Consider the following 144,179-nt stretch of genomic DNA (forward strand, 5'->3'; position numbering starts at 1 on the left):
GCTAGGACCTTAAGATTCTGCATGAAAGGAGGACTAGCAGCCGAGTTGCACAGGAGAATGTGAAAGTGTTCATATGTAGTAAAAACCTGAGAAATCCGTCCGTTTTCGTCATTTGTTAACGAATCGACGTAAAGCCAGATCGTCACATTGGCCGCTCTGCTCTCTGAAATGGTTGTACTTATCGTCTGCAAAGCTATGTCGCGTACTGCGGTATTCGCAGACACTAAAAGCACCACAGTAGAACGCAGATGAAGCTTCTAAGTTGATGTAATATCCAGTAAGAAGTAGTACACTTCAAGTTTTAGGTATAGATTATTGACTTTTTAGCTGGCTTTGGTGCCTTGGACATGAGCTAGGACCTTAAGATTATGCATGAAAGGAGGACTAGCAGCCGAGTTGCACGGGAGAATGTGAAAAGTGTTCATATGTAGTAAAAACCTGAGAAATCCGTCCGTTTTCGTCATTTGTTATCGAATCGACTTAAAGCCAGATCGTCACATTGGCCGCTCTTCTCTCTGAAACGGTTATACTTATCGTCTGCAAAGCTATGTCGCGTGCTGCGGTATGCTGAGACACTAAAAGCACCATAGTAGAACACAGATGAAGCTTCTAAGTTGATGTAATAGCCAGTAAGAAGTAGTACAATTCAAGTTTTAGGTATTGAATATTGAATTTATACCTGGCTTTGGTGCCTTGGACATGAGCTAGGACCTTAATATTCTGCATGAGAGGAGGACTAGCAGCCGAGTTGCATGAGAGAATGTCAAAAGTGTTCAAATGTAGTAAAAACCTGAGAAATACGTCTGTTATCGTCATTGGTTATCGAATCGACTTAAAGGCAGATCGTCACATTGGCCGCTCTTCTCTCTGAAACGCTTGTACTTATCGTCTGCAAAGCTATGTCGCGTGCTGCGGTATGCGGAGACACTAAAAGCACCATAGTAGACCACAGATGAAGGTTGTAAGTTGATGTAATACCCAGTAAGAATTAGTACAATTCAAGTTTTAGGTATTGAATATTGACCTTTTAGCTGGCTTTGGTGCCTTGGACATGAGCTAGGACCTTAAGATTCTGCATGAAAGGAGGACTAGCAGCCGAGTTCCGCGGGAGAATGTGAAAAGTGTTCATATATAGTAAAAAAATGAGACATCCGTCCGTTTTCGTCATTTCTTATCGAATCGACTTAAAGCCACATCGTCACATTGGCCGCTCTTCTCTCTGAAACGGTGGTACTTATCGTCTGCAAAACTATGTCGCGTGCTGCGGTATTCGGAGAAACTAAAAGCACCGTAGTAGAACACAGATGAAGCTTCTAAGTTGTGTAATAGCCAGTAAGAAGTAGTACAATTCAAGTTTTAGGTATTGATTATTGACTTTTTAGCTGGCTTTGGTGCCTTGGACATGAGCTAGGATCTTAATATTCTGCATGAAAGGAGGACTAGCAGCCGAGTTGCACGGGAGAATGTGAAAAGTGTTCATATGTAGTAAAAACCTTAGAAATCCGTCCGTTTTCGTCATTTGTTATCGAATCGACTTAAAGCCAGATCGTCACATTAGCCGCTCTTCTCTCTGAAACGGTTGTACTTATCGTCTGCAAAGCTATGTCGCGTGCTGCGGTATGCGGAGACACTAAAATCACCACAGTAGAACACAGATGAAGCTTCTAAGTTGATGTAACAGCCAGTAAGAAGTAGTACAATTCAAGTTTTAGGTATTGAATATTGACCTTTTTGCTGGCTTTGTTGCCTTGGACATGTGCTAGGACCTTAAGATTCTGCATGAAAGGAGGACTAGCTGCCGAGTTGCACGGGAGAATGTGAAAAGTGTTCATATGTAGTAAAAACCGGAGAAATCCGTCCGTTTTCGTCATTTGTTATCGAATAGACTTAAAGCCAGATCGTCACATTGGCCGCTCTTCTCTCTGAAACGGTTGTACTTATCGTCTGCAAAGCTATGTCGCGAGCTGTGGTATGCGGAGACATTAAAATCACCATAGTAGGAACAGATGAAGCATCTAAGTTGATGTAATAGCCAGTAAGAAGTAATCCAATTCAAGTTTTGGGAATTGATTATTGACTTTTTAGCTGGCTTTGGTGCCTTGGACATGAGCTAGGACCTTAAGATTCTGCATGAAAGGAGGACTAGCAGCCGAGTTGCACGGGAGAATGTGAAAAGTGTTCATATGTAGTAAAAACCTGAGAAATCCGTCCGTTTTCGTCATTTGTTATCGAATCGACTTAAAGCTAGATCGTCACATTGGCCGCTCTTCTCTCTGAAACGGTTGTACTTATCGTCTGCAAAACTATGTCGCGTGCTGCGGTATGCGGAGAAACTAAAACCACCGTGGGAGAACACACATGAAGCTTCTAAGTTGATGTAATAGCCAGTAAGAAGTAGTACAATTCAAGTTTTAGGTATTGATTATTGATTTTTTAGCTGGCTTTGGTGCCTTGGACATGAGCTAGGACCTTAAGATTCTGCATGAAAGGAGGACTAGCCGCCGAGTTGCACGGGAGAATGTGAAAAGTGTTCATATGTAGTAAAAACCTGAGAAATCCGTCCGTTTTCGTCATTTGTTATCGCATCGACTTAAAGCCAGATCGACACATTGGCCGCTCTTCTCTCTGAAACGGTTGTACTTATCGTCTGCAAAGCTTTGTCGCGTGCTGCGGTATGCTGAGACACTACAAGCACCATAGTAGAACACAGATGAAGCTTCTAAGTTGAGGTAATAGCCAGTAAGAGGTAGTACAATTCAAGTTTTAGGTATTGAAAATTGACCTTTTAGCTGGCTTTGGTGCCTTGGACATGAGCTAGGACCTTAAGATTATGCATGAAAGGAGACCTAGCAGCCGAGTTGCACGGGAGAATGTGAAAAGTGTTCACATGTAGTAAAAACCTGAGAAATCCGTCCGTTTTCGTCATTTGTTATCGAATCGCCTTAAAGCCAGATCGTCACATTGGCCGCTCTTCTCTCTGAAACGGTTGTACTTATCGTCTGCAAAGCTATGTCGCGTGCTGCGGTATGCTGAGACACTAAAAGCACCATAGTAGAATACAGATCACGCTTCTAAGTTGATGTAATAGCCAGTAAGAAGTAGTACATTTCAAGTTTTAGGTATTGAATATTGACCTTTTAGCTGGCTTTGGTGCCTTGGACATTAGATAGGACCTTAAGATTCTGCATGAAAGGAGGACTAGCAGCCGAGTTGCACGGGACAATGTGAAAAGTGTTCATATGTAGTAAAAAAATGAGACATCCGTCCGTTTTCGTCATTTGTTATCGAATCGTCTTAAAGCCACATCGTCACATTGGCCGCTCTTCTCTCTGAAACGGTTGTACTTATCGTCTGCAAAGCTATGTCGCGTGCTGCGGTATGCGGAGACACTAAAATCACCACAGTAGAACACAGATGAAGCTTCTAAGTTTATGTAACAGCCAGTAAGAAGTAGTATAATTCAAGTTTTAGGTATTGAATATTGACCTTTTTGCTGGCTTTGGTGCCTTGGACATGTGCTAGGACCTTAAGATTCTGCATGAAAGGAGGACTAGCTGCCGAGTTGCACGGGAGAATGTGAAAAGTGTTCATATGTAGTAAAAACCTGAGAAATCAGTCCGTTTTCGTCATTTGTTATCGAATAGACTTAAAGCCAGATCGTCACATTGGCCGCTCTTCTCTCTGAAACGGTTGTACTTATCGTCTGCAAAGCTATGTCGCGAGCTGTGGTATGCGGAGACACTAAAATCACCATAGTAGGAAAAGATGAAGCATTTAAGTTGATGTAATAGCCAGTAAGAAGTAATCCAATTCAAGTTTTGGGTATCGATTATTGACTTTTTAGCTGGCTTTGGTGCCTTGGACATGAGCTAGGACCTTAAGATTCTGCATGAAAGGAGGACTAGCAGCCGAGTTGCACGGGAGAATGTGAAAAGTGTTCATATGTAATAAAAACCTGAGAAGGCCGTCCGTTTTCGTCATTTGTTATTGAATCGATGTAAAGCCAGATCGTCACATTGGCCGCTCTTCTCTCTGAAACGGTTGTACTTATCGTCTGCAAAGCTATGTCGCGTGTTGCCGTAGGTGGAAACAGGAAAAGCACAATAATAGAACACAGATGAAGCTTCTAAGTTGATGTAATAGGCAGTAAGAAGTAGTCCAATTCAAGTTTTAGGTATCGATTATTGACTTTTTAGCTGGCTTTGGTGCCTTGGACATGATCTAGGACCTTAAGATTCTGCATGAAAGGAGGACTGGCAGCCGAGTTGCACGGGAGAATGTGAAAAGTGTTCATATGTAGTAAAAACCTGAGAAATCCGTCCGTTTTCGTCATTTGTTATCGCATCGACTTAAAGCCATATCGACACATTGGCCGCTCTTCTCTCTGAAACGGTTGTACTTATCGTCTGCAAGGCTCTGTCGCGTGCTGCGGTATGCTGAGACACTACAAGCACCATAGTAGAACACAGCTGAAGCTTCTAAGTTGATGTAATAGCCAGTAAGAGGTAGTACAATTCAAGTTTTAGGTATTGAATATTGACCTTTTAGCTGGCTTTGGTGCCTTGGACATGAGCTGTTACCTTAAGATTCTGCATGAAAGGTGGACTAGCAGCCGAGTTGCACGGGAGAATGTGAAAAGTGTTCATATGTAGTAAAAACCTGAGAAATCCGTCCGTTTTCGTCATTTGTTATCGAATCGACTTAAAGCCAGATCGTCACATTGGCCGCTCTTCTCTCTGAAACGGTTGTACTTATCGTCTGCAAAGCTATGTCGCGTGCTGCAATATGCTGAGACACTAAAAGCACAATAGTAGAATACAGATCAAGCTTCTAAGTTGATGTAATAGCCAGTAAGAAGTAGTACAATTCAAATTTTAGGTATTGAATATTGACCTTTTAGCTGGCTTTGGTGCCTTGGACATGAGCTAGGACCTTAAGATTCTGCATGAAAGGAGGCCTAGCAGCCGAGTTGCACGGGAGATTGTGAAAAATCTTCATATGTATTAAAAAAATGAGACATCCGTCCGTTTTCGTCATTTGTTATCGAATCGACTTAAAGCCACATCGTCACATTGGCCGCTCTTCTCTCTGAAACGGTTGTACTTATCGACTGCAAAACTATGTCGCGTGCTGCGGTATGCGGAGAAACTAAAAGCACCGTAGTAGAACACAGATGAAGCTTCTAAGTTGATGTAATAGCCAGTAAGAAGTAGTACAATTCAAGTTTTAGGTATTGATTATTGACTTTTTAGCTGGTTTTGGTGCCTTGGACATGAGCTAGGACCTTAATATTCTGCATGAAAGGAGGACTAGCAGCCGAGTTGCACGGGAGAATGTGAAAAGTGTTCATATGTAGTAAATACCTTGGAAATCCGTCCGTTTTCGTCATTTGTTATGGAATCGACTTAAAGCCAGATCGTCACATTGGCCGCTCTTCTCTCTGAAACGGTTGTACTTGTCGTCTGCAAAGCTATGTCACGTGCTGTGGTATGCGGAGACACTAAAATCACCACAGCAGAACACAGATGAAGCTTCTAAGTTGATGTAATAGCCAGTAAGAAGTAGTACAATTCAAGTTTTACGTATTGAATATTGACCTTTTTGCTGGCTTTGGTGCCTTGGACATGTGCTAATACCTTAAGATTCTGCATGAAAGGAGGACTAGCAGCCGAGTTGCACGGAAGAATGTGAAAAGTGTTCATATGTAGTAAAAACCTGAGAAGTCCGTCCGTTTTCGTCATTTGTTATCGAATCGACTTAAAGCCAGATCGTCACATTGGCCGCTCTTCTCTCTGAAACGGTTGTACTTATCGTCTGCAAAGCTATGTCGCGTACTGCGGTATTCGGAGACACTAAAAGCACCATAGTAGAACACAGATGAAGCTTCTAAGATGATGTAATAGCCAGTAAGAAGAAGTAAAATTCAAGTTTTAGGTATCGGTTATTGACTTTTTAGCTGGCTTTGGTGCCTTGGACATGAGCTAGGACCTTAAGATTCTGCATGAAAGGAGGACTAGCAGCCGAGTTGCACGGGAGAATGTGAAAAGTGTTCATATGTAGTACAAACCTGAGAAATCCGTCCGTTTTCGTCATTTGTTATCGAATCGACTTAAAGCCAGATCGTCACATTGGCCGCTCTTCTCTCTGAAACGGTTGTACTTATCGTCTGCAAAGCTATGTCGCGTGTTGCCGTAGGCGGAAACAGGAAAAGCACCATAATAGAACACAGATGAAGCTTCTAAGTTGATGTAATAGCCAGTAAGAAGTAGTCCAATTCAAGTTTTAGGTATCGATTATCGACTTTTTAGATGGCTTTGGTGCCTTGGACATGAGCTAGGACTTTAAGATTCTGCATAAAAGGAGGACTAGCAGCCCAGTTACACGGGAGAATGTGAAAAGTGTTCATATGTAGTAAAAACCTGAGACATCCGTCCGTTTTCGTCATTTGTTATCGAATTGACTTAAAGCCAGATCGTCACATTTTCCGCTCTTCTCTCTGAAACGGTTGTACTTATCGTCTGCAAAGCTATGTCGCGTGCTGCGGTATGCGGAGACACTAAAAGCACCATAGTAGAACACAGATGATGCTTCTAAGTTGATGTAATAGCCAGTAAGAAGTAGTACAATTCAAGTTTTAGGTATCGATTATTGACGTTTTACCCTTCTTTGGTGCCTTGGACACGAGCTAGGAACTTAAGATTCTGCATGAAGGAGGACTAGCAGCCGAGTTGCACGGGAGAATGTGAAAAGTGTTCATATGTAGTAAAACCTGAGAAATACGTCCGTTTTCGTCATTTGTTATCGAATCGACTTAAAGCCAGATCGTCACATTGGCCGCTCTTCTCTCTGAAACGGTTGTACTTATCGTCTGCAAAGCTATGTCGCGTGCTGCGGTATGCTGAGACACTAAAAGCACCATAGTAGAACACAGATGAAGCTTCTAAGTTGATGTAATAGCCAGTAAGAAGTAGTACAATTCAAGTTTTAGGTATCGAATATTGACTTTTTAGCTGGCTTTGGTGCCTTGGACATGAGCAAGGACCTTAAGATTCTGCATGAAAGGAGGACTAGCAGCCCAGTTGCACGGGAGAATGTGAAAAGTGTTCATATGTAGTAATAACCTGAGAAATCCGTCCTTTTTCGTCATTTGCTATCGAATCGACTTAAAGCCAGATCGTCACATTGGCCGCTCTTCTCTCTGAAGCCGTTGTACTTATCGTCTGCAAAGCTATGTCACGTGCTGCGGTATGTGGTGACACTAAAATCAATGCAGTAGAACACAGATGAAGCTTCTAAGATGATGTAATATCCAGTAAGAAGAAGTACAATTCAAGTTTTAGGTATCGATTATTGACTTTTCAGCTGGCCTTGGTGCATTGGACATGAGCTAGGACCTTAAGATTCTGCATGAAACGTGGACTAGCAGCCGAGTTCCACGGGAGAATGTGAAAAGTGTTCATATGTAGTAAAAACCTGAGAAATCCGTCCGTTTTCGTCATTTGTTATCGAATCGACTTAAAGCCAGATCGTCACATTGGGCGCTCTTCTCTCTGAAACGGTTGTACTTATCGTCTGCAAAACTATGTCGCGTGCTGCGGTATGCGGAGAAACTAAAAGCAACGTAGTAGAACACAGATGAAGCTTCTAAGTTGATGTAATAGCCAGTAAGAAGTAGTACAATTCAAGTTTTACGTATTGATTATTGACTTTTTAGCTGGCTTTGGTGCCTTGGACATGAGCTAGGACCTTAAGATTCTGCATGAAAGGAGGACTAGCAGCCGAGTTGCACGGGAGAATGTGAAAAGTGTTCATATGTAGTAAAAACATGAGAAATCCGTCCGTTTTCGTCATTTGTTATCGAATCGACTTAAAGCCAGATCGTCACATTGGCCGCTCTTCTCTCTGAAACGGTTGTACTTACCGTCTGCAAAGCTATGTCGCGTACTGCGGTATTCGGAAACACTAAAAGCACCATAGTAGAACACAGATGAAGCTCCTAAGATGATGTAATAGCCAGTAAGAAGTAGTACAATTCAAGTTTTAGGTATCGGTTATTGACTTTTTAGCTGGCTTTGGTGCCTTGGACATGAGCTAGGACCTTAAGATTCTGCATGAAAGGAGGACTAGCAGCCGAGTTGCACGGGAGAATGTGAAAAGTGTTCATATGTAGTACAAACCTGAGAAATCCGTCCGTTTTCGTCATTTGTTATCGAATTGACTTAAAGCCAGATCGTCACATTGGCCGCTCTTCTCTCTGAAACGGTTGTACTTACCGTCTGCAAAGCTATGTCGCGTGCTGCGGTATGCGGTGACACTAAAATCACCATAAGAGAACACAGATGAAGCTTCTAAGTTGATGCAATAGCCAGTAAGAAGTAGAACAATTCAAGTTTTAGGTATCGATTATTGACTCTTTAGCTGGCTTTGGTGCCTTGGACATGAGCTAGGACTTTAAGATTCTGCATGTAAGGAGGACTAGCAGCCGAGTTGCACGGGAGAATGTGGAAAGTGTTCATATGTAGTAAAAACCTGAGAAATCCGTCCGTTTTCGTCATTTGTTATCGAATCGACTTAAAGCCAGATCGTCACATTGGCCGCTCTTCTCTCTGAAACGGTTGTACTTATCGTCTGCAAAGCTATGTCGCGAGCTGTGGTATGCGGAGACACTAAAATCACCATAGTAGGAAAAGATGAAGCATTTAAGTTGATGTAATAGCCAGTAAGAAGTAATCCAATTCAAGTTTTGGGTATCGATTATTGACTTTTTAGCTGGCTTTGGTGCCTTGGACATGAGCTAGGACCTTAAGATTCTGCATGAAAGGAGGACTAGCAGCCGAGTTGCACGGGAGAATGTGAAAAGTGTTCATATGTAATAAAAACCTGAGAAGGCCGTCCGTTTTCGTCATTTGTTATTGAATCGATGTAAAGCCAGATCGTCACATTGGCCGCTCTTCTCTCTGAAACGGTTGTACTTATCGTCTGCAAAGCTATGTCGCGTGTTGCCGTAGGTGGAAACAGGAAAAGCACAATAATAGAACACAGATGAAGCTTCTAAGTTGATGTAATAGGCAGTAAGAAGTAGTCCAATTCAAGTTTTAGGTATCGATTATTGACTTTTTAGCTGGCTTTGGTGCCTTGGACATGATCTAGGACCTTAAGATTCTGCATGAAAGGAGGACTGGCAGCCGAGTTGCACGGGAGAATGTGAAAAGTGTTCATATGTAGTAAAAACCTGAGAAATCCGTCCGTTTTCGTCATTTGTTATCGCATCGACTTAAAGCCATATCGACACATTGGCCGCTCTTCTCTCTGAAACGGTTGTACTTATCGTCTGCAAGGCTCTGTCGCGTGCTGCGGTATGCTGAGACACTACAAGCACCATAGTAGAACACAGCTGAAGCTTCTAAGTTGATGTAATAGCCAGTAAGAGGTAGTACAATTCAAGTTTTAGGTATTGAATATTGACCTTTTAGCTGGCTTTGGTGCCTTGGACATGAGCTGTTACCTTAAGATTCTGCATGAAAGGTGGACTATCAGCCGAGTTGCACGGGAGAATGTGAAAAGTGTTCATATGTAGTAAAAACCTGAGAAATCCGTCCGTTTTCGTCATTTGTTATCGAATCGACTTAAAGCCAGATCGTCACATTGGCCGCTCTTCTCTCTGAAACGGTTGTACTTATCGTCTGCAAAGCTATGTCGCGTGCTGCAATATGCTGAGACACTAAAAGCACAATAGTAGAATACAGATCAAGCTTCTAAGTTGATGTAATAGCCAGTAAGAAGTAGTACAATTCAAATTTTAGGTATTGAATATTGACCTTTTAGCTGGCTTTGGTGCCTTGGACATGAGCTAGGACCTTAAGATTCTGCATGAAAGGAGGCCTAGCAGCCGAGTTGCACGGGAGATTGTGAAAAATGTTCATATGTATTAAAAAAATGAGACATCCGTCCGTTTTCGTCATTTGTTATCGAATCGACTTAAAGCCACATCGTCACATTGGCCGCTCTTCTCTCTGAAACGGTTGTACTTATCGACTGCAAAACTATGTCGCGTGCTGCGGTATGCGGAGAAACTAAAAGCACCGTAGTAGAACACAGATGAAGCTTCTAAGTTGATGTAATAGCCAGTAAGAAGTAGTACAATTCAAGTTTTAGGTATTGATTATTGACTTTTTAGCTGGTTTTGGTGCCTTGGACATGAGCTAGGACCTTAATATTCTGCATGAAAGGAGGACTAGCAGCCGAGTTGCACGGGAGAATGTGAAAAGTGTTCATATGTAGTAAATACCTTGGAAATCCGTCCGTTTTCGTCATTTGTTATGGAATCGACTTAAAGCCAGATCGTCACATTGGCCGCTCTTCTCTCTGAAACGGTTGTACTTGTCGTCTGCAAAGCTATGTCACGTGCTGTGGTATGCGGAGACACTAAAATCACCACAGCAGAACACAGATGAAGCTTCTAAGTTGATGTAATAGCCAGTAAGAAGTAGTACAATTCAAGTTTTACGTATTGATTATTGACCTTTTTGCTGGCTTTGGTGCCTTGGACATGTGCTAATACCTTAAGATTCTGCATGAAAGGAGGACTAGCAGCCGAGTTGCACGGAAGAATGTGAAAAGTGTTCATATGTAGTAAAAACCTGAGAAATCCGTCCGTTTTCGTCATTTGTTATCGAATCGACTTAAAGCCAGATCGTCACATTGGCCGCTCTTCTCTCTGAAACGGTTGTACTTATCGTCTGCAAAGCTATGTCGCGTACTGCGGTATTCGGAGACACTAAAAGCACCATAGTAGAACACAGATGAAGCTTCTAAGATGATGTAATAGCCAGTAAGAAGAAGTACAATTCAAGTTTTAGGTATCGATTATTGACGTTTTACCCTTCTTTGGTGCCTTGGACACGAGCTAGGAACTTAAGATTCTGCATGAAGGAGGACTAGCAGCCGAGTTGCACGGGAGAATGTGAAAAGTGTTCATATGTAGTAAAACCTGAGAAATACGTCCGTTTTCGTCATTTGTTATCGAATCGACTTAAAGCCAGATCGTCACATTGGCCGCTCTTCTCTCTGAAACGGTTGTACTTATCGTCTGCAAAGCTATGTCGCGTGCTGCGGTATGCTGAGACACTAAAAGCACCATAGTAGAACACAGATGAAGCTTCTAAGTTGATGTAATAGCCAGTAAGAAGTAGTACAATTCAAGTTTTAGGTATCGAATATTGACTTTTTAGCTGGCTTTGGTGCCTTGGACATGAGCAAGGACCTTAAGATTCTGCATGAAAGGAGGACTAGCAGCCCAGTTGCACGGGAGAATGTGAAAAGTGTTCATATGTAGTAATAACCTGAGAAATCCGTCCTTTTTCGTCATTTGCTATCGAATCGACTTAAAGCCAGATCGTCACATTGGCCGCTCTTCTCTCTGAAGCCGTTGTACTTATCGTCTGCAAAGCTATGTCACGTGCTGCGGTATGTGGTGACACTAAAATCAATGCAGTAGAACACAGATGAAGCTTCTAAGATGATGTAATATCCAGTAAGAAGAAGTACAATTCAAGTTTTAGGTATCGATTATTGACTTTTCAGCTGGCCTTGGTGCATTGGACATGAGCTAGGACCTTAAGATTCTGCATGAAACGTGGACTAGCAGCCGAGTTCCACGGGAGAATGTGAAAAGTGTTCATATGTAGTAAAAACCTGAGAAATCCGTCCGTTTTCGTCATTTGTTATCGAATCGACTTAAAGCCAGATCGTCACATTGGGCGCTCTTCTCTCTGAAACGGTTGTACTTATCGTCTGCAAAACTATGTCGCGTGCTGCGGTATGCGGAGAAACTAAAAGCAACGTAGTAGAACACAGATGAAGCTTCTAAGTTGATGTAATAGCCAGTAAGAAGTAGTACAATTCAAGTTTTACGTATTGATTATTGACTTTTTAGCTGGCTTTGGTGCCTTGGACATGAGCTAGGACCTTAAGATTCTGCATGAAAGGAGGACTAGCAGCCGAGTTGCACGGGAGAATGTGAAAAGTGTTCATATGTAGTAAAAACATGAGAAATCCGTCCGTTTTCGTCATTTGTTATCGAATCGACTTAAAGCCAGATCGTCACATTGGCCGCTCTTCTCTCTGAAACGGTTGTACTTACCGTCTGCAAAGCTATGTCGCGTACTGCGGTATTCGGAAACACTAAAAGCACCATAGTAGAACACAGATGAAGCTCCTAAGATGATGTAATAGCCAGTAAGAAGTAGTACAATTCAAGTTTTAGGTATCGGTTATTGACTTTTTAGCTGGCTTTGGTGCCTTGGACATGAGCTAGGACCTTAAGATTCTGCATGAAAGGAGGACTAGCAGCCGAGTTGCACGGGAGAATGTGAAAAGTGTTCATATGTAGTACAAACCTGAGAAATCCGTCCGTTTTCGTCATTTGTTATCGAATTGACTTAAAGCCAGATCGTCACATTGGCCGCTCTTCTCTCTGAAACGGTTGTACTTACCGTCTGCAAAGCTATGTCGCGTGCTGCGGTATGCGGTGACACTAAAATCACCATAAGAGAACACAGATGAAGCTTCTAAGTTGATGCAATAGCCAGTAAGAAGTAGAACAATTCAAGTTTTAGGTATCGATTATTGACTCTTTAGCTGGCTTTGGTGCCTTGGACATGAGCTAGGACTTTAAGATTCTGCATGTAAGGAGGACTAGCAGCCGAGTTGCACGGGAGAATGTGGAAAGTGTTCATATGTAGTAAAAACCTGAGAAATCCGTCCGTTTTCGTCATTTGTTATCGAATCGACTTAAAGCCAGATCGTCACATTGGCCGCTCTTCTCTCTGAAACGGTTGTACTTATCGTCTGCAAAGCTATGTCGCGAGCTGTGGTATGCGGAGACACTAAAATCACCATAGTAGGAAAAGATGAAGCATTTAAGTTGATGTAATAGCCAGTAAGAAGTAATCCAATTCAAGTTTTGGGTATCGATTATTGACTTTTTAGCTGGCTTTGGTGCCTTGGACATGAGCTAGGACCTTAAGATTCTGCATGAAAGGAGGACTAGCAGCCGAGTTGCACGGGAGAATGTGAAAAGTGTTCATATGTAATAAAAACCTGAGAAGGCCGTCCGTTTTCGTCATTTGTTATTGAATCGATGTAAAGCCAGATCGTCACATTGGCCGCTCTTCTCTCTGAAACGGTTGTACTTATCGTCTGCAAAGCTATGTCGCGTGTTGCCGTAGGTGGAAACAGGAAAAGCACAATAATAGAACACAGATGAAGCTTCTAAGTTGATGTAATAGGCAGTAAGAAGTAGTCCAATTCAAGTTTTAGGTATCGATTATTGACTTTTTAGCTGGCTTTGGTGCCTTGGACATGATCTAGGACCTTAAGATTCTGCATGAAAGGAGGACTGGCAGCCGAGTTGCACGGGAGAATGTGAAAAGTGTTCATATGTAGTAAAAACCTGAGAAATCCGTCCGTTTTCGTCATTTGTTATCGCATCGACTTAAAGCCATATCGACACATTGGCCGCTCTTCTCTCTGAAACGGTTGTACTTATCGTCTGCAAGGCTCTGTCGCGTGCTGCGGTATGCTGAGACACTACAAGCACCATAGTAGAACACAGCTGAAGCTTCTAAGTTGATGTAATAGCCAGTAAGAGGTAGTACAATTCAAGTTTTAGGTATTGAATATTGACCTTTTAGCTGGCTTTGGTGCCTTGGACATGAGCTGTTACCTTAAGATTCTGCATGAAAGGTGGACTAGCAGCCGAGTTGCACGGGAGAATGTGAAAAGTGTTCATATGTAGTAAAAACCTGAGAAATCCGTCCGTTTTCGTCATTTGTTATCGAATCGACTTAAAGCCAGATCGTCACATTGGCCGCTCTTCTCTCTGAAACGGTTGTACTTATCGTCTGCAAAGCTATGTCGCGTGCTGCAATATGCTGAGACACTAAAAGCACAATAGTAGAATACAGATCAAGCTTCTAAGTTGATGTAATAGCCAGTAAGAAGTAGTACAATTCAAATTTTAGGTATTGAATATTGACCTTTTAGCTGGCTTTGGTGCCTTGGACATGAGCTAGGACCTTAAGATTCTGCATGAAAGGAGGCCTAGCAGCCGAGTTGCACGGGAGATTGTGAAAAATGTTCATATGTATTAAAAAAATGAGACATCCGTCCGTTTTCGTCATTTGTTATCGAATCGACTTAAAGCCACATCGTCACATTGGCCGCTCTTCTCTCTGAAACGGTTGTACTTATCGACTGCAAAACTATGTCGCGTGCTGCGGTATGCGGAGAAACTAAAAGCACCGTAGTAGAACACAGATGAAGCTTCTAAGTTGATGTAATAGCCAGTAAGAAGTAGTACAATTCAAGTTTTAGGTATTGATTATTGACTTTTTAGCTGGTTTTGGTGCCTTGGACATGAGCTAGGACCTTAATATTCTGCATGAAAGGAGGACTAGCAGCCGAGTTGCACGGGAGAATGTGAAAAGTGTTCATATGTAGTAAATACCTTGGAAATCCGTCCGTTTTCGTCATTTGTTATGGAATCGACTTAAAGCCAGATCGTCACATTGGCCGCTCTTCTCTCTGAAACGGTTGTACTTGTCGTCTGCAAAGCTATGTCACGTGCTGTGGTATGCGGAGACACTAAAATCACCACAGCAGAACACAGATGAAGCTTCTAAGTTGATGTAATAGCCAGTAAGAAGTAGTACAATTCAAGTTTTACGTATTGAATATTGACCTTTTTGCTGGCTTTGGTGCCTTGGACATGTGCTAATACCTTAAGATTCTGCATGAAAGGAGGACTAGCAGCCGAGTTGCACGGAAGAATGTGAAAAGTGTTCATATGTAGTAAAAACCTGAGAAATCCGTCCGTTTTCGTCATTTGTTATCGAATCGACTTAAAGCCAGATCGTCACATTGGCCGCTCTTCTCTCTGAAACGGTTGTACTTATCGTCTGCAAAGCTATGTCGCGTACTGCGGTATTCGGAGACACTAAAAGCACCATAGTAGAACACAGATGAAGCTTCTAAGATGATGTAATAGCCAGTAAGAAGAAGTAAAATTCAAGTTTTAGGTATCGGTTATTGAATTTTTAGCTGGCTTTGGTGCCTTGGACATGAGCTAGGACCTTAAGATTCTGCATGAAAGGAGGACTAGCAGCCGAGTTGCACGGGAGAATGTGAAAAGTGTTCATATGTAGTACAAACCTGAGAAATCCGTCCGTTTTCGTCATTTGTTATCGAATCGACTTAAAGCCAGATCGTCACATTGGCCGCTCTTCTCTCTGAAACGGTTGTACTTATCGTCTGCAAAGCTATGTCGCGTGTTGCCGTAGGCGGAAACAGGAAAAGCACCATAATAGAACACAGATGAAGCTTCTAAGTTGATGTAATAGCCAGTAAGAAGTAGTCCAATTCAAGTTTTAGGTATCGATTATTGACTTTTTAGATGGCTTTGGTGCCTTGGACATGAGCTAGGACTTTAAGATTCTGCATAAAAGGAGGACTAGCAGCCCAGTTACACGGGAGAATGTGAAAAGTGTTCATATGTAGTAAAAACCTGAGACATCCGTCCGTTTTCGTCATTTGTTATCGAATTGACTTAAAGCCAGATCGTCACATTTTCCGCTCTTCTCTCTGAAACGGTTGTACTTATCGTCTGCAAAGCTATGTCGCGTGCTGCGGTATGCGGAGACACTAAAAGCACCATAGTAGAACACAGATGATGCTTCTAAGTTGATGTAATAGCCAGTAAGAAGTAGTACAATTCAAGTTTTAGGTATCGATTATTGACGTTTTACCCTTCTTTGGTGCCTTGGACACGAGCTAGGAACTTAAGATTCTGCATGAAGGAGGACTAGCAGCCGAGTTGCACGGGAGAATGTGAAAAGTGTTCATATGTAGTAAAACCTGAGAAATACGTCCGTTTTCGTCATTTGTTATCGAATCGACTTAAAGCCAGATCGTCACATTGGCCGCTCTTCTCTCTGAAACGGTTGTACTTATCGTCTGCAAAGCTATGTCGCGTGCTGCGGTATGCTGAGACACTAAAAGCACCATAGTAGAACACAGATGAAGCTTCTAAGTTGATGTAATAGCCAGTAAGAAGTAGTACAATTCAAGTTTTAGGTATCGAATATTGACTTTTTAGCTGGCTTTGGTGCCTTGGACATGAGCAAGGACCTTAAGATTCTGCATGAAAGGAGGACTAGCAGCCCAGTTGCACGGGAGAATGTGAAAAGTGTTCATATGTAGTAATAACCTGAGAAATCCGTCCTTTTTCGTCATTTGCTATCGAATCGACTTAAAGCCAGATCGTCACATTGGCCGCTCTTCTCTCTGAAGCCGTTGTACTTATCGTCTGCAAAGCTATGTCACGTGCTGCGGTATGTGGTGACACTAAAATCAATGCAGTAGAACACAGATGAAGCTTCTAAGATGATGTAATATCCAGTAAGAAGAAGTACAATTCAAGTTTTAGGTATCGATTATTGACTTTTCAGCTGGCCTTGGTGCATTGGACATGAGCTAGGACCTTAAGATTCTGCATGAAACGTGGACTAGCAGCCGAGTTCCACGGGAGAATGTGAAAAGTGTTCATATGTAGTAAAAACCTGAGAAATCCGTCCGTTTTCGTCATTTGTTATCGAATCGACTTAAAGCCAGATCGTCACATTGGGCGCTCTTCTCTCTGAAACGGTTGTACTTATCGTCTGCAAAACTATGTCGCGTGCTGCGGTATGCGGAGAAACTAAAAGCACCATAGTAGAACACAGATGAAGCTTCTAAGTTGATGTAATAGCCAGTAAGAAGTAGTACAATTCAAGTTTTACGTATTGATTATTGACTTTTTAGCTGGCTTTGGTGCCTTGGACATGAGCTAGGACCTTAAGATTCTGCATGAAAGGAGGACTAGCAGCCGAGTTGCACGGGAGAATGTGAAAAGTGTTCATATGTGGTAAAAACATGAGAAATCCGTCCGTTTTCGTCATTTGTTATCGAATCGACTTAAAGCCAGATCGTCACATTGGCCGCTCTTCTCTCTGAAACGGTTGTACTTACCGTCTGCAAAGCTATGTCGCGTACTGCGGTATTCGGAAACACTAAAAGCACCATAGTAGAACACAGATGAAGCTCCTAAGATGATGTAATAGCCAGTAAGAAGTAGTACAATTCAAGTTTTAGGTATCGGTTATTGACTTTTTAGCTGGCTTTGGTGCCTTGGACATGAGCTAGGACCTTAAGATTCTGCATGAAAGGAGGACTAGCAGCCGAGTTGCACGGGAGAATGTGAAAAGTGTTCATATGTAGTACAAACCTGAGAAATCCGTCCGTTTTCGTCATTTGTTATCGAATTGACTTAAAGCCAGATCGTCACATTGGCCGCTCTTCTCTCTGAAACGGTTGTACTTACCGTCTGCAAAGCTATGTCGCGTGCTGCGGTATGCGGTGACACTAAAATCACCATAAGAGAACACAGATGAAGCTTCTAAGTTGATGCAATAGCCAGTAAGAAGTAGAACAATTCAAGTTTTAGGTATCGATTATTGACTCTTTAGCTGGCTTTGGTGCCTTGGACATGAGCTAGGACTTTAAGATTCTGCATGTAAGGAGGACTAGCAGCCGAGTTGCACGGGAGAATGTGGAAAGTGTTCATATGTAGTAAAAACCTGAGAAATCCGTCCGTTTTCGTCATTTGTTATCGAATCGACTTAAAGCCAGATCGTCACATTGGCCGCTCTTCTCTCTGAAACGGTTGTACTTATCGTCTGCAAAGCTATATCGCGTACTGCGGTATTCGGAGACACTAAAAGCACCATAGTAGAACACAGATGAAGCTTCTATGATGATGTAATAGCCAGTAAGAAGTAGTACAATTCAAGTTTTAGGTATTGAATATTGACCTTTTAGTTGGCTTTGGTGCCTTGGACATGAGCTAGGACCTTAAGATTCTGCATGAAAGGAGGACTAGCAGCCGAGTTGCACGGGAGAATGTGCAAAATGTTCATATGTAGTAAAAAAATGAGACATCCGTCCGTTTTCGTCATTTGTTATCGAATCGACTTAAAGCCAGATCGTCACATTGGCCGCTCTTCTCTCTGAAACGGTTGTACTTATCGTCTGCAAATCCATGTCGCGTACTGCGGTATTCGGAGACACTAAAAGCACGATAGTAGAACACAGATGAAGCTTCTAAGATGATGTAATAGCCAGTAAGAAGAAGTACAATTCAAGTTTTAGATATCGGTTATTGACTTTTTAGCTGGCTTTGGTGCCTTGGACATGAGCTAGGACCTTAAGATTCTGCATGAAAGGAGGACTAGCAGCCGAGTTGCACGGGAGAATGTGAAAAGTGTTCATATGTAGTACACACCTGAGAAATCCGTCCGTTTTCGTCATTTGTTATCGAATCGACTTAAAGCCAGATCGTCACATTGGCCGCTCTTCTCTCTGAAACGGTGGTACTTATCGTCTGCAAAGCTATGTCGCGTGTTGCCGTAGGCGGATACAGGAATAGCACCATAATAGAACACAGATGAAGCTTCTAAGTTGATGTAATACCCAGTAAGAAGTAGTCCAATTCAAGTTTTAGGTATCGATTATTGACTTTTTAGCTGGCTTAGGTGCCTTGGACATGAGCTAGGACTTTAAGATTCTGCATAAAAGGAGGACTAGCAGCCCAGTTGCACGGGAGAATGTGAAAAGTGTTCATATGTAGTAAAAACCTGAGACATCCGTCCGTTTTCGTCATTTGTTATCGAATTGACTTAAAGCCAGATCGTCACAATTTCCGCTCTTCTCTCTGAAACGGTTGTACTTATCGTCTGCAAAGCTATGTCGCGTGCTGCGGTATGCGGAGACACTAAAAGCACCATAGTAGAACACAGATGATGCTTCTAAGTTGATGTAATAGCCAGTAAGAAGTAGTACAATTCAAGTTTTAGGTATCGGTTATTGACTTTTTACCCTTCTTTGGTGCCTTGGACACGAGCTAGGAACTTAAGATTTTGCATGAAGGAGGACTAGCAGCCGAGTTGCACGGGAGGATGTGAAAAGTGTTCATATGTAGTAAAACCTGAGAAATACGTCCGTTTTCGTCATTTGTTATCGAATCGACTTAAGGCCAGATCGTCACATTGGCCGCTCTTCTCTCTGAAACGGTTGTACTTATCGTCTGCAAAGCTATGTCGCGTGCAGCGGTATGCTGACACACTAAATCACCATAGCAGAACACAGATGAAGCTTCGAAGTTGATGTAATAGCCAGTAAGAAGTAGTACAATTCAAGTTTTAGGTATTGAATATTGACCTTTTAGCTGGCTTTTGTGCCTTGGACATGAGCTAGGACCTCAAGATTCTGCATGAAAGGAGGACTAGCAGCCGAGCTGCACGGGAGAATGTGAAAAGTGTTCATATGTAGTAAAAACCTGAGAAATCCGTCCGTTTTCGTCATTTGTTATCGAATTGACTTAAAGCCAGATCGTCACATTGGCCGCTCTTCTCACTGAAACGGTTGTACTTATCGTCGGCAAAACTATGTCGCGTGCTGCGGTATGTGGAGACACTAAAAGCACCTTAATAGAACACAGATGAAGCTTCTAAGTTGATGTAATACCCAATAAGAAGTAGTACAATTCAAGTTTTAGGTATCGAATATTGACTTTTTAGCTGGCTTTGATGCCTTGGACATGAGCTAGGACCTTAAGAATCTGCATGAAAGGTTGACTAGCAGCCGAGTTCCACGGGAGAATGTGAAAAGTGTTCATATGTAGTAAAAACCTGAGAAATCCGTCCGTTTTCGTCATTTGTTATGGAATCGACTTAAAGCCAGATCGTCACATTGGCCGCTCTTCTCTCTGAAACGGTTGTACTTATCGTCTGCAAAACTATGTCGCGTGCTGCGGTATGCGGAGAAACTAAAAGCAACGTATTAGAACACAGATGAAGCTTCTAAGATGATGTAATAGCCAGTAAGAAGTAGTACAATTCAAGTTTTACGTATTGATTATTGACTTTTCAGCTGGCTTTGGTGCCTTGGACATGAGCTAGGACCTTAAGATTCTGCATGAAAGGAGGACTAGCAGCCGAGTTGCACGGGAGAATGTGAAAAGTGTTCATATGTAGTAAAAACCTGAGAAATCCGTCCGTTTTCGTCATTTCTTATCGAATCGACTTAAAGCCAGATCGTCACATTGGCCGCTCTTCTCTCTGAAACGGTTGTACGTACCGTCTGCAAAGCTATGTCGCGTGCTGCGGTATGCGGAGACACTAAAATCACCATAGTAGAACACAGATGAAGCTTCTAAGTTGATGCAATAGCCAGCAAGAAGTAGAACAATTCAAGTTTTAGGTATTGATTATTGACTTTTTAGCTGGCTTCGGTACCTTGGACATGAGCTAGGACCTTAAGATTCTGCATGAAAGGAGGACTAGCAGCCGAGTTGCACGTCAGAATGTGAAAAGTGTTCATATGTAGTAAAAATCTGAGAAATCCGTCCGTTTTCGTCATTTGTTATCGAATCGACTTAAAGCCAGATGGTCACATTGGCCGCTCTTCTCTCTGAAACGTTTGTACAAATCGTCTGCAAAGCTATGTCGCGTGCAGCGGTATGTGGAGACACTAAATCACCATAGTAGAACACAGATGCAGCATCTAAGTTGATGAAATAGCCAGTAAGAAGTAGTACAATTCATGTTTTAGGAATCGATTATTGACTTTTTGGCTGGCTTTGGTGCCTTGGACATGAGCTAGGACCTTAAGATTCTGCATGAAAGGAGGACTAGCAGCCGAGTTGCACGGGAGAATGTGAAAAGTGTTCATATGTAGTAATAACCTGAGAAATCCGTCCTTTTTCGTCATATGTTATCGAATCGACTTAAAGCCAGATCGTCACATTGGCCGCTCTTCTCTCTGAAACGGTTGTACTTATCGTCTGCAAAGCTATGTCGCGTGCTGCGGTATGTGGTGACACTAAAATCACCGCAGTAGAACACAGATGAAGCTTCTAAGATGATGTAATATCCAGTAAGAAGTAGTACAATTCAAGTTTTAGGTATCGATTATAGACTTTTCTGCTGGTTTGGCTGCATTGGACATGAGCTAGGACCTTAAGATTCTGCATGAAAGGTGGACTACCAGCCGACTTCCACGGGAGAATGTGAAAAGTGTTCATATGTAGTAACAACCTGAGAAATCCGTCCGTTTTCGTCATTTGTTATCGAATCGACTTAAAGCCAGATCGTCACATTGGCCGCTCTTCTCTCCGAAACGGTTGTACTTATCGTCTGCAAAACTATGTCGCGTGCTGCGGTATGCGGAGAAACTAAAAGCAACGTAGTAGAACACAGATGAAGCTTCTAAGTTGATGTAATAGCCAGTAAGAAGTAGTACAATTCAAGTTTTAGGTATTGATTATTGACTTTTTAGCTGGCTTTGGTGCCTTGGACATGAGGTAGGACCTTAAGATTCTGCATGAAAGGAGGTCTAGCAGCCGAGTTGCACGGGAGAATGTGAAAAGTGTTCATATGTAGTAAAAACCTGAGAAATCCGTCCGTTTTCGTCATTTCTTATCGAATCGACTTAAAGCCAGATCGTCACATTGGCCGCTCTTCTCTCTGAAACGGTTGTACATATCGTCTGCAAAGCTACATCGCGTGCAGCGGTATGTGGAGACACTAAAATCACCATAGTAGAACACAGATGCAGCATCTAAGTTGATGTAATAGCCAGTAAGAAGTGGTCCAATTCAAGATTTAGGTATCGATTATTGACTTTTTAGGTGGCTTTGGTGCCTTGGACATGAGATAGGACTTTAATATTCTGCATGTAAGGAGGACTAGCAGCCGAGTTGCACGGGAAAATGTGAAAAGTGTTCATATGTAGTAAAAACCTGAGAAATCCGTCCGTTTTCTTCATTTGTTATCGAATCGACTTAAAGCCAGATCGACACATTGGCCGCTCTTCTCTCTGAAACGGTTGTACTTATCGTCTGCAAAGCTATGTCGCGTGCCGCGGCATGCTGAGACACTAATAGCACCATAGTAGACCACAGATCAAGCTTCTAAGTTGATGTAATACCCAGTAAGAAGTAGTACAATTCAAGTTTTAGGTATTGAATATGGACCCTTTATCTGGCTTTGGTGCCTTGGACATGAGCTAGGACCTTAAGATTCTGCATGAAAGGAGGACTAGCAGCCGAGTTGCACGGGAGAATGTGAAAAGTGTTCATATGTAGTAAAAACCTGAGAAATCCGTCCGTTTTCGTCATTTCTTATCGAATCGACTTAAAGCCAGATCGTCACATTGGCCGCTCTTCTCTCTGAAACGGTTGTACGTACCGTCTGCAAAGCTATGTCGCGTGCTGCGGTATGCGGAGACACTAAAATCACCATAGTAGAACACAGATGAAGCTTCTAAGTTGATGCAATAGCCAGCAAGAAGTAGAACAATTCAAGTTTTAGGTATTGATTATTGACTTTTTAGCTGGCTTCGGTACCTTGGACATGAGCTAGGACCTTAAGATTCTGCATGAAAGGAGGACTAGCAGCCGAGTTGCACGTCAGAATGTGAAAAGTGTTCATATGTAGTAAAAATCTGAGAAATCCGTCCGTTTTCGTCATTTGTTATCGAATCGACTTAAAGCCAGATGGTCACATTGGCCGCTCTTCTCTCTGAAACGTTTGTACATATCGTCTGCAAAGCTATGTCGCGTGCAGCGGTATGTGGAGACACTAAATCACCATAGTAGAACACAGATGCAGCATCTAAGTTGATGAAATAGCCAGTAAGAAGTAGTACAATTCATGTTTTAGGAATCGATTATTGACTTTTTGGCTGGCTTTGGTGCCTTGGACATGAGCTAGGACCTTAAGATTCTGCATGAAAGGAGGACTAGCAGCCGAGTTGCACGGGAGAATGTGAAAAGTGTTCATATGTAGTAATAACCTGAGAAATCCGTCCTTTTTCGTCATATGTTATCGAATCGACTTAAAGCCAGATCGTCACATTGGCCGCTCTTCTCTCTGAAACGGTTGTACTTATCGTCTGCAAAGCTATGTCGCGTGCTGCGGTATGTGGTGACACTAAAATCACCGCAGTAGAACACAGATGAAGCTTCTAAGATGATGTAATATCCAGTAAGAAGTAGTACAATTCAAGTTTTAGGTATCGATTATAGACTTTTCTGCTGGTTTGGCTGCATTGGACATGAGCTAGGACCTTAAGATTCTGCATGAAAGGTGGACTACCAGCCGACTTCCACGGGAGAATGTGAAAAGTGTTCATATGTAGTAACAACCTGAGAAATCCGTCCGTTTTCGTCATTTGTTATCGAATCGACTTAAAGCCAGATCGTCACATTGGCCGCTCTTCTCTCCGAAACGGTTGTACTTATCGTCTGCAAAACTATGTCGCGTGCTGCGGTATGCGGAGAAACTAAAAGCAACGTAGTAGAACACAGATGAAGCTTCTAAGTTGATGTAATAGCCAGTAAGAAGTAGTACAATTCAAGTTTTAGGTATTGATTATTGACTTTTTAGCTGGCTTTGGTGCCTTGGACATGAGGTAGGACCTTAAGATTCTGCATGAAAGGAGGTCTAGCAGCCGAGTTGCACGGGAGAATGTGAAAAGTGTTCATATGTAGTAAAAACCTGAGAAATCCGTCCGTTTTCGTCATTTCTTATCGAATCGACTTAAAGCCAGATCGTCACATTGGCCGCTCTTCTCTCTGAAACGGTTGTACATATCGTCTGCAAAGCTACATCGCGTGCAGCGGTATGTGGAGACACTAAAATCACCATAGTAGAACACAGATGCAGCATCTAAGTTGATGTAATAGCCAGTAAGAAGTGGTCCAATTCAAGATTTAGGTATCGATTATTGACTTTTTAGGTGGCTTTGGTGCCTTGGACATGAGATAGGACTTTAATATTCTGCATGTAAGGAGGACTAGCAGCCGAGTTGCACGGGAAAATGTGAAAAGTGTTCATATGTAGTAAAAACCTGAGAAATCCGTCCGTTTTCTTCATTTGTTATCGAATCGACTTAAAGCCAGATCGACACATTGGCCGCTCTTCTCTCTGAAACGGTTGTACTTATCGTCTGCAAAGCTATGTCGCGTGCCGCGGCATGCTGAGACACTAATAGCACCATAGTAGACCACAGATCAAGCTTCTAAGTTGATGTAATACCCAGTAAGAAGTAGTACAATTCAAGTTTTAGGTATTGAATATGGACCCTTTATCTGGCTTTGGTGCCTTGGACATGAGCTAGGACCTTAAGATTCTGCATGAAAGGAGGACTAGCAGCCGAGTAGCACGGGAGAATGTGAATAGTGTTCATATGTAGTAATAACCTGAGAAATCCGCCCTTTTTCGTCATTTGTTATCGAATCTGCTTAAAGCCAGATGGTCACATTGGCCGCTCTTCTCTCTGAAACGGTTGTGCTTATAGTCTGCAAAGCTATGTCGCGTGTTGCCGTAGGCGGAAACACTAAAAGCACCATAGTAGAACACAGATGAAGCTTCTAAGTTGATGTAATAGCCAGTAAGAAGTAGTCCAATTCAAGATTTAGGTATCGATTATTGACTTTTTAGCTGGCTTTCGTGCCTTGGACATGAGCTAGGACTTTAAGATTCTGCATAAAAGGAGGACTAGCAGCCCAGTTGCACGGGAGAATGTGAAAAGTGTTCATATGTAGTAAAAACCTGAGAAATCCGTCCGTTTTCGTCATTTGTTATGGAATCGACTTAAAGCCAGATCGTCACATTGGCCGCTCTTCTCTCTGAAACGGTTGTACTTATCGTCTGCAAAGCTATGTCGCGTACTGCGGTATGCTGAGACACTAAAAGCACCATAGTAGAACACAGATCACGCTTCTAAGTTGATGTAATAGCCAGTAAGAAGTAGTACAATTCAAGTTTTAGGTATTGAATATTGACTTTTTAGCTGGCTTTGGTGATTTGGACATGAGCTAGGACCTTAAGATTCTGCATGAAAGGAGGACTAGCAGCCGAGTTGCACGGGAGAATGTGAAAAGTGTTCATATGTAGTAAAAACCTGAGAAATCCGTCCGTTTTCGTCATTTGTTATCGAATCGACTTAAAGCCAGATCGTCACATTGGCCGCTCTTCTCTCTGAAACGGTTGTACTTATCGTCTGCAAAGCTATGTCACGTGCTGCGGTATGCGGAGACACTAAAATCACCACAGTAGAACACAAATGAAGCTTCTAAGTTGATGTAATATCCAGTAAGAAGTAGTACAATTCAAGTTTTAGGTATCGATTATTGACTTTTTAGCTGGCTTTGGTGCATTGGACATGAGCTAGGACATTGATATTCTGCATGAAAGGTGGACTAGCAGCCGAGTTGCACGGGAGAATGTGAAAACTGTTCAAATGTAGTAAAAACCTGAGAAATCCGTCCGTTTTCGTCATTTGTTATCGAATCGACTTAAAGCCAGATGGTCACATTGGCCGCTCTTCTCTCTGAAACGGTTGTACTTATCGTCTGCAAAGCTATGTCACGTGCTGCGGTATGCGGAGACACTAAAATCACCACAGTAGAACACAGATGAAGCTTCTAAGTTGATGTAATATCCAGTAAGAAGTAGTACAATTCAAGTTTTAGGTATCGATTATTGACTTTTTAGCTGGCTTTGGTGCCTTGGACATGACCTAGGACCTTAAGATTCTGCATGAAAGGAGGACTTGCAACCGAGTTGCACGGGAGAATGTGAAAAGTGTTCATATGTAGTAAAAACCTTAGAAATCCGTCCGTTCTCGTCATTTGTTATCGAATCGACTTAAAGCCAGATCGTCATATTGGCCGCTCTTCTCTCTGAAACGGTTGTACTTATCGTCTGCAAAGCCATGTCGCGTGCTGCGGTATGCTGAGACACTAAAAGAACCATAGTAGAACTCAGATCAAGCTTCTAAGCTGATGTAATAGCCAGTAAGAAGTAGTAAATTTCAAGTATAAGGTACTGAATATTGAATTTTTAGCTTGCTTTGGTGCCTTGGACATGAGCTAGGACCTTAATATTCTGCATGAAAAGAGGACTAGCAGCCGAGTTGCACGGGAGAATGTGAAAACTGTTCAAATGTAGTAAAATCCCGAGAAATCCGTCCGTTTTCGTCATTTGTTATCGAATCGACTTAAAGCCAGATCGTCACATTGGCCGCTCTTTTCTGTGAAACGGATGTACTTATCGTCTGCAAAGCTATGTCGCGTGCTGCGGTATGCGGAGACACTAAAAGCACCATAGTAGAACACAGATGAAGCTTCTAAGTTGATGTAATACCCAGTAAGAAGTAGTACAATACAAGTTTAATGTATCGATTATTGACTTTTTAGCTGGCTTTGGTCCCTTGGACACGAGCTAGGACCTTAATATTCTTCATGAAAGGAGGACTAGCAGCCGAGTTGCACGGGAGAATGTGAAAAGTGTTCATATGTAGTAAAAACCTTAGAAATCCATCCGTTTTCGTCATTTGTTATCGAATCGACTTAAAGCCAGATCGTCACATTGGCCGCTCTTCTCTCTGAAACGGTTGTACTTATCGTCTGCAAAGCTATGTCACGTGCTGCGGTATGCGGAGACACTAAAATCACCACAGTAGAACACAGATGAAGATTCTAAGTTGATGTAATATCCAGTAAGAAGTAGTACAATTCAAGTTTTAGGTATTGATTATTGACTTTTTAGCTGGCTTTGGTGCATTGGACATGAGCTAGGACCTTAAGATTCCTCATAAAAGGAGGACTAGCAGCCGAGTTGCACGGGAGAATGTGAAAAGTGGTCATATGTAGTAAAAACCTGAGAAATCCGTTCGTTTTCGTCATTCGTTATCGAACCGACTTAAAGCCAGATCGTCACATTGGCCGCTCTTCTCTCTGAAACGGTTGTACTTATCGTCTGCAAAGCTATGTCGCGTACTGCGGTATTCGGAGACACTAAAAGCACCGTAGCAGAACACAGATGAAGCTCCTAAGATGATGTAATAGCCAGTAAGAAGTAGTACAATTCAAGTTTTAGGTATCGGTTATTGACTTTTTAGCTGGCTTTGGTGCCTTGGACATGAGCTAGGACCTTAAGATTCTGCATGAAAGGAGGACTAGCAGCCGAGTTGCACGGGAGAATGTCAAAAGTGTTCATATGTAGTAAAAACCTGAGAAATCAGTCCGTTCTCCTCATTTGTTATCGAATCGACGTAAAGCCAGATCGTCACATTGGCCGCTCTTCTCTCTGAAACGGTTGTACTTATCGTCTGCAAAGCTATGTCGCGTGCTGCGCTATGTGGAGACACTAAAAGCACCATAGTAGAACACAGACGAAGCTTCTAAGTTGATGTAATAGCCAGTAAGAAGTAGTACAATTCAAGTTTAAGGTATCGATTATTGACTTTTTAGCTGGCTTTGGTCCCTTGGACACGAGCTAGGACCTTAACATTCTTGATGAAAGGAGGACTAGCAGCCGAGTTGCACGGGAGAATGTGAAAAGTGTTCATATGTAGTAAAAACCTTAGAAATCCATCCGTTTTCGTCATTTGTTATCGAATCGACTTAAAGCCAGATCGTCACATTGGCCGCTCTTCTCTCTGAAACTGTTGTACTTATCGTCTGCAAAGCTATGTCACGTGCTGCGGTATGCGGAGACACTAAAATCACCACAGTAGAACACAGATGAAGATTCTAAGTTGATGTAATATCCAGTAAGAAGTAGTACAATTCAAGTTTTAGGTATCGATTATTGACTTTTTAGCTGGCTTTGGTGCATTGGACATGAGCTAGGACCTTAATATTCTGCATGAAAGGTGGACTAGCAGCCGAGTTGCACGGGAGAATGTGAAAAGTGTTCTTATGTAGCAAAAACCTGAGAAATCCGTCCGTTTTCGTCATTTGTTATCGAATCGACTTAAAGCCAGATCGTCACATTGGCAGCTCTTCTCTCTGAAATGTTTGTACTTATCGTCTGCAAAACTATGTCGCGTGCTGCGGTATGCGGAGAAACTAAAAGCACCATAGTAGAACACAGATGAAGCTTCTAAGTTGATGTAATAGCCAGTAAGAAGTAGTACAATTCAAGTTTTAGGTATTGATTATTGACTTTTTAGCTGGCTTTGGTGCATTGGACATGAGCTAGGTCCTTAAGATTCTGCATGAAAGGAGGACTAGTAGCCCAGTTGCACGGGAGAATGTGAAAAGTGGTCATATGTAGTAAAAACCTGAGAAATCCGTTCGTTTTCGTCATTTGTTATCGAATCGACTTAAAGCCAGATCTTCACATTGGCCGCTCTTCTCTCTGAAACGGTTGTACTTATCGTCTGCAAAGCTATGTCGCGTGCTGCGGTATGCGGAGACCCTAAAATCACCATAGTAGAACACAGATGAAGCTTCTAAGTTGGTGCAATAGCCAGTAAGATGTAGAACAATTCAAGTTTTAGGTATCGATTATTGTCTTTTTAGCTGGCTTCGGTACCTTGGACATGAGCTAGGACCTTAACATTCTTCATGAAAGGAGGACTAGCAGCCGAGTTGCACGGGAGAATGTGAAAAGTGTTCATATGTAGTAAAAACCTTAGAAATCCGTCCGTTTTCGTCATTTGTTATCGAATCGACTTAAAGCCAGATCGTCACATTGGCCGCTCTTCTCTCTGAGACGGTTGTACTTATCGTCTGCAAAGCTATGTCACGTGCTGCGGTATGCGGAGACACTAAAATCACCACAGTAGAACACAGATGAAGATTCTAAGTTGATGTAATATCCAGTAAGAAGTAGTACAATTCAAGTTTTAGGTATCGATTATTGACTTTTTAGCTGGCTTTGGTGCATTGGACATGAGCTAGGACCTTAATATTCTGCATGAAAGGTGGACTAGCAGCCGAGTTGCACGGGAGAATGTGAAAAGTGTTCTTATGTAGCAAAAACCTGAGAAATCCGTCCGTTTTCGTCATTTGTTATCGAATCGACTTAAAGCCAGATCGTCACATTGGCAGCTCTTCTCTCTGAAATGTTTGTACTTATCGTCTGCAAAACTATGTCGCGTGCTGCGGTATGCGGAGAAACTAAAAGCACCATAGTAGAACACAGATGAAGCTTCTAAGTTGATGTAATAGCCAGTAAGAAGTAGTACAATTCAAGTTTTAGGTATTGATTATTGACTTTTTAGCTGGCTTTGGTGCATTGGACATGAGCTAGGTCCTTAAGATTCTGCATGAAAGGAGGACTAGTAGCCCAGTTGCACGGGAGAATGTGAAAAGTGGTCATATGTAGTAAAAACCTGAGAAATCCGTTCGTTTTCGTCATTTGTTATCGAATCGACTTAAAGCCAGATCTTCACATTGGCCGCTCTTCTCTCTGAAACGGTTGTACTTATCGTCTGCAAAGCTATGTCGCGTGCTGCGGTATGCGGAGACCCTAAAATCACCATAGTAGAACACAGATGAAGCTTCTAAGTTGGTGCAATAGCCAGTAAGATGTAGAACAATTCAAGTTTTAGGTATCGATTATTGTCTTTTTAGCTGGCTTCGGTACCTTGGACATGAGCTAGGACCTTAACATTCTTCATGAAAGGAGGACTAGCAGCCGAGTTGCACGGGAGAATGTGAAAAGTGTTCATATGTAGTAAAAACCTTAGAAATCCGTCCGTTTTCGTCATTTGTTATCGAATCGACTTAAAGCCAGATCGTCACATTGGCCGCTCTTCTCTCTGAGACGGTTGTACTTATCGTCTGCAAAGCTATGTCACGTGCTGCGGTATGCGGAGACACTAAAATCACCACAGTAGAACACAGATGAAGATTCTAAGTTGATGTAATATCCAGTAAGAAGTAGTACAATTCAAGTTTTAGGTCTCGATTATTGACTTTTTAGCTGGCTTTGGTGCATTGGACATGAGCCAAGACCTTAATATTCTGCATGAAAGGTGGACTAGCAGCCGAGTTGCACGGTAGAATGTGAAAACTGTTCAAATGTAGTAAAAACCTGAGAAATCCGTCCGTTATCGTCATTTGTTATCGAATCGACTTAAAGCCAGATCGTCACATTGGCCGCTCTTCTCTCTGAAACGGTTGTACTTATCGTCTGCAAAGCTATGTCACGTGCTGCGGTATGCGGAGACACTAAAATCACCACAGTAGAACACAGATGAAGCTTCTAAGTTGATGTAATATCCAGTAAGAAGTAGTACAATTCAAGTTTTAGGTATCGATTATTGACTTTTTAGCTGGCTTTGGTGCCTTGGACATGAGCTAGGACCTTAAGATTCTGCATGAAAGGAGGACTAGCAACCGAGTTGCACGGGAGAGTGTGAAAAGTGTTCATATGTAGTAAAAACCTTAGAAATCCGTCCGTTTTCGTCATTTGTTATCGAATCGACTAAAGCCAGATCGTCACATTGGCCGCTCTTCTCTCTGAAACGGTTGTACTTACCGTCTGCCAAGCTATGTCGCGTGCTGCGGTATGCTGAGACACTAAAAGCACCATAGTAGAACACAGATCAAGCTTCTAAGTTGATGTAATAGCCAGTAAGAAGTAGTAAAATTCAAGTATAAGGTACTGAATATTGAATTTTTAGCTGGCTTTGGTGCCTTGGACATGAGCTAGGACCTTAAGATTCTGCATGAAAGGAGGACTAGCAGCCGAGTTGCACGGGAGAATGTGAAAACTGTTCAAATGTAGTAAAAACCTGAGAAATCCGTCCGTTTTCGTCATTTGTTATCGAATCGACTTAAAGCCAGATCGTCACATTAGCCGCTCTTCTCTCTGAAACGGTTGTACTTATCGTCTGCAAAGCTATGTCGCGTGCTGCGGTATGCGGAGACACTAAAAGCACCATAGTAGAACACAGATGAAGCTTCTAAGTTGATATAATACCCAGTAAGAAGTAGTACAATTCAAGTTTAAGGTACCGATTATTGACTTTTTAGCTGGCTTTCGTCCCTTGGACATGAGCTAGGACCTTAACATTCTTCATGAAAGGAGGACTAGCAGCCGAGTTGCACGGGAGAATGTGAAAAGTGTTCATATGTAGTAAAAACCTTAGAAATCCATCCGTTTTCGTCATTTGTTATCGAATCGACTTAAAGCCAGATCGTCACATTGGCCGCTCTTCTCTCTGAAACGGTTGTACTTATCGTCTGCAAAGCTATGTCACGTGCTGCGGTATGCGGAGACACTAAAATCACCACAGTAGAACACAGATGAAGATTCTAAGTTGATGTAATATCCAGCACGAAGTAGTACAATTCAAGTTTTAGGTATCGATTATTGACTTTTTAGCTGGCTTTGGTGCATTGGACATGAGCTAGGACCTTAATATTCTGCATGAAAGGCGGACTAGCAGCCGAGTTGCACGGGAGAATGTGAAAAGTGTTCATATGTAGCAAAAACCTGAGAAATCCTTCCGTTTTCGTCATTTGTTATCGAATCGACTTAAAGCCAGATCGTCACATTGGCCGCTCTTCTCTCTGAAACGGTTGTACTTATCGTCTGCAAAGCTATGTCGCGTGTTGCCGTAGGCGGAAACAGGAAAAGCACCATAATAGAACACAGACGAAGCTTCTAAGTTGATGTAATACCCAGTAAGAAGTAGTCCAATTCAAGTTTTAGGTATCGATTATTGACTTTTTAGCTGGCTTTGGTGCCTTGGACATGAGCTAGGACCTTAAGATTCTGCATGAAAGGAGGACTAGCAGCCGAGTTGCACGGGAGAATGTGAAAAGTGTTCATATGTAGTAAAAACCTGAGAAATCCGTCCGTTTTCGTCATTTGTTATCGAATCGACTTAAAGCCAGATCGTCACATTGGCCGCTCTTCTCTCTGAAACGGTTGTACTTATCGACTGCAAAGCTATGTCGCGTACTGCGGTATTCGGAGACACTAAAAGCACCATAGTAGAACACAGATGAAGCTCCTAAGATGATGTAATAGCCAGTAAGAAGTAGTACAATTCAAGTTGTAGGTATCGGTTATTGACTTTTTAGCTGGCCTATGTGCCTTGGACATGAGCTAGGACCTTAAGATTCTGCATGAAAGGAGGACTAGCAGCCGAGTTGCACGGGAGAATGTCAAAAGTGTTCATATGTAGTAAAAACCTGAGAAATCCGTCCGTTTTCGTCATTTGTTATCGAATCGACTTAAAGCCAGATCGTCACATTGGCAGCCCTTCTCTCTGAAACGGTTGTACTTATCGTCTGCAAAGCTATGTCGCGTGCTGCGGTATGCGGAGACACTAAAAGCACCATAGTAGAACACAGATGAAGCTTCTAAGTTGATGCAATAGCCAGTAAGAAGTAGAACAATTCAAGTTTTAGGTATCGATTATTGACTTTTTAGCTGGCTTCGGTACCTTGGACATGAGCTAGGACCTTAAGATTCTGCATGAAAGGAGGACTAGCAGCCGAGTTGAACGGGAGAATTTGAAAAGTGTTCATATGTAGTAAAAACCTGAGAAATCCGTCCGTTTTCGTCATTTGTTATCGAATCGACTTAAATCCAGATCGTCACATTGGCCGCTCTTCTCTCTGAAACGGTTGTACTTAACGTCTGCAAAGCTATGTCGCGTGTTGCCGTAGGCGGAAACAGGAAAAGCACCATAATAGAACACAGATGAAGCTTCTAATTTGATGTAATACCCAGTAAGAAATAGTCCAATTCAAGTTTTAGGTATCGATTATTGACTTTTTAGCTGGCTTCGGTACCTTGGACATGAGCTAGGACCTTAAGATTCTGCATGAAAGGAGGACTAGCAGCCGAGTTGCACGAGAGAATGTAAAAAGTGTTCATATGTAGAAAAACCTGAGAAATCCGTCCGTTTTCGTCATTTGTTATCGAATAGACTTAAAGCCAGATCGTCACATTGGCCGCTCTTCTCTCTGAAACGGTTGTACTTATCGTCTGCAAAGCTATGTCGCGTGCTGCGGTATGCTGAGACACTAAAAGCACCATAGTAGAACACAGATGAAGCTTCTAAGTTGATGTAATAGCCAGTAAGAAGTAGTACAATTCAAGTTTTAGGTATCGATTATTGACTTTTTAGCTGGCTTTGGTGCCTTGGACATGAGCTAGGACCTTGACATTCTGCATGAAAGAAGGACTAGCAGCCGAGTTGCACGGGAGACTGTGAAAAGTTTTCATATGTAGTAAAAACCTGAGAAATCCGTCCGTTTTCGTCATTTGTTATCGAATCAACTTAAAGCCAAATCGTCACATTGGCTACTCTTCTCTCTGAAACGGTTGTACTTATCGTCTGCAAAGCTATGTCGCGTGCTGCGGTATGTGGCGACACTAAAAGCACCATAGTAGAACACAGATGAAGCTTCTAAGTTGATGTAATAGCCAGTAAGAAGTAGTAGAATTCAAGTTTTAGGTATCGATTATTGACTTTTTAGCTAGCTTTCGTGCCTTGGACATGAGCAAGGACCTTAAGATTCTGCATGAAAGGAGGACTATCAGCCGAGTTGCACGGGAGAATGTGAAAAGTGTTCATATGTAGTAAAAACCTGAGATATCCGTCCGTTTTCATCATTTGTTATCGAATCGATTTAAAGCCACATCGTCACATTGGCCGCTCTTCTCTCTGAAACGGTTGTACTTATCGTCGGCAAAGCTATGTCGCGTGTTGCCGTAGGCGGAAACAGGAAAAGCACTATAGTAGAACACAGATGAAGCTTCTAAGTTGATGTAATAGCCAGCAAGAAGTAGTACAATTCAAGTTTTAGGTATCGGTTATTGACTTTTTAGCTGGCTTTGGTGCCTTGACCATGAGCTAGGACCTTAAGATTCTGCATGAAAGGAGGACTAGCAGCCGAGTTGCACGGGAGAATGTGAAAAGTGTTCATATGTAGTAAAATCCCGAGAAATCCGTCCGTTTTCGTCATTTGTTATTGAATCGACATAAAGCCAGATCGTCACATTGGTCGCTCTTCTCTCTGAAACGGTTGTACATATCGTCTGCAAAGCTATGTCGCGTGCAGCGGTATGTGGAGACGCTAAAATCACCATAGCAGAACACAGATGAAGCATCTAAGTTGATGTAATAGTCAATAAGAAGTTGTACAATTCAAGTTTTTGGAATCGATTATTGACTTTTTAGCTGGCTTTTGCCTTGGAGATGAGCTAGGACTTTAAGATTCTGCATAAAAGGAGGACTAGCAGCCCAGTTGCACGGGAGAATGTGAAAAGTTTTCATATGTAGTAAAAACCTGAGAAATCCGTCCGTTTTCGTCATTTGTTATCGAATCGACTTAAAGCCAAATCGTCAGATTGGCTCCTCTTCTCTCTGAAACGGTTGTACTTATCGTCTGCAAAGCTATGTCGCGTGCTGCGGTATGTGGCGACACTAAAAGCACCATAGTAGAACACAGATGAAGCTTCTAAGTTGATGTAATAGCCAGTAAGAAGTAGTAGAATTCAAGTTTTAGGTATCGATTATTGACTTTTTAGCTAGCTTTCGTGCCTTGGACATGAGCAAGGACCTTAAGATTCTGCATGAAAGGAGGACTATCAGCCGAGTTGCACGGGAGAATGTGAAAAGTGTTCATATGTAGTAAAAACCTGAGAAATCCGTCCGTTTTCATCATTTGTTATCGAATCGATTTAAAGCCACATCGTCACATTGGCCGCTCTTCTCTCTGAAACGGTTGTACTTATCGTCGGCAAAGCTATGTCGCGTGTTGCCGTAGGCGGAAACAGGAAAAGCACCATAGTAGAACACAGATGAAGCTTCTAAGTTGATGTAATAGCCAGTAAGAAGTAGTAGAATTCAAGTTTTAGGTATCGATTATTGACTTTTTAGCTGGCTTTCGTGCCTTGGACATGAGCAAGGACCTTAAGACTCTGCATGAAAGGAGGACTATCAGCCGAGTTGCACGGGAGAATGTGAAAAGTGTTCATATGTAGTAAAAACCTGAGAAATCCGTCCGTTTTCGTCATTTGTTATCGAATCGACTTAAAGCCAAATCGTCACATTGGCTACTCTTCTCTCTGAAACGGTTGTACTTATCGTCTGCAAAGCTATGTCGCGTGCTGCGGTATGTGGCGACACTAAAAGCACCATAGTAGAACACAGATGAAGCTTCTAAGTTGATGTAATAGCCAGTAAGAAGTAGTAGAATTCAAGTTTTAGGTATCGATTATTGACTTTTTAGCTAGCTTTCGTGCCTTGGACATGAGCAAGGACCTTAAGATTCTGCATGAAAGGAGGACTATCAGCCGAGTTGCACGGGAGAATGTGAAAAGTGTTCATATGTAGTAAAAACCTGAGATATCCGTCCGTTTTCATCATTTGTTATCGAATCGATTTAAAGCCACATCGTCACATTGGCCGCTCTTCTCTCTGAAACGGTTGTACTTATCGTCTGCAAAGCTATGTCGCGTGCTGCGGTATGCGGAGACACTAAAATCACCATAGTAGAACACAGATGAAGCTTCTAAGTTGATGCAATAGCCAGTAAGAAGTAGAACAATTCAAGTTTTAGGTATCGATTATTGACTTCTTAACTGGCTTCGGTACCTTGGACATGAGCTAGGACCTTAAGATTCTGCATGAAAGGAGGACTAGCAGCCGAGTTGCACGAGAGAATGTAAAAAGTGTTCATATGTAGAAAAACCTGAGAAATCCGTCCGTTTTCGTCATTTGTTATCGAATCGACTTAAATCCAGATCGTCACATTGGCCGCTCTTCTCTCTGAAACGGTTGTACTTAACGTCTGCAAAGCTATGTCGCGTGTTGCCGTAGGCGGAAACAGGAAAAGCACCATAATAGAACACAGATGAAGCTTCTAAGTTGATGTAATACCCAGTAAGAAATAGTCCAATTCAAGTTTTAGGTATCGATTATTGACTTTTTAGCTGGCTTTGGTGCCTTGGACATGAGCTAGGACCTTAAGATTCTGCATGAAAGGAGGACTAGCAGCCGAGTTGCACGGGAGAATGTGAAAAGTGTTCATATGTAGTAAAAACCTGAGAAATCCGTCCGTTTTCGTCATTTGTTATCGAATCGACTTAAAGCCAGATCGTGACATTTGCCGCTCTTCTCTCTGAAACGGTTGTACTTATCGTCTGCAAAGCTATGTCGCGTGCTGCGGTATGCGGAGACACTAAAATCACCATAGTAGAACACAGATGAAGCTTCTAAGTTGATGCAATAGCCAGTAAGAAGTAGAACAATTCAAGTTTTAGGTATCGATTATTGACTTCTTAACTGGCTTCGGTACCTTGGACATGAGCTAGGACCTTAAGATTCTGCATGAAAGGAGGACTAGCAGCCGAGTTGCACGAGAGAATGTAAAAAGTGTTCATATGTAGAAAAACCTGAGAAATCCGTCCGTTTTCGTCATTTGTTATCGAATAGACTTAAAGCCAGATCGTCACATTGGCCGCTCTTCTCTCTGAAACGGTTGTACTTATCGTCTGCAAAGCTATGTCCCGTGCTGCGGTATGCTGAGACACTAAAAGCACCATAGTAGAACACAGATGAAGCTTCTAAGTTGATGTAATAGCCAGTAAGAAGTAGTAGAATTCAAGTTTTAGGTATCGATTATTGACTTTTTAGCTGGCTTTCGTGCCTTGGACATGAGCAAGGACCTTAAGATTCTGCATGAAAGGAGGACTATCAGCCGAGTTGCACGGGAGAATGTGAAAAGTGTTCATATGTAGTAAAAACCTGAGAAATCCGTCCGTTTTCATCATTTGTTATCGAATCGATTTAAAGCCACATCGTCACATTGGCCGCTCTTCTCTCTGAAACGGTTGTACTTATCGTCGGCAAAGCTATGTCGCGTGTTGCCGTAGGCGGAAACAGGAAAAGCACTATAGTAGAACACAGATGAAGCTTCTAAGTTGATGTAATAGCCAGTAAGAAGTAGTCCAATTCAAGATTAAGTATCGATTATTGACTTTTTAGCTGGCTTTGGTGCCTTGGACATGAGCTAGGACTTTAAGATTCTGCATAAAAGGAGGACTAGCAGCACAGTTGCACAGGAGAATGTGAAAAGCGTTCATATGTAGTAAAAACCTGAGATATCCATCCGTTTTCGTCATTTGTTATCGAATCGACTTAAAGCCAGATCGTCACATTGGCCACTCTTCTCTCAGAAACGGTTGTACATATCGTCTGCAAATCTATGTCGCGTGCTGCGGTATGCTGAGACACTAAAAGCACCTTAGTAGAACACAGATGAAGCTTCTAAGTTGATGTAATAGCCAGTAAGAAGTAGTACAATTCAAGTTTTAGGTATTGAATATTGACCTTTTAGCTGGCTTTGGTGCCTTGGACATGAGCTAGGACCTTAAGATTCTGCATGAAAGGAGGACTAGCAGCCGAGTTGCACGTGAGAATGTGGAAAGTGTTCATATGTAGTAAAAACCTAAGAAATCCGTCCGTTTTCGTCATTTGTTATCGAATCGACTTAAAGCCAGATCGTCACATTGGCCACTCTTCTCTCAGAAACGGTTGTACATATCGTCTGCAAAGCTATGTCGCGTGCAGCGGTATTTGGAGACACTAAAATCACCATAGTAGAACACAGATGAAGCTTCTAAGTTGATGTAATAGCCAGTAAGAAGTAGTACAATTCAACTTTTAGGAATCGATTATTGACTTTTTAGCTGGCTTTGGTGCCTTGGACATGAGCTAGGACCTTAAGATTCTGCATGAAAGGAGGACTAGCAGCCGAGTTGCACGGGAGAATGTGAAAAGTGTTCATATGTAGTAAAATCCCGAGAAATCCGTCCGTTTTCGTCATTTGTTATTGAATCGACATAAAGCCAGATCGTCACATTGGTCGCTCTTCTCTCTGAAACGGTTGTACATATCGTCTGCAAAGCTATGTCGCGTGCAGCGGTATGTGGAGACGCTAAAATCACCATAGCAGAACACAGATGAAGCATCTAAGTTGATGTAATAGCCAGTAAGAAGTAGTAGAATTCAAGTTTTAGGTATCGATTATTGACTTTTTAGCTAGCTTTCGTGCCTTGGACATGAGCAAGGACCTTAAGATTCTGCATGAAAGGAGGACTATCAGCCGAGTTGCACGGGAGAATGTGAAAAGTGTTCATATGTAGTAAAAACCTGAGAAATCCGTCCGTTTTCATCATTTGTTATCGAATCGATTTAAAGCCACATCGTCACATTGGCCGCTCTTCTCTCTGAAACGGTTGTACTTATCGTCGGCAAAGCTATGTCGCGTGTTGCCGTAGGCGGAAACAGGAAAAGCACCATAGTAGAACACAGATGAAGCTTCTAAGTTGATGTAATAGCCAGTAAGAAGTAGTAGAATTCAAGTTTTAGGTATCGATTATTGACTTTTTAGCTGGCTTTCGTGCCTTGGACATGAGCAAGGACCTTAAGATTCTGCATGAAAGGAGGACTATCAGCCGAGTTGCACGGGAGAATGTGAAAAGTGTTCATATGTAGTAAAAACCTGAGATATCCGTCCGTTTTCATCATTTGTTATCGAATCGATTTAAAGCCACATCGTCACATTGGCCGCTCTTCTCTCTGAAACGGTTGTACTTATCGTCTGCAAAGCTATGTCGCGTGCTGCGGTATGCGGAGACACTAAAATCACCATAGTAGAACACAGATGAAGCTTCTAAGTTGATGCAATAGCCAGTAAGAAGTAGAACAATTCAAGTTTTAGGTATCGATTATTGACTTCTTAACTGGCTTCGGTACCTTGGACATGAGCTAGGACCTTAAGATTCTGCATGAAAGGAGGACTAGCAGCCGAGTTGCACGAGAGAATGTAAAAAGTGTTCATATGTAGAAAAACCTGAGAAATCCGTCCGTTTTCGTCATTTGTTATCGAATCGACTTAAATCCAGATCGTCACATTGGCCGCTCTTCTCTCTGAAACGGTTGTACTTAACGTCTGCAAAGCTATGTCGCGTGTTGCCGTAGGCGGAAACAGGAAAAGCACCATAATAGAACACAGATGAAGCTTCTAAGTTGATGTAATACCCAGTAAGAAATAGTCCAATTCAAGTTTTAGGTATCGATTATTGACTTTTTAGCTGGCTTTGGTGCCTTGGACATGAGCTAGGACCTTAAGACTCTGCATGAAAGGAGGACTATCAGCCGAGTTGCACGGGAGAATGTGAAAAGTGTTCATATGTAGTAAAAACCTGAGAAATCCGTCCGTTTTCGTCATTTGTTATCGAATCGACTTAAAGCCAAATCGTCACATTGGCTACTCTTCTCTCTGAAACGGTTGTACTTATCGTCTGCAAAGCTATGTCGCGTGCTGCGGTATGTGGCGACACTAAAAGCACCATAGTAGAACACAGATGAAGCTTCTAAGTTGATGTAATAGCCAGTAAGAAGTAGTAGAATTCAAGTTTTAGGTATCGATTATTGACTTTTTAGCTAGCTTTCGTGCCTTGGACATGAGCAAGGACCTTAAGATTCTGCATGAAAGGAGGATTTGCAGCCGAGTTGCACGGGAGAATGTGAAAAGTGTTCATATGTAGTAAAAACCTGAGATATCCGTCCGTTTTCATCATTTGTTATCGAATCGATTTAAAGCCACATCGTCACATTGGCCGCTCTTCTCTCTGAAACGGTTGTACTTATCGTCTGCAAAGCTATGTCGCGTGCTGCGGTATGCGGAGACACTAAAATCACCATAGTAGAACACAGATGAAGCTTCTAAGTTGATGCAATAGCCAGTAAGAAGTAGAACAATTCAAGTTTTAGGTATCGATTATTGACTTCTTAACTGGCTTCGGTACCTTGGACATGAGCTAGGACCTTAAGATTCTGCATGAAAGGAGGACTAGCAGCCGAGTTGCACGAGAGAATGTAAAAAGTGTTCATATGTAGAAAAACCTGAGAAATCCGTCCGTTTTCGTCATTTGTTATCGAATCGACTTAAATCCAGATCGTCACATTGGCCGCTCTTCTCTCTGAAACGGTTGTACTTAACGTCTGCAAAGCTATGTCGCGTGTTGCCGTAGGCGGAAACAGGAAAAGCACCATAATAGAACACAGATGAAGCTTCTAAGTTGATGTAATACCCAGTAAGAAATAGTCCAATTCAAGTTTTAGGTATCGATTATTGACTTTTCAGCTGGCTTTGGTGCCTTGGACATGAGCTAGGACCTTAAGATTCTGCATGAAAGGAGGACTAGCAGCCGAGTTGCACGGGAGAATGTGAAAAGTGTTCATATGTAGTAAAAACCTGAGAAATCCGTCCGTTTTCGTCATTTGTTATCGAATCGACTTAAAGCCAGATCGTGACATTGGCCGCTCTTCTCTCTGAAACGGTTGTACTTATCGTCTGCAAAGCTTTGTCGCGTGCTGCGGTATGCGGAGACACTAAAATCACCATAGTAGAACACAGATGAAGCTTCTAAGTTGATGCAATAGCCAGTAAGAAGTAGAACAATTCAAGTTTTAGGTATCGATTATTGACTTCTTAACTGGCTTCGGTACCTTGGACATGAGCTAGGACCTTAAGATTCTGCATGAAAGGAGGACTATCAGCCGAGTTGCACGGGAGACTGTGAAAAGTTTTCATATGTAGTAAAAACCTGAGAAATCCGTCCGTTTTCGTCATTTGTTATCGAATCAACTTAAAGCCAAATCGTCACATTGGCTACTCTTCTCTCTGAAACGGTTGTACTTATCGTCTGCAAAGCTATGTCGCGTGCTGCGGTATGTGGCGACACTAAAAGCACCATAGTAGAACACAGATGAAGCTTCTAAGTTGATGTAATAGCCAGTAAGAAGTAGTAGAATTCAAGTTTTAGGTATCGATTATTGACTTTTTAGCTAGCTTTCGTGCCTTGGACATGAGCAAGGACCTTAAGATTCTGCATGAAAGGAGGACTATCAGCCGAGTTGCACGGGAGAATGTGAAAAGTGTTCATATGTAGTAAAAACCTGAGATATCCGTCCGTTTTCATCATTTGTTATCGAATCGATTTAAAGCCACATCGTCACATTGGCCGCTCTTCTCTCTGAAACGGTTGTACTTATCGTCGGCAAAGCTATGTCGCGTGTTGCCGTAGGCGGAAACAGGAAAAGCACTATAGTAGAACACAGATGAAGCTTCTAAGTTGATGTAATAGCCAGCAAGAAGTAGTACAATTCAAGTTTTAGGTATCGGTTATTGACTTTTTAGCTGGCTTTGGTGCCTTGACCATGAGCTAGGACCTTAAGATTCTGCATGAAAGGAGGACTAGCAGCCGAGTTGCACGGGAGAATGTGAAAAGTGTTCATATGTAGTAAAATCCCGAGAAATCCGTCCGTTTTCGTCATTTGTTATTGAATCGACATAAAGCCAGATCGTCACATTGGTCGCTCTTCTCTCTGAAACGGTTGTACATATCGTCTGCAAAGCTATGTCGCGTGCAGCGGTATGTGGAGACGCTAAAATCACCATAGCAGAACACAGATGAAGCATCTAAGTTGATGTAATAGTCAATAAGAAGTTGTACAATTCAAGTTTTTGGAATCGATTATTGACTTTTTAGCTGGCTTTTGCCTTGGAGATGAGCTAGGACTTTAAGATTCTGCATAAAAGGAGGACTAGCAGCCCAGTTGCACGGGAGAATGTGAAAAGTTTTCATATGTAGTAAAAACCTGAGAAATCCGTCCGTTTTCGTCATTTGTTATCGAATCGACTTAAAGCCAAATCGTCAGATTGGCTCCTCTTCTCTCTGAAACGGTTGTACTTATCGTCTGCAAAGCTATGTCGCGTGCTGCGGTATGTGGCGACACTAAAAGCACCATAGTAGAACACAGATGAAGCTTCTAAGTTGATGTAATAGCCAGTAAGAAGTAGTAGAATTCAAGTTTTAGGTATCGATTATTGACTTTTTAGCTAGCTTTCGTGCCTTGGACATGAGCAAGGACCTTAAGATTCTGCATGAAAGGAGGACTATCAGCCGAGTTGCACGGGAGAATGTGAAAAGTGTTCATATGTAGTAAAAACCTGAGAAATCCGTCCGTTTTCATCATTTGTTATCGAATCGATTTAAAGCCACATCGTCACATTGGCCGCTCTTCTCTCTGAAACGGTTGTACTTATCGTCGGCAAAGCTATGTCGCGTGTTGCCGTAGGCGGAAACAGGAAAAGCACCATAGTAGAACACAGATGAAGCTTCTAAGTTGATGTAATAGCCAGTAAGAAGTAGTAGAATTCAAGTTTTAGGTATCGATTATTGACTTTTTAGCTGGCTTTCGTGCCTTGGACATGAGCAAGGACCTTAAGACTCTGCATGAAAGGAGGACTATCAGCCGAGTTGCACGGGAGAATGTGAAAAGTGTTCATATGTAGTAAAAACCTGAGAAATCCGTCCGTTTTCGTCATTTGTTATCGAATCGACTTAAAGCCAAATCGTCACATTGGCTACTCTTCTCTCTGAAACGGTTGTACTTATCGTCTGCAAAGCTATGTCGCGTGCTGCGGTATGTGGCGACACTAAAAGCACCATAGTAGAACACAGATGAAGCTTCTAAGTTGATGTAATAGCCAGTAAGAAGTAGTAGAATTCAAGTTTTAGGTATCGATTATTGACTTTTTAGCTAGCTTTCGTGCCTTGGACATGAGCAAGGACCTTAAGATTCTGCATGAAAGGAGGACTATCAGCCGAGTTGCACGGGAGAATGTGAAAAGTGTTCATATGTAGTAAAAACCTGAGATATCCGTCCGTTTTCATCATTTGTTATCGAATCGATTTAAAGCCACATCGTCACATTGGCCGCTCTTCTCTCTGAAACGGTTGTACTTATCGTCTGCAAAGCTATGTCGCGTGCTGCGGTATGCGGAGACACTAAAATCACCATAGTAGAACACAGATGAAGCTTCTAAGTTGATGCAATAGCCAGTAAGAAGTAGAACAATTCAAGTTTTAGGTATCGATTATTGACTTCTTAACTGGCTTCGGTACCTTGGACATGAGCTAGGACCTTAAGATTCTGCATGAAAGGAGGACTAGCAGCCGAGTTGCACGAGAGAATGTAAAAAGTGTTCATATGTAGAAAAACCTGAGAAATCCGTCCGTTTTCGTCATTTGTTATCGAATCGACTTAAATCCAGATCGTCACATTGGCCGCTCTTCTCTCTGAAACGGTTGTACTTAACGTCTGCAAAGCTATGTCGCGTGTTGCCGTAGGCGGAAACAGGAAAAGCACCATAATAGAACACAGATGAAGCTTCTAAGTTGATGTAATACCCAGTAAGAAATAGTCCAATTCAAGTTTTAGGTATCGATTATTGACTTTTTAGCTGGCTTTGGTGCCTTGGACATGAGCTAGGACCTTAAGATTCTGCATGAAAGGAGGACTAGCAGCCGAGTTGCACGGGAGAATGTGAAAAGTGTTCATATGTAGTAAAAACCTGAGAAATCCGTCCGTTTTCGTCATTTGTTATCGAATCGACTTAAAGCCAGATCGTGACATTTGCCGCTCTTCTCTCTGAAACGGTTGTACTTATCGTCTGCAAAGCTATGTCGCGTGCTGCGGTATGCGGAGACACTAAAATCACCATAGTAGAACACAGATGAAGCTTCTAAGTTGATGCAATAGCCAGTAAGAAGTAGAACAATTCAAGTTTTAGGTATCGATTATTGACTTCTTAACTGGCTTCGGTACCTTGGACATGAGCTAGGACCTTAAGATTCTGCATGAAAGGAGGACTAGCAGCCGAGTTGCACGAGAGAATGTAAAAAGTGTTCATATGTAGAAAAACCTGAGAAATCCGTCCGTTTTCGTCATTTGTTATCGAATAGACTTAAAGCCAGATCGTCACATTGGCCGCTCTTCTCTCTGAAACGGTTGTACTTATCGTCTGCAAAGCTATGTCCCGTGCTGCGGTATGCTGAGACACTAAAAGCACCATAGTAGAACACAGATGAAGCTTCTAAGTTGATGTAATAGCCAGTAAGAAGTAGTAGAATTCAAGTTTTAGGTATCGATTATTGACTTTTTAGCTGGCTTTCGTGCCTTGGACATGAGCAAGGACCTTAAGATTCTGCATGAAAGGAGGACTATCAGCCGAGTTGCACGGGAGAATGTGAAAAGTGTTCATATGTAGTAAAAACCTGAGAAATCCGTCCGTTTTCATCATTTGTTATCGAATCGATTTAAAGCCACATCGTCACATTGGCCGCTCTTCTCTCTGAAACGGTTGTACTTATCGTCGGCAAAGCTATGTCGCGTGTTGCCGTAGGCGGAAACAGGAAAAGCACTATAGTAGAACACAGATGAAGCTTCTAAGTTGATGTAATAGCCAGTAAGAAGTAGTCCAATTCAAGATTAAGTATCGATTATTGACTTTTTAGCTGGCTTTGGTGCCTTGGACATGAGCTAGGACTTTAAGATTCTGCATAAAAGGAGGACTAGCAGCACAGTTGCACAGGAGAATGTGAAAAGCGTTCATATGTAGTAAAAACCTGAGATATCCATCCGTTTTCGTCATTTGTTATCGAATCGACTTAAAGCCAGATCGTCACATTGGCCACTCTTCTCTCAGAAACGGTTGTACATATCGTCTGCAAATCTATGTCGCGTGCTGCGGTATGCTGAGACACTAAAAGCACCTTAGTAGAACACAGATGAAGCTTCTAAGTTGATGTAATAGCCAGTAAGAAGTAGTACAATTCAAGTTTTAGGTATTGAATATTGACCTTTTAGCTGGCTTTGGTGCCTTGGACATGAGCTAGGACCTTAAGATTCTGCATGAAAGGAGGACTAGCAGCCGAGTTGCACGTGAGAATGTGGAAAGTGTTCATATGTAGTAAAAACCTAAGAAATCCGTCCGTTTTCGTCATTTGTTATCGAATCGACTTAAAGCCAGATCGTCACATTGGCCACTCTTCTCTCAGAAACGGTTGTACATATCGTCTGCAAAGCTATGTCGCGTGCAGCGGTATTTGGAGACACTAAAATCACCATAGTAGAACACAGATGAAGCTTCTAAGTTGATGTAATAGCCAGTAAGAAGTAGTACAATTCAACTTTTAGGAATCGATTATTGACTTTTTAGCTGGCTTTGGTGCCTTGGACATGAGCTAGGACCTTAAGATTCTGCATGAAAGGAGGACTAGCAGCCGAGTTGCACGGGAGAATGTGAAAAGTGTTCATATGTAGTAAAATCCCGAGAAATCCGTCCGTTTTCGTCATTTGTTATTGAATCGACATAAAGCCAGATCGTCACATTGGTCGCTCTTCTCTCTGAAACGGTTGTACATATCGTCTGCAAAGCTATGTCGCGTGCAGCGGTATGTGGAGACGCTAAAATCACCATAGCAGAACACAGATGAAGCATCTAAGTTGATGTAATAGCCAGTAAGAAGTAGTAGAATTCAAGTTTTAGGTATCGATTATTGACTTTTTAGCTAGCTTTCGTGCCTTGGACATGAGCAAGGACCTTAAGATTCTGCATGAAAGGAGGACTATCAGCCGAGTTGCACGGGAGAATGTGAAAAGTGTTCATATGTAGTAAAAACCTGAGAAATCCGTCCGTTTTCATCATTTGTTATCGAATCGATTTAAAGCCACATCGTCACATTGGCCGCTCTTCTCTCTGAAACGGTTGTACTTATCGTCGGCAAAGCTATGTCGCGTGTTGCCGTAGGCGGAAACAGGAAAAGCACCATAGTAGAACACAGATGAAGCTTTTAAGTTGATGTAATAGCCAGTAAGAAGTAGTAGAATTCAAGTTTTAGGTATCGATTATTGACTTTTTAGCTGGCTTTCGTGCCTTGGACATGAGCAAGGACCTTAAGATTCTGCATGAAAGGAGGACTATCAGCCGAGTTGCACGGGAGAATGTGAAAAGTGTTCATATGTAGTAAAAACCTGAGATATCCGTCCGTTTTCATCATTTGTTATCGAATCGATTTAAAGCCACATCGTCACATTGGCCGCTCTTCTCTCTGAAACGGTTGTACTTATCGTCTGCAAAGCTATGTCGCGTGCTGCGGTATGCGGAGACACTAAAATCACCATAGTAGAACACAGATGAAGCTTCTAAGTTGATGCAATAGCCAGTAAGAAGTAGAACAATTCAAGTTTTAGGTATCGATTATTGACTTCTTAACTGGCTTCGGTACCTTGGACATGAGCTAGGACCTTAAGATTCTGCATGAAAGGAGGACTAGCAGCCGAGTTGCACGAGAGAATGTAAAAAGTGTTCATATGTAGAAAAACCTGAGAAATCCGTCCGTTTTCGTCATTTGTTATCGAATCGACTTAAATCCAGATCGTCACATTGGCCGCTCTTCTCTCTGAAACGGTTGTACTTAACGTCTGCAAAGCTATGTCGCGTGTTGCCGTAGGCGGAAACAGGAAAAGCACCATAATAGAACACAGATGAAGCTTCTAAGTTGATGTAATACCCAGTAAGAAATAGTCCAATTCAAGTTTTAGGTATCGATTATTGACTTTTTAGCTGGCTTTGGTGCCTTGGACATGAGCTAGGACCTTAAGACTCTGCATGAAAGGAGGACTATCAGCCGAGTTGCACGGGAGAATGTGAAAAGTGTTCATATGTAGTAAAAACCTGAGAAATCCGTCCGTTTTCGTCATTTGTTATCGAATCGACTTAAAGCCAAATCGTCACATTGGCTACTCTTCTCTCTGAAACGGTTGTACTTATCGTCTGCAAAGCTATGTCGCGTGCTGCGGTATGTGGCGACACTAAAAGCACCATAGTAGAACACAGATGAAGCTTCTAAGTTGATGTAATAGCCAGTAAGAAGTAGTAGAATTCAAGTTTTAGGTATCGATTATTGACTTTTTAGCTAGCTTTCGTGCCTTGGACATGAGCAAGGACCTTAAGATTCTGCATGAAAGGAGGATTTGCAGCCGAGTTGCACGGGAGAATGTGAAAAGTGTTCATATGTAGTAAAAACCTGAGATATCCGTCCGTTTTCATCATTTGTTATCGAATCGATTTAAAGCCACATCGTCACATTGGCCGCTCTTCTCTCTGAAACGGTTGTACTTATCGTCTGCAAAGCTATGTCGCGTGCTGCGGTATGCGGAGACACTAAAATCACCATAGTAGAACACAGATGAAGCTTCTAAGTTGATGCAATAGCCAGTAAGAAGTAGAACAATTCAAGTTTTAGGTATCGATTATTGACTTCTTAACTGGCTTCGGTACCTTGGACATGAGCTAGGACCTTAAGATTCTGCATGAAAGGAGGACTAGCAGCCGAGTTGCACGAGAGAATGTAAAAAGTGTTCATATGTAGAAAAACCTGAGAAATCCGTCCGTTTTCGTCATTTGTTATCGAATCGACTTAAATCCAGATCGTCACATTGGCCGCTCTTCTCTCTGAAACGGTTGTACTTAACGTCTGCAAAGCTATGTCGCGTGTTGCCGTAGGCGGAAACAGGAAAAGCACCATAATAGAACACAGATGAAGCTTCTAAGTTGATGTAATACCCAGTAAGAAATAGTCCAATTCAAGTTTTAGGTATCGATTATTGACTTTTCAGCTGGCTTTGGTGCCTTGGACATGAGCTAGGACCTTAAGATTCTGCATGAAAGGAGGACTAGCAGCCGAGTTGCACGGGAGAATGTGAAAAGTGTTCATATGTAGTAAAAACCTGAGAAATCCGTCCGTTTTCGTCATTTGTTATCGAATCGACTTAAAGCCAGATCGTGACATTGGCCGCTCTTCTCTCTGAAACGGTTGTACTTATCGTCTGCAAAGCTTTGTCGCGTGCTGCGGTATGCGGAGACACTAAAATCACCATAGTAGAACACAGATGAAGCTTCTAAGTTGATGCAATAGCCAGTAAGAAGTAGAACAATTCAAGTTTTAGGTATCGATTATTGACTTCTTAACTGGCTTCGGTACCTTGGACATGAGCTAGGACCTTAAGATTCTGCATGAAAGGAGGACTAGCAGCCGAGTTGCACGAGAGAATGTAAAAAGTGTTCATATGTAGAAAAACCTGAGAAATCCGTCCGTTTTCGTCATTTGTTATCGAATAGACTTAAAGCCAGATCGTCACATTGGCCGCTCTTCTCTCTGAAACGGTTGTACTTATCGTCTGCAAAGCTATGTCCCGTGCTGCGGTATGCTGAGACACTAAAAGCACCATAGTAGAACACAGATGAAGCTTCTAAGTTGATGTAATAGCCAGTAAGAAGTAGTAGAATTCAAGTTTTAGGTATCGATTATTGACTTTTTAGCTGGCTTTCGTGCCTTGGACATGAGCAAGGACCTTAAGATTCTGCATGAAAGGAGGACTATCAGCCGAGTTGCACGGGAGAATGTGAAAAGTGTTCATATGTAGTAAAAACCTGAGAAATCCGTCCGTTTTCATCATTTGTTATCGAATCGATTTAAAGCCACATCGTCACATTGGCCGCTCTTCTCTCTGAAACGGTTGTACTTATCGTCGGCAAAGCTATGTCGCGTGTTGCCGTAGGCGGAAACAGGAAAAGCACTATAGTAGAACACAGATGAAGCTTCTAAGTTGATGTAATAGCCAGTAAGAAGTAGTCCAATTCAAGATTAAGTATCGATTATTGACTTTTTAGCTGGCTTTGGTGCCTTGGACATGAGCTAGGACTTTAAGATTCTGCATAAAAGGAGGACTAGCAGCACAGTTGCACAGGAGAATGTGAAAAGCGTTCATATGTAGTAAAAACCTGAGATATCCATCCGTTTTCGTCATTTGTTATCGAATCGACTTAAAGCCAGATCGTCACATTGGCCACTCTTCTCTCAGAAACGGTTGTACATATCGTCTGCAAATCTATGTCGCGTGCTGCGGTATGCTGAGACACTAAAAGCACCTTAGTAGAACACAGATGAAGCTTCTAAGTTGATGTAATAGCCAGTAAGAAGTAGTACAATTCAAGTTTTAGGTATTGAATATTGACCTTTTAGCTGGCTTTGGTGCCTTGGACATGAGCTAGGACCTTAAGATTCTGCATGAAAGGAGGACTAGCAGCCGAGTTGCACGTGAGAATGTGGAAAGTGTTCATATGTAGTAAAAACCTAAGAAATCCGTCCGTTTTCGTCATTTGTTATCGAATCGACTTAAAGCCAGATCGTCACATTGGCCACTCTTCTCTCAGAAACGGTTGTACATATCGTCTGCAAAGCTATGTCGCGTGCAGCGGTATTTGGAGACACTAAAATCACCATAGTAGAACACAGATGAAGCTTCTAAGTTGATGTAATAGCCAGTAAGATGTAGTACAATTCAACTTTTAGGAATCGATTATTGACTTTTTAGCTGGCTTTGGTGCCTTGGACATGAGCTAGGACCTTAAGATTCTGCATGAAAGGAGGACTAGCAGCCGAGTTGCACGGGAGAATGTGAAAAGTGTTCATATGTAGTAAAATCCCGAGAAATCCGTCCGTTTTCGTCATTTGTTATTGAATCGACATAAAGCCAGATCGTCACATTGGTCGCTCTTCTCTCTGAAACGGTTGTACATATCGTCTGCAAAGCTATGTCGCGTGCAGCGGTATGTGGAGACGCTAAAATCACCATAGCAGAACACAGATGAAGCATCTAAGTTGATGTAATAGCCAGTAAGAAGTAGTAGAATTCAAGTTTTAGGTATCGATTATTGACTTTTTAGCTAGCTTTCGTGCCTTGGACATGAGCAAGGACCTTAAGATTCTGCATGAAAGGAGGACTATCAGCCGAGTTGCACGGGAGAATGTGAAAAGTGTTCATATGTAGTAAAAACCTGAGAAATCCGTCCGTTTTCATCATTTGTTATCGAATCGATTTAAAGCCACATCGTCACATTGGCCGCTCTTCTCTCTGAAACGGTTGTACTTATCGTCGGCAAAGCTATGTCGCGTGTTGCCGTAGGCGGAAACAGGAAAAGCACCATAGTAGAACACAGATGAAGCTTCTAAGTTGATGTAATAGCCAGTAAGAAGTAGTAGAATTCAAGTTTTAGGTATCGATTATTGACTTTTTAGCTGGCTTTCGTGCCTTGGACATGAGCAAGGACCTTAAGATTCTGCATGAAAGGAGGACTATCAGCCGAGTTGCACGGGAGAATGTGAAAAGTGTTCATATGTAGTAAAAACCTGAGAAATCCGTCCGTTTTCGTCATTTGTTATCGAATAGACTTAAAGCCAGATCGTCACATTGGCCGCTCTTCTATCTGAAACGGTTGTACTTATCGTCTGCAAAGTTATGTCGCGTGCTGCGGTATGCGGAGACACTAAAATCACCATAGTAGGACACAGATGAAGCTTCTAAGTTGATGCAATAGCCAGTAAGAAGTAGTACAATTCAAGTTTTAGGTATCGATTATTGACTTTTTAGCTGGCTTTGGTGCCTTGGACATGAGCTAGGACCTTGACATTCTGCATGAAAGAAGGACTAGCAGCCGAGTTGCGTGGGAGACTGTGAAAAGTTTTCATATATAGTAAAAAGCTGAGAAATCCGTCCGTTTTCATCATTTGTTATCGAATCGACTTAAAGCCACATCGTCACATTGGCCGCTCTTCTCTCTGAAACGGTTGTGCTTATCGACTGCAAAACTATGTCGCGTGCTGCGATATGCGGAGAAACTAAAAGCACCGTAGTAGAACACAGATGAAGCTTCTAAGTTGATGTAATAGCCAGTAAGAAGTAGTCCAATTCAAGTTTTAGGTATAGACTATTGACTTTTTAGCTGGCTTTGGTGCCTTGGACATGAGCTAGGACCTTAAGATCCTGCATGAAAGGAGGACTAGCAGCCCAGTTGCACGGGAGAATGTGAAAAGTGTTCATATGTAGGAAAAACCTGAGAAATCCGTCCGTTTTCGTCATTTGTTATCGAATCGACTTTAAGCCAGATCGTCACATTGGCCGCTCTTCTCTCTGAAACGGTTGTACTTATCGTCTGCAAAGCTATGTCGCGTGTTGCCGTAGGCGGAAACAAGAAAAGCACCATAGTAGAACACAGATGAAGCTTCTAAGTTGATGTAATAGCCAGTAAGAAGTAGTCCAATTCAAGTTTTAGGTATCGATTATTGACGTTTTAACTGGCTTTGGTGCCTTGGACATGAGCTAGGACCTTAAGATTCTGCATGAAAGGAGGACTAGCAGCCGAGTTGCACGGGAGAATGTGAAAAGTGTTCATATGTAGTAAAATCCCGAGAAATCCGTCCGTTTTCGTCATTTGTTATTGAATCGACATAAAGCCAGATCGTCACATTGGCCGCTCTTCTCTCTGAAACGGTTGTACATATCGTCTGCAAAGCTATGTCGCGTGCAGCGGTATGTGGAGACGCTAAAATCACCATAGCAGAACACAGATGAAGCATCTAAGTTGATGTAATAGCCAATAAGTAGTTGTACAATTCAAGTTTTTGGAATCGATTATTGACTTCTTAGCTGGCTTTTGCCTTGGACATGAGCTAGGACTTTACGATTCTGCATAAAAGGAGGACTAGCAGCCGAGTTGCACGGGAGAATGTGAAAAGTGTTCACATGTAGTAAAAACCTGAGAAATCCGTCCGTCTTCGTCATTTGTTATCGAATCGACTTAAAGCCAGTTCGTCACATTGGCCGCTCTGCTCTCTGAAACGGTTGTACTTATCGTCTGCAAAGCTATGTCACGTGCTGCGGTATGCGGAGACACTAAAATCACCACAGTAAAACACAGATGAAGCTTCTAAGTTGATGTAATATCCAGTAAGAAGTAGTACAATTCAAGTTTTAGGTATCGATTATTGACTTTTTAGCTGGCTTTGGTGCCTTGGACATGAGCTAGGACCTTAAGATTCTGCATGAAAGGAGGACTAGCAACCGAGTTGCACGGGAGAGTGTGAAAAGTGTTCATATGTAGTAAAAACCTTAGAAATCCGTCCGTTTTCGTCATTTGTTATCGAATCGACTAAAGCCAGATCGTCACATTGGCCGCTCTTCTCTCTGAAACGGTTGTACTTACCGTCTGCCAAGCTATGTCGCTTGCTGCGGTATGCTGAGACACTAAAAGCACCATAGTAGAACACAGATCAAGCTTATAAGTTGATGTAATAGCCAGTAAGAAGTAGTAAAATTCAAGTATAAGGTACTGAATATTGAATTTTTAGCTGGCTTTGGTGCCTTGGACATGAGCTAGGACCTTAAGATTCTGCATGAAAGGAGGACTAGCAGCCGAGTTGCACGGGAGAATGTGAAAAGTGTTCATATGTAGTAAAAACCTGAGAAATCCGTCCGTTTTCGTCATTTGTTATCGAATCGACTTAAAGCCAGATCGTCACATTGCCCGCTCTTCTCTCTGAAACGGTTGTACTTATCGACTGCAAAGCTATGTCGCGTACTGCGGTATTCGGAGACACTAAAAGCACCATAGTAGAACACAGATGAAGCTCCTAAGATGATGTAATAGCCAGTAAGAAGTAGTACAATTCAAGTTGTAGGTATCGGTTATTGACTTTTTAGCTGGCTTTGGTGCCTTGGACATGAGCTAGGACCTTAAGATTCTGCATGAAAGGAGGACTAGCAGCCGAGTTGCACGGGAGAATGTGAAAAGTGTTCATATGTAGTAAAAACCTGAGAAATCCGTCCGTTTTCGTCATTTGTTATCGAATCGACTTAAAGCCAGATCGTGTCATTGGCCGCTCTTCTCTCTGAAACGGTTGTACTTATCGTCAGCAAAGCTATGTCGCGTGCTGCGGTATGCGGAGATACTAAAATCACCATAGTAGAACACAGATGAAGCTTCTAAGTTGATGCAATAGCCAGTAAGAAGTAGAACAATTCAAGTTTTAGGTATCGATTATTGACTTTTTAGCTGGCTTCGGTACCTTGGACATGAGCTAGGACCTTAAGATTCTGCATGAAAGGAGGACTAGCAGCCGAGTCGCACGAGAGAATGTAAAAAGTGTTCATATGTAGAAAAACCTGAGAAATCCGTCCGTTTTCGTCATTTGTTATCGAATAGACTTAAAGCCAGATCGTCACATTGGCCGCTCTTCTCTCTGAAACGGTTGTACTTATCGTCTGCAAAGCTATGTCGCGTGCTGCGGTATGCTGAGACACTAAAAGCACCATAGTAGAACACAGATGAAGCTTCTAAGTTGATGTAATAGCCAGTAAGAAGTAGTACAATTCAAGTTTTAGGTATCGATTATTGACTTTTTAGCTGGCTTTGGTGCCTTGGACATGAGCTAGGACCTTGACATTCTGCATGAAAGAAGGACTAGCAGCCGAGTTGCACGGGAGACTGTGAAAAGTTTTCATATGTAGTAAAAACCTGAGAAATCCGTCCGTTTTCGTCATTTGTAATCGAATCGACTTAAAGCCAAATCGTCACATTGGCTACTCTTCTCTCTGAAACGGTTGTACTTATCGTCTGCAAAGCTATGTCGCGATCTGCGGTATGTGGCGACACTAAAAGCACCATAGTAGAACACAGATGAAGCTTCTAAGTTGATGTAATAGCCAGTAAGAAGTAGTAGAATTCAAGTTTTAGGTATCGATTATTGACTTTTTAGCTAGCTTTCGTGCCTTGGACATGAGCAAGGACCTTAAGATTCTGCATGAAAGGAGGACTATCAGCCGAGTTGCACGGGAGAATGTGAAAAGTGTTCATATGTAGTAAAAACCTGAGAAATCCGTCCGTTTTCATCATTTGTTATCGAATCGATTTAAAGCCACATCGTCACATTGGCCGCTCTTCTCTCTGAAACGGTTGTACTTATCGTCGGCAAAGCTATGTCGCGTGTTGCCGTAGGCGGAAACAGGAAAAGCACCATAGTAGAACACAGATGAAGCTTCTAAGTTGATGTAATAGCCAGTAAGAAGTAGTAGAATTCAAGTTTTAGGTATCGATTATTGATTTTTTAGCTGGCTTTCGTGCCTTGGACATGAGCAAGGACCTTAAGATTCTGCATGAAAGGAGGACTAGCAGCCGAGTTGCACGGGAGAATGTGAAAAGTGTTCATATGTAGTAAAAACCTGAGAAATCCGTCCGTTTTCGTCATTTGTTATCGAATCGACTTAAAGCCAGATCGTCACATTGGCAGCCCTTCTCTCTGAATCGGTTGTACTTATCGTCTGCAAAGCTATGTCGCGTGCTGCGCTATGTGGAGACACTAAGAGCACCATAGTAGAACACAGACGAAGCTTCTAAGTTGATGTAATAGCCAGTAAGAAGTAGTACAATTCAAGTTTTAGGTATAGATTATTGACTTTTTAACAGGCTTTGGTGCCTTGGCCATTAGCTAGGACCTTGACATTCTGCATGAAAGGAGGACTAGCAGCCGAGTTGCACGGGAGAATGTCAAAAGTGTTCATATGTAGTAAAAACCTGAGAAATCCGTCCGTTTTCGTCATTTTTTATCGAATCGACTTAAAGCCAGATCGTCACATTGGCCGCTCTTCTCTCTGAAACGGTTGTACTTATCGTCTGCAAAGCTATGTCGCGTACTGCGGTATTCGGAGACACTAAAAGCATCATAGTAGAACACAGATGAAGCTTCTAAGATGATGTAATAGCCAGTAAGAAGAAGTACAATTCAAGTTTTAGGTATCGGTTATTGACTTTTTAGCTGGCTTTGGTGCCTTGGACATGAGCTAGGACCTTAAGATTCTGCATGAAAGGAGGACTAGCAGCCGAGTTGCACGGGAGAATGTGAAAAGTGTTCATATGTAGTAAAAACCTGAGAAATCCGTCCGTTTTCGTCATTTGTTATCGAATCGACTTAAAGCCAGATCGTCACATTGGCCGCTCTTCTCTCTGAAACGGTTGTACTTATCGTCTGCAAAGCTATGTCGCGTGTTGCCGTAGGCGGAGAAACTAAAAGCACCATAGTAGAACACAGATGAAGCTTCTAAGTTGACGTAATAGCCAGTAAGAAGTAGTACAATTCAAGTTTTAGGTATTGATTATTGACTTTTTAGCTGGCTTTGGTGCCTTGGACATGAGCTAGGACCTTAAGATTCTGCATGAAAGGAGGACTAGCAGCCGAGTTGCACGGGAGAATGTGAAAAGTGTTCATATGTAGTAAAAACCTGAGAAATCCGTCCGTTTTCGTCATTTGTTATCGAATCGACTTAAAGCCAGATCGTCACATTGGCCGCTCTTCTCTCTGAAACGGTTGTACTTATCGACTGCAAAGCTATGTCGCGTACTGCGGTATTCGGAGACACTAAAAGCACCATAGTAGAACACAGATGAAGCTCCTAAGATGATGTAATAGCCAGTAAGAAGTAGTACAATTCAAGTTGTAGGTATCGGTTATTGACTTTTTAGCTGGCCTTGGTGCCTTGGACATGAGCTAGGACCTTAAGATTCTGCATGAAAGGAGGACTAGCAGCCGAGTTGCACGGGAGAATGTCAAAAGTGTTCATATGTAGTAAAAACCTGAGAAATACGTCCGTTTTCGTCATTTGTTATCGAATCGACTTAAAGCCAGATCGTCACATTGGCAGCCCTTCTCTCTGAAACGGTTGTACTTATCGTCTGCAAAGCTATGTCGCGTGCTGCGGTATGCGGAGACACTAAAAGCACCATAGTAGAACACAGATGAAGCTTCTAAGTTGATGCAATAGCCAGTAAGAAGTAGAACAAATCAAGTTTTAGGTATCGATTATTGACTTTTTAGCTGGCTTCGGTACCTTGGACATGAGCTAGGACCTTAAGATTCTGCATGAAAGGAGGACTAGCAGCCGAGTTGAACGGGAGAATTTGAAAAGTGTTCATATGTAGTAAAAGCCTGAGAAATCCGTCCGTTTTCGTCATTTGTTATCGAATCGACTTAAATCCAGATCGTCACATTGGCCGCTCTTCTCTCTGAAACGGTTGTACTTAACGTCTGCAAAGCTATGTCGCGTGTTGCCGTAGGCGGAAACAGGAAAAGCACCATAATAGAACACAGATGAAGCTTCTAAGTTGATGTAATACCCAGTAAGAAATAGTCCAATTCAAGTTTTAGGTATCGATTATTGACTTTTTAGCTGGCTTTGGTGCCTTGGACATGAGCTAGGACCTTAAGATTCTGCATGAAAGGAGGACTAGCAGCCGAGTTGCACGGGAGAATGTGAAAAGTGTTCATATGTAGTAAAAACCTGAGAAATCCGTCCGTTTTCGTCATTTGTTATCGAATCGACTTAAAGCCAGATCGTGACATTGGCCGCTCTTCTCTTTGAAACGGTTGTACTTATCGTCAGCAAAGCTATGTCGCGTGCTGCGGTATGCGGAGACACTAAAATCACCATAGTAGAACACAGATGAAGCTTCTAAGTTGATGCAATAGCCAGTAAGAAGTAGAACAATTCAAGTTTTAGGTATCGATTATTGACTTTTTAGCTGGCTTCGGTACCTTGGACATGAGCTAGGACCTTAAGATTCTGCATGAAAGGAGGACTAGCAGCCGAGTTGCACGAGAGAATGTAAAAAGTGTTCATATGTAGAAAAACCTGAGAAATCCGTCCGTTTTCGTCATTTGTTATCGAATAGACTTAAAGCCAGATCGTCACATTGGCCGCTCTTCTCTCTGAAACGGTTGTACTTATCGTCTGCAAAGCTATGTCGCGTGCTGCTTTATGCTGAGACACTAAAAGCACCATAGTAGAACACAGATGAAGCTTCTAAGTTGATGTAATAGCCAGTAAGAAGTAGTACAATTCAAGTTTTAGGTATCGATTATTGACTTTTTAGCTGGCTTTGGTGCCTTGGACATGAGCTAGGACCTTGACATTCTGCATGAAAGAAGGACTAGCAGCCGAGTTGCACGAGAGAATGTAAAAAGTGTTCATATGTAGAAAAACCTGAGAAATCCGTCCGTTTTCGTCATTTGTTATCGAATAGACTTAAAGACAGATCGTCACATTGGCCGCTCTTCTCTCTGAAACGGTTGTACTTATCGTCTGCAAAGCTATGTCCCGTGCTGCGGTATGCTGAGACACTAAAAGCACCATAGTAGAACACAGATGAAGCTTCTAAGTTGATGTAATAGCCAGTAAGAAGTAGTACAATTCAAGTTTTAGGTATCGATTATTGACTTTTTAGCTGGCTTTGGTGCCTTGGACATGAGCTAGGACCTTGACATTCTGCATGAAAGAAGGACTAGCAGCCGAGTTGCACGGGAGACTGTGAAAAGTTTTCATATGTAGTAAAAACCTGAGCAATCCGTCCGTTTTCGTCATTTGTTATCGAATCGACTTCAAGCCAAATCGTCACATTGGCTACTCTTCTCTCTGAAACGGTTGTACTTATCGTCTGCAAAGCTATGTCGCGTGCTGCGGTATGTGGCGACACTAAAAGCACCATAGTAGAACACAGATGAAGCTTCTAAGTTGATGTAATAGCCAGTAAGAAGTAGTAGAATTCAAGTTTTAGGTATCGATTATTGACTTTTTAGCTGGCTTTCGTGCCTTGGACATGAGCAAGGACCTTAAGATTCTGCATGAAAGGAGGACTATCAGCCGAGTTGCACGGGTGAATGTGAAAAGTGTTCATATGTAGTAAAAACCTGAGAAATCCGTCCGTTTTCATCATTTGTTATCGAATCGATTTAAAGCCACATCGTCACATTGGCCGCTCTTCTCTCTGAAACGGTTGTACTTACCGTCGGCAAAGCTATGTCGCGTGTTGCCGTAGGCGGAAACAGGAAAAGCACTATAGTAGAACACAGATGAAGCTTCTAAGTTGATGTAATAGCCAGTAAGAAGTAGTCCAATTCAAGATTTAGGTATCGATTATTGACTTTTTAGCTGGCTTTGGTGCCTTGGACATGAGCTAGGACTTTAAGATTCTGCATAAAAGGAGGACTAGCAGCCCAGTTGCACGGGAGAATGTGAAAAGCGTTCATATGTAGTAAAAACCTGAGATATCCATCCGTTTTCGTCATTTGTTATCGAATCGACTTAAAGCCAGATCGTCACATTGGCCACTCTTCTCTCAGAAACGGTTGTACATATCGTCTGCAAATCTATGTCGCGTGCTGCGGTATGCTGAGACATTAAAAGCACCATAGTAGAACACAGATGAAGCTTCTAAGTTGATGTAATAGCCAGTAAGAAGTAGTACAATTCAAGTTTTAGGTATTGAATATTGACCTTTTATCTGGCTTTGGTGCCTTGGACATGAGCTAGGACCTTAAGATTCTGCATGAAAGGAGGACTAGCAGCCGAGTTGCACGTGAGAATGTGGAAAGTGTTCATATGTAGTAAAAACCTAAGAAATCCGTCCGTTTTCGTCATTTGTTATCGAATCGACTTAAAGCCAGATCGTCACATTGGCCACTGTTCTCTCAGAAACGGTTGTACATATCGTCTGCAAAGCTATGTCGCGTGCAGCGGTATTTGGAGACACTAAAATCACCATAGTAGAACACAGATGAAGCTTCTAAGTTGATGTAATAGCCAGTAAGAAGTAGTACAATTCAACTTTTAGGAATCGATTATTGACTTTTTAGCTGGCTTTGGTGCCTTGGACATGAGCTAGGACCTTAAGATTCTGCATGAAAGGAGGACTAGCAGCCGAGTTGCACGGGAGAATGTGAAAAGTGTTCATATGTAGTAAAATCCCGAGAAATCCGTCCGTTTTCGTCATTTGTTATTGAATCGACATAAAGCCAGATCGTCACATTGGTCGCTCTTCTCTCTGAAACGGTTGTACATATCGTCTGCAAAGCTATGTCGCGTGCAGCGGTATGTGGGGACGCTAAAATCACCATAGCAGAACACAGATGAAGGATCTAAGTTGATGTAATAGCCAATAAGAAGTTGTACAATTCAAGTTTTTGGAATCGATTATTGACTTTTTAGCTGGCTTTTGCCTTGGACATGAGCTAGGACTTTAAGATTCTGCATAAAAGGAGGACTAGCAGCCCAGTTGCACGGGAGAATGTGAAAAGTGTTCACATGTAGTAAAAACCTCAGAAATCCGTCCGTCTTCGTCATTTGTTATCGAATCGACTTAAAGCCAGTTCGTCACATTGGCCGCTCTGCTCTCTGAAACGGTTGTACTTATCGTCTGCAAAGCTATGTCGCGTACTGCTGTATTCGGAGACACTAAAAGCACTATAGTAGAACACAGATGAAGCTCCTAAGATGACGTAATAGCCAGTAAGAAGTAGTACATTTCAAGTTTTAGGTATCGGTTATTGACTTTTCAGCTGGCTTTGGTGCCTTGGACATGAGCTAGGACCTTAAGATTCTGCATGAAAGGAGGACTAGCAGCCGAGTTGCACGGGAGAATGTGAAAAGTGTTCATATGTAGTAAAAACCTGAGAAATCCGTCCGTTTTCGTCATTTGTTATCGAATAGACTTAAAGCCAGATCGTCACATTGGCCGCTCTTCTCTCTGAAACGGTTGTACTTATCGTCTGCAAAGCTATGTCGCGTGCTGCGGTATGCGGAGACACTAAAATCACCATAGTAGGACACAGATGAAGCTTCTAAGTTGATGCAATAGCCAGTAAGAAGTAGAACAAATCAAGTTTTAGGTATCGATTATTGACTTTTTAGCTGGCTTCGGTACCTTGGACATATGCTAGGACCTTAAGATTCTGCATGAAAGGAGGACTAGCAGCCGAGTTGCACGAGAGAATGTAAAAAGTGTTCATATGTAGTAAAAACCTGAGAAATCCGTCCGTTTTCGTCATTTGTTATCGAATCGACTTAAAGCCAGATCGTCACATTGGCCGCTCTTCTCTCTGAAACGGTTGTACTTATCGTCTGCAAAGCTATGTCGCGTGCTGCGGTATGCTGAGACACTAAAAGCACCATAGTAGAACACAGATGAAGCTTCTAAGTTGATGTAATAGCCAGTAAGAAGTAGTACAATTCAAGTTTTAGGTATCGATTATTGACTTTTTAGCTGGCTTTGGTGCCTTGGACATGAGCTAGGACCTTGACATTCTGCATGAAAGAAGGACTAGCAGCCGAGTTGCGTGGGAGACTGTGAAAAGTTTTCATATATAGTAAAAAGCTGAGAAATCCGTCCGTTTTCATCATTTGTTATCGAATCGACTTAAAGCCACATCGTCACATTGGCCGCTCTTCTCTCTGAAACGGTTGTGCTTATCGACTGCAAAACTATGTCGCGTGCTGCGATATGCGGAGAAACTAAAAGCACCGTAGTAGAACACAGATGAAGCTTCTAAGTTGATGTAATAGCCAGTAAGAAGTAGTCCAATTCAAGTTTTAGGTATAGACTATTGACTTTTTAGCTGGCTTTGGTGCCTTGGACATGAGCTAGGACCTTAAGATCCTGCATGAAAGGAGGACTAGCTGCCCAGTTGCACGGGAGAATGTGAAAAGTGTCCATATGTAGTAAAAACCTGAGAAATCCGTCCGTTTTCGTCATTTGTTATCGAATCGACTTAAAGCCAGATCGTCACATTGGCCGCTCTTCTCTCTGAAACGGTTGTACTTATCGTCTGCAAAGCTATGTCGCGTGTTGCCGTAGGCGGAAACAGGAAAAGCACCATAGTAGAACACAGATGAAGCTTCTAAGTTGATGTAATAGCCAGTAAGAAGTAGTCCAATTCAAGTTTTAGGTATCGATTATTGACGTTTTAACTGGCTTTGGTGCCTTGGACATGAGCTAGGACCTTAAGATTCTGCATGAAAGGAGGACTAGCAGCCGAGTTGCACGGGAGAATGTGAAAAGTGTTCATATGTAGTAAAATCCCGAGAAATCCGTCCGTTTTCGTCATTTGTTATTGAATCGACATAAAGCCAGATCGTCACATTGGCCGCTCTTCTCTCTGAAACGGTTGTACATATCGTCTGCAAAGCTATGTCGCGTGCAGCGGTATGTGGAGACGCTAAAATCACCATAGCAGAACACAGATGAAGCATCTAAGTTGATGTAATAGCCAATAAGTAGTTGTACAATTCAAGTTTTTGGAATCGATTATTGACTTCTTAGCTGGCTTTTGCCTTGGACATGAGCTAGGACTTTACGATTCTGCATAAAAGGAGGACTAGCAGCCCAGTTGCACGGGAGAATGTGAAAAGTGTTCACATGTAGTAAAAACCTGAGAAATCCGTCCGTCTTCGTCATTTGTTATCGAATCGACTTAAAGCCAGTTCGTCACATTGGCCGCTCTGCTCTCTGAAACGGTTGTACTTATCGTCTGCAAAGCTATGTCGCGTACTGCTGTATTCGGAGACACTAAAAGCACCATAGTAGAACACAGATGAAGCTCCTAAGATGACGTAATAGCCAGTAAGAAGTAGTACATTTCAAGTTTTAGGTATCGGTTATTGACTTTTTAGCTGGCTTTGGTGCCTTGGACATGAGCTAGGACCTTAAGATTCTGCATGAAAGGAGGACTAGCAGCCGAGTTGCACGGGAGAATGTGAAAAGTGTTCATATGTAGTAAAAACCTGAGAAATCCGTCCGTTTTCGTCATTTGTTATCGAATCGACTTAAAGCCAGATCGTCACATTGGCCGCTCTTCTCTCTGAAACGGTTGTACTTATCGTCTGCAAAGCTATGTCGCGTGCTGCGGTATGCGGAGACACTAAAATCACCATAGTAGAACACAGATGAAGCTTCTAAGTTGATGCAATAGCCAGTAAGAAGTAGAACAATTCAAGTTTTAGGTATCGATTATTGACTTTTTAGCTGGCTTCGGTACCTTGGACATGAGCTAGGACCTTAAGATTCTGCATGAAAGGAGGACTAGCTGCCGAGTTGCACGAGAGAATGTAAAAAGTGTTCATATGTAGTAAAAACCTGAGAAATCCGTCCGTTTTCGTCATTTGTTATCGAATCGACTTAAAGCCAGATCGTCACATTGGCCGCTCTTCTCTCTGAAACGGTTGTACTTATCGTCTGCAAAGCTATGTCGCGTGCTGCGGTATGCTGAGACACTAAAAGCACCATAGTAGAACACAGATGAAGCTTCTAAGTTGATGTAATAGCCAGTAAGAAGTAGTACAATTCAAGTTTTAGGTACCGATTATTGAATTTTTAGCTGGATTTGGTGCCTTAGACATGAGCTAGGAGCTTGATATTCTGCATGAAAGGAGGACTAGCAGCCGAGTTGCACGGGAGACTGTGAAAAGTTTTCATATGTAGTAAAAACCTGAGAAATCCGTCCGTTTTCGTCATTTGTTATCGAATCGACTTAAAGCCAAATCGTCACATTGGCTACTCTTCTCTCTGAAACGGTTGTACTTATCGTCTGCAAAGCTATGTCGCGTGCTGCGGTATGTGGAGACACTAAAAGCACCATAGTAGAACACAGATGAAGCTTCTAAGTTGATGTAATAGCCAGTAAGAAGTAGTAGAATTCAAGTTTTAGGTATCGATTATTGACTTTTTAGCTGGCTTTCGTGCCTTGGACATGAGCAAGGACCTTAAGATTCTGCATGAAAGGAGGACTATCAGCCGAGTTGCACGGGAGAATGTGAAAAGTGTTCATATGTAGTAAAAAGCTGAGAAATCCGTCCGTTTTCATCATTTGTTATCGAATCGACTTAAAGCCACATCGTCACATTGGCCGCTCTTCTCTCTGAAACGGTTGTGCTTATCGACTGCAAAACTATGTCGCGTGCTGCGATATGCGGAGAAACTAAAAGCACCGTAGTAGAACACAGATGAAGCTTCTAAGTTGATGTAATAGCCAGTAAGAAGTAATCCAATTCAAGTTTTAGGTATAGATTATTGACTTTTTAGCTGGCTTTGGTGCCTTGGACATGAGCTAGGACCTTACGATCCTGCATGAAAGGAGGTCTAGTAGCCGAGTTGCACGGGAGAATGTGAAAAGTGTTCATATGTAGTAAAAACCTGAGAAATCCGTCCGTTTTCGTCATTTGTTATCGAATCGACATAAAGCCAGATCGTCACATTGGCCGCTCTTCTCTCTGAAACGGTTGTACTTATCGTCTGCAAAGCTATGTCGCGTGTTGCCGTAGGCGGAAACAGGAAAAGCACCATAGTAGAACACAGATGAAGCTTCTAAGTTGATGTAATAGCCAGTAAGAAGTAGTACAATTCAAGTTTTAGGTATCGATTATTGACGTTTTAACTGGCTTTGGTGCCTTGGACATGAGCTAGGACCTTAAGATTCAGCATGAAAGGAGGACTAGCAGCCGAGTAGCACGGGAGAATGTGAAAAGTGTTCATATGTAGTAAAATCCCGAGAAATCCGTCCGTTTTCGTCATTTGTTATTGAATCGACATAAAGCCAGATGGTCACATTGGCCGCTCTTCTCTCTGAAACGGTTGTACATATCGTCTGCAAAGCTATGTCGCGTGCAGCGGTATGTGGAGACGCTAAAATCAGCATAGCAGAACACAGATGAAGCATCTAAGTTGATGTAATAGCCAATAAGAAGTTGTACAATTCAAGCTTTTGGAATCGATTAGTGACTTTTTAGCTTGCTTTTGCCTTGGACATGAGCTAGGACTTTAAGATTCTGCATAAAAGGAGGACTAGCAGCCCAGTTGCACGGGAGAATGTGAAAAGTGTTCACATGTAGTAAAAACCTGACAAATCCGTCCGTCTTCGTCATTTGTTATCGAATCGACTTAAAGCCAGTTCGTCACATTGGCCGCTCTGCTCTCTGAAACGGTTGTACTTATCGTCTGCAAAGCTATGTCGCGTCCTGCGGTATGCGGGGACACTAAAAGCACCATAGTAGAACACAGATGAAGCTCCTAAGATGACGTAATAGCCAGTAAGAAGTAGTACATTTCAAGTTTTAGGTATCGGTTATTGACTTTTTAGCTGGCTTTGGTGCCTTGGACATGAGCTAGGACCTTAAGATTCTGCATGAAAGGAGGACTAGCAGCCGAGTTGCACGGGAGAATGTGAAAAGTGTTCATATGTAGTAAAAACCTGAGAAATCCGTCCGTTTTCGTCATTTGTTATCGAATCGACTTAAAGCCAGATCGTCACATTGGCCGCTCTTCTCTCTGAAACGGTTGTACTTATCGTCTGCAAAGCTATGTCGCGTGCTGCGGTATGCGGAGACACTAAAATCACCATAGTAGAACACAGATGAAGCTTCTAAGTTGATGCAATAGCCAGTAAGAAGTAGAACAATTCAAGTTTTAGGTATCGATTATTGACTTTTTAACTGGCTTCGGTACCTTGGACATGAGCTAGGACCTTAAGATTCTGCATGAAAGGAGGACAAGCAGCCGAGTTGCACGAGAGAATGTAAAAAGTGTTCATATGTAGTAAAAACCTGAGAAATCCGTCCGTTATCGTCATTTGTTATCGAATCGACTTAAAGCCAGATCGTCACATTGGCCGCTCTTCTCTCTGAAACGGTTGTACTTATCGTCTGCAAAGCTATGTCGCGTGCTGCGGTATGCTGAGACACTAAAAGCACCATAGTAGAACACAGATGAAGCTTCTAAGTTGATGTAATAGCCAGTATGAAGTAGTAGAATTCAAGTTTTAGGTATCGATTATTGACTTTTTAGCTGGGTTTCGTGCCTTGGATATGAGCAAGGACCTTAAGATTCTGCATGAAAGGAGGACTATCAGCCGAGTTGCACGGGAGAATGTGAAAACTGTTCATATGTAGTAAAAACCTGAGAAATCCGTCCGTTTTCATCATTTGTTATCGAATCGACTTAAAACCAGATCGTCACATTGGCCGCTCTTCTCTCTGAAACGGTTGTGCTTATCGACTGCAAAACTATGTCGCGTGCTGCGATATGCGGAGAAACTAAAAGAACCGTAGTAGAACACAGATGAAGCTTCTAAGTTGATGTAATAGCCAGTAAGAAGTAATCCAATTCAAGTTTTAGGTATAGATTATTGACTTTTTAGCTGGCTTTGGTGCCTTGGACATGAGCTAGGACCTTACGATCCTGCATGAAAGGAGGTCTAGCAGCCGAGTTGCACGGGAGAATGTGAAAAGTGTTCATATGTAGTAAAAACCTGAGAAATCCGTCCGTTTTCGTCATTTGTTATCGAATCGACTTAAAGCCAGATCGTCACATTGGCCGCTCTTCTCTCTGAAACGGTTGTACTTATCGTCTGCAAAGCTATGTCGCGTGTTGCCGTAGGCGGAAACAGGAAAAGCACCATAGTAGAACACAGATGAAGCTTCTAAGTTGATGTAATAGCCAGTAAGAAGTAGTCCAATTCAAGATTTAGGTATCGATTATTGACTTTTTAGCTGGCTTTGGTGCCTTGGACATGATCTAGGACTTTAAGATTCTGCATAAAAGGAGGACTAGCAGCCCAGTTGCACGGGAGAATGTGAAAAGCGTTCATATGTAGTAAAAACCTGAGAAATCCGTCCGTTTTCGTCATTTGTTATCGAATCGACTTAAAGCCAGATCGTCACATTGGCCGCTCTTCTCTCTGAAACGGTTGTACTTATCGTCTGCAAAGCTATGTCGCGTGCTGCGGTATGCGGAGACACTAAAAGCACCATAGTAGAACACAAACGAAGCTTCTAAGTTGATGTAATAGCCAGTAAGAAGTAATACAATTCAAGTTTTAGGTATCGATTATTGACGTTTTAACTGGCTTTGGTGCCTTGGACATGAGCTAGGACCTTAAGATTCTGCATGAAAGGAGGACTAGCAGCCGAGTTGCACGGGAGAATGTGAAAAGTGTTTATATGTAGTAAAATCCCGAGAAATCCGTCCGTTTTCGTCATTTGTTATTGAATCGACATAAAGCCAGATCGTCACATTGGCCGCTCTTCTCTCTGAAACGGTTGTACATATCGTCTGCAAAGCTATGTCGCGTGCAGCGGTATGTGGAGACGCTAAAATCACCATAGCAGAACACAGATGAAGCATCTAAGTTGATGTAATAGCCAATAAGAAGTTGTACAATTCAAGTTTTTGGAATCGATTATTGTCTTTTTAGCTGGCTTTTGCCTTGGACATGAGCTAGGACTTTAAGTTTTTGCATAAAAGGAGGACTAGCAGCCCAGTTGCACGGGAGAATGTGAAAAGTGTTCACATGTAGTAAAAACCTGAGAAATCCGTCCGTCTTCGTCATTTGTTATCGAATCGACTTAAAGCCAGTTCGTCACATTGGCCGCTCTGCTCTCTGAAACGGTTGTACTTATCGTCTGCAAAGCTATGTCGCGTACTGCTGTATTAGGAGACACTAAAAGCACCATAGTAGAACACAGATGAAGCTCGTAAGATGACGTAATAGCCAGTAAGAAGTAGTACATTTCAAGTTTTAGGTATCGGTTATTGACTTTTTAGCTGGCTTTGGTGCCTTGGACATGAGCTAGGACCTTAAGATTCTGCATGAAAGGAGGACTAGCAGCCGAGTTGCACGGGAGAATGTGAAAAGTGTTCATATGTAGTAAAAACCTGAGAAATCCGTCCGTTTTCGTCATTTGTTATCGAATAGACTTAAAGCCAGATCGTCACATTGGCCGCTCTTCTCTCTGAAACGGTTGTACTTATCGTCTGCAAAGCTGTGTCGCGTGCTGCGGTGTGCGGAGACACTAAAGTCACCATAGTAGAACACAGACGAAGCTTCTAAGTTGATGCAATAGCCAGTAAGAAGTAGAACAATTCAAGTTTTAGGTATCGATTATTGACTTTTTAGCTGGCTTCGGTACCTTGGACATGAGCTAGGACCTTAAGATTCTGCATGAAAGGAGGACTAGCAGCCGAGTTGCACGAGAGAATGTAAAAAGTGTTCATATGTAGTAAAAACCTGAGAAATCCGTCCGTTTTCGTCATTTGTTATCGAATCGACTTAAAGCCAGATCGTCACATTGGCCGCTCTTCTCTCTGAAACGGTTGTACTTATCGTCTGCAAAGCTATGTCGCGTGCTGCGGTATGCTGAGACACTAAAAGCACCATAGTAGAACACAGATGAAGCTTCTAAGTTGATGTAATAGCCAGTAAGAAGTAGTACAATTCAAGTTTTAGGTATCGATTATTGACTTTTTAGCTGGCTTTGGTGCCTTGGACATGAGCTAGGACCTTGACATTCTGCATGAAAGAAGGACTAGCAGCCGAGTTGCACGGGAGACTGTGAAAAGTTTTCATATGTAGTAAAAACCTGAGAAATCCGTCCGTTTTCGTCATTTGTTATCGAATCGACTTAATGCCAAATCGTCACATTGGCTACTCTTGTCTCTGAAACGGTTGTACTTATCGTCTGCAAAGCTATGTCGCGTGCTGCGTTATGTGGAGACACTAAAAGCACCATAGTAGAACACAGATAAAGCTTCTAAGTTGATGTAATAGCCAGTAAGAAGTAGTAGAATTCAAGTTTTAGGTATCGATTATTGACTTTTTAGCTGGCTTTCGTGCCTTGGACATGAGCAAGGACCTTAAGATTCTGCATGAAAGGAGGACTATCAGCCGAGTTGCACGGGAGAATGTGAAAAGTGTTCATATGTAGTAAAAACCTGAGAAATCCGTCCGTTTTCATCATTTGTTATCGAATCGACTTAAAGCCACATCGTCACATTGGCCGCTCTTCTCTCTGAAACGGTTGTGCTTATCGACTGCAAAACTATGTCGCGTGCTGCGATATGCGGAGAAACCTAAAGCACCGTAGTAGAACACAGATGAAGCTTCTAAGTTGATGTAATAGCCAGTAAGAAGTAGTCCAATTCAAGTTTTAGGTATAGATTATTGACTTTTTAGCTGGCTTTGGTGCCTTGGACATGAGCTAGGACCTTACGATCCTGCATGAAAGGAGGACTAGCAGCCGAGTTGCACGGGAGAATGTGAAAAGTGTTCATATGTAGTAAAAACCTGAGAAATCCGTCCGTTTTCGTCATTTGTTATCGAATCGACTTAAAGTCAGATCGTCACATTGGCCGCTCTTCTCTCTGAAACGGTTGTACTTATCGTCTGCAAAGCTATGTCGCGTGCTGCGGTATGCGGAGACACTAAAAGCACCATAGTAGAACACAAACGAAGCTTCTAAGTTGATGTAATAGCCAGTAAGAAGTAGTACAATTCAAGTTTTAGGTATCGATTATTGACGTTTTAACTGGCTTTGGTGCCTTGGACATGAGCTAGGACCTTGACATTCTGCATGAAAGGAGGACTAGCAGCCGAGTTGCACGGGAGAATGTGGAAAGTGTTCATATGTAGTAAAAACCTGAGAAATCGGTCCGTTTTCGTCATTTGTTATCGAATCGACTGAAAGCCAGATCGTCACATTGGCCGCTCTTCTCTCTGAAACGGTTGTACTTATCGTCTGCAAAGCTATGTCGCGTGCTGCGGTATGCGGAGACACTAAAATCACCATAGTAGAACAAAGGTGAAGCATCTAAGTTGATGTAATAGCCAGTAAGAAGTAGTACAATTCAAGTTTTAGGAATCGATTATTGACTTTTTAGCTGGCTTTGGTGCCTTGGACATGAGCTAGGACCTTAAGATTCTGCATGAAAGGAGGACTAGCAGCCGAGTTGCACGGGAGAATGTGAAAAGTGTTCATATGTAGTAAAAACCTGAGAAATCCGTCCGTTTTCGTCATTTGTTATCGAATCGACTTAAAGCCAGTTCGTCACACTGGCCGCTCTTCTCTCTGAAACGGTTGTACTTATCGTCTGCAAAGCTATGTAGCGTGCTGCGGTATGCTGAGACACTAAAAGCACCGTAGTAGAACACAGATGAAGCTTCTAAGTTGATGTAATAGCCGGTAAGAAGTAGTACAAGTCAAGTTTTAGGTATTGAATATTGACCTTTTAGCTGGCTTTGGTGCCTTGGATATGAGCTAGGACCTTGACATTCTGCATGAAAGGAGGAATAGCAGCCGAGTTGCACGGGAGACTGTGAAAAGTGTTCATATGTAGTAAAAACCTTAGAAATCCGTCCGTTTTCGTCATTTGTTATCGAATCGACTTAAAGCCAGATCGTCACATTGGCCGCTCTTCTCTCTGAAACGGTTGTACTTATCGTCTGGAAAGCTATGCCGCGTGCTGCGGTATGTGGAGACACTAAAAGCACCATAGTAGAACACAGATGAAGCTTCTAAGTTGATGTAATAGCCAGTAAGAAGTAGTACAATTCAAGTTTTAGGTATCGATTATTGACTTTTTATCTGGCTTTGGTGCCTTGGACATGAGCTAGGACCTTAACATTCTGCATGAAAGGAGGACTAGCAGCCGAGTTGCACGGGAGAATGTGAAAAGTGTTCATATGTAATAAAAACCTGAGAAATCCGTCCGTTTTCGTCATGTGTTATCGAATCGACTTAAAGCCAAATCGTCACATTGGCCGCTCTTCTCTCTGAAACGGTTGTACTTATCGTCTGCAAAGCTATGTCGCGTGCTGCGGTATGCGAAGACACTAAAAGCACCATAGTAGAACACAGATGAAGCTTCTAAGTTGATGTAATAGCCAGTAAGAAGTAGTACAATTCAAGTTTTAGGTATCGACTATTGCCTTTTTAGCTTGGTTTGGTGCCTTGGACATGAGCTAGGACCTTAGGATTCTGCATGAAAGGAGGAGTAGCAGCCGAGTTGCACGGGAGAATGTGAAAAGTGTTCATATGTAGTAAAAACCTGAGAAATTCGTCCGTTTTCGTCATTTGTTATCGAATCGACTTAAAGCCAGATCGTCACATTGGCCGCTCTTCTCTCTGAAACGGTTGTACTTATCGTCTGCAAAGCTATGTCGCGTGCTGCGGTATGCGGAGACACTAAAAGCACCATAGTAGAACACAGATGAAGCTTCTATGATGATGTAATAGCCAGTAAGAAGTAGTCCAATTCAAGTTATAGGTATTGAATTTTGACCTTTTAGCTAGCTTTGGTGCCTTGGACATGAGCAAGGACCTTAAGATTCTGCATGAAAGGAGGACTAGCAGCCGAGTTGCACGGGAGAATGTGAAAAGTGTTCATATGTAGTAAAAACCTGAGAAATCCGTCCGTTTTCGTCATTTGTTATCGAATCGACTTAAAGCCAGATCGTCACATTGGCCGCTCTTCTCTCTGAAACGCTTGTACTTATCGTCTGCAAAGCTATGTCGCGTGCTGCGCTATGTGGAGACACTAAAAGCACCATAGTAAAACACAGATGAAGCTTCTAAGTTGATGTAATAGCCAGTAAGAAGTAGAACAATTCAAGTTTTAGGTATCGATTATTGACTTCCTAGCTGGCTTTGGTGCCTTGTACATGAGCTAGGACCTTAAGATTCTGCATGAAAGGAGGAGTAGCAGCCGAGTTGCACGGGAGAATGTGAAATGTGTTTATATGTAGTAAAAACCGGAGAAATTCGTCAGTTTTCGTCATTTGTTATCGAATCGACTGAAAGCCAGATCGTCACATTGACCGCTCTTCTCTCTGAAACGCTTGTACTTATCGTCTGCAAAGCTATGTCGCGTGCTGCGGTATGCGGAGACACTAAAATCACCGTAGTATAACACAGATGAAGCTACTAAGTTGATGCAATAGCCAGTAAGAAGTAGTCCAATTCAAGATTTAGGTATCGATTATTGACTTTTTAGCTGGCTTCGGTACCTTGGACATGAGCTAGGACCTTAAGACTCTGCATAAAAGGAGGACTAGCAGCCCAGTTGCACGGGAGAATGTGAAAAGTGTTCATATGCAGTAAAAACCTGAGAAATCCGTCCGTTTTCGTCATTTGTTATCGAATCGACTTAAAGCCAGATCGTCACATTGGCCGCTCTTCTCTCTGAAACGCTTGTACTTATCGTCTGCAAAGCTATGTCGCGTACTACGGTATTCGGAGACACTAAATGCACCATAGTAGAACACAGATGAAGCTCCTAAGATGATGTAATAGCCAGTAAGAAGTAGTAGAATTCAAGTTTTAGGTAATGAATATTGACCTTTTAGCTGGCTTTGGTGCCTTGGACATGAGCTAGGACCTTAAGATTCTGCATGAAAGGAGGACTAGCAGCCTAGTTGCACGGGAGAATGTGAAAAGTGTTCATATGTAGTAAAAACCTGAGAAATCCGTCCGTTTTCGTCATTTGTTATCGAATCGACTTAAAGCCAGATCGTCACATTGGCTGCTCTTCTCTCTGAAACGGTTGTACTTATCGTCTGCAAAGCTATGTCGCGTGCTGCGGTATGCGGAGACACTAAAAGCACCATAGTAGAACACATATGAAGCTTAAAAGTTGAAGTAATAGCCAGTAACAAGTAGTACAGTTCAAGTTTTAGGTATCGATTATTGACTTTTTAGCTGGCTTTGGTGCATTGGACATGAGCTAGGACCTTAACATTCTGCATGAAAGGAGGACTAGCAGCCGAGTTGCACGGGAGAATGTGAAAAGTGTTCATATGTGATAAAAACCTGAGAAATCCGTCCGTTTTCGTCATTTGTTATCGAATCGACTTAAAGCCAGATCGTCACATTGGCCGCTCTTCTATCTGAAACGGTTGTACTTATCGTCTACAAAGCTATGTCGCGTGCTGCGGTATGCGGAGACACTAAAAGCACCATAGTAGAAAACAGATGAAGCTTCTAAGTTGATGTAATAGCCAGTAAGAAGTAGTACAATTCAAGTTTTAGGTATCGATTATTGCCTTTTTAGCTGGCTTTGGTGCCTTGGACATGAGCTAGGACCTTGGGATTCTGCATGAAAGGAGGAGTAGCAGCCGAGTTGCACGGGAGAATGTGAAAAGTGTTCATATGTAGTAAAAACCTGAGAAATTCGTCCGTTTTCGTCATATGTTATCGAATCGACTTAAAGCCAGATCGTCACATTGGCCGCTCTTCTCTCTGAAGCGCTTGTACTTATCGTCTGAAAAGCTATGTCGCGTGCTGCGGTATGCGGAGACACTAAAATCACCATAGTAGAACACAGATGAAGCTACTATGTTGATGCAATAGCCAGTAAGAAGTAATACAATTCAAGATTTAGGTATTGAATATTGACCTTTTAGCTGGCTTTGGTGCCTTGGACATGAGCAAGGACCTTAAGATTCTGCATGAAAGGAGGACTAGCAGCCGAGTTGCACGGGAGAATGTGAAAAGTGTTCATATGTAGAAAAAACCTGAGAAATCCGTCCGTTTTCGTCATTTGTTATCGAATAGACTTAAAGCCAGATCGTCACATTGGCCGCTCTTCTCTCTGAAACGGTTGTATTTATCGTCTGCAAAGCTATGTCGCGTGCTGCGCTATGCGGAGACACCAAAAGCACCATAGTAGAACACAGATGAAGCTTCTAAGTTGATGTAATAGCCAGTAAGAAGTAGTACAATTCAAGTTTTAGGTATCGATTATTGACTTCTTAGCTGGCATTGGTGCCTTGTACATGAGCTAGGACCTTAAGATTCTGCATGAAAGGAGGAGTAGCAGTCGAGTTGCACGGGAGAATGTGAAAAGTGTTTATATGTAGTAAAAACCGGAGAAATTCGTCCGTTTTCGTCATTTGTTATCGAATCGACTGAAAGCCAGATCGTCACATTGGCCGCTCTTCTCTCTGAAACGGTTGTACTTGTCGTCTGCAAAGCTATGTCGCGTGCTGCGGTATGCGGAGACACTAAAATCACCATAGTAGAACACAGATGAAGCTACTAAGTTGATGCAATAGCCAGTAAGAAGTAGTCCAATTCAAGATTTAGGTATCGATTATTGACTTTTTAGCTGGCTTCGGTACCTTGGACATGAGCTAGGACCTTAAGATTCTGCATAAAAGGAGGACTGGCAGCCCAGTTGCACGGGAGAATGTGAAAAGTGTTCATATGCAGTAAAAACCTGAGAAATCCGTCCGTTTTCGTCATTTGTTATCGAATCGACTTAAAGCCAGATCGTCACATTGGCCGCTCTTCTCTCTGAAACGCTTGTACTTATCGTCTGCAAAGCTATGTCGCGTACTACGGTATTCGGAGACACTAAATGCACCTTAGTAGAACACAGATGAAGCTCCTAAGACGATGTAATAGCCAGTAAGAAGTAGTAGAATTCAAGTTTTAGGTAATGAATATTGACCTATTAGCTGGCTTTGGTGCCTTGGACATGAGCTACGACCTTAAGATTCTGCATGAAAGGAGGACTAGCAGCCGAGTTGCACGGGAGAATGTGAAAAGTGTTCATATGTAGTAAAAACCTGAGAAATCCGTCCGTTTTCGTCATTTGTTATCGAATCGACTTAAAGCCAGATCGTCACATTGGCTGCTCTTCTCTCTGAAACGGTTGTATTTATCGTCTGCAAAGCTATGTCGCGAACTGCGGTATGCGGAGACACTTAAAGCACCATAGTAGAACACAGATCAAGCTTCTAAGCTGATGTAATAGCCAGTAAGATGTAGTACAGTTCAAGTTTTAGGTATTGAATATTGACCTTTTGGCTGGCTTTGGTGCCTTGTACATGAGCCAGGACCTTAAGATTCTGCATGAAAGGAGGACTAGCAACCGAGTTGCACGGGAGAATGTGAAAAGTGTTCATATGTAGTAAAAACCTGAGAAATCCGTCCGTTTTCGTCATTTGTTATCGAATCGACTTAAAGCCAAATCGTCACATTGGCCGCTCTTCTCTCTGAAACGGTTGTACTTATCGTCTACAAAGCTATGTCGCGTGCTGCGGTATGCGAAGACACTAAAAGCACCATAGTAGAACACAGATGAAGCTTCTAAGTTGATGTAATAGCCAGTAAGAAGTAGTACAATTCAAGTTTTAGGTATCGACTATTGCCTTTTTAGCTTGGTTTGGTGCCTTGGACATGAGCTAGGACCTTAGGATTCTGCATGAAAGGAGGAGTAGCAGCCGAGTTGCACGGGAGAATGTGAAAAGTGTTCATATGTAGTAAAAACCTGAGAAATTCGTCCGTTTTCGTCATTTGTTATCGAATCGACTTAAAGCCAGATCGTCACATTGGCCGCTCTTCTCTCTGAAACGGTTGTACTTATCGTCTGCAAAGCTATGTCGCGTGCTGCGGTATGCGGAGACACTAAAAGCACCATAGTAGAACACAGATGAAGCTTCTATGATGATGTAATAGCCAGTAAGAAGTAGTCCAATTCAAGTTATAGGTATTGAATTTTGACCTTTTAGCTAGCTTTGGTGCCTTGGACATGAGCAAGGACCTTAAGATTCTGCATGAAAGGAGGACTAGCAGCCGAGTTGCACGGGAGAATGTGAAAAGTGTTCATATGTAGTAAAAACCTGAGAAATCCGTCCGTTTTCGTCATTTGTTATCGAATCGACTTAAAGCCAGATCGTCACATTGGCCGCTCTTCTCTCTGAAACGCTTGTACTTATCGTCTGCAAAGCTATGTCGCGTGCTGCGCTATGTGGAGACACTAAAAGCACCATAGTAAAACACAGATGAAGCTTCTAAGTTGATGTAATAGCCAGTAAGAAGTAGAACAATTCAAGTTTTAGGTATCGATTATTGACTTCCTAGCTGGCTTTGGTGCCTTGTACATGAGCTAGGACCTTAAGATTCTGCATGAAAGGAGGAGTAGCAGCCGAGTTGCACGGGAGAATGTGAAATGTGTTTATATGTAGTAAAAACCGGAGAAATTCGTCAGTTTTCGTCATTTGTTATCGAATCGACTGAAAGCCAGATCGTCACATTGACCGCTCTTCTCTCTGAAACGCTTGTACTTATCGTCTGCAAAGCTATGTCGCGTGCTGCGGTATGCGGAGACACTAAAATCACCGTAGTATAACACAGATGAAGCTACTAAGTTGATGCAATAGCCAGTAAGAAGTAGTCCAATTCAAGATTTAGGTATCGATTATTGACTTTTTAGCTGGCTTCGGTACCTTGGACATGAGCTAGGACCTTAAGACTCTGCATAAAAGGAGGACTAGCAGCCCAGTTGCACGGGAGAATGTGAAAAGTGTTCATATGCAGTAAAAACCTGAGAAATCCGTCCGTTTTCGTCATTTGTTATCGAATCGACTTAAAGCCAGATCGTCACATTGGCCGCTCTTCTCTCTGAAACGCTTGTACTTATCGTCTGCAAAGCTATGTCGCGTACTACGGTATTCGGAGACACTAAATGCACCATAGTAGAACACAGATGAAGCTCCTAAGATGATGTAATAGCCAGTAAGAAGTAGTAGAATTCAAGTTTTAGGTAATGAATATTGACCTTTTAGCTGGCTTTGGTGCCTTGGACATGAGCTAGGACCTTAATATTCTGCATGAAAGGAGGACTAGCAGCCTAGTTGCACGGGAGAATGTGAAAAGTGTTCATATGTAGTAAAAACCTGAGAAATCCGTCCGTTTTCGTCATTTGTTATCGAATCGACTTAAAGCCAGATCGTCACATTGGCTGCTCTTCTCTCTGAAACGGTTGTACTTATCGTCTGCAAAGCTATGTCGCGTGCTGCGGTATGCGGAGACACTAAAAGCACCATAGTAGAACACATATGAAGCTTAAAAGTTGAAGTAATAGCCAGTAACAAGTAGTACAGTTCAAGTTTTAGGTATCGATTATTGACTTTTTAGCTGGCTTTGGTGCATTGGACATGAGCTAGGACCTTAACATTCTGCATGAAAGGAGGACTAGCAGCCGAGTTGCACGGGAGAATGTGAAAAGTGTTCATATGTGATAAAAACCTGAGAAATCCGTCCGTTTTCGTCATTTGTTATCGAATCGACTTAAAGCCAGATCGTCACATTGGCCGCTCTTCTATCTGAAACGGTTGTACTTATCGTCTACAAAGCTATGTCGCGTGCTGCGGTATGCGGAGACACTAAAAGCACCATAGTAGAAAACAGATGAAGCTTCTAAGTTGATGTAATAGCCAGTAAGAAGTAGTACAATTCAAGTTTTAGGTATCGATTATTGCCTTTTTAGCTGGCTTTGGTGCCTTGGACATGAGCTAGGACCTTGGGATTCTGCATGAAAGGAGGAGTAGCAGCCGAGTTGCACGGGAGAATGTGAAAAGTGTTCATATGTAGTAAAAACCTGAGAAATTCGTCCGTTTTCGTCATATGTTATCGAATCGACTTAAAGCCAGATCGTCACATTGGCCGCTCTTCTCTCTGAAGCGCTTGTACTTATCGTCTGAAAAGCTATGTCGCGTGCTGCGGTATGCGGAGACACTAAAATCACCATAGTAGAACACAGATGAAGCTACTATGTTGATGCAATAGCCAGTAAGAAGTAATACAATTCAAGATTTAGGTATTGAATATTGACCTTTTAGCTGGCTTTGGTGCCTTGGACATGAGCAAGGACCTTAAGATTCTGCATGAAAGGAGGACTAGCAGCCGAGTTGCACGGGAGAATGTGAAAAGTGTTCATATGTAGAAAAAACCTGAGAAATCCGTCCGTTTTCGTCATTTGTTATCGAATAGACTTAAAGCCAGATCGTCACATTGGCCGCTCTTCTCTCTGAAACGGTTGTATTTATCGTCTGCAAAGCTATGTCGCGTGCTGCGCTATGCGGATACACCAAAAGCACCATAGTAGAACACAGATGAAGCTTCTAAGTTGATGTAATAGCCAGTAAGAAGTAGTACAATTCAAGTTTTAGGTATCGATTATTGACTTCTTAGCTGGCATTGGTGCCTTGTACATGAGCTAGGACCTTAAGATTCTGCATGAAAGGAGGAGTAGCAGTCGAGTTGCACGGGAGAATGTGAAAAGTGTTTATATGTAGTAAAAACCGGAGAAATTCGTCCGTTTTCGTCATTTGTTATCGAATCGACTGAAAGCCAGATCGTCACATTGGCCGCTCTTCTCTCTGAAACGGTTGTACTTGTCGTCTGCAAAGCTATGTCGCGTGCTGCGGTATGCGGAGACACTAAAATCACCATAGTAGAACACAGATGAAGCTACTAAGTTGATGCAATAGCCAGTAAGAAGTAGTCCAATTCAAGATTTAGGTATCGATTATTGACTTTTTAGCTGGCTTCGGTACCTTGGACATGAGCTAGGACCTTAAGATTCTGCATAAAAGGAGGACTGGCAGCCCAGTTGCACGGGAGAATGTGAAAAGTGTTCATATGCAGTAAAAACCTGAGAAATCCGTCCGTTTTCGTCATTTGTTATCGAATCGACTTAAAGCCAGATCGTCACATTGGCCGCTCTTCTCTCTGAAACGCTTGTACTTATCGTCTGCAAAGCTATGTCGCGTACTACGGTATTCGGAGACACTAAATGCACCTTAGTAGAACACAGATGAAGCTCCTAAGACGATGTAATAGCCAGTAAGAAGTAGTAGAATTCAAGTTTTAGGTAATGAATATTGACCTATTAGCTGGCTTTGGTGCCTTGGACATGAGCTACGACCTTAAGATTCTGCATGAAAGGAGGACTAGCAGCCGAGTTGCACGGGAGAATGTGAAAAGTGTTCATATGTAGTAAAAACCTGAGAAATCCGTCCGTTTTCGTCATTTGTTATCGAATCGACTTAAAGCCAGATCGTCACATTGGCTGCTCTTCTCTCTGAAACGGTTGTATTTATCGTCTGCAAAGCTATGTCGCGAACTGCGGTATGCGGAGACACTTAAAGCACCATAGTAGAACACAGATCAAGCTTCTAAGCTGATGTAATAGCCAGTAAGATGTAGTACAGTTCAAGTTTTAGGTATTGAATATTGACCTTTTGGCTGGCTTTGGTGCCTTGTACATGAGCCAGGACCTTAAGATTCTGCATGAAAGGAGGACTAGCAACCGAGTTGCACGGGAGAATGTGAAAAGTGTTCATATGTAGTAAAAACCTGAGAAATCCGTCCGTTTTCGTCATTTGTTATCGAATCGACTTAAAGCCAGATCGTCACATTGGCTGCTCTTCTCTCTGAAACGGTTGTACTTATCGTCTGCAAAGCTATGTCGCGTGCTGCGGTATGCGGCGACACTAAAAGCACCATAGTAGAACACATATGAAGCTTAAAAGTTGAAGTAATAGCCAGTAACAAGTAGTACAGTTCAAGTTTTAGGTATCGATTATTGACTTTTTAGCTGGCTTTGGTGCATTGGACATGAGCTAGGACCTTAACATTCTGCATGAAAGGAGGACTAGCAGCCGAGTTGCACGGGAGAATGTGAAAAGTGTTCATATGTAGTAAAAACCTGAGAAATTCGGCCGTTTTCGTCATTTGTTATCGAATCGACTTAAAGCCAGATCGTCACATTGGCCGCTCTTCTCTCTGAAGCGCTTGTACTTATCGTCTGAAAAGCTATGTCGCGTGCTGCGGTATGCGGAGACACTAAAATCACCATAGTAGAACACAGATGAAGCTACTAAGTTGATGCAATAGCCAGTAAGGAGTAGTCCAATTCAAGATTTAGGTATTGAATATTGACCTTTTAGCTGGCTTTGGTGCCTTGGACATGAGCAAGGACCTTAAGATTCTGCATGAAAGGAGGACTAGCAGCCGAGTTGCACGGGAGAATGTGAAAAGTGTTCATATGTAGTAAAAACCTGAGAAATCCGTCCGTTTTCGTCATTTGTTATCGAATCGACTTAAAGCCAAATCGGCACATTGGCCGCTCTTCTCTCTGAAACGGTTGTATTTATCGTCTGCAAAGCTATGTCGCGTGCTGCGCTATGCGGAGACACTAAAAGCACCATAGTAGAACACAGATGAAGCTTCTAAGTTGATGTAATAGCCAGTAAGAAGTAGTACAATTCAAGTTTTAGGTATCGATTATTGACTTCTTAGCTGGCATTGGTGCCTTGTACATGAGCTAGGACCTTAAGATTCTGCATGAAAGGAGGAGTAGCAGCCGAGTTGCACGGGAGAATGTGAAAAGTGTTTATATGTAGTAAAAACCGGAGAAATTCGTCCGTTTTCGTCGTTTGTTATCGAATCGACTGAAAGCCAGATCGTCACATTGGCCGCTCTTCTCTCTGAAACGGTTGTGCTTATCGTCTGCAAAGCTATGTCGCGTACTACGGTATTCGGAGACACTAAAAGCACCATAGTAGAACACAGATGAAGCATCTAAGTTGATGTAATAGCCAGTAAGAAGTAGTACAATTCAAGTTTTAGGTATCGATTATTTACTTTTTAGCTGGCTTTGGTGCCTTGGACATGAGCTATTACCTTAAGATTCTGCATGAAAGGAGGACTAGCAGCCGAGTTGCACGGGAGAATGTGAAAAGTGTTCATATGTAGTAAAAACCTGAGAAATCCGTCCGTTTTCGTCATTTGTTATAGAACCGACTTAAAGCCAGATCGTCACATTGGCCGCTCTTCTCTCTGAAACGGTTGTATTTATCGTCTGCAAAGCTATGTCGCGTACTGCGGTATGCGGAGACACTAAAAGCACCATAGTAGAACACAGATCAAGCTTCTAAGTTGATGTAATAGCCAGTAAGATGTAGTACAGTTCAAGTTTTAGGTATTGAATATTGACCTTTTAGCTGGCTTTGGTGCCTTGGACATGAGCTAGGACCTTAAGATTCTGCATGAAAGGAGGACTAGCAGCCGAGTTGCACAGGAGGATGTGAAAAGTGTTCATATGTAGTAAAAACCTGAGAAATCCGTCCGTTTTCGTCATTTGTTATCGAATTGAATTAAAGCCAGATCGTCACATTGGCCGCTCTTCTCTCTGAAACGGTTGTACTTATCGTCTGCAAAGCTGTCACGCGTGCTGCGGTATGCGGAGAAACTAAAAGCACCGTAGTAGAACACAGATGAAGCTTCTAAGTTGATGTAATAGCCAGTAAGAAGATAGGTATCGATTATTGACTTTTTAGCTGGCTTTGGTGCCTTGGACATGAGCTAGGACCTTAACATTCTGCATGAAAGGAGGACTAGCAGCCGCGTTGTCCGTGAGAATGTGAAAAGTGTTCATATGTAGTAAAAACCTGAGAAATCCGTCCGGTTTCGTCATTTGTTATCGAATCGAGTTAAAGCCAGATCGTCACATTGGTCGCTCTTCTCACTGAAACGGTTGTACTTATCGTCTGCAAAGCTATGTCGCGTGCTGCGGTATGCTGAGACACTAAAAGCACCATAGTAGAACACAGATGAAGCTTCTAAGTTGATGTAATAGCCAGTAAGAAGTAGTCCAATTCAAGTTTTAGGTATCGATTATTGACTTTTTAGCTTGCTTTTTTGCCTTGGACATGAGCTAGGACTTTAAGATTCTGCATAAAAGGAGGACTAGCAGCCCAGTTGCACGGGAGAATGTGAAAAGTGTTCATATGTAGTAAGAACCTTAGAAATCCGTCCGTTTTCGTCATTTGTTATCGAATCGACTTAAAGCCAGATCGTCACATTGGCCGCTCTTCTCTCTGAAACGGTTGTGCTTATCGTCTGCAAAACTATGTCGCGTGCTGCGGTATGCGGAGAAACTAAAAGCACCGTAGTAGAACACAGATGAAACTTCTAAGTTGATGCAATAGTCAGTAAGAAGTAGTACAGTTAAAGTTTTAGGTATCAATTATTGACTTTTTAGCTGTCTTTGGTGCCTTGGACATGAGCTAGGACCTTAAGATTCTGCATGAGAGGAGGACTAGCAGCCGAGTTGCACGGGAGAATGTGAAAAGTGTTCATATGTAGTAAAAACCTTAGAAATCCGTCCGTTTTCGTCATTTGTTATCGAATCGACTTAAAGCCAGATCTTCACATTGGCCGCTCTTCTCTCTGAAACGGTTGTACTTATCTTCTGCAAAGCTATGTCGCGTGCTGCGGTATGTGGAGACACTAAAAGCACCATAGTAGAACAGAGATGAAGCTTCTAAGTTGATGTAATAGATAGTAAGAAGAAGTAGAATTCAAGTTTTAGGTATCGATTATTGACTTTTTAGCTGGCTTTGGTGCCTTGGACATGAGCAAGGACCTTAAGATTCTGCATGAAAGGAGGACTAGCAGCCGAGTTGCACGGGAGAATGTGGAAAGTGTTCATATGTAGTAAAAACCTGAGAAATCCGTCCGTTTTCGTCATTTGTTATCGAATCGACTTAATGCCAGATCGTCACATTGGCCGCTCTTCTCTCTGAAACGGTTGTACTTATCGTCTACAAAGCTATGTCGCGTGCTGCGGTATGCGGAGACACTAAAAGCACCATAGTAGAACACAGATGAAGCTTCTAAGTTGATGTAATAGCCAGTAAGAAGTAGTACTATTCAAGTTTTAGGTATCGGTTACTGAATTTTAAGCTGGCTTTGGTGCCTTGGACATGAGCTAGGACCTTAAGATTCTGCATGAGAGGAGGACTAGCAGCCGAGTTGAACGGGAGAATGTGAAAAGTGTTCATATGTAGTAAAAACCTGAGAAATCCGTCAGTTTTCGTCATTTGTTATCGAATCAACTTAAAGCCAGATCGTCACATTGGCCACTCTTCTCCGTGAAACGGTTGTACTTATCGTCTGCAAAGCTGTGTCACGTGCTGCGGTATGCGGAGACACGAAAATCATCATTGTAGAACACAGATGAAACTTCTAAGTTGATGTAATAGCCAGTGAGAAGTAGTACAATTCAAGTTTTAGGTATCGATTATTGACTTTTTAGCTGGCTTTGGTGCCTTGGACATGAGCTACGACCTTGAGATTCTGCGTGAATGGAGGACTAGCAGCAGAGTTGCACGGGAGAATGTGAAAAGTGTTTATATGTAGTAAAAACCGGAGAAATTCGTCCGTTTTCGTCATTTGTTATCGAATCGACTGAAAGCCAGATAGTCACATTGGCCGCTCTTCTCTCTGACACGCTTGTACTTATCGTCTGCAAAGCTATGTCACGTGCTGCGGTATGCGGAGACACTAAAATCACCATAGTAGAACACAGGTGAAGCTACTAAGTTGATGCAATAGCCAGTAAGAAGTAGTCCAATTCAAGAATTAGGTATCGATTATTGACTTTTTAGCTGGCTTCGGTACCTTGGACATGAGCTAGGACCTTAAGATTCTGCATAAAAGGAGGACTAGCAGCCCAGTTGCACGGGAGAATGTGAAAAGTGTTCATATGCAGTAAAAACCTGAGAAATCCGTCCGTTTTCGTCATTTGTTATCGAATCGACTTAAAGCCAGATCGTCACATTGGCCGCTCTTCTCTCTGAAACGGTTGTGCTTATCGTCTGCAAAACTATGTCGCGTGCTGCGGTATGCGGAGAAACTAAAAGCACCATAGTAGATCACAGATGAAGCTTCTAAGATGATGTAATAGCCAATAAGAAATAGTACAATTTAAGTTTTAGGTATCGATTATTGACTTTTTATCTGGCTTTGGTGCCTTGGACATGAGCTAGGACCTTAACATTCTGCATGAAAGGAGGACTAGCAGCCGAGTTGCACGGGAGAATGTGAAAAGTGTTCATATGTAATAAAAACCTGAGAAATCCGTCCGTTTTCGTCATGTGTTATCGAATCGACTTAAAGCCAGATCGTCACATTGGCCGCTCTTCTCTCTGAAACGGTTGTACTTATCGTCTGCAAAGCTATGTCGCGTGCTGCGGTATGCGGAGACACTAAAAGCACCATAGTAGAACACAGATGAAGCTTCTATGATGATGTAATAGCCAGTAAGTAGTAGTCCAATTCAAGTTATAGGTATTGAATTTTGACCTTTTAGCTAGCTTTGGTGCCTTGGACATGAGCAAGGACCTTAAGATTCTGCATGAAAGGAGGACTAGCAGCCGAGTTGCACGGGAGAATGTGAAAAGTGTTCATATGTAGTAAAAACCTGAGAAATCCGTCCGTTTTCGTCATTTGTTATCGAATCGACTTAAAGCCAGATCGTCACATTGGCCGCTCTTCTCTCTGAAACGCTTGTACTTATCGTCTGCAAAGCTATGTCGCGTGCTGCGCTATGTGGAGACACTAAAAGCACCATAGTAAAACACAGATGAAGCTTCTAAGTTGATGTAATAGCCAGTAAGAAGTAGAACAATTCAAGTTTTAGGTATCGATTATTGACTTCCTAGCTGGCTTTGGTGCCTTGTACATGAGCTAGGACCTTAAGATTCTGCATGAAAGGAGGAGTAGCAGCCGAGTTGCACGGGAGAATGTGAAATGTGTTTATATGTAGTAAAAACCGGAGAAATTCGTCAGTTTTCGTCATTTGTTATCGAATCGACTGAAAGCCAGATCGTCACATTGACCGCTCTTCTCTCTGAAACGCTTGTACTTATCGTCTGCAAAGCTATGTCGCGTGCTGCGGTATGCGGAGACACTAAAATCACCGTAGTATAACACAGATGAAGCTACTAAGTTGATGCAATAGCCAGTAAGAAGTAGTCCAATTCAAGATTTAGGTATCGATTATTGACTTTTTAGCTGGCTTCGGTACCTTGGACATGAGCTAGGACCTTAAGACTCTGCATAAAAGGAGGACTAGCAGCCCAGTTGCACGGGAGAATGTGAAAAGTGTTCATATGCAGTAAAAACCTGAGAAATCCGTCCGTTTTCGTCATTTGTTATCGAATCGACTTAAAGCCAGATCGTCACATTGGCCGCTCTTCTCTCTGAAACGCTTGTACTTATCGTCTGCAAAGCTATGTCGCGTACTACGGTATTCGGAGACACTAAATGCACCATAGTAGAACACAGATGAAGCTCCTAAGATGATGTAATAGCCAGTAAGAAGTAGTAGAATTCAAGTTTTAGGTAATGAATATTGACCTTTTAGCTGGCTTTGGTGCCTTGGACATGAGCTAGGACCTTAAGATTCTGCATGAAAGGAGGACTAGCAGCCTAGTTGCACGGGAGAATGTGAAAAGTGTTCATATGTAGTAAAAACCTGAGAAATCCGTCCGTTTTCGTCATTTGTTATCGAATCGACTTAAAGCCAGATCGTCACATTGGCTGCTCTTCTCTCTGAAACGGTTGTACTTATCGTCTGCAAAGCTATGTCGCGTGCTGCGGTATGCGGAGACACTAAAAGCACCATAGTAGAACACATATGGAGCTTCAAAGTTGAAGTAATAGCCAGTAACAAGTAGTACAGTTCAAGTTTTAGGTATCGATTATTGACTTTTTAGCTGGCTTTGGTGCATTGGACATGAGCTAGGACCTTAACATTCTGCATGAAAGGAGGACTAGCAGCCGAGTTGCACGGGAGAATGTGAAAAGTGTTCATATGTGATAAAAACCTGAGAAATCCGTCCGTTTTCGTCATTTGTTATCGAATCGACTTAAAGCCAGATCGTCACATTGGCCGCTCTTCTATCTGAAACGGTTGTACTTATCGTCTACAAAGCTATGTCGCGTGCTGCGGTATGCGGAGACACTAAAAGCACCATAGTAGAAAACAGATGAAGCTTCTAAGTTGATGTAATAGCCAGTAAGAAGTAGTACAATTCAAGTTTTAGGTATCGATTATTGCCTTTTTAGCTGGCTTTGGTGCCTTGGACATGAGCTAGGACCTTGGGATTCTGCATGAAAGGAGGAGTAGCAGCCGAGTTGCACGGGAGAATGTGAAAAGTGTTCATATGTAGTAAAAACCTGAGAAATTCGTCCGTTTTCGTCATATGTTATGGAATCGACTTAAAGCCAGATCGTCACATTGGCCGCTCTTCTCTCTGAAGCGCTTGTACTTATCGTCTGAAACGCTATGTCGCGTGCTGCGGTATGCGGAGACACTAAAATCACCATAGTAGAACACAGATGAAGCTACTATGTTGATGCAATAGCCAGTAAGAAGTAATACAATTCAAGATTTAGGTATTGAATATTGACCTTTTAGCTGGCTTTGGTGCCTTGGACATGAGCAAGGACCTTAAGATTCTGCATGAAAGGAGGACTAGCAGCCGAGTTGCACGGGAGAATGTGAAAAGTGTTCATATGTAGAAAAAACCTGAGAAATCCGTCCGTTTTCGTCATTTGTTATCGAATAGACTTAAAGCCAGATCGTCACATTGGCCGCTCTTCTCTCTGAAACGGTTGTATTTATCGTCTGCAAAGCTATGTCGCGTGCTGCGCTATGCGGAGACACCAAAAGCACCATAGTAGAACACAGATGAAGCTTCTAAGTTGATGTAATAGCCAGTAAGAAGTAGTACAATTCAAGTTTTAGGTATCGATTATTGACTTCTTAGCTGGCATTGGTGCCTTGTACATGAGCTAGGACCTTAAGATTCTGCATGAAAGGAGGAGTAGCAGTCGAGTTGCACGGGAGAATGTGAAAAGTGTTTATATGTAGTAAAAACCGGAGAAATTCGTCCGTTTTCGTCATTTGTTATCGAATCGACTGAAAGCCAGATCGTCACATTGGCCGCTCTTCTCTCTGAAACGGTTGTACTTGTCGTCTGCAAAGCTATGTCGCGTGCTGCGGTATGCGGAGACACTAAAATCACCATAGTAGAACACAGATGAAGCTACTAAGTTGATGCAATAGCCAGTAAGAAGTAGTCCAATTCAAGATTTAGGTATCGATTATTGACTTTTTAGCTGGCTTCGGTACCTTGGACATGAGCTAGGACCTTAAGATTCTGCATAAAAGGAGGACTGGCAGCCCAGTTGCACGGGAGAATGTGAAAAGTGTTCATATGCAGTAAAAACCTGAGAAATCCGTCCGTTTTCGTCATTTGTTATCGAATCGACTTAAAGCCAGATCGTCACATTGGCCGCTCTTCTCTCTGAAACGCTTGTACTTATCGTCTGCAAAGCTATGTCGCGTACTACGGTATTCGGAGACACTAAATGCACCTTAGTAGAACACAGATGAAGCTCCTAAGACGATGTAATAGCCAGTAAGAAGTAGTAGAATTCAAGTTTTAGGTAATGAATATTGACCTATTAGCTGGCTTTGGTGCCTTGGACATGAGCTACGACCTTAAGATTCTGCATGAAAGGAGGACTAGCAACCGAGTTGCACGGGAGAATGTGAAAAGTGTTCATATGTAGTAAAAACCTGAGAAATCCGTCCGTTTTCGTCATTTGTTATCGAATCGACTTAAAGCCAGATCGTCACATTGGCTGCTCTTCTCTCTGAAACGGTTGTACTTATCGTCTGCAAAGCTATGTCGCGTGCTGCGGTATGCGGCGACACTAAAAGCACCATAGTAGAACACATATGAAGCTTAAAAGTTGAAGTAATAGCCAGTAACAAGTAGTACAGTTCAAGTTTTAGGTATCGATTATTGACTTTTTAGCTGGCTTTGGTGCATTGGACATGAGCTAGGACCTTAACATTCTGCATGAAAGGAGGACTAGCAGCCGAGTTGCACGGGAGAATGTGAAAAGTGTTCATATGTAGTAAAAACCTGAGAAATTCGGCCGTTTTCGTCATTTGTTATCGAATCGACTTAAAGCCAGATCGTCACATTGGCCGCTCTTCTCTCTGAAGCGCTTGTACTTATCGTCTGAAAAGCTATGTCGCGTGCTGCGGTATGCGGAGACACTAAAATCACCATAGTAGAACACAGATGAAGCTACTAAGTTGATGCAATAGCCAGTAAGGAGTAGTCCAATTCAAGATTTAGGTATTGAATATTGACCTTTTAGCTGGCTTTGGTGCCTTGGACATGAGCAAGGACCTTAAGATTCTGCATGAAAGGAGGACTAGCAGCCGAGTTGCACAGAAGAATGTGAAAAGTGTTCATATGTAGTAAAAACCTGAGAAATCCGTCCGTTTTCGTCATTTGTTATCGAATTGAATTAAAGCCAGATCGTCACATTGGCCGCTCTTCTCTCTGAAACGGTTGTACTTATCGTCTGCAAAGCTGTCACGCGTGCTGCGGTATGCGGAGAAACTAAAAGCACCGTAGTAGAACACAGATGAAGCTTCTAAGTTGATGTAATAGCCAGTAAGAAGATAGGTATCGATTATTGACTTTTTAGCTGGCTTTGGTGCCTTGGACATGAGCTAGGACCTTAACATTCTGCATGAAAGGAGGACTAGCAGCCGCGTTGTCCGTGAGAATGTGAAAAGTGTTCATATGTAGTAAAAACCTGAGAAATCCGTCCGGTTTCGTCATTTGTTATCGAATCGAGTTAAAGCCAGATCGTCACATTGGTCGCTCTTCTCACTGAAACGGTTGTACTTATCGTCTGCAAAGCTATGTCGCGTGCTGCGGTATGCTGAGACACTAAAAGCACCATAGTAGAACACAGATGAAGCTTCTAAGTTGATGTAATAGCCAGTAAGAAGTAGTCCAATTCAAGTTTTAGGTATCGATTATTGACTTTTTAGCTTGCTTTTTTGCCTTGGACATGAGCTAGGACTTTAAGATTCTGCATAAAAGGAGGACTAGCAGCCCAGTTGCACGGGAGAATGTGAAAAGTGTTCATATGTAGTAAAAACCTTAGAAATCCGTCCGTTTTCGTCATTTGTTATCGAATCGACTTAAAGCCAGATCGTCACATTGGCCGCTCTTCTCTCTGAAACGGTTGTGCTTATCGTCTGCAAAACTATGTCGCGTGCTGCGGTATGCGGAGAAACTAAAAGCACCGTAGTAGAACACAGATGAAGCTTCTAAGTTGATGCAATAGTCAGTAAGAAGTAGTACAGTTAAAGTTTTAGGTATCAATTATTGACTTTTTAGCTGTCTTTGGTGCCTTGGACATGAGCTAGGACCTTAAGATTCTGCATGAGAGGAGGACTAGCAGCCGAGTTGCACGGGAGAATGTGAAAAGTGTTCATATGTAGTAAAAACCTTAGAAATCCGTCCGTTTTCGTCATTTGTTATCGAATCGACTTAAAGCCAGATCTTCACATTGGCCGCTCTTCTCTCTGAAACGGTTGTACTTATCTTCTGCAAAGCTATGTCGCGTGCTGCGGTATGTGGAGACACTAAAAGCACCATAGTAGAACAGAGATGAAGCTTCTAAGTTGATGTAATAGATAGTAAGAAGAAGTAGAATTCAAGTTTTAGGTATCGATTATTGACTTTTTAGCTGGCTTTGGCGCCTTGGACATGAGCAAGGACCTTAAGATTCTGCATGAAAGGAGGACTAGCAGCCGAGTTGCACGGGAGAATGTGGAAAGTGTTCATATGTAGTAAAAACCTGAGAAATCCGTCCGTTTTCGTCATTTGTTATCGAATCGACTTAATGCCAGATCGTCACATTGGCCGCTCTTCTCTCTGAAACGGTTGTACTTATCGTCTACAAAGCTATGTCGCGTGCTGCGGTATGCGGAGACACTAAAAGCACCATAGTAGAACACAGATGAAGCTTCTAAGTTGATGTAATAGCCAGTAAGAAGTAGTACTATTCAAGTTTTAGGTATCGGTTACTGAATTTTAAGCTGGCTTTGGTGCCTTGGACATGAGCTAGGACCTTAAGATTCTGCATGAGAGGAGGACTAGCAGCCGAGTTGCACGGGAGAATGTGAAAAGTGTTCATATGTAGTAAAAACCTGAGAAATCCGTCAGTTTTCGTCATTTGTTATCGAATCAACTTAAAGCCAGATCGTCACATTGGCCACTCTTCTCCGTGAAACGGTTGTACTTATCGTCTGCAAAGCTGTGTCACGTGCTGCGGTATGCGGAGACACGAAAATCATCATTGTAGAACACAGATGAAACTTCTAAGTTGATGTAATAGCCAGTGAGAAGTAGTACAATTCAAGTTTTAGGTATCGATTATTGACTTTTTAGCTGGCTTTGGTGCCTTGGACATGAGCTACGACCTTGAGATTCTGCGTGAATGGAGGACTAGCAGCAGAGTTGCACGGGAGAATGTGAAAAGTGTTTATATGTAGTAAAAACCGGAGAAATTCGTCCGTTTTCGTCATTTGTTATCGAATCGACTGAAAGCCAGATAGTCACATTGGCCGCTCTTCTCTCTGACACGCTTGTACTTATCGTCTGCAAAGCTATGTCACGTGCTGCGGTATGCGGAGACACTAAAATCACCATAGTAGAACACAGGTGAAGCTACTAAGTTGATGCAATAGCCAGTAAGAAGTAGTCCAATTCAAGAATTAGGTATCGATTATTGACTTTTTAGCTGGCTTCGGTACCTTGGACATGAGCTAGGACCTTAACATTCTGCATGAAAGAAGGACTAGCAACCGAGTTGCACGGGAGAATGTGAAAAGTGTTCATATGTAGTAAAAACCTGAGAAATCCGTCCGTTTTCGTCATTTGCTATCGAATCGGCTTAAAGCCAGATCGTCACATTGGCCGCTCTTCTCTCTGAAACGGTTGTACGTATCGTCTGCTAAGCTATGTCGCGTACTGTGGTATTCGGAGACACTAAAAGCAAAATAGTAGATCACAGATGAAGCTCCTAAGATGATGTAATAGCCAGTAAGAAGTAGTACAATTCAAGTTTTAGGTAATGAATATTGACCTTTTAGCTGGCTTTGGTGCCTTGGACATGAGCTTGGACCTTAAGATTCTGCATGAAAGGAGGACTAGCAGCCGAGTTGCACGAGAGAATGTGAAAAGTGTTCATATGTAGTAAAAACCTGAGAAATCCGTCCGTTTTCGTCATTTGTTATCGAATCGAGTTAAAGCCAGATCGTCACATTGGCTGCTCTTCTCTCTGAATCGGTTGTACTTATCGTCAGCAAAGCTATGTCGCGTGCTGCGCTACGCGGAGGCACTAAAAGCACCATAGTAGAACACAGATGAAGCTTCTAAGTTGATGTAATAGCCAGTAAGAAGTAGTACAATTCAAGTTTTAGGTATCGATTATTGACTTCTTAGCGGGCTTTGGTGCCTTGGACATGAGCTAGGACCTTAACATTCTGCATGAAAGGAGGACTATCAGCCGAGTTGCACGGGAGAATGTGAAAAGTGTTCATATGTAGTAAAAACCTGAGAAATCCGTCCGTTTTCGTCATTTGTTATCGAATCGACTTAAAGCCAGATCGTCACATTGGCCGCTCTTCTATCTGAAACGGTTGTACTTATCGTCTACAAAGCTATGTCGCGTGCTGCGCTATGCGGCGACACTAAAAGCACCATAGTAGAACTCAGATGAAGCTTCTAAGTTGATGTAATAGCCAGTAAGAAGTAGTACGACTCAAGTTTTAGGTATCGATTATTGCCTTTTTAGCTGGCTTTGGTGCCTTGGACATGAGCTAGGACCTTGGGATTCTGCATGAAAGGAGGAGTAGCAGCCGAGTTGCACGGGAGAATGTGAAAAGTGTTCATATGTAGTAAAAACCTGAGAAATCCGTCCGTTTTCGTCATTTGTTATCGAATCGACTTAAAGCCAGATCGTCACATTGGCCGCTCTTCTCTCTGAAACGGTTGTATTTATCGTCTGCAAAGCTATGTCGCGTGCTGCGCTATGCGGAGACACTAAAAGCACCATAGTAGAACACAGATGAAGCTTCTAAGTTGATGTAATAGCCAGTAAGAAGTAGTACAATTCAAGTTTTAGGTATCGATTATTGACTTCTTAGCTGGCATTGGTGCCTTGTACATGAGCTAGGACCTTAAGATTCTGCATGAAAGGAGGAGTAGCAGCCGAGTTGCACGGGAGAATGTGAAAAGTGTTTATATGTAGTAAAAACCGGAGAAATTCGTCCGTTTTCGTCGTTTGTTATCGAATCGACTGAAAGCCAGATCGTCACATTGGCCGCTCTTCTCTCTGAAACGGTTGTACTTATCGTCTGCAAAGCTATGTCGCGTACTACGGTATTCGGAGACACTAAAAGCACCATAGTAGAACACAGATGAAGCTTCTAAGTTGATGTAATAGCCAGTAAGAAGTAGTACAATTCAAGTTTTAGGTATCGATTATTTACTTTTTAGCTGGCTTTGGTGCCTTGGACATGAGCTATTACCTTAGATTCTGCATGAAAGGAGGATTTGCAGCCGAGTTGCACGGGAGAATGTGAAAAGTGTTCATATGTAGTAAAAACCTGAGAAATCCGTCCGTTTTCGTCATTTGTTATAGAACCGACTTAAAGCCAGATCGTCGCATTGGCCGCTCTTCTCTCTGAAACGGTTGTATTTATCGTCTGCAAAGCTATGTCGCGTACTGCGGTATGCGGAGACACTAAAAGCACCATAGTAGAACACAGATCAAGCTTCTAAGTTGATGTAATAGCCAGTAAGATGTAGTACAGTTCAAGTTTTAGGTATTGAATATTGACCTTTTAGCTGGCTTTGGTGCCTTGGACATGAGCTAGGACCTTAAGATTCTGCATGAAAGGAGGACTAGCAGCCGAGTTGCACAGGAGAATGTGAAAAGTGTTCATATGTAGTAAAAACCTGAGAAATCCGTCCGTTTTCGTCATTTGTTATAGAACCGACTTAAAGCCAGATCGTCACATTGGCCGCTCTTCTCTCTGAAACGGTTGTACTTATCGTCTGCAAAGCTGTCTCGCGTGCTGCGGTATGCGGAGAAACTAAAAGCACCGTAGTAGAACACAGATGAAGCTTCTAAGTTGATGTAATAGCCAGTAAGAAGATAGGTATCGATTATTGACTTTTTAGCTGGCTTTGGTGCCTTGGACATGAGCTGGGACCTTAACATTCTGCATGAAAGGAGGACTAGCAGCCGCATTGTCCGTGAGAATGTGAAAAGTGTTCATATGTAGTAAAAACCTGAGAAATCCGTCCGGTTTCGTCATTTGTTATCGAATCGAGTTGAAGCCAGATCGTCACATTGGCCGCTCTTCTCACTGAAACGGTTGTACTTATCGTCTGCAAAGCTATGTCGCGTGCTGCGGTATGCTGAGACACTAAAAGCACCATAGTAGAACACAGATGATGCTTCTAAGTTGATGTAATAGCCAGTAAGAAGTAGTCCAATTCAAGTTTTAGGTATCGATTATTGACTTTTTAGCTTGCTTTTTTGCCTTGGACATGAGCTAGGACTTTAAGATTCTGCATAAAAGGAGGACTAGCAGCCCAGTTGCACGGGAGAATGTGAAAAGTGTTCATATGTAGTAAAAACCTTAGAAATCCGTCCGTTTTCGTCATTTGTTATCGAATCGACTTAAAGCCAGATCGTCACATTGGCCGCTCTTCTCTCTGAAACGGTTGTGCTTATCGTCTGCAAAACTATGTCGCGTGCTGCGGTATGCGGAGAAACTAAAAGCACCGTAGTAGAACACAGATGAAGCTTCTAAGTTGATGCAATAGTCAGTAAGAAGTAGTACAGTTAAAGTTTTAGGTATCAATTATTGACTTTTTAGCTGTCTTTGGTGCCTTGGACATGAGCTAGGACCTTAAGATTCTGCATGAGAGGAGGACTAGCAGCCGAGTTGCACGGGAGAATGTGAAAAGTGTTCATATGTAGTAAAAACCTTAGAAATCCGTCCGTTTTCGTCATTTGTTATCGAATCGACTTAAAGCCAGATCTTCACATTGGCCGCTCTTCTCTCTGAAACGGTTGTACTTATCTTCTGCAAAGCTATGTCGCGTGCTGCGGTATGTGGAGACACTAAAAGCACCATAGTAGAACAGAGATGAAGCTTCTAAGTTGATGTAATAGATAGTAAGAAGAAGTAGAATTCAAGTTTTAGGTATCGATTATTGACTTTTTAGCTGGCTTTGGTGCCTTGGACATGAGCAAGGACCTTAAGATTCTGCATGAAAGGAGGACTAGCAGCCGAGTTGCACGGGAGAATGTGGAAAGTGTTCATATGTAGTAAAAACCTCAGAAATCCGTCCGTTATCGTCATTTGTTATCGAATCGGCTTAATGCCAGATCGTCACATTGGCCGCTCTTCTCTCTGAAACGGTTGTACTTATCGTCTACAAAGCTATGTCGCGTGCTGCGGTATGCGGAGACACTAAAAGCACCATAGTAGAACACAGATGAAGCTTCTAAGTTGATGTAATAGCCAGTAAGAAGTAGTACTATTCAAGTTTTAGGTATCGGTTACTGACTTTTAAGCTGGCTTTGGTGCCTTGGACATGAGCTAGGACCTTAAGATTCTGCATGAGAGGAGGACTAGCAGCCGAGTTGCACGGGAGAATGTGAAAAGTGTTCATATGTAGTAAAAACCTGAGAAATCCGTCAGTTTTCGTCATTTGTTATCGAATCAACTTAAAGCCAGATCGTCACATTGGCCACTCTTCTCCGTGAAACGGTTGTACTTATCGTCTGCAAAGCTGTGTCACGTGCTGCGGTATGCGGAGACACGAAAATCATCATAGTAGAACACAGATGAAACTTCTAAGTTGATGTAATAGCCAGTGAGAAGTAGTACAATTCAAGTTTTAGGTATCGATTATTGACTTTTTAGCTGGCTTTGGTGCCTTGGACATGAGCTAGGACCTTAACATTCTGCATGAAAGAAGGACTAGCAACCGAGTTGCACGGGAGAATGTGAAAAGTGTTCATATGTAGTAAAAACCTGAGAAATCCGTCCGTTTTCGTCATTTGCTATCGAATCGGCTTAAAGCCAGATCGTCACATTGGCCGCTCTTCTCTCTGAAACGGTTGTACGTATCGTCTGCAAAGCTATGTCGCGTACTGTGGTATTCGGAGACACTAAAAGCAAAATAGTAGATCACAGATGAAGCTCCTAAGATGATGTAATAGCCAGTAAGAAGTAGTACAATTCAAGTTTTAGGTAATGAATATTGACCTTTTAGCTGGCTTTGGTGCCTTGGACATGAGCTTGGACCTTAAGATTCTGCATGAAAGGAGGACTAGCAGCCGAGTTGCACGAGAGAATGTGAAAAGTGTTCATATGTAGTAAAAACCTGAGAAATCCGTCCGTTTTCGTCATTTGTTTTCGAATCGGGTTAAAGCCAGATCGTCACATTGGCTGCTCTTCTCTCTGAATCGGTTGTACTTATCGTCTGCAAAGCTATGTCGCGTGCTGCGCTACGCGGAGGCACTAAAAGCACCATAGTAGAACACAGATGAAGCTTCTAAGTTGATGTAATAGCCAGTAAGAAGTAGTACAATTCAAGTTTTAGGTATCGATTATTGACTTCTTAGCGGGCTTTGGTGCCTTGGACATGAGCTAGGACCTTAACATTCTGCATGAAAGGAGGACTATCAGCCGAGTTGCACGGGAGAATGTGATAAGTGTTCATATGTAATAAAAACCTGAGAAATCCGTCCGTTTTCGTCATTTGTTATCGAATCGACTTAAAGCCAGATCGTCATATTGGCCGCTCTTCTATCTGAAACGGTTGTACTTATCGTCTACAAAGCTATGTCGCGTGCTGCGGTATGCGGCGACACTAAAAGCACCATAGTAGAACACAGGTGCAGCTTCTAAGTTGATGTAATAGCCAGTAAGAAGTAGTACGACTCAAGTTTTAGGTATCGATTATTGCCTTTTTAGCTGGCTTTGGTGCCTTGGACATGAGCTAGGACCTTGGGATTCTGCATGAAAGGAGGAGTAGCAGCCGAGTTGCACGGGAGAATGTGAAAAGTGTTCATATGTAGTAAAAACCTGAGAAATCCGTCCGTTTTCGTCATTTGTTATCGAATCGACTTAAAGCCAGATCGTCACATTGGCCGCTCTTCTCTCTGAAACGGTTGTACTTATCGTCTGCAAAGCTGTCTCGCGTGCTGCGGTATGCGGAGAAACTAAAAGCACCGTAGTAGAACACAGATGAAGCTTCTAAGTTGATGTAATAGCCAGTAAGAAGATAGGTATCGATTATTGACTTTTTAGCTGGCTTTGGTGCCTTGGACATGAGCTAGGACCATAACATTCTGCATGAAAGGAGGACTAGCAGCCGCGTTGCTCGTGAGAATGTGAAAAGTGTTCATATGTAGTAAAAACCTGAGAAATCCGTCCGGTTTCGTCATTTGTTATCGAATCGAGTTAAAGCCAGATCGTCACATTGGCCGCTCTTCTCTCTGAAACGGTTGTACTTATCGTCTGCAAAGCTATGTCGCGTGCTGCGGTGTGCTGAGACACTAAAAACACCATAGTAGAACACAGATGAAGCTTCTAAGTTGATGTAATAGCCAGTAAGAAGTAGTACAATTCAAGTTTTAGGTATCGATTATTGACTTCTTAGCTGGCATTGGTGCCTTGTACATGAGCTAGGACCTTAAGATTCTGCATGAAAGGAGGAGTAGCAGCCGAGTTGCACGGGAGAATGTGAAAAGTGTTTATATGTAGTAAAAACCGGAGAAATTCGTCCGTTTTCGTCATTTGTTATCGAATCGACTGAAAGCCAGATCGTCACATTGGCCGCTCTTCTCTCTGAAACGGTTGTACTTATCGTCTGCAAAGCTATGTCGCGTACTACGGTATTCGGAGACACTAAAAGCACCATAGTAGAACACAGATGAAGCTTCTAAGTTGATGTAATAGCCAGTAAGAAGTAGTACAATTCAAGTTTTAGGTATCGATTATTGACTTTTTAGCTGGCTTTGGTGCCTTGGACATGAGCTATTACCTTAAGATTCTGCATGAAAGGAGGACTAGCAGCCGAGTTGCACGGGAGAATGTGAAAAGTGTTCATATGTAGTAAAAACCTGAGAAATCCGTCCGTTTTCGTCATTTGTTATAGAATCGACTTAAAGCCAGATCGTCACATTGGCCGCTCTTCTCTCTGAAACGGTTGTATTTATCGTCTGCAAAGCTATGTCGCGTACTGCGGTATGCGGAGACACTAAAAGCACCATAGTAGAACAGAGATCAAGCTTCTAAGTTGATGTAATAGCCAGTAAGATGTAGTACAGTTCAAGTTTTAGGTATTGAATATTGACCTTTTAGCTGGCTTTGGTGCCTTGGACATGAGCTAGGACCTTAAGATTCTGCATGAAAGGAGGACTAGCAGCCGAGTTGCACGGGAGATGTGAAAAGTGTTCATATGTAGTAAAAACCTGAGAAATCCGTCCGTTTTCGTCATATGTTATCGAATTGAATTAAAGCCAGATCGTCACATTGGCCGCTCTTCTCTCTGAAACGGTTGTACTTATCGTCTACAAAGCTATGTCGCGTGCTGCGGTATGCGGAGACACTAAAAGCACCATAGTAGAACACAGATGAAGCTTCTAAGTTGATGTAATAGCCAGTAAGAAGTAGTACTATTCAAGTTTTAGGTATCGGTTACTGACTTTTAAGCTGGCTTTGGTGCCTTGGACATGAGCTAGGACCTTAAGATTCTGCATGAGAGGAGGACTAGCAGCCGAGTTGCACGGGAGAATGTGAAAAGTGTTCATATGTAGTAAAAACCTGAGAAATCCGTTCGTTTTCGTCATTTGTTATCGAATCAACTTAAAGCCAGATCGTCACATTGGCCACTCTTCTCCGTGAAACGGTTGTACTTATCGTCTGCAAAGCTGTGTCACGTGCTGCGGTATGCGGAGACACGAAAATCATCATAGTAGAACACAGATGAAACTTCTAAGTTGATGTAATAGCCAGTGAGAAGTAGTACAATTCAAGTTTTAGGTATCGATTATTGACTTTTTAGCTGGCTTTGGTGCCTTGGACATGAGCTACGACCTTGAGATTCTGCGTGAATGGAGGACTAGCAGCAGAGTTGCACGGGAGAATGTGAAAAGTGTTTATATGTAGTAAAAACTGGAGAAATTCGTCCGTTTTCGTCATTTGTTATCGAATCGACTGAAAGCCAGATAGTCACATTGGCCGCTCTTCTCTCTGAAACGCTTGTACTTATCGTCTGCAAAGCTATGTCACGTGCTGCGGTATGCGGAGACACTAAAATCACCATAGTAGAACACAGGTGAAGCTACTAAGTTGATGCAATAGCCAGTAAGAAGTAGTCCAATTCAAGAATTAGGTATCGATTAATGACTTTTTAGCTGGCTTCGGTACCTTGGACATGAGCTAGGACCTTAAGATTCTGCATAAAAGGAGGACTAGCAGCCCAGTTGCACGGGAGAATGTGAAAAGTGTTCATATGCAGTAAAAACCTGAGAAATCCGTCCGTTTTCGTCATTTGTTATCGAATCGACTTAAAGCCAGATCGTCACATTGGCCGCTCTTCTCTCTGAAACGGTTGTGCTTATCGTCTGCAAAACTATGTCGCGTGCTGCGGTATGCGGAGAAACTAAAAGCACCATAGTAGATCACAGATGAAGCTTCTAAGATGATGCAATAGCCAATAAGAAATAGTACAATTTAAGTTTTAGGTATCGATTATTGACTTTTTAGCTGGCTTTGGTGCCTTGGACATGAGCTAGGACCTTAACATTCTGCATGAAAGAAGGACTAGCAACCGAGTTGCACGGGAGAATGTGAAAAGTGTTCATATGTAGTAAAAACCTGAGAAATCCGTCCGTTTTCGTCATTTGCTATCGGATCGGCTTAAAGCCAGATCGTCACATTGGCCGCTCTTCTCTCTGAAACGGTTGTACGTATCGTCTGCAAAGCTATGTCGCGTACTGTGGTATTCGGAGACACTAAAAGCAAAATAGTAGATCACAGATGAAGCTCCTAAGATGATGTAATAGCCAGTAAGAAGTAGTACAATTCAAGTTTTAGGTAATGAATATTGACCTTTTAGCTGGCTTTGGTGCCTTGGACATGAGCTTGGACCTTAAGATTCTGCATGAAAGGAGGACTAGCAGCCGAGTTGCACGAGAGAATGTGAAAAGTGTTCATATGTAGTAAAAACCTGAGAAATCCGTCCGGTTTCGTCATTTGTTCTCGAATCGAGTTAAAGCCAGATCGTCACATTGGCCGCTCTTCTCTCTGAAACGGTTGTACTTATCGTCTGCAAAGCTATGTCGCGTGCTGCGGTATGCTGAGACACTAAAAACACCATAGTAGAACACAGATGAAGCTTCTAAGTTGATGTAATAGCCAGTAAGAAGTAGTACAATTCAAGTTTTAGGTATCGATTATTGACTTCTTAGCTGGCATTGGTGCCTTGTACATGAGCTAGGACCTTAAGATTCTGCATGAAAGGAGGAGTAGCAGCCGAGTTGCACGGGAGAATGTGAAAAGTGTTTATATGTAGTAAAAACCGGAGAAATTCGTCCGTTTTCGTCATTTGTTATCGAATCGACTGAAAGCCAGATCGTCACATTGGCCGCTCTTCTCTCTGAAACGGTTGTACTTATCGTCTGCAAAGCTATGTCGCGTACTACGGTATTCGGAGACACTAAAAGCACCATAGTAGAACACAGATGAAGCTTCTAAGTTGATGTAATAGCCAGTAAGAAGTAGTACAAGTCAAGTTTTAGGTATCGATTATTGACTTTTTAGCTGGCTTTGGTGCCTTGGACATGAGCTATTACCTTAAGATTCTGCATGAAAGGAGGACTAGCAGCCGAGTTGCACGGGAGAATGTGAAAAGTGTTCATATGTAGTAAAAACCTGAGAAATCCGTCCGTTTTCGTCATTTGTTATAGAATCGACTTAAAGCCAGATCGTCACATTGGCCGCTCTTCTCTCTGAAACGGTTGTATTTATCGTCTGCAAAGCTATGTCGCGTACTGCGGTATGCGGAGACACTAAAAGCACCATAGTAGAACACAGATCAAGCTTCTAAGTTGATGTAATAGCCAGTAAGATGTAGTACAGTTCAAGTTTTAGGTATTGAATATTGACCTTTTAGCAGGCTTTGGTGCCTTGGACATGAGCTAGGACCTTAAGATTCTGCATGAAAGGAGGACTAGCAGCCGAGTTGCACGGGAGAATGTGAAAAGTGTTCATATGTAGTAAAAACCTGAGAAATCCGTCCGTTTTCGTCATTTGTTATCGAATTGAATTAAAGCCAGATCGTCACATTGGCCGCTCTTCTCTCTGAAACGGTTGTACTTATCGTCTGCAAAGCTGTCTCGCGTGCTGCGGTATGCGGAGAAACTAAAAGCACCGTAGTAGAACACAGATGAAGCTTCTAAGTTGATGTAATAGCCAGTAAGAAGATAGGTATCGATTATTGACTTTTTAGCTGGCTTTGGTGCCTTGGACATGAGCTAGGACCTTAACATTCTGCATGAAAGGAGGACTAGCAGCCGCGTTGCTCGTGAGAATGTGAAAAGTGTTCATATGTAGTAAAAACCTGAGAAATCCGTCCGGTTTCGTCATTTGTTATCGAATCGAGTTAAAGCCAGATCGTCACATTGGCCGCTCTTGTCTCTGAAACGGTTGTACTTATCGTCTGCAAAGCTATGTCGCGTGCTGCGGTATGCTGAGACACTAAAAGCACCATGGTAGAACACAGATGAAGCTTCTAAGTTGATGTAATAGCCAGTAAGAAGTAGTCCAATTCAAGTTTTAGGTATCGATTATTGACTTTTTAGCTTGCTTTGGAGCCTTGGACATGAGCTAGGACTTTAAGATTCTGCATAAAAGGAGGACTAGCAGCCCAGTTGCACGGGAGAATGTAAAAAGTGCTCATATGTAGTAAAAACCTGAGAAATCCGTCCGTTTTCGTCATTTGTTATCGAATCGACTTAAAGCCAGATCGTCACATTGGCCGCTCTTCTCTCTGAAACGGTTGTGCTTATCGTCTGCAAAACTATGTTGCGTGCTGCGGTATGCGGAGAAACTAAAAGCACCGTAGTAGAACACAGATGAAGCTTCTAAGTTGTTGCAATAGTCAGTAAGAAGTAGTACAGTTCAAGTTTTAGGTATCAATTATTGACATTTTAGCTGTCTTTGGTGCCTTGGACATGAGCTAGGACCTTAAGATTCTGCATGAAAGGAGGACTATCAGCCGAGTTGCACGGGAGAATGTGAAAAGTGTTCATATGTAGTAAAAACCTTAGAAATCCGTCCGTTTTCGTCATTTGTTATCGAATCGACTTAAAGCCAGATCTTCACATTGGCCGCTCTTCTCTCTGAAACGGTTGTACTTATCTTCTGCAAAGCTATGTCGCGTGCTGCGGTATGTGGAGACACTAAAAGCACCATAGTAGAACAGAGATGAAGCTTCTAAGTTGATGTAATAGATAGTAAGAAGAAGTAGAATTCAAGTTTTAGGTATCGATTATTGACTTTTTAGCTGGCTTTGGTGCCTTGGACATGAGCAAGGACCTTAAGATTCTGCATGAAAGGAGGACTAGCAGCCGAGTTGCACGGGAGAATGTGAAAAGTGTTCATATGTAGTAAAAACCTGAGAAATCCGTCCGTTTTCGTCATTTGTTATCGAATCGACTTAATGCCAGATCGTCACATAGGCCGCTCTTCTCTCTGAAACGGTTGTACTTATCGTCTACAAAGCTATGTCGCGTGCTGCGGTATGCGGAGACACTAAAAGCACCATAGTAGAACACAGATGAAGCTTCTAAGTTGATGTAATAGCCAGTAGAAGTAGTACAATTCAAGTTTTAGGTATCGGTTACTGACTTTTAAGCTGGCTTTGGTGCCTTGGACATGCGCTAGGACCTTAAGATTCTGCATGAGAGGAGGACTAGCAGCCGAGTTGCACGGGAGAATGTGAAAAGTGTTCATATGTAGTAAAAACCTGAGAAATCCGTTCGTTTTCGTCATTTGTTATCGAATCAACTTAAAGCCAGATCGTCACATTGGCCACTCTTCTCCGTGAAACGGTTGTACTTATCGTCTGCAAAGCTGTGTCACGTGCTGCGGATTGCGGAGACACGAAAATCATCATAGTAGAACACAGATGAAACTTCTAAGTTGATGTAATAGCCAGTGAGAAGTAGTACAATTCAAGTTTTAGGTATCGATTATTGACTTTTTAGCTGGCTTTGGTGCCTTGGACATGAGCTACGACCTTGAGATTCTGCGTGAATGGAGGACTAGCAGCAGAGTTGCACGGGAGAATGTGAAAAGTGTTCGCATGTAGTAAAAACCTGAGAAATCCGTCCGTTTTCTTCATTTGTTATCGAATCGACTTAAAGCCAGATCGTCACATTGGCCGCTCGTCTCTCTGAAACGGTTGTACTTATCGTCTACAAAGCTATGTCGCGTGCTGCGGTATGCGGAGACACTAAAATCACCATAGTAGAACACAGATGAAGCTACTAAGTTGATGCAATAGCCAGTAAGAAGTAGTCCAATTCAAGATTTAGGTATTGAATATTGACCTTTTAGCTGGCTTTGGTGCCTTGGACATGAGCAAGGACCTTAAGATTCTGCATGAAAGGTGGACTAGCAGCCGAGTTGCACGGGAGAATGTGAAAAGTGTTCATATGTAGTAAAAACCTGAGAAATCCGTCCGTTTTCGACATTTGTTATCGAATCGACTTAAAGCCAGATCATCACATTGGCCGCTTTGCTCTCTGAAACGGTTGTACTTATCGTCTGCAAAGCTATGTCGCGTACTGCGGTATTCGGAGACACTAAAAGCACCATAGTAGAACACAGATGAAGCCCCTAAGATGATGTAATAGCCAGTAAGAAGTAGTACAATTCAAGTTTTAGGTAATGAATATTGACCTTTTAGCTGGCTTTGGTGCCTTGGACATGAGCTAGGACCTTAAGATTCTGCATGAAAGGAGGACTAGCAGCCGAGTTGCACGGGAGAATGTGAAAAGTGTTCATATGTAGTAAAAACCTGAGAAATCCGTCCGTTTTCGTCATTTGTTATCGAATCGACTTAAAGCCAGATCGTCACATTGGCCGCTCTTCTCTCTGAAACGGTTGTAGTTTTCGTCTGCAAAGCTATGTCGCGTGCTGCGCTATGCGGAGACACTAAAAGCACCATAGTAGAACACAGATGAAACTTCTAAGTTGATGTAATAGCCAGTAAGAAGTAGTACAAATCAAGTTTTTGGTATCGATTATTGACTTCTTAGCCGGCTTTGGTGCCTTGGACATGAGCTAGGACCTTAAGACTCTGCATGAAAGGAGGAGTATCAGCCGAGTTGCACGGGAGAATGTGAAAAGTGTTTATATGTAGTAAAAACCGGAGAAATTCGTCCGTTTTCGTCAATTGTTATCGAATCGACTGAAAGCCAGATAGTCACATTGGCCGCTCCTCTCTCTGAAACGGTTGTACTTATCGTCTGCAAAGCTATGTCACGTGCTGCGGTATGCGGAGACACTAAAATCACCATATTAGAACACAGGTGAAGCTACTAAGTTGATGCAATAGCCAGTAAGAAGTAGTCCAATTCAAGAATTAGGTATCGATTATTGACTTTTTAGCTGGCTTCGGTACCTTGGACATGAGCTAGGACCTTAAGATTCTGCATAAAAGGAGGACTAGCAGCCCAGTTGCACGGGAGAATGTGAAAAGTGTTCATATGCAGTAAAAACCTGAGAAATCCGTCCGTTTTCGTCATTTGTTATCGAATCGACTTAAAGCCAGATCGTCACATTGCCGCTCTTCTCTCTGAAACGGTTGTGCATATCGTCTGCAAAACTATGTCGCGTGCTGCGGTATGCGGAGAAACTAAAAGCACCATAGTAGGTCACAGATGAAGCTTCTAAGATGATGTATTAGCCAGTAGGAAGTAGTACAATTCAAGTTTTAGGTATCGGTTATTGACTTTTTAGCTGGCTTTGGTGCCTTGGACATGAGCTAGGACCTTAAGATTCTGCATGAAAGGAGGACTAGCAGCCGAGTTGCACGGGAGAATGTGAAAAGTGTTCATATGTAGTAAAAACCTGAGCAATCCGTCCGTTTTCGTCATTTGTTATCGAATCGAGTTAAAGCCAGATCGTCACATTGGCTGCTCTTCTCTCTGAAACGGTTGTACTTATCGTCTGCAAAGCTATGTCGCGTGCTGCGCTACGCGGAGGCACTAAAAGCACCATAGTAGAACACAGATGAAGCTTCTAAGTTGATGTAATAGCCAGTAAGAAGTAGTACAATTCAAGTTTTAGGTATCGATTATTGACTTCTTAGCGGGCTTTGGTGCCTTGGACATGAGCTAGGACCTTAACATTCTGCATGAAAGGAGGACTATCAGCCGAGTTGCACGGGAGAATGTGAAAAGTGTTCATATGTAATAGAAACCTGAGAAATCCGTCCGTTTTCGTCATTTGTTATCGAATCGACTTAAAGCCAGATCGTCACATTGGCCGCTCTTCTATCTGAAACGGTTGTACTTATCGTCTGAAAAGCTATGTCGCGTGCTGCGGCATGCTGAGACACTAAAAGCACCATAGTAGAACACAGATCAAGCTTCTAAGTTGATGTAACAGCCAGTAAGAAGTAGTACAATTCAAGTTTTAGGTATCGATTATTGCCTTTTTAGCTGGCTTTGGTGCCTTGGACATGAGCAAGGACCTTAAGATTCTGCATGAAAGGAGGACTAGCAGCCGAGTTGCACGGGAGAATGTGAAAAGTGTTCATATGTAGTAAAAACCTGAGAAATCCGTCCGTTTTCGTCATTTGTTATCGAATCGACTTAAAGCCAGATCGTCACATTGGCCGCTCTTCTCTCTGAAACGGTTGTATTTATCGTCTGCAAAGCTATGTCGCGTGCTGCGCTACGCGGAGGCACTAAAAGCACCATAGTAGAACACAGATGAAGCTTCTAAGTTGATGTAATAGCCAGTAAGAAGTAGTACAATTCAAGTTTTAGGTATCGATTATTGACTTCTTAGCTGGCATTGGTGCCTTGTACATGAGCTAGGACCTTAAGATTCTGCATGAAAGGAGGAGAAGCAGCCGAGATGCACGGGAGAATGTGAAAAGTGTTTATATGTAGTAAAAACCGGAGAAATTCGTCCGTTTTCGTCATTTGTTATCGAATCGACTGAAAGCCAGATCGTCACATTGGCCGCTCTTCTCTCTGAAACGGTTGTACTTATCGTCTGCAAAGCTATGTCGCGTACTACGGTATTCGGAGACACTAAAAGCACCATAGTAGAACACAGATGAAGCTTCTAAGTTGATGTAATAGCCAGTAAGAAGTAGTACAATTCAAGTTTTAGGTATCGATTATTGACTTTTTAGCTGGCTTTGGTGCCTTGGACATGAGCTATTACCTTAAGATTCTGCATGAAAGGAAGACTAGCTCCCGAGTTGCACGGGAGAATGTGAAAAGTGTTCATATGTAGTAAAAACCTGAGAAATCCGTCCGTTTTCGTCATTTGTTATCGAATCGACTTAAAGCCAGATCGTCACATTGGCCGCTCTTCTCTCTGAAACGGTTGTATTTATCGTCTGCAAAGCTATGTCGCGTACTGCGGTATGCGGAGACACTAAAAGCACCATAGTAGAACACAGATCAAGCTTCTAAGTTGATGTAATAGCCAGTAAGATGTAGTACAGTTCAAGTTTTAGGTATTGAATATTGACCTTTTAGCTGGCTTTGGTGCCTTGGACATGAGCTAGGACCTTAAGATTCTGCATGAAAGGAGGAGAAGCAGCCGAGTTGCCCGGGAGAATGTGAAAAGTGTTCATATGTAGTAAAAACCTGAGAAATCCGTCCGTTTTCGTCATTTGTTATCGAATTGAATTAAAGCCAGATCGTCACATTGGCCGCTCTTCTCTCTGAAACGGTTGTACTTATCGTCTGCAAAGCTGTCTCGCGTGCTGCGGTATGCGGAGAAACTAAAAGCACCGTAGTAGAACACAGATGAAGCTTCTAAGTTGATGTAATAGCCAGTAAGAAGATAGGTATCGATTATTGACTTTTTAGCTGGCTTTGGTGCCTTGGACATGAGCTAGGACCTTAACATTCTGCATGAAAGGAGGACTAGCAGCCGCGTTGCTCGTGAGAATGTGAAAAGTGTTCATATTTAGTAAAAACCTGAGAAATCCGTCCGGTTTCGTCATTTGTTATCGAATCGAGTTAAAGCCAGATCGTCACATTGGCCGCTCTTCTCTCTGAAGCGGTTGTACTTATCGTCTGCAAAGCTATGTCGCGTGCTGCGGTATGCTGAGACACTAAAAGCACCATAGTAGAACACAGATGAAGCTTCTAAGTTGATGTAATAGCCAGTAAGAAGTAGTCCAATTCAAGTTTATGTATCGATTATTGACTTTTTAGCTGGCTTTGGTGCATTGGACATGAGCTAGGACCTTAACGTTCTGCATGAAAGGAGGACTAGCAGCCGAGTTGCATGGGAGAATGTGAAAAGTGTTCATATGTAGTAAAAACCTTAGAAATCCGTCCGTTTTCGTCATTTGTTATCGAATCGACTTAAAGCCAGATCGTCACATTGGCCGCTCTTCTCTCTGAAACGGTTGTGCTTATCGTCTGCAAAACTATGTCGCGTGCTGCGGTATGCGGAGAAACTAAAAGCACCGTAGCAGAACACAGATGAAGCTTCTAAGTTGATGCAATAGTCAGTAAGAAGTAGTACAGTTCAAGTTATAGGTATCAATTATTGACTTTTTAGCTGTCTTTGGTGCCTTGGACATGAGCTAGGACCTTAAGATTCTGCATGAAAGGAGGACTATCAGCCGAGTTGCACGGGAGAATGTGAAAAGTGTTCATATGTAGTAAAAACCTGAGAAATCCGTCCGTTTTCGTCATTTGTTATCGAATCGACTTAATGCCAGATCGTCACATTGGCCGCTCTTCTCTCTGAAACGGTTGTACTTATCGTCTACAAAGCTATGTCGCGTGCTGCGGTATGCGGAGACACTAAAATCACCATAGTAGAACACAGATGAAGCTACTAAGTTGATGCAATAGCCAGTAAGAAGTAGTCCAATTCAAAATTTAGGTATTGAATATTGACCTTTTAGCTGGCTTTGGTGCCTTGGACATGAGCAAGGACCTTAAGATTCTGCATGAAAGGTGGACTAGCAGCCGAGTTGCATGGGAGAATGTGAAAAGTGTTCATATGTAGTAAAAACCTTAGAAATCCGTCCGTTTTCGTCATTTGTTATCGAATCGACTTAAAGCCAGATCGTCACATTGGCCGCTCTTCTCTCTGAAACGGTTGTGCTTATCGTCTGCAAAACTATGTCGCGTGCTGCGGTATGCGGAGAAACTAAAAGCACCGTAGCAGAACACAGATGAAGCTTCTAAGTTGATGCAATAGTCAGTAAGAAGTAGTACAGTTCAAGTTTTAGGTATCAATTATTGACTTTTTAGCTGTCTTTGGTGCCTTGGACATGTGCTAGGACCTTAAGATTCTGCATGAAAGGAGGACTATCAGCCGAGTTGCACGGGAGAATGTGAAAAGTGTTCATATGTAGTAAAAACCTGAGAAATCCGTCCGTTTTCGTCATTTGTTATCGAATCGACTTAATGCCAGATCGTCACATTGGCCGCTCTTCTCTCTGAAACGGTTGTACTTATCGTCTACAAAGCTATGTCGCGTGCTGCTGTATGCGGAGACACTAAAAGCACCATAGTAGAACACAGATGAAGCTTCTAAGTTGATGTAATAGCCAGTAAGAAGTAGTACAATTCAAGTTTTAGGTATCGGTTACTGACTTTTTAGCTGGCTTTGGTGCCTTGGACATGAGCTAGGACCTTAAGATTCTGCATGAGAGGAGGACTAGCAGCCGAGTAGCACGGGAGAATGTGAAAAGTGTTCATATGTAGTAAAAACCTGAGAAATCCGTTCGTTTTTGTCATTTGTTATCGAATCAACTTAAAGCCAGATCGTCACATTGGCCACTCTTCTCCGTGAAACGGTTGTACTTATCGTCTGCAAAGCTGTGTCACGAGCTGCGGTATGCGGAGACACGAAAATCATCATAGTAGAACACAGATGAAGCTTCTAAGTTGATGTAATAGCCAGTGAGAAGTAGTACAATTCAAGTTTTAGGTATCGATTATTGACTTTTTAGCTGGCTTTGGTGCCTTGGACATGAGCTACGACCTTGAGATTCTGCGTGAATGGAGGACTAGCAGCAGAGTTGCACGGGAGAATGTGAAAAGTGTTCGCATGTAGTAAAAACCTGAGAAATCCGTCCGTTTTCTTCCTTTGTTATCGAATCGACTTAAAGCCAGATCGTCACATTGGCCGCTCGTCTCTCTGAAACGGTTGTACTTATCGTCTACAAAGCTATGTCGCGTGCTGCGGTATGCGGAGACACTAAAATCACCATAGTAGAACACAGATGAAGCTACTAAGTTGATGCAATAGCCAGTAAGAAGTAGTCCAGTTCAAGATTTAGGTATTGAATATTGACCTTTTAGCTGGCTTTGGTGCCTTGGACATGAGCAAGGACCTTAAGATTCTGCATGAAAGGTGGACTAGCAGCCGAGTTGCACGGGAGAATGTGAAAAGTGTTCATATGTAGTAAAAACCTGAGAAATCCGTCCGTTTTCGTCATTTGTTATCGTATCGACTTAAAGCCAGATCATCACATTGGCCGCTCTGCTCTCTGAAACGGTTGTACTTATCGTCTGCAAAGCTATGTCGCGTACTGCGGTATTCGGAGACACTAAAAGCACCATAGTAGAACTCAGATGAAGCTCCTATGATGATGTAATAGCCAGTAAGAAGTAGTACAATTCAAGTTTTAGGTAATGAATATTGACCTTTTAGCTGGCTTTGGTGCCTTGGACATGAGCTAGGACCTTAAGATTCTGCATGAAAGGAGGACTAGCAGCCGAGTTGCACGGGAGAATGTGAAAAGTGTTCATATGTAGTAAAAACCTGAGAAATCCGTCCGTTTTCGTCATTTGTTATCGAATCGACTTAAAGCCAGATCGTCACATTGGCCGCTCTTCTCTCTGAAACGGTTGTATTTTTCGTCTGCAAAGCTATGTCGCGTGCTGCGCTATGCGGAAACACTAAAAGCACCATAGTAGAACACAGATGAAACTTCTAAGTTGATGTAATAGCCAGTAAGAAGTAGTACAAATCAAGTTTTTGGTATCGATTATTGACTTCTTAGTCGGCTTTGGTGCCTTGGACATGAGCTAGGACCTTAAGACTCTGCATGAAAGGAGGAGTATCAACCGAGTTGCACGGGAGAATGTGAAAAGTGTTTATATGTAGTAAAAACCGGAGAAATTCGTCCGTTTTCGTCTTTTGTTATCGAATCGACTGAAAGCCAGATAGTCACATTGGCCGCTCTTCTCTCTGAAACGCTTGTACTTATCGTCTGCAAAGCTATGTCACGTGCTGCGGTATGCGGAGACACTAAAATCACCATAGTAGAACACAGGTGAAGCTACTAAGTTGATGCAATAGCCAGTAAGAAGTAGTCCAATTCAAGAATTAGGTATTGAATATTGACCTTTTAGCTGGCTTTGGTGCCTTGGACGTGAGCTAGGACCTTAACATTCTGCATGAAAGGAGGACTAGCAGCCGAGTTGCACGGGAGAATGTGAAAAGTGTTCATATGCAGTAAAAACCTGAGAAATCCGTCCGTTTTCGTCATTTGTTATCGAATCGACTTAAAGCCAGATCGTCACATTGGCCGCTCTTCTCTCTGAAACGGTTGTGCTTATCGTCTGCAAAACTATGTCGCGTGCTGCGGTATGCGGGGAAACTAAAAGCACCATAGTAGATCACAGATGAAGCTTCTAAGATGATGTAATAGCCAGTAAGAAATAGTACAATTTAAGTTTTAGGTATCGATTATTGACTTTTTAGCTGGCTTTGGTGCCTTGGACATGAGCTAGGACCTTAACATTCTGCATGAAAGAAGGACTAGCAGCCGACTTGCACGGGAGAATGTGAAAAGTGTTCATATGTAGTAAAAACCTGAGAAATCCGTCCGTTTTCGTCATTTGTTATCGAATCGAGTTAAAGCCAGATCGTCACATTGGCTGCTCTTCTCTCTGAAACGGTTGTACTTATCGTCTGCAAAGCTATGTCGCGTGCTGCGCTACGCGGAGGCACTAAAAGCACCATAGTAGAACACAGATGAAGCATCTAAGTTGATCTAATAGCCAGTAAGAAGTAGTACAATTCAAGTTTTAGGTATCGATTATTGATTTCTTAGCGGGCTTTGGTGCCTTGGACATGAGCTAGGACCTTAACATTCTGCATGAAAGGAGGACTAGCAGCCGAGTTGCACGGGAGAATGTGAAAAGTGTTCATATGTAGTAAAAACCTGAGAAATCCGTCCGTTTTCGTCATTTGCTATCGAATCGACTTAAAGCCAGATCGTCACATTGGCCGCTCTTCTCACTGAAACGGTTGTACGTATCGTCTGCAAATCTATGTCGCGTGCTGCGGTATGCGGAGACACTAAAAGCACCATAGTAGAACACAGATGAAGCTTCTAAGTTGATGTAATAGCCAGTAAGAAGTAGTACAATTGAAGATTTAGTTATCGATTACTGACTTTGTATCTGGCTTTGAAGCCTTGGACATGAGCTAGGACCTTAAGATTCTGCATGAAAGGAGGACTAGCAGCCGAGTTGCACGGGAGAATGTGAAAAGTGTTCGCATGTAGTAAAAACCTAAGAAATCCGTCCGATTTCGTCATTTATACTTATCGTCTACAAAGCTATGTCGCGTGCTGCGGTATGCGGAGACACTAAAAGCACCATAGTAGAACACAGATGAAGCTTCTAAGTTGATGTAATAGCCAGTAAGAAGTAGTCCAATTCAAGTTTTAGGTATCGGTTATTGACTTTTTAGCTGGCTTTGGTGCCTTGGACATGAGCTAGGACCTTAAGATTCTGCATGAAAGGGCTAGCTGCCGAGTTGCACGGGAGAATGTGAAAAGTGTTCATATGTAGTAAAAACCTGAGAAATCCGTCCGTTTTCGTCATTTGTTATCGATTCGTCTTAAAGCCAGATCGTCACATTGACCGCTCTTCTCTCTGAAACGTTTGTACTTATCGTCTGCAAAGCTATGTCGCGTGCTGCGGTATGCGGAGACACTAAAAGCACCATAGTAGAACACAGATGAAGCTTCTAAGTTGATGTAATAGCCAGTAAGAAGTTGTACAATTGAAGTTTTAGTTATCGATTACTGACTTTGTAGCTGGCTTTGATGCCTTGGACATGAGCTAGGACCTTAAGAATCTGCATGAAAGGAGGACTAGCAGCCGAGTTGCACGGGAGAATGTGAAAACTGTTCATATGTAGTAAAAACCTCAGAAATCCGTCCGTTTTCGTCATTTGTTATCGAATCGACATAAAGCCAGATCGTAACATTGGCCGCTCTTCTCTCTGAAACGGATGTACTTATCGTCTGCAAAGCTATGTCGCGTGCTGCGGTATGCGGATGCACTAAAATCACCATAGTAGAACACAGATGAAGCTTCTAAGTTGATGTAATAGCCAGTAAGAAGTAGTACAATTCAAGTTTTAAGTATTGATTATTGACCATTTAGCTGCCTTGGTGCCTTGGACATGAGCTAGGACCTTGAGATTCTGCATGAAAGGAGGACTAGCAGCCGAGTTGCACGGGAGAATGTGAAAAGTGTTCGCATGTAGTAAAAACCTGAGAAATCCGTCCGTTTTCGTCATTTTTTATCGAATCGACTTATAGCCAGATCGTCACATTGGCCGCTCTTCTCACTGAAACGGTTGTACTTATCGTCTGCAAAGCTATGTCGCTTGCTGCGGTATGTGGAGACGCTAATATCACCATAGTAGAACAGAGATGAAGCTTCTAAGTTGATGCAATAGCCAGTAAGAAGTAGTACAATTCAAGTTTTAGGTATCGATTATTGACTTTTTAGCTGGCTTAGGTGCCTTGGACATGAGCTAGGACCTTAAGATTCTGCATGAAAAGAGGGCTAGCAGCCGAGTTGCACGGGAGAATGTGAAAAGTGTTCATATGTAGTAATAACCTGAGAAATCCGTCCGTTTTTGTCATTTGTTATCGAATCGACTTAAAGCCAGATCGTCACATTGGCCGCTCTTCTCTCTGAACAGTTGTACTTATCGTCTGCAAAGCACTGTCGCGTGCTGCGGTATGCTGAGACACTAAAAGCACCATAGTACAACACAGATCAAGCTTCTAAGATGATGTAATAGCCAGTAAGAAATAGTACAATTCAAGTTTTAGATATCGTTATTGACTTTTTAGCTGGCTTTGGTGCCTTGGACATGGGCTATGACCTTAAGATTCTGCATGAAAGGAGGACTAGCAGCCGAGTTGCACGGGAGAATGTGAAAAGTGTTCATATGTAGTAAAAACCTGAGAAATCCGTCCGTTTGCGTCATTTGTTATCGAATCGACTTAAAGCCAGATCGTCACATTTGCCGCTCTTCTCTCTGAAACCGTTGTACTTATCGTCTGCAAAGCTATGTCGCGTGCTGCGGTATGTAGAGACACTAAAAGCACCATAGTAGAACAGAGATGAAGCTTCTAAGTTGATGTAATAGCCAGTAAGAAGTAGTAGAATTCAAGTTTAGGTATTGATTATTGACTTTTTAGCTGGCTTTGGTGCCTTGGACATGAGCTAGGACCTTAAGATTCTGCATGAAAGGAGGACTAGCAGCCGAGTTGCACCGGAGAATGTGAAAAGTGTTCATATGTAATAAAATCCTGAGAAATCCGTCCGTTTTCGTCATTTGTTATCGAATCGACTTAAAGCCAGATCGTCACATTGGCCGCTCTTCTCTCTTAAACGGTTGTACTTATCGTCTGCAAAGCTATTTCGCGTGCTGCGGTATGCGGAGACACTAAAATCACCATAGTAGAACACAGATGAAGCATCTAATTTGATGTAATAGCCAGTAAGAAGTAGTCCAATTCAAATTTGGGTATCGATTATTGACTTTTTAGCTGGCTTTGGTGACTTGGACATGAGCTAGGACCTTAAGATTCTGCATGAAAGGAGGACTAGCAACCGAGTTGCACGGGAGAATGTGAAAAGTGTTCACATGTAATAAAAACCTGAGAAATAATTCCGTTTTCGTCATTTGTTATCGAATCGACTTAAAGCCAGATCGTCACATTGGCCGCTCTTCTCTCTGAAACGGTTGTACTTATCGTCTACAAAGCTATGTCGCGTGCTGCGGTATGCGGAGACACTAAAAGCACCATAGTAGAACACAGATGAAGCTTCTAAGTTGATGTAATAGCCAGTAAGAAGTAGTACAATTCAAGTTTTAGGTATCGGTTATTGACTTTTTAGCTGGCTTTGGTGCCTTGGACATGAGCTAGGACCTTAAGATTCTGCATGAAAGGAGGACTAGCTGCCGAGTTGCACGGGAGAATGTGAAAAGAGTTCATATGTAGTAAAAACCCAAGAAATCCGTCCGTTTTCGTCATTTGTTATCGAATCGTCCTAAAGCCAGATCGTCACATTGACCGCTCTTCTTTCTGAAACGGTTGTACTTATCGTCTGCAAAGCTATGTCGCGTGCTGTGGTATGCGGAGACACTAAAATCACCATAGTAGAACACAGATGAAGCATCTAAGTTGATGTAATAGCCAGTAAGAAGTAGTCCAATTCAAGTTTTAGGTATCGATTATTGACATTTTAGCTGGCTTTGGTGACTTGGACATGAGCTAGGACCTTAAGGTTCTATATGAAAGGAGGACTAGCAACCGAGTTGCACGGTAGAATGTGAAAAGTGATCATATGTAATAAAAACCTGAGAAATCCGTCCGTTTTCGTCATTTGTTATCGAATCGACTTATAGCCAGATCGTCACGTTGGCCGCTCTTCTCTCTGAAACGGTTGTACTTATCGTCTACAAAGCAAAGTCGCGTGCTGCGGTATGCGGAGACACTAAAAGCACCATAGTAGAACACAGATGAAGCTTCTAAGTTGATGTAATAGCCAGTAAGAAGTAGTACAATTCAAGTTTTAGGTATCGGTTATTGACTTTTTAGCTGGCTTTGGTGACTTGGACATGAGCTAGGACCTTAAGATTCTGCATGAAAGGAGGACTAGCTGCCGAGTTGCACGGGAGAATGTGAAAAGTGTTCATATGTAGTAAAAACCCAAGAAATCCGTCCGTTTTCGTCATTTGTTATCGAATCGTCTTAAAGCCAGATCGTCACATTGACCGCTCTTCTCTCTGAAACGGTTGTACTTATCGTCTGCAAAGCTATGTCGCCTGCTGCGGTATGCGGAGACACTAAAAGCACCATAGTAGAACACAGATGAAGCGTCTAAGTTGATGTAATAGCCAGTAAGAAGTAGTACAATTCAGGTTTTAAGTATTGATTATTGACCTTTTAGCTGCCTTGGTGCCTTGGACATGAGCTAGGACCTTGAGATTCTGCATGAAAGGAGGACTAGCAGCCGAGTTGTACGGGAGAATGTGAAAAGTGTTCGCATGTAGTAAAAACCTGAGAAATCCGTCCGTTTTCGTCATTTGTTATCGAATCGACTTATAGCCAAATTGTCACATTGGCCGCTCTTCTCTCTGAAACGGTTGTACTTATCGTCTGCAAAGCTATGTCGCGTGCTGCGGTATGCGGAGACAAGAAAATCTTCATAGTAGAACACAGATGAAGCTTCTAAGTTGATGTAATAGCCAGTAAGAAGTAGTACAATTCAAGTTTTAGTTATCGATTATTGACTTTTTAGCTGCCTTTGATGCCTTGGACATGAGCTAGGACCTTAAGATTCTGCATGAAAGGAGGACTAGCAGAGGAGTTGCACGGGTGAATGTGAGAAGTGTTCATACGTAGTAAAAACCTGAGAAATCCGTCCGTTTTCGTCATTTGCTATCGAATCGACTTAAAGCCAGATGGTCACATTGGCCGCTCTTCTCTCTGAAACGGTTGTACTTATCGTCTGCAAAGCTATGTCACGTACTGCGGTATTCGGAGACACTAAAAACACCATAGTAGAACACAGATGAAGCTTCTAAGATGATGTAATAGCAAGTAAGAAGTTGTACAATTCAATTTTTAGGTATCGGTTATTGACTTTTTGGCTCGCTTTGGTCCCTTGGACATGAGCTAGGACCTTAAGATTCTGCATGAAAGGAGGACTAGGAGCAGAGTTGCACGGGAGAATGTGAAAAGTGTTCATATGTAGTAAAAACCTGAGAAATCCGTCCGTTTTCGTCATTTGTTATCGAATCGACTTAAAGCCAGATCGTCACATTGGTCACTCTTCTCTCTGAAACGGTTGTACTTATTGTCTGCAAAGCTATGTCGCGTGCTGCGGTATGCGGAGACACGAAAATCATCATAGTAGAACACAGATAAAACTTCAAAGTTGATGTAATAGCCAGTAAGAACTAGTACAATTCAAGTTTTAGGTATCGATTATTGACTTTTTAGCTGGCTTTGGTGCCTTGGACATGAGCTAGGACCTTACGATTCTGCATGAAAAGAGGACTAGCAGCCGAGTTGCACGGGAGAATGTGAAAAGTGTTTATATGTAGTAAAAACCTGAGAAATCCGTCCGTTTTCGTCATTTGTTATCGAATCGACTTAAAGCCAAATCGTCACATTGGCCGCTCTGATCTCTGAAACGGTTGTACTTATCGTCTGCAAAGCTATGTCGCGTACTGCGGTATTCGGAGACACTAAACGCACCATAGTAGAACACAGATGAAGCTTCTAAGATGATGTAATAGCCAGTAAGAAATAGTACAATTCTAGTTTTAGATATCGTTATTGACTTTTTAGCTGGCTTTGGTGCCTTGGACGTGGGCTATGACCTTAAGATTCTGATGAAAGGAGGACTAGCAGCCGAGTTGCACGGGAGAATGTGAAAAGTGTTCATATCTACTAAAAACCTGAGAAATCCGTCCGTTTGCGTCATTTGTTATCGAATCGAGTTAAAGCCAGATCGTCACATTGGCTGCTCTTCTCTCTGAAACCGTTGTACTTATCGTCTGCAAAGCTATGTCGCGTGCTGCGATATGCGGAGACACTAAAAGCACCATAGTAGAACACAGATGAAGCTTCTAAGTTGATGTAATAGCCAGTAAGAAGTAGTACAATTCAAGTTTTAGATATTGATTATTGACTTTTTAGATGGCTTTGGTGCCTTGGACATGATCTAGGACCTTAAGATTCTGCATGAAAGAAGGACTAGCAGCCGAGTTGCCCGGGAGAATGTGAAAAGTGTTCATATGTAGTAAAAACCTGAGAAATCCGTCCGTTTTCGTCATTTTTTTATCCCATCGAGTTAAAGCCAGATCGTCACATTGGCCGCTCTTCTCTCTGAAACGGTTGTACTTATCGTCTGCAAAAGTATGTCGCGTGCTGCGGTATGCGGAGAAACTAAAAGCACCGTAGTAGAACATAGATAAAGGTTCTAAGTTGATGTAATAGCCAGTAAGAAGTAGTCCAATTCAAGTTTTAGGTATCGATTATTGACTTTTTAGCTGGCTTTGGTGTCTTGGACATGAGCTAGGACCTTAAGATTCTGCATAAAAGGAGGACTAGCAGCCGAGTTGCACGGGAGAATGTGAAAAGTGTTCATATGTAGTAAAAACCTGAGACATCCGTCCGTTTTCGTCATTTGTTATCGAATCGACTTAAAGCCAGATCGTAACATTGGCCGCTCTTCTCTCTGAACGGTTGTACTTATCGTCTGCAAAGCTATGTCGCGTACTGCGGTATTCGGAGACACTAAACGCACCATTGTAGAACACAGATGAAGCTTCTAAGATGATGTAATAGCCAGTAAGAAGTAGTACAATTCAAGTTTTAGATATTGATTATTGACTCTTTAGCTGGCTTTGGGGCCTTGGACATGATGTAGGACCTTAAGATTCTGCATGAAAGGAGGACTAGCAGCCGAGTTGCACGGGAGAATGTGAAAAGTGTTCATATGTAGTAAAAACCTGAGAAATCCGTCCGTTTTCGTCATTTGTTATCGAATCGACTTATAGCCAGATCGTCACATTGGCCGCTCTTCTCTCTGAAACGGTTGTACTTATCGTCTGCAAAGCTATGACGCGGACTGCGGTATGCAGGGACGCTAAAATCACAATAGTAGAACACAGATGAAGCTTCTAAGTTGATGCAATAGCCAGTAAGAAGTAGTACAATTCATGTTTTAGGTATCGATTATTGACTTTTTAGCTGGCTTCGGTGCCTTGGACATGAGCTAGGACCTTAAGATTCAGCATGAGTGGAGGACTAGCAGCCGAGTTGCACGGGAGAATGTGAAAAGTGTTCATATGTAGTAAAAACCTGAGAAATCCGTCCGTTTTCGTCATTTGTTATCGAATCGACTTAAAGCCAGATGGACACATTGGCCGCTCTTCTCTCTTAAACGGATGTACTTACCGTCTGCAGAGCTATGTCGCGTGCTGCGGTATGTGGAGACACTAAAATCACTATAGTAGAACACAGATGAAGCTTCTAAGTTGATGTAATCGAAAGTAAGAAATAGTACAAATCAGGTTTTAGGTATAGATTATTGACTTTTTAGCTGGCTTTGGTGCCTTGGACATGAGCTAGGACCTTGAGATTCGGCATGAAAGGAGGACTAGCAGCCGAGTTGCACGGGAGAATGTGAAAAGTGTTCATATGTAGTAAAAACCTGAGAAATCCGTCCGTTTTCGTCATTTGATATCGAATCGACTAAAAGCCAGATCGTCACATTGGTCGCTCTTCTCTCTGAAACGGTTGTACTTATCGTCTGCAAAGCTATGTCGCGTGCTGCGGTATGCGGAGACACTAAAATCACCATAGTAGAACACAGATGAAGCTTTTAAGTTGATGTAATAGGCAGTAAGAAGTAGTAGAATTCAAGTTTTAGGTATCGATTATTGATTTTTAGCTGGCTTCGGTGCCTTGGACATGAGCTAGGACCTTAAGATTCTGCATGAAATTAGGACTAGCAGCCGAGTTGCACGGGAGAATGTGAAAGGTGTTCATATGTAGTAAAAACCTGAGAAATCGGTCCGTTTTCGTCATTTGTTATCGAATCGACTTATAGCCAGATCGTCACATTGGCCGCTCTTCTCTCTGAAACGGTTGTACTTATCGTCTGCAAAGCTATGACGCGGACTGCGGTATGCAGGGACGCTAAAATCACAATAGTAGAACACAGATGAAGCTTCTAAGTTGATGCAATAGCCAGTAAGAAGTAGTACAATTCATGTTTTAGGTATCGATTATTGACTTTTTAGCTGGCTTCGGTGCCTTGGACATGAGCTAGGACCTTAAGATTCAGCATGAGTGGAGGACTAGCAGCCGAGTTGCACGGGAGAATGTGAAAAGTGTTCATATGTAGTAAAAACCTGAGAAATCCGTCCGTTTTCGTCATTTGTTATCGAATCGACTTAAAGCCAGATCGTCACATTGGCCGCTCTTCTCTCTTAAACGGTTGTACTTATCGTCTGCAGAGCTATGTCGCGTGCTGCGGTATGTGGAGACACTAAAATCACCATAGTAGAACACAGATGAAGCTTCTAAGTTGATGTAATAGCCAGTAAGAAATAGTACAAATCAGGTTTTAGGTATCGATTATTGACTTTTTAGCTGGCTTTGGTGCCTTGGACATGATCTAGGACCTTGAGATTCGGCATGAAAGGAGGACTAGCAGCCGAGTTGCACGGGAGAATGTGAAAAGTGTTCATATGTAGTAAAAACCTGAGAAATCCGTCCGTTTTCGTCATTTGTTATCGAATCGACTGAAAGCCAGATCGTCACATTGGCCGCTCTTCTCTCTGAAACGGTTGTACTTATCGTCTGCAAAGCTATGTCGCGTGCTGCGGTATGCGGAGACACTAAAAGCACCATAGTAGAACACAGATGAAACTTCTAAGTTGATGTAATAGCCAGTAAGATGTAGTACAATTCAAGTTTTAGATATTGATTATTGACTTTTTAGCTGGCTTTTGTGCCTTGGACATGATCTAGGACCTTAAGATTCTGCATGAAAGAAGGACTAGCAGCCGAGTTGCACGGGAGAATGTGAAAAGTGTTCATATGTAGTAAAAACCAACCTGAGAAATCCGTCCGTTTTCGTCATTTGTTATCGAATCGACTTAAAGCCAAATCATCTCATTGGCAGCTCTTCTCTCTGAAACGGTTGTTCTTATCGTCTGCAAAGCTATGTCGCGTGCTGCGGTATGCTGAGATACTAAAAGCACCATAGTACAACACAGATCAAGCTTCTAAGTTGATGTAATAGCCGGTAAGAAGTAGTACAATTCTAGTTCTAGGTATCGGTTATTGACTTTTTAGCTGGCTTTGGTGCCTTGGACATGAGCTAGGACCTTAAGATTCTACATGAAAGGAGGACTAGCTGCCGAGTTGCACGGGAGAATGTGAAAAGTGTTCATATGTAGTAAAAACCCAAGAAATCCGTCCGTTTTCGTCATTTGTTATCGAATCGTCTTAAAGCCAGATCGTCACATTGACTGCTCTTCTCTCTGAAACGGTTGTACATATCGTCTGCAAAGCTATGTCGCGTGCTGCGTTATGCGGAGACACTAAAAGCACCATAGTAGAACACAGATGAAGCTTCTAAGATGATGTAATAGCCAGTAAGAAATAGTACAATTCAAGTTTTAGATATCGTTATTGACTTTTTAGCTGGCTTTGGTGCCTTGGACATGGGCTATGACCTTAAGATTCTGCATGAAAGGAGGACTAGCAGCCGAGTTGCACGGGAGAATGTGAAAAGTGTTTATATGTAGTAAAAACCTGAGAAATCCGTCCGTTTGCGTCATTTGTTATCGAATCGACTTAAAGCCAGATCGTCACATTGGCCGCTCTTCTCTCTGAAACGGTTGTACTTATTATCTGCAAAGCTATGTCGCGTGCTGTGGTATGTGGAGACACTAAAAGCACCATAGTAGAACAGAGATGAAGCTTCTAAGTTGATGTAATAGCCAGTAAGAAGTAGTAGAATTCAAGTTTTAGGTATTGATTATTGACTTTTTAGCTGGCTTTGGTGCCTTGGACATGAGCTAGGACCTTAAGATTCTGCATGAAAGGATGACTAGCAGCCGAGTTGCACGGGAGAATGTGAAAAGTGATCATATGTAATAAAATCCTGAGAAATCCGTCCGTTTTCGTCATTTGTTATCGAATCGACTTAAAGCCAGATCGTCACATTGGCCGCTCTTCTCTCTGAAACGGTTGTACTTATCGTCTGCAAAGCTATTTCGCGTGCTGCGGTATGCGGAGACACTAAAATCACCATAGTAGAACACAGATGAAGCATCTAAGTTGATGTAATAGCCAGTAAGAAGTAGTCCAATTCAAATTTAGGTATCGATTATTGACTTTTTAGCTGGCTTTGGTGACTTGGACATGAGCTAGGACCTTAAGATTCTGCATGAAAGGAGGACTAGCAAACGAGTTGCACGGGAGAATGTGAAAGGTGTTCATATGTAATAAAAACCGGAGAAATAAGTCCGTTTTCGTCATTTGTTATCGAATCGACTTAAAGCCAGATGGTCACATTGGCCGCTCTTCTCTCTGAAACGGTTGTACTTATCGTCTACAAAGCTATGTCGCGTGCTGCGGTATGCGGAGACACTAAAAGCACCATAGTAGAACACAGATGAAGCTTCTAAGTTGATGTAATAGCCAGTAAGAAGTAATACAATTCAAGTTTTAGGTATCGGTTATTAACTTTTTAGCTGGCTTTGGTGCCTTGGACATGAGCTAGAACCTTAAGATTCTGCATGAAAGGAGGACTAGCTGCCGAGTTGCACGGGAGAATGTGAAAAGTGTTCATATGTAATAAAAACCCAAAAAGTCCGTCAGTTTTCGTCATTTGTTATCGGATCGTCTTAAAGCCAGATCGTCACATTGACCGCTCTTCTCTCTGAAACGGTTGTACTTATCGTCTGCAAAGCTATGTCGCGTGCTGCGGTATGCAAAGACATTAAAAGCACCATAGTAGAACACAGATGAAGCTTCTAAGTTGATGTAATAGCCAGTAAGAAGTAGTACAATTCAAGTTTTAAGTATTGATTATTGACCTTTTAGCTGCCTTGGTGCCTTGGACATGAGCTAGGACCTTCAGATTATGCATGAAAGGAGGACTAGCAGCCGAGTTGCACGGGAGAATGTGAAAAGTGTTCGCATGTAGTAAAAACCTGAGAAATCCGTCCGTTTTCGTCATTTGTTATCGAATCGACTTGTAGCCAGGTCGTCACATTGGCCGCTCTTCTCTCTGAGACGGTTGTACTTATCGTCTGCAAAGCTATGTCGCGTGCTGCGGTATGCGGAGACACTAAAATCACCATAGTAGAACACAGATGAAGCATCTAAGTTGAAGTAATAGCCAGTAAGAAGTAGTCCAATTCAAGTTTTAGGTATCGATTATTGACTTTTTAGCTGGCTTTGGTGACTTGGACATGAGCTAGGACCTTAAGGTTCTATATGAAAGGAGGACTAGCAACCGAGTTGCACGGTAGAATGTGAAAAGTGTTCATATGTAATAAAAACCTGAGAAATCCGTCCGTTTTCGTCATTTGTTATCGAATCGACTTAAAGCCAGATCGTCACATTGGCCGCTCTTCTCTCTGAAACGGTTGTACTTATCGTCTACAAAGCTACGTCGCGTGCTGCGGTATGCGGAGACACTAAAAGCACCATAGTAAAACACAGATGAAGTTTCTAAGTTGATGTAATAGCCAGTAAGAAGTAGTACAATTCAAGTTTTAGGTATCGGTTATAAACTTTTTAGCTGGCTTTGGTGACTTGGACATGAGCTAGGACCTTAAGATTCTGCATGAAAGGAGGACTAGCTGCCGAGTTGCACGGGAGAATGTGAAAAGTGTTCATATGTAGTAAAAACCCAAGAAATCCGTTCGTTTTCGTCATTTGTTATCGAATCGTCTTAAAGCCAGATCGTCACATTGACCGCTCATCTCTCTGAAACGGTTGTACTTATCGTCTGCAAAGCTATGTCGCCTGCTGCGGTATGCGGAGACACTAAAAGCACCATAGTAGAACACAGATGAAGCTTCTAAGTTGATGTAATAGCCAGTAAGAAGTAGTACAATTCAAGTTTTAAGTATTGATTATTAACCTTTTAGCTGCCTTGGTGCATTGGACATGAGCTAGGACCTTGAGATTCTGCATGAACGGAGGACTAGCAACCGAGTTGCACGGTAGAATGTGAAAAGTGTTCGCATGTAGTAAAAACCTGAGAAATCCGTCCGTTTTCGTCATTTGTTATCGAATCGACTTACAGCCAGATCGTCATATTGGCCGCTCTTCTCTCTGAACGGTTGTACATATCGTCTGCAAAGCTATGTCGCGTGCTGCGGTATGCGGAGACAAGAAAATCTTCATAGTAGCACACAGATGAAGCTACTAAGTTGATGTAATAGCCAGTAAGAAGTAGTACAATTCAAGTTTTAATTATCGATTATTGACTTTTTAGCTGGCTTTGATGCCTTGGACATGAGCTAGGACCTTAAGATTCTGCATGAAAGGAGGACTAGCAGAGGAGTTGCACGGGTGAATGTGAGAAGTGTTCATACGTAGTAAAAACCTGAGAAATCCGTCCGTTTTCGTCATTTGTTATCGAATCGACTTAAAGCCAGATCGTCACATTGGCCGCTCTTCTCTCTGAAACGGTTGTACTTATCGTTTGCAAAGCTATGTCACGTACTGCGGTATTCGGAGACACTAAAAACACCATAGTAGAACACAGATGAAGCTTCTAAGATGATGTAATAGCCAGTAAGAAGTTGTACAATTCAATTTTTAGATATCGGTTATTGACTTTTTGGCTCGCTTTGGTCCCTTGGACATGAGCTAGGACCTTAAGATTCTGCATGAAAGGAGGACTAGGGGCAGAGTTGCACGGGAGAATGTGAAAAGTGTTCATATGTAGTAAAAACCTGAGAAATCCGTCCGTTTTCGTCATTTGTTATCGAATCGACTTAAAGCCAGATCGTAACATTGGCCGCTCTTCTCTCTAAAACGGTTGTACTTATCGTCTGCAAAACTATGTCGCGTGCTGCGGTATGCGGAGACACTAAAATCACCATAGTAGAACACAGATGAAGCATCTAAGTTGATGTAATAGCCAGTAAGAAGTAGTCCTAATTCAAGTTTTAGGTATTGATTATTGACTTTTTAGCTGGCTTTGGTGCCTTGGACATGAACTAGGACCTTAAGATTCTGCATGAAAGGATGACTAGCAGCCGAGTTGAACGGGAGAATGTGAAAAGTGTTCATATGTAATAAAATCCTGAGAAATCCGTCCGTTTTCGTCATTTGTTATCGAATCGACTTAAAGCCAGATCGTCACATTGGCCGCTCTTCTCTCTGAAACGGTTGTACTTATCGTCTGCAAAGCTATTTCGCGTGCTGCGGTATGCGGAGACACTAAAATCACCATAGTAGAACACAGATGAAGCATCTAAGTTGATGTAATAGCCAGTAAGAAGTAGTCCAATTCAAATTTAGGTATCGATTATTGACTTTTTAGCTGGCTTTGGTGACTTCGACATGAGCTATGACCTTAAGATTCTGCATGAAAGGAGGACTAGCAAACGAGTTGCACGGGAGAATGTGAAAAGTGTTCATATGTAGTAAAAACCTGAGAAATCCGTCCGTTTTCGTCATTTGTTATCGAATCGACTTTTAGCCAGATCGTCACATTGGCCGCTCTTCTCTCTGAAACGGTTGTACTTATCGTCTACAAAGCTATGTCGCGTGCTGCGGTATGTGGAGACACTAAAAGCACCATAGTAGAACAGAGATGAAGCTTCTAATTTGATGTAATAGCCAGTAAGAAGTAGCAGAATTCAAGTTTTAGGTATTGATTATTGACTTTTTAGCTGGCTTTGGTGCCTTGGACATGAGCTAGGACCTTAAGATTCTGCATGAAAGGATGACTAGCAGCCGAGTTGCACGGGAGAATGTGCAAAGTGTTCATATGTAATAAAATCCTGAGGAATCCGTCTGTTTTCGTCACTTGTTATCGAATCGACTTAAAGCCAGATCGTCACATTGGCCGCTCTTCTCTCTGAAACGGTTGTACTTATCGTCTGCAAAGCTATTTCGCGTGCTGCGGTATGCGGAGACACTAAAATCACCATAGTAGAACACAGATGAATCATCTAAGTTGATGTAATAGCCAGTAAGAAGTAGTCCAATTCAAGTTTTAGGTATCGATTATTGACTTTTTAGCTGGCTTTGGTGACTTGGACATGAGCTAGGACCTTAAGGTTCTATATGAAAGGAGGACTAGCAACCGAGTTGCACGGTAGAATGTGAAAAGTGTTCATATGTAATAAAAACCTGAGAAATCCGTCCGTTTTCGTCATTTGTTATCGAATCGACTTAAAGCCAGATCGTCACATTGGCCGCTCTTCTCTCTGAAACGGTTGTACTTATCGTCTACAAAGCTACGTCGCGTGCTGCGGTATGCGGAGACACTAAAAGCACCATAGTAGAACACAGATGAAGCTTCTAAGTTGATGTAATAGCCAGTAAGAAGTAGTACAATTCAAGTTTTAGGTATCGGTTATTGACTATTTAGCTGGCTTTGGTGACTTGGACATGAGCTAGGACCTTAAGATTCTGCATGAAAGGAGGACTAGCTGCCGAGTTGCACGGGAGAATGTGAAAAGTGTTCATATGTAGTAAAAACCCAAGAAATCCGTCCGTTTTCGTCATTTGTTATCGAATCGTCTTAAAGCCAGATCGTCACATTGACCGCTCTTCTCTCTGAAACGGTTGTACTTATCGTCTGCAAAGCTATGTCGCCTGCTGCGGTATGCGGAGACACTAAAAGCACCATAGTAGAACACAGATGAAGCTTCTAAGTTGATGTAATAGCCAGTAAGAAGTAGTACAATTCAAGTTTTTAGTATTGATTATTAACCTTTTAGCTGCCTTGGTGCCTTGGACATGAGCTAGGACCTTGAGATTCTGCATGAAAGGAGGACTAGCAACCGAGTTGCACGGTAGAATGTGAAAAGTGTTCGCATGTAGTAAAAACCTGAGAAATCCGTCCGTTTTCGTCATTTGTTATCGAATCGACTTATAGCCAGATCGTCACTTTGGCCGCTCTTCTCTCTGAAGCGGTTGTACTTATCGTCTGCAAAGCTATGTCGCGTGCTGCGGTATGCAGGGACGCTAAAATCACCATCGTAGAACACAGATGAAGCTTCTAAGTTGATGCAATAGCCAGTAAGAAGTAGTCCAATTCAAGTTTTAGGTATCGATTATTGACTTTTTAGCTGGCTTTGGTGCCTTGGACATGAGCTAGGACCTTAAGATTCTGCATGAAAGGAGGACTAGCAGCCGAGTTGCACGGGAGAATGTGAAAAGTGTTCATATGTAGTAAAAACCTGAGAAATCCGTCCGTTTTCGTCATTTGTTATCGAATCGACTTAAAGCAAGATCGTCACATTGGCCGCTCTTCTCTCTGAACGGTTGTACTTATCGTCTGCAAACCTATGTCGCGTGCTGCTGTATGCGGAGACACTAAAATCACCATAGTAGAACACAGATGAAGCTTTTAAGTTGATGTAATAGCCAGTAAGAAGTAGTAGAATTCAAGTTTTAGGTATCGATTATTGATTTTTAGCTGGCTTCGGTGCCTTGGACATGAGCTAGTACCTTAAGATTCTGCATGAAATTAGGAGTAGCAGCCGAGTTGCACGGGAGAATGTGAAAGGTGTTCATATGTAGTAAAAACCTGAGAAATCCGTCCGTTTTCGTCATTTGTTATCGAATCGACTTATAGCCAGATCGTCACTTTGGCCGCTCTTCTCTCTGAAGCGGTTGTACTTATCGTCTGCAAAGCTATGTCGCGTGCTGCGGTATGCAGGGACGCTAAAATCACCATCGTAGAACACAGATGAAGCTTCTAAGTTGATGCAATAGCCAGTAAGAAGTAGTACAATTCATGTTTTAGGTATCGATTATTGATTTTTTAGCTGGCTTTGGTGCCTTGGACATGAGCTAGGTCCTTAAGATTCTGCATGAAAGGAGGACTAGCAGCCGAGTTGCACGGGAGAATGTGAAAAGTGTTCATATGTAGTAAAAACCTGAGAAATCCGTCCGTTTTCGTCATTTGTTATCGAATCGACTTAAAGCCAGATGGACACATTGGCCGCTCTTCTCTCTTAAACGGTTGTACTTATCGTCTGCAGAGCTATGTCGCGTGCTGCGGTATTTGGAGACACTAAAATCACCATAGTAGAACACAGATGATGCTTCTAAGTTGATGTAATAGCCAGTAAGAAATAGTACAATTCAAGTTTTAGGTATCGATTATTGACTTTTTAGCTGGCTTTGGTGCCTTGGACATGAACTAGGACCTTGAGATTCGGCATGAAAGGAGGACTAGCAGCCGAGTTGCACGGGAGAATGTGAAAAGTGTTCATATGTAGTAAAAACCTGAGAAATCCGTCCGTTTTCGTCATTTGTTATCGAATCGACTTAAAGCCAGATCGTCACATTGGCCGCTCTTCTCTCTGAAACGGTTGTACTTATCGTCTGCAAAGCTATGACGCGCACTGCGATATTCGGAGACACTAAAAACACCATAGTAGAACACAGATGAAGCTTTTAAGATGATGTAATAGCCAGTAAGAAGTAGTACAATTCAATTTTTAGGTATCGGTTATTGACTTTTTAGCTGGCTTTGGTGCCTTGGACATGAGCCAGGACCTTAAGATTCTGCATGAAAGGAGGACTAGCAGCCGAGTGGCACGGGAGAATGTGAAAAGTGTTCATATGTAGTAAAAACCTGAGAAATCCGTCCGTTTTAGTCATTTGTTATCGAATCGACTTAAAGCCAGATCGTCACATTGGCCACTCTTCTCTCAGAAACGGTTGTACTTATTGTCTGCAAAGTTATGTCGCGTGCTGCGGTATGCGGAGACACGAAAATCATCATAGTAGAACACAGATAAAGATTCTAAGTTGATGTAATAGCCAGTAAGAATTAGTACAATTCAAGTTTTAGGTATCTATTATTGACTTTTTAGCGGGCTTTGGTGCCTTGGACATGAGCTACTACCTTAAGATTCAGCATGAAAGTAGGACTAGCAACCGAGTTGCACGGGAGAATGTGAAAAGTGTTCATATGTAGTAAAAACCTGAGAAATCCGTCCGTTTTCGTCATTTGTTATCGAATCGACTTAAAGCCAAATCGGCACATTGGCCGCTCTGCTCTCTGAAACGTTTGTACTTATCGTCTGCAAACATATGTCGCGTACTGCGGTATTCGGAGACACTAAACGCACCATAGTAGAACACAGATGAAGCTCCTAAGATGATATAATAGCGAGTAAGAAATAGTACAATTCAAGTTTTAGGTATAGTTATTGACTTTTTAGCTGGCTTTGGTGCCTTGGACATGAGCCAGGACCTTAAGATTCTGCATGAAAGGAGGACTAGCAGCCGAGTTGCACGGGAGAATGTGAAAAGTGTTCATATGTAGTAAAAACCTGAGAAATCCGTCCGTTTTAGTCATTTGTTATCGAATCGACTTAAAGCCAGATCGTCACATTGGCCACTCTTATCTCAGAAACGGTTGTACTTATTGTCTGCAAAGTTATGTCGCGTGCTGCGGTATGCGGAGACACGAAAATCATCATAGTAGAACACAGATAAAGCTTCTAAGTTGATGTAATAGCCAGTAAGAATTAGTACAATTCAAGTTTTAGGTATCGATTATTGACTTTTTAGCGGGCTTTGGTGCCTTGGACATGAGCTATGACCTTAAGATTCTGCATGAAAGGAGGACTAGCACTCGAGTTGCACGGGAGAATGTGAAAAGTGTTCATATGTAGTAAAAACCTTAGAAATCCGTCCGTTTTCGTCATTTGTTATCGAATCGACTTAAAGCCAGATCGTCACATTTGCCGTTCTTCTCTCTGAATCCGTTGTACTTATCGTCTGCAAAGCTACGTCGCGTGCTGCGGTATGCGGAGACTCTAAAAGCACCATAGTAGAACACAGATGAAAGTTCTAAGTTGATGTAATAGCCAGTAAGAAGTAGTACAATTCAAGTTTTAGATATTGATTATTGACTTTTTAGCTGGGTTTGGTGCATTGGACATGATCTAGGACCTTAAGATTCTGCATGAAAGAAGGACTAGCAGGCGAGTTGCACGGGTGAATGTGAAAAGTGTTCATATGTAGTAAAAACCAACAAGAGAAATCCGTCCGTTTTCGTCATTTGTTATCGAATCGACTTAAAGCCAAATCATCACATTGGCAGCTCTGCTCTCTGAAACGGTTGTTCTTATCGTCTGCAAAGCTATGTCGCGTACTGTTGTATTCGGAGACACTAAAAGCACCATAGTAGAACACAGATGAAGCTTCTAAGTTGATGTAATAGCCAGTGAGAAGTAGTACAATTCAAGTTCTAGGTATCGATTATTGACTTTTTTAATGGCTTTGGTGCCTTGGACATGAGCAAGGACCTTGAGATTCTGCATGAAAGGAGGACTAGCAGCCGAGTTGCACGGGACAATGTGAAAAGAGTTCATATGTAGTAAAAACCTGAGAAATCCGTCCGTTTTCGTCATTTGTTATCGAATCGACTTAAAGCCAGATCATCACATTGGCCGCTCTTATCTCTGAAACGGTTGTACTTATCGTCTGCAAAGCTATGTCGCGTACTGCGGTATTCGGAGACACTAAAAACACCATAGTAGAACACAGATGAAGCTTCTAAGATGATATAATAGCCAGTAAGAAGTAGTACAATTCAAGTTTTAGGTATCGGTTATTGAATTTTTAGCTGGCTTTGGTGCCTTGAACATGAGCTAGGACCTTAAGATTCTGTATGAAAGGAGGACTAGCAGCCCGGTTGCACGGGAGAATGTGAAAACTGTTCATATGTAGTAAAAACCAACCTGAGAAATCCGTCCGTTTTCGTCATTTGTTATCGAATCGACTTAAAGCCAGATCGTCACATTGGCCGCTCTTATCTCTGAAACGGTTGTACTTATCGTCTGCAAAGCTATGTCGCGTGCTGCGGTATGCGGAGGCACTAAAAGCACCATAGTAGAATACATATGAAGCTTCTAAGATGATGTAATAGCCAGTAAGAAGTTGTACAATTCAAGTTTTAGGTATTGATTATTGACTTTTTAGCTGGCTTTGGTGCCTTGGACATGAGCTAGGACCTTAAGATTCTTCATGAAAGGAGGAGTAGCAGCCGAGTTGTACGGGAGAATGTGAAAAGTGTTCATATGTAGTAAAAACCTGAGAAATCTGTCCGTTTTCGTCATTTGTTATCGAATCGACTTAAAGCCAGATCGTCACATTGGCCGCTCTTATCTCTGAAACGGTTGTACTTATCGTCTGCAAAGCTAGGTCGCGTGCTGCGGTATGCGGAGACACTAAAAGCACCATAGTAGAACACAGATGAAGCTTCTAAGTTGATGTAATAGCCAGTAAGAAGTAATCCAATTCAAGTTTTAGGTATCGATTATTGACTTTTTAGCTGGCTTTGGTGCCTTGGACATGAGCTAGGACCTTAAGATTCTGCATGAAAGGAGGACTAGCAGCCGAGTTGCTCGGGAGAATGTGAAAAGTGTTCATATGTAGTAAAAACCTGAGAAATCCGTCCGTTTTCGTCATTTGTTATCAAATCGACTTAAAGCCAGATGGACACATTGGCCGCTCTTCTCTCTTAAACGGTTGTACTTATCGTCTGGAGAGCTATGTCGCGTGCTGCGCTATGTGGAGACACTAAAATCACCATAGTAGAACACAGATGAAGCTTCTAAGTTGATGTAATAGCCAGTAAGAAATAGTACAATTTAAGTTTTAGGTATCGATTATTGACTTTTTAGCTGGATTTGGTGCCTTGGACATGAGCTAGGACCTTGAGATTCGGCATGAAAGGAGGACTAGCAGCCGAGTTGCACGGGAGAATGTAAAAGTGTTCATATGTAGTAAAAACCTGAGAAATCCGTCCGTTTTCGTCATTTGTTATCGAATCGACTTAAAGACCGATCGTCACATTGGCCGCTCTTCTCTCTAAAACGGTTGTACTTTTCGTCTGCAAAGCTATGTCGCGTACTGTTGTATTCGGAGACACTAAACGCACCATAGTAGAACACAGATGAAGCTTCTAAGATGATATAATAGCCAGTAAGAAATAGTAGAATTCAAGTTTTAGGTATACTAATTGACTTTTTAGCTGGCTTTAGCGCCTTGGACATGAGCTATGACCTTAAGATTCTGCATGAAAGGAGGACTAGCACCCGAGTTGCACGGGAGAATGTGAAAAGTGTTCATATGTAGTAAAAACATGAGGAATCCGTCCGTTTTCGTCATTTGTTATCTAATCGACTTTAAGCCAGATCGTCACATTTGCCGTTCTTTTCTCTGAAACCGTTGTACTTTTCGTCTGCAAAGCTATGTCGCGTGCTGCGGTATGCGGAGACACTAAAAGCACCATAGTAGAACACAGATGAAGCTTCTAAGTTGATGTAATAGCCAGTAAGAAGTAGTCCAATTCAAGTTTTAGGTATCGATTATTGACTTTTTTGCTCGCTTTGGTGCCTTGGACATGAGCTAGGACCTTAAGATTCTGCATAAAAGGAGGACTAGCAGCCGAGTTGCACGGGAGAATGTGAAAAGTGTTCATATGTAATAAAAACCTGAGACATCCGTCAGTTTTCGTCATTTGTTATCGAATTGACTTAAAGCCAGATGGTCACATTGACCGCTCTTCTCTCTGAAACGGTTGTACTTATCGTCTGCAAAGCTATGTCGCATGCTGCGGTATGTGGAGACAATAAAATCACCATAGTAGAACACAGATGAAGCTTCTAAGTTGATGTAATAGCCAGTAAGAAGTAGTACAATTCAAGTTGTAGGTATCGATTATTGACTTTTTAGCTAGCTTTGGTGCCTTGGACATGAGCTAGGATCTTGAGATTCTGCATGAAAGGAGGACTAGCTGCCGAGTTGCACGGGACAATGTGAAAAGTGTTCATATGTAGTAAAAACCTGAGAAATCCGTCCGTTTTCGTCATTTGTTATCGAATCGACTTAAAGCCAGATCGTCACATTGGCCGCTCTTCTCTCTGAAACGGTTGTACTTATCGTCTGCAAAGCTATGTCGCGTGCTGCGGTGTGCGAAGGCACTAAAAGCATCATAATAGAACACAGATGAAGCTTCTAAGATGATGTAATAGAAAGTAATATGTTGTACAATTCAAGTTTTAGGTATTGATTATTGACTTTTTAGCTGGCTTTGGTGCCTTGGACATGAGCTAGGACCTTAAGATTCTTCATGAAAGGAGGAGTAGCAGCCGAGTTGCACGGGAGAATGTGAAAAGTGTTCATATGTAGTAAAAACCTGAGAAATCCTTCCGTTTTCGTCATTTGTTATCGAATCGACTTAGAGCCAGATCTTCACATTGGCCGCTCTTCTCTCTGAAACCGTTGTACTTATCGTCTGCAAAGCTATGTCGCGTGCTGCGGTATGCGGAGACACTAAAAGCACCATAGTAGAACACAGATGAAGCTTTTAAGTTGATGTAATAGCCAGTAAGAAGTAGTAGAATTCAAGTTTTAGGTATCGATTATTGACTTTTTAGCTGGCTTCGGTGCCTTGGACATGAGCTAGGACCTTAAGATTCTGCATGAAAGGAGGACTAACAGCCGAGTTGCACGGGAGAATGTGAAAAGTGTTCATATGTAGTAAAAACCTGAGAAATCCGTCCGTTTTCGTCATTTGTTATCGAATCGACTTAAAGCCCGATCGTCACATTGGCCGCTCTTCTCTCTAAAACGGTTGTACTTATCGTCTGCAAAGCTATGTCGCGTACTGTTGTATTCAGAGGCACTAAACGCACCATAGTAGAACACAGATGAAGCTTCTAAGATGATATAATAGCCAGTAAGAAATAGTAGAATTCAAGTTTTAGGTATACTTATTGACTTTTTAGCTGGCTTTGGTGCCTTGGACATGAGCTAGGACCTTAAGATTCTGCATAAAAGGAGGACTAGCAGCCGAGTTGCACGGGAGAATGTGAAAAGTGTTCATATGTAATAAAAACCTGAGACATCCGTCAGTTTTCGTCATTTGTTATCGAATTGACTTAAAGCCAGATGGTCACATTGACCGCTCTTCTCTCTGAAACGGTTGTACTTATCGTCTGCAAAGCTATGTCGCATGCTGCGGTATGTGGAGACAATAAAATCACCATAGTAGAACACAGATGAAGCTTCTAAGTTGATGTAATAGCCAGTAAGAAGTAGTACAATTCAAGTTTTAGGTATCGATTATTGACTTTTTAGCTGGCTTTGGTGCCTTGGACATGAGCTAGGATCTTGAGATTCTGCATGAAAGGAGGATTAGCAGCCGAGTTGCACGGGACAATGTGAAAAGTGTTCATATGTAGTAAAAACCTGAGAAATCCGTCCGTTTTCGTCATTTGTTATCGAATCGACTTAAAGCCAGATCGTCACATTGGCCGCTCTTCTCTCTGAAACGGTTGTAGTTATCGTCTGCAAAGCTATGTCGCGTGCTGCGGTGTACGGAGGCACTAAAAGCACCATAAGAGAACACAGATGAAGCTTCTAAGATGATGTAATAGAAAGTAATAAGTTGTACAATTCAAGTTTTAGGTATTGATTATTGACTTTTTAGCTGTCTTTGGTGCCTTGGACATGAGCTAGGACCTTAAGATTCTTCATGAAAGGAGGAGTAGCAGCCGAGTTGCACGGGAGAATGTGAAAAGTGTTCATATGAAGTAAAAACCTGAGAAATCCGTCCGTTTTCGTCATTTGTTATCGCATCGACTTAAAGCAAGGTCTTCACATTGGCCGCTCTTCTCTCTGAAACGGTTGTACTTATCGTCTGCAAAGCTATATCGCGTGCTGCGGTATGCGGAGACACTAAAAGCACCATAGTAGAACACAGATGAAGCTTCTAAGTTGATGTAATAGCCAGTAAGAAGTAATCCAGTTCAAGTTTTAGGAATCGATTATTGACTTTTTAGCTGGCTTTGGTGCCTTGGACATGAGCTAGGACCTTAAGATTCTGCATAAAAGGAGGACTAGCTGCCCAGTTGCACGGGAGAATGTGAAAAGTGTTCATATGTAGTAAAAACCTGAGACATCCGTCCGTTTTCGTCATTTGTTATCGAATAGACTTAAAGCCAGATCGTCACATTGGCCGCTCTTCTCTCTGAAACCGTTGTACTTATCGTCTGCAAAGCTATGTCGCGTGCTGCGGTATGCGGAGACACTAAAAGCACCATAGTAGAACACAGATGAAGCCATTAAGTTGATGTAATAGCCAGTGAGAAGTAGTACAATTCAAGTTTTAGGTATCGATTATTGACTTTTTAGCTGGCTTCGGTGCCTTGAACATGAGCTAGGACCTTAAGATTCTGCATGAAAGGAGGACTAGCAGCCGAGTTGCACGGGAGAATGTGAAAAGTGTTCATATGTAGTAAAAACCTGAGAAATCCGTCCGTTTTCGTCATTTGTTATGAAATCGACTTAAAGCCAGATGGACACATTGGCCGCTCTTCTCTCTTAAACGGTTGTACTTATCGCCTGGAGAGCTATGTCGTGTGCTGCGCTATGTGGAGACACTAAAATCACCATAGTAGAACACAGATGAAGCTTCTAAGTTGATGTAATAGCCACTAAGAAATAGTACAATTCAAGTTTTAGGTATCGATTATTGACTTTTTAGCTGGCTTTGGTGCCTTGGACATGAGCTAGGACCTTGAGATTCGGCATGAAAGGAGGACTAGCAGCCGAGTTGCACGGAAGAATGTGAAAAGTGTTCATATGTAGTAAAAACCTGAGAAATCCGTCCGTTTTCGTCATTTGTTATCGAATCGACTTAAAGCCCGATCGTCACATTGGCCGCTCTTCTCTCTGAAACGGTTGTACTTATCGTCTGCAAAGCTATGTCGCGTACAGTTGTATTCGGAGACACTAAACGCACCATAGTAGAACACAGATGAAGCTTCTAAGATGATATAATAGCCAGTAAGAAATAGTAGAATTCAAGTTTTAGGTATACTTATTGACTTTTTAGCTGGCTTTGGTGCCTTGGACATGAGCTAGGACCTTAAGATTCTGCATAAAAGGAGGACTAGCAGCCGAGTTGCACGGGAGAATGTGAAAAGTGTTCATATGTAATAAAAACCTGAGACATCCGTCAGTTTTCGTCATTTGTTATCGAATTGACTTAAAGCCAGATGGTCACATTGACCGCTCTTCTCTCTGAAACGGTTGTACTTATCGTCTGCAAAGCTATGTCGCATGCTGCGGTATGTGGAGACAATAAAATCACCATAGTAGAACACAGATGAAGCTTCTAAGTTGATGTAATAGCCAGTAAGAAGTAGTACAATTCAAGTTTTAGGTATCGATTATTGACTTTTTAGCTGGCTTTGGTGCCTTGGACATGAGCTAGGATCTTGAGATTCTGCATGAAAGGAGGATTAGCAGCCGAGTTGCACGGGACAATGTGAAAAGTGTTCATATGTAGTAAAAACCTGAGAAATCCGTCCGTTTTCGTCATTTGTTATCGAATCGACTTAAAGACAGATCGTCACATTGGCCGCTCTTCTCTCTGAAACGGTTGTAGTTATCGTCTGCAAAGCTATGTCGCGTGCTGCGGTGTACGGAGGCACTAAAAGCACCATAAGAGAACACAGATGAAGCTTCTAAGATGATGTAATAGAAAGTAATAAGTTGTACAATTCAAGTTTTAGGTATTGATTATTGACTTTTTAGCTGTCTTTGGTGCCTTGGACATGAGCTAGGACCTTAAGATTCTTCATGAAAGGAGGAGTAGCAGCCGAGTTGCACGGGAGAATGTGAAAAGTGTTCATATGTAGTAAAAACCTGAGAAATCCGTCCGTTTTCGTCATTTGTTATCGAATCGACTTAAAGCAAGGTCTTCACATTGGCCGCTCTTCTCTCTGAAACGGTTGTACTTATCGTCTGCAAAGCTATATCGCGTGCTGCGGTATGCGGAGACACTAAAAGCACCATAGTAGAACACAGATGAAGCTTCTAAGTTGATGTAATAGCCAGTAAGAAGTAATCCAGTTCAAGTTTTAGGAATCGATTATTGACATTTTAGCTGGCTTTGGTGCCTTGGACATGAGCTAGGACCTTAAGATTCTGCATAAAAGGAGGACTAGCTGCCCAGTTGCACGGGAGAATGTGAAAAGTGTTCATATGTAGTAAAAACCTGAGACATCCGTCCGTTTTCGTCATTTGTTATCGAATAGACTTAAAGCCAGATCGTCACATTGGCCGCTCTTCTCTCTGAAACCGTTGTACTTATCGTCTGCAAAGCTATGTCGCGTGCTGCGGTATGCGGAGACACTAAAAGCACCATAGTAGAACACAGATGAAGCCATTAAGTTGATGTAATAGCCAGTGAGAAGTAGTAGAATTCAAGTTTTAGGTATCGATTATTGACTTTTTAGCTGGCTTCGGTGCCTTGAACATGAGCTAGGACCTTAAGATTCTGCATGAAAGGAGGACTAGCAGCCGAGTTGCACGGGAGAATGTGAAAAGTGTTCATATGTAGTAAAAACCTGAGAAATCCGTCCGTTTTCGTCATTTGTTATGAAATCGACTTAAAGCCAGATGGACACATTGGCCGCTCTTCTCTCTTAAACGGTTGTACTTATCGTCTGGAGAGCTATGTCGTGTGCTGCGCTATGTGGAGACACTAAAATCACCATAGTAGAACACAGATGAAGCTTCTAAGTTGATGTAATAGCCACTAAGAAATAGTACAATTCAAGTTTTAGGTATCGATTATTGACTTTTTAGCTGGGTTTGGTGCCTTGGACATGAGCTAGGACCTTGAGATTCGGCATGAAAGGAGGACTAGCAGCCGAGTTGCACGGAAGAATGTGAAAAGTGTTCATATGTAGTAAAAACCTGAGAAATCCGTCCGTTTTCGTCATTTGTTATCGAATCGACTTAAAGCCCGATCGTCACATTGGCCGCTCTTCTCTCTGAAACGGTTGTACTTATCGTCTGCAAAGCTATGTCGCGTACAGTTGTATTCGGAGACACTAAACGCACCATAGTAGAACACAGATGAAGTTTCTAAGTTGATGTAATAGCCAGTAAGAAATAGTACAATTCAAGTTTTAGGTATCGTTATTGACTTTTTAGCTGTCTTTGGTGCCTTGGACATGATCTATGACCTTAAGATTCTGCATGAAAGGAGGACTAGCAGCCGAGTTGCACGGGAGAATGTGAAAAGTGTTCATATGTAGTAAAAACCTGAGAAATCCGTCCGTTTTCGTCATTTGTTATCGAATCGACTTAAAGCCAGATCGTCACATTGGCCGCTCTACTCTCTGAGACGGTGGTACTTATCGTCTGCAAAGCAATGTCGCGGGCTGCGCTATGCGGAGACACTAAAAGCACCATAGTAGAACACAGATGAAGCTTCTAAGTTGATGTAATAGCCAGTATTAAGTAGTACAATTCAAGTTTTAGGTACCGGTTATTGACTTTTTAGCTGGCTTTGGTGCCTTGGACATGAGCTAGGACCTTAAGATTCTGCATGAAAGGAGGACTAGCAGCCGAGTTGCACGGGAGAATGTAAAAGTGTTCAAATGTAGTAAAAACCTGAGAAATCCGTCCGTTTTCGTCATTTGTTATCGAATCGACTTAAAGCCAGATCGTCACATTGGCCGCTGTTCTCTCTGAAACGGTTGTACTTATCGTCTGCAAAGCTATGTCGCGTGCTGCGGTATGCGGAGACACTAAAAGCACCATAGTAGAACACAGATGAAGCTTCTAAGATGATGTAATAGAAAGTAATAAGTTGTACAATTCAAGTTTTAGGTATTGATTATTGACTTTTTATCTGGCTTTGGTGCCTTGGACATGAGCTAGGACCTTAAGATTCTTCATGACAGGAGGAGTAGCAGCCGAGTTGCACGGGAGAATGTGAAAAGTGTTCATATGTAGTAAAAACCTGAGAAATCCGTCCGTTTTCGTCATTTGTTATCGAATCGACTTAAAGCCAGATCGTCACATTGGCCGCTCTTCTCTCTGAAACGGTTGTACTTAACGTCTGCAAAGCTATGTCGCGTACTGCGGTATGCGGAGACCCTAAAAGCACCATAGTAGAACACAGATGAAGCTTCTAAGTTGATGTAATAGCCAGTAAGAAGTAGTCCAATTCAAGTTTTAGGTATCGTTTATTGACTTTTTAGCTGGCTTTGGTGCCTTGGACATGAGCTAGGACCTTAAGATTCAGCACAAAAGGAGGACTTGCAGCCCAGTTGCACGGGAGAATATGAAAAGTGTTCATATGTAGTAAAAACCTGAGACATCCGTCCTTTTTCGTCATTTGTTATCGAATCGACTTAAAGCCAGATCGTCACATTGGGCGCTCTTCTCTCTGAAACCGTTGTACTTATCGTCTGCAAAGCTATGTCGCGTGCTGCGGTATGCGGAGACACTAAAAGCACCATAGTAGAACACAGATGAAGTTTCTAAGTTGATGTAATAGCCAGTAAGAAATAGTACAATTCAAGTTTTAGGTATCGTTATTGACTTTTTAGCTGTCTTTGGTGCCTTGGACATGATCTATGACCTTAAGATTCTGCATGAAAGGAGGACTAGCAGCCGAGTTGCACGGGAGAATGTGAAAAGTGTTCATATGTAGTAAAAACATGAGAAATCCGTCCGTTTTCGTCATTTGTTATCGAATCGACTTAAAGCCAGATCGTCACATTGGCCGCTCTTCTCTCTGAGACGGTGGTACTTATCGTCTGCAAAGCAATGTCGCGGGCTGCGCTATGCGGAGACACTAAAAGCACCATAGTAGAACACAGATGAAGCTTCTAAGTTGATGTAATAGCCAGTATTAAGTAGTACAATTCAAGTTTTAGGTACCGGTTATTGACTTTTTAGCTGGCTTTGGTGCCTTGGACATGAGCTAGGACCTTAAGATTCTGCATGAAAGGAGGACTAGCAGCCGAGTTGCACGGGAGAATGTAAAAGTGTTCAAATGTAGTAAAAACCTGAGAAATCCGTCCGTTTTCGTCATTTATTATCGAATCGACTTAAAGCCAGATCGTCACATTGGCCGCTCTTCTCTCTGAAACGGTTGTACTTACCGTCTGCAGAGCTATGTCGCGTGCTGCGGTATGCAGAGACACTAAAAGCACCATAGTAGAACACAGATGATACTTCCAAGTTGATGTAATAGCCAGTAAGAAGTAGTAAAATTCAAGTTTTAGGTACTGATTATTGACTTTTTAGCTGCCTTTGGTGCCTTGGACATGAGCTAGGACATTAAGATTCTGCATGAAAGGAGGACTAGCAGCCGAGTTGCACGGGAGAATGTGAAAAGTGTTCATATGTAGTAAAAACGTGAGAAATCCGTCCGTTTTTGTCATTTGTTATCGAATCGACTTAAAGCCAGATCGTCACACTGGCCACTCTTCTCTCTGAAACGGTTGTACTTATCGTCTGCAAAACTATGTCGCATGCTGCGGTATGCGGAGACACTAAAAGCACCATAGTAAAACACCGATGAAGCTTCTAAGTTGATGTAATAGCCAGTAAGATGTAGTACAATTCAAGTTTTAGCTACTGATTATTGACTTTTTAGCTGGCTTTGGAGCCTTGGACACAAGCTAGGACCTTAAGATTCTGCATGAAAGGAGGACTAGCAGCCGAGTTGCACAGGAGAATGTGAAAAGTGTTCATATGTAGTAAAAACCTGAGAAGTCCGTCCGTTTTCGTCATTTGTTATCGAATCGACTTAAAGCCCGATCGCCACATTGGCCGCTCTTCTCTCTGAAACGGTTGTACTTATCGTCTGCAATGCTATGTCGCGTGCTGCGGTATGCGGAGGCACTAAAATCTCCATAGTAGAACACAGATGAAGCTTCTAAGTTGATGTAATAGCCAGTAAGAAGTAGTACAATTCAAGTTTTAGGTATCGATTATTGAATTTTTAGCTGGCTTTGGTGCCTTGGACAGGAGCTAGGACCTTAAGATTCTACATGAAAGGAGGACTAGCAGCCGAGTTGCACGGGAGAATGTGAAAAGTGTTCATATGTAGTAAAAACCTGAGAAATCCGTTCGTTTTCGTCATTTGTTATCGAATCGACTTAAAGCCAGATGGTAACATTGGCCGCTCTTCTCTCTGAAACGGTTGTACTTACCGTCTGCAGAGCTATGTCGCGTGCTGCGGTATGCAGAGACACTAAAAGCACCATAGTAGAACACAGACGATACTTCCAAGTTAATGTAATAGCCAGTAAGAAATAGTAAAATTCAACTTTTATTTACTGATTATTGACTTTTTAGCTGGCTTTGATGCCTTGGACATGAGCTAGGACCTTAAGTTTCTGCATGAAAGGAGGACTAGCAGCCTAATTGCACGGGAGAATGTGAAAAGTGTTCATATAGAGTAAAAAACTGAGAAATCCGTTCGTTTTCGTCATTTGTTATCGAATCGACTTAAAGCCAAATCGTCACATTGGCCGCTCTTCTCTCTGAAACGGTTGTACTTATCGTCTGCAAAGCTATGTCGCGTACTGCGGTATTCGGAGACACTAAAAGCACCATAGTAGAACACAGATGAAGCTTCTAAGATGATGTAATAGGCAGTAAGAAATTGTACAATTCAAGTTTTAGGAATCGGTTATTGCCTTTTCACCCTTATTTGGTGACTTGGACATGAGCTAGCACCTTAAGATTCTGCATGAAAGGAGGACTAGCAGCCGAGTTGCACGGGAGAATGTGAAAAGTGTTCATATGTAGTAAAAACCTGAGAAATCCGTTCGTTTTCGTCATTTGTTATCGAATCGACTTAAAGCCAGATGGTCACTTTGGCCGCTCTTCTCTCTGAAACGGTTGTACTTACCGTCTGCAGAGCTATTTCGCGTGCTGCGGTATGCAGAGACACTAAAAGCACCATAGTAGAACACAGATGATACTTCCAAGTTGGTGTAATAGCCAGTAAGAAGTAGTATAATTCAAGTTTTAGGTACTGATTATTGACTTTTTAGCTGGCTTTGGTGCCTTGGACATGAGCTAGGACCTTAAGATTCTGCATGAAAGGAGGACTAGCAGCCTAATTGCACTGGAGAATATGAAAAGTGTTCATATAGAGTAAAATCCTGAGAAATCCGTTCGTTTTCGTCATTTGTAATCGAATCGACTTAAAGCCAAATCGTCACATTGGCCGCTCTTCTCTCTGAAACGATTGTACTTATCGTCTGCAAAGCTATGTCGCGTACTGCGGTATTCGGAGATACTAAAAGCACCATAGTAGAACACAGATGAAGCTTCTAAGATGATGTAATAGGCAGTAAGAAATAGTACAATTCAAGTTTTAGGAATCGGTTATTGACTTTTTAGCTGGCTTTGGTGCCTTGGACATGAGCTAGGACCTTGAGATTCGGCATGAAAGGAGGACTAGCAGCCCAGTTGCACGGGAGAATGTGAAAAGTGTTCATATGTAGTAAAAACCTGAGAAATCCGTTCGTTTTCGTCATTTGTTATAGAATCGACTTAAAGCCAGATGGTCACATTGGCCGCTCTTCTCTCTGAAACGGTTGTACTTACCGTCTGCAGAGCTATATCGCGTGCTGCGGTATGCAGAGACACTAAAAGCACCATTGGAGAACACAGATGATACTTCCAAGTTGATGTAATAGCCAGTAAGAAGTAGTAAAATTCAATTTTTATGTACTGATTATTGACTTTTTATCTGGCTTTGGTGCCTTGGACATGAGCTAGGACCTTAAGATTCTGCATGAAAGGAGGACTAGCAGCCGAGTTGCACGGGAGAATGTGAAAAGTGTTCATATGTAGTAAAAACGTGAGAAATCCGTCCGTTTTCGTCATTTGTTATCTAATCGACTTAAAGCCAGATCGTCACATTTGCCGTTCTTTTCTCTTAAACCGTTGTACTTTTCGTCTGCAAAGCTATACCGCGTGCTGCGGTATGCGGAGACACTAAAAGCACCATAGTAGAACACAGATGAAGCTTCTAAGTTGATGTAATAGCCAGTAAGAAGTAGTCCAATTCAAGGTTTAGGTATCGATTATTGACTTTTTAGCTGGCTTTGGTGCATTGGACATGAGCTAGGACCTTAAGATTCTGCATAAAAGGAGGACTAGCAGCCGAGTTGCACGGGAGAATGTGAAAAGTGTTCATATGTAATAAAAACCTGAGACATCCGTCAGTTTTCGTCATTTGTTATCGAATTGACTTAAAGCCAGAAGGTCACATTGACCGCTCTTCTCTCTGAAACGGTTGTACTTATCGTCTGCAAAGCTATGTCGCATGCTGCGGTATGTGGAGACAATAAAATCACCATAGTAGAACACAGATGAAGCTTCTAAGTTGATGTAATAGCCAGTAAGAAGTAGTCCAATTCAAGTTTTAGGTATCGATTATTGACTTTTTAGATGGCTTTGGTGCCTTGGACATGAGCTAGGACCTTAAGATTCTGCATAAAAGGAGGACTAGCAGCCGAGTTGCACGGGAGAATGTGAAAAGTGTTCATATGTAATAAAAACCTGAGACATCCGTCCGTTTTCGTCATTTGTTATCGAATCGACTTAAAGCCAGATCGTCACATTGGCCGCTCTTCTCTCTGAAACGGTTGTACTTATCGTCTGCAAAGCTATGTCGCGTGCTGCGGTGTGCGGAGGTACTAAAAGCACCATAATAGAACACAGACGAAGCTTCTAAGATGCTGTAATAGAAAGTAATAAGTTGTACAATTCAAGTTTTAGGTATTGATTATTGACTTTTTATCTGTCTTTTGTGCCTTGGACATGAGCTAGGACCTTAAGATTCTTCATGAAAGGAGGAGTAGCAGCCGAGTTGCACGGGAGAATGTGAAAAGTGTTCATATGTAGTAAAACCTGAGAAATCCGTCCGTTTTCGTCATTTGTTATCGAATCGACTTAAAGCCAGATCGTCACATTGGCCGCTGTTCTCTCTGAAACGGTTGTACTTATCGTCTGCAAAGCTATGTCACGTGCTGCGCTATGCGGAGACACTAAAAGCACCATAGTAGAACACAGATGAAGCTTCTAAGTTGATGTAATAGCCACTAAGAAATAGTACAATTCAAGTTTTAGGTATCGATTATTGACTTTTTAGCTGGCTTTGGTGCCTTGGACATGAGCTAGGACCTTGAGATTCGGCATGAAAGGAGGACTAGCAGCCGAGTTGCACGGAAGAATGTGAAAAGTGTTCATATGTAGTAAAAACCTGAGAAATCCGTCCGTTTTCGTCATTTGTTATCGAATCGACTTAAAGCCCGATCGTCACATTGGCCGCTCTTCTCTCTGAAACGGTTGTACTTATCGTCTGCAAAGCTATGTCGCGTACAGTTGTATTCGGAGACACTAAACGCACCATAGTAGAACACAGATGAAGTTTCTAAGTTGATGTAATAGCCAGTAAGAAATAGTACAATTCAAGTTTTAGGTATCGTTATTGACTTTTTAGCTGTCTTTGGTGCCTTGGACATGATCTATGACCTTAAGATTCTGCATGAAAGGAGGACTAGCAGCCGAGTTGCACGGGAGAATGTGAAAAGTGTTCATATGTAGTAAAAACCTGAGAAATCCGTCCGTTTTCGTCATTTGTTATCGAATCGACTTAAAGCCAGATCGTCACATTGGCCGCTCTACTCTCTGAGACGGTGGTACTTATCGTCTGCAAAGCAATGTCGCGGGCTGCGCTATGCGGAGACACTAAAAGCACCATAGTAGAACACAGATGAAGCTTCTAAGTTGATGTAATAGCCAGTATTAAGTAGTACAATTCAAGTTTTAGGTACCGGTTATTGACTTTTTAGCTGGCTTTGGTGCCTTGGACATGAGCTAGGACCTTAAGATTCTGCATGAAAGGAGGACTAGCAGCCGAGTTGCACGGGAGAATGTAAAAGTGTTCAAATGTAGTAAAAACCTGAGAAATCCGTCCGTTTTCGTCATTTGTTATCGAATCGACTTAAAGCCAGATCGTCACATTGGCCGCTGTTCTCTCTGAAACGGTTGTACTTATCGTCTGCAAAGCTATGTCGCGTGCTGCGGTATGCGGAGACACTAAAAGCACCATAGTAGAACACAGATGAAGCTTCTAAGATGATGTAATAGAAAGTAATAAGTTGTACAATTCAAGTTTTAGGTATTGATTATTGACTTTTTATCTGGCTTTGGTGCCTTGGACATGAGCTAGGACCTTAAGATTCTTCATGACAGGAGGAGTAGCAGCCGAGTTGCACGGGAGAATGTGAAAAGTGTTCATATGTAGTAAAAACCTGAGAAATCCGTCCGTTTTCGTCATTTGTTATCGAATCGACTTAAAGCCAGATCGTCACATTGGCCGCTCTTCTCTCTGAAACGGTTGTACTTAACGTCTGCAAAGCTATGTCGCGTACTGCGGTATGCGGAGACCCTAAAAGCACCATAGTAGAACACAGATGAAGCTTCTAAGTTGATGTAATAGCCAGTAAGAAGTAGTCCAATTCAAGTTTTAGGTATCGTTTATTGACTTTTTAGCTGGCTTTGGTGCCTTGGACATGAGCTAGGACCTTAAGATTCAGCACAAAAGGAGGACTTGCAGCCCAGTTGCACGGGAGAATATGAAAAGTGTTCATATGTAGTAAAAACCTGAGACATCCGTCCTTTTTCGTCATTTGTTATCGAATCGACTTAAAGCCAGATCGTCACATTGGGCGCTCTTCTCTCTGAAACCGTTGTACTTATCGTCTGCAAAGCTATGTCGCGTGCTGCGGTATGCGGAGACACTAAAAGCACCATAGTAGAACACAGATGAAGTTTCTAAGTTGATGTAATAGCCAGTAAGAAATAGTACAATTCAAGTTTTAGGTATCGTTATTGACTTTTTAGCTGTCTTTGGTGCCTTGGACATGATCTATGACCTTAAGATTCTGCATGAAAGGAGGACTAGCAGCCGAGTTGCACGGGAGAATGTGAAAAGTGTTCATATGTAGTAAAAACATGAGAAATCCGTCCGTTTTCGTCATTTGTTATCGAATCGACTTAAAGCCAGATCGTCACATTGGCCGCTCTTCTCTCTGAGACGGTGGTACTTATCGTCTGCAAAGCAATGTCGCGGGCTGCGCTATGCGGAGACACTAAAAGCACCATAGTAGAACACAGATGAAGCTTCTAAGTTGATGTAATAGCCAGTATTAAGTAGTACAATTCAAGTTTTAGGTACCGGTTATTGACTTTTTAGCTGGCTTTGGTGCCTTGGACATGAGCTAGGACCTTAAGATTCTGCATGAAAGGAGGACTAGCAGCCGAGTTGCACGGGAGAATGTAAAAGTGTTCAAATGTAGTAAAAACCTGAGGAATCCGTCCGTTTTCGTCATTTATTATCGAATCGACTTAAAGCCAGATCGTCACATTGGCCGCTCTTCTCTCTGAAACGGTTGTACTTACCGTCTGCAGAGCTATGTCGCGTGCTGCGGTATGCAGAGACACTAAAAGCACCATAGTAGAACACAGATGATACTTCCAAGTTGATGTAATAGCCAGTAAGAAGTAGTAAAATTCAAGTTTTAGGTACTGATTATTGACTTTTTAGCTGGCTTTGGTGCCTTGGACATGAGCTAGGACATTAAGATTCTGCATGAAAGGAGGACTAGCAGCCGAGTTGCACGGGAGAATGTGAAAAGTGTTCATATGTAGTAAAAACGTGAGAAATCCGTCCGTTTTTGTCATTTGTTATCGAATCGACTTAAAGCCAGATCGTCACACTGGCCACTCTTCTCTCTGAAACGGTTGTACTTATCGTCTGCAAAACTATGTCGCATGCTGCGGTATGCGGAGACACTAAAAGCACCATAGTAAAACACCGATGAAGCTTCTAAGTTGATGTAATAGCCAGTAAGATGTAGTACAATTCAAGTTTTAGCTACTGATTTTTGACTTTTTAGCTGGCTTTGGAGCCTTGGACACGAGCTAGGACCTTAAGATTCTGCATGAAAGGAGGACTAGCAGCCGAGTTGCACAGGAGAATGTGAAAAGTGTTCATATGTAGTAAAAACCTGAGAAATCCGTCCGTTTTCGTCATTTGTTATCGAATCGACTTAAAGCCCGATCGCCACATTGGCCGCTCTTCTCTCTGAAACGGTTGTACTTATCGTCTGCAATGCTATGTCGCGTGCTGCGGTATGCGGAGGCACTAAAATCTCCATAATAGAACACAGATGAAGCTTCTAAGTTGATGTAATAGCCAGTAAGAAGTAGTACAATTCAAGTTTTAGGTATCGATTATTGAATTTTTAGCTGGCTTTGGTGCCTTGGACATGAGCTAGGACCTTAAGATTCTTCATGACAGGAGGAGTAGCAGCCGAGTTGCACGGGAGAATGTGAAAAGTGTTCATATGTAGTAAAAACCTGAGAAATCCGTCCGTTTTCGTCATTTGTTATCGAATCGACTTAAAGCCAGATCGTCACATTGGCCGCTCTTCTCTCTGAAACGGTTGTACTTAACGTCTGCAAAGCTATGTCGCGTACTGCGGTATGCGGAGACCCTAAAAGCACCATAGTAGAACACAGATGAAGCTTCTAAGTTGATGTAATAGCCAGTAAGAAGTAGTCCAATTCAAGTTTTAGGTATCGTTTATTGACTTTTTAGCTGGCTTTGGTGCCTTGGACATGAGCTAGGACCTTAAGATTCAGCACAAAAGGAGGACTTGCAGCCCAGTTGCACGGGAGAATATGAAAAGTGTTCATATGTAGTAAAAACCTGAGACATCCGTCCTTTTTCGTCATTTGTTATCGAATCGACTTAAAGCCAGATCGTCACATTGGGCGCTCTTCTCTCTGAAACCGTTGTACTTATCGTCTGCAAAGCTATGTCGCGTGCTGCGGTATGCGGAGACACTAAAAGCACCATAGTAGAACACAGATGAAGTTTCTAAGTTGATGTAATAGCCAGTAAGAAATAGTACAATTCAAGTTTTAGGTATCGTTATTGACTTTTTAGCTGTCTTTGGTGCCTTGGACATGATCTATGACCTTAAGATTCTGCATGAAAGGAGGACTAGCAGCCGAGTTGCACGGGAGAATGTGAAAAGTGTTCATATGTAGTAAAAACATGAG

This window comes from Schistocerca gregaria, unplaced genomic scaffold (genome assembly GCF_023897955.1).
Source record: "Schistocerca gregaria isolate iqSchGreg1 unplaced genomic scaffold, iqSchGreg1.2 ptg000552l, whole genome shotgun sequence".
Taxonomy (NCBI): domain Eukaryota; kingdom Metazoa; phylum Arthropoda; class Insecta; order Orthoptera; family Acrididae; genus Schistocerca; species Schistocerca gregaria.